The sequence below is a fragment of the Rhinatrema bivittatum genome, chromosome 2 (genome assembly GCF_901001135.1).
Source record: "Rhinatrema bivittatum chromosome 2, aRhiBiv1.1, whole genome shotgun sequence".
Taxonomy (NCBI): Eukaryota; Metazoa; Chordata; class Amphibia; order Gymnophiona; family Rhinatrematidae; genus Rhinatrema; species Rhinatrema bivittatum.
The window spans coordinates 406,922,668-407,066,846 of NC_042616.1; the positions used below are offsets into that span (position 1 = coordinate 406,922,668).

A 144,179-nucleotide genomic window follows, 5' to 3' on the forward strand; every position below is an offset into this window, starting at 1 on the left:
CTGGCTGTTCTCAGAAAACAGATGAATACCTTGGGATAACAGATGAAGTTATGCTCAGTCATGGACATATGATGCTGGGATTTCTTTTTTTATGTATTTGTTACAAATTTGTGGCTCAGGTTTATGTTTTAGCTATTATTTTAATTTTATAGCATTTTATTTTATATATGCTGTACACTGCCTAGAAGATCGATCCTGGTGGCCAAGAAGGTGGCATGGAAATGTGTTAAATAAATAAATGCACATCACATTACAGCACATGCAGATAACATGTGTATTACGTGGGCATTGGATTACACCTGCAATAATGTAGTAGTGTTTAAGCCAGGGCTGGTGCAAGCATATTTGGCACCCTAGGTGAATCTTTGTTCATTCCCGCCCCCCCCCCCCCAACTTAATTGCCCACGGAAATTATCTCCAGCGCAGCACTCCCTTCTAGACATCACACTGGCAGGATTTTGCTGATCCCCAAATCTTGCTGCTGCTCTTGGCGACTGCCTAGTTTGTGTAATGGAAGCACTGGACCTGAAACCTATGTACTGAGTATAGGCATGAACACTCATTAAATTGCATGTTAAATGTAGGCCTAACCACTAATGCCCTTTGAATAACAGAGTTGAAGATAATCACAGTTCTTCTGGGAGCCCGGGTACTATACTTAGGTCATTGTCTGGGAACACAGGTCTAGCTTTGTTTTGCCAACATATTGCAAAAATGTTTGAACTACTATATGTACTGCATATTTTCCAGGTCAATGAGTGAGAATCTTGGCAAAGTCCCGAAGAATGTTGAAAGATTCCTGTGGGCTCTAGAAGTGCCCAAGGCCTGAAAAGACTAAAATTAGAAAAAAAAAAAAAAAAACCCCACAACTTTATCCTGTAGAATTCTCACTGTAATTGAGTGGCTGTGTTTACATTTTATTATTATTATTATTATTATTATTATTATTAATTTCTGGCAATTGCTTCCCTCTCTTCCTCCACCTTCTCGACTATCACCTCTTCTGCGTTCACCTCCTGGTCCAGCCCCTCCTCTTCCGGCTCTTCATCTCTCCTCTGTGTCCCAGCATGCAGTACAAAGAAAAGAAGAATTGAGACAGACTGTAAGATCAAAGGTACCATTCCAGAGGTGGGCGAGTGGATAATTGAAGGCATTCGTATCTATGGCCTCCAGCATCCCCCACCCCCCCTTGCACACTGACAACACCACATGACCATAGCAGTCCCATCCTCTATTGAGAATATATTGAAGAGGATTACTGTATAAAACATTGCATACAATCATTACATGGCCAGAGGCAGAGGGAACAGAACCTACTGTTGGTTCTCATTATGATAATTATTGGTACTGGCATATAGATTGCAAATCCATATGTGATTCTTCCTGTTATACATAAAAACAGTTACCCTCTCTTGCCTCAGAAGACTTTATGAAAGGGTCGAAATCGATTTTCTGTATGCTTATACAGTATATGCAGGTTCTCAAACAAATTAGTAACAAAGCAATAGAGCAGAAGTATATACAGTACATAGCGACATTCTGGGAAATTGGAAGAAGAATAGATATAACCTAGATAATGACATCAGAGAAGGACCAACTGACTCACCCACTGCCCACTTTCCTATTTAAATGCCCTAGCCAAGGATATATTAGAAGGAGATGTTAATCCCACATCACAATGCATTGGCAGGGCAAGGGAAACTTCTGGAAGGAGAAAGTACAAAAATTGATGCTTTTATTGGTCAAATGACCAGGAGTTTAGCTTGTAATGAAGGAGAGTTAGCGGCCCTTCAGAAGGGAACTGTAGTTCATCATTGCCGCTCCCATTTATGGCATGCTGTTAGCTCTTCCAGACTGCGGATTGTGAACCACATTTGCTCTATGGAAAGATGATGTTTGTCTAGATGGTTTGGAAAACCACAATCAGAGCCTGGAGGGAAACAAATGCTGCCCATTAAGGAGATTTGGGGGAATATAAGGACCCTCCCAGCTGGCTCAGTGCTCACTAAGCTAAGTATAAAGTTATCCACTCTAATCTGCAAATCTCTTTTTTTACTTCCCCAGAAAACATCTGTTTTGCTTGGGTTCTATGCATACTTTGTGCTTGTTTGCAGCAGAAGTACAACTAATTCTAAGCCATTAAGGACACCTGGAAATAGTTTTGCTTCTTAAAGGCTTATTCCAGGGCATTCTGAGATTTGTCCTTCTGCTTTTTACATACAGTCTGTAAACCGACAAAATCCAGGATGCTTGCAGTTGGGGTTTAAAAGCTAGGACTTATTGAGGTTTTCCTCTTTCTCTCTGCCTAGGGTTGCCACCTGAGCTAGGTTAAAACTGACTAGCCAGTCCTGGTCTGGTTTTTGCCCCAGTGCATCCCTGGACTTATAATTTAAATTTCTCTAGAAAGGCAGGATCGCAAGTTCATGGAGATGAAGGGGCAAAACCAGACATGGATCGGCATGTCAGGGTTGACCTGGGTCAGATGGCAACCCTGCTTCTGACCATTCCTCAAAACTATTAAGTATAAACCAGAAAAATAACAGAGGACAGAGTCATAAAAAAAACCTGGATTATCTTGAAATCGAGATGTTATCAAATATTCCTACATCATAAACCCACCTCCTCCCTCATTGCCAGGATGTGGTGCATATCTGCAAACCCTCGGCATATTATGAAACACCACTGGCAAAATATAAAACTTCTTTGGATCGCTCCCATTTCTGTGCCATTTACTATAAACCCCTTCCAGGGCAGCTCCACCTGCTCACGGCCTGCCCACTCAGTTATTTGCACATTATCAGGCCATCAGAGAATTGTGACAGAGATCATTTCATCCAGGCAAGGAAAGATATTTCTGATGTGTCTGTCATGATGACCAGGCCTATGGAAGTATTGGGTTTTATCTTCGCCCTCTTGGGCAAGAGCCAGAGTAACACTCAATCCCAACAAAGAGCTACCAATACATCAATAAGCAGTGACACCTACTGGCTGGCCAAAGGGTGCACAAGTACCTCCCCAGGCTCCTCAGCTAGAGGATTGGCTGTAGAGGGAGGAGATGAGATTGGAAGGGACAGACAAGTACCAGCTTGAGAAGAAGGGTGACATTTTGGCTGCCCCTCACGGATCTGCATTCAGTCAATGCTGGGAGCAGGCAAGGCTGAGACAGGTGCGGATCAAGATGGACGCTATGGAATTGGAAAAGGCTCAGCAAAGACAGAAAAATGATGGCTGTGCACAGAGCTAACGACTGACCAACTGACTCAGCCCAGCCAGCAGTGCTGCAGACAGCCAAGCACAGACAGCTAAGCACAGTATTGTCTTAATGCTGTCAAAACAGGGCTCATTTTGTCTTGATTTGAAAAGACCCTGCCTAGGTTATAATCATGTCTGCTGTTCAGGGCCATAACAGCATCAACTGTGCAATCAAATAAGTGCTTCCCGATGTCCACATTCTTTTGAATTGCTCTATTATCCAGCTGACGCAGAGACAGACGGTTTCATAACGATGCCACTGACAACATCCAGAGCATCCCATTGCACCTCAGAGCGAGCCCACTCTGCAGCAGCAGCGTCAGCGGCGCCAGCACCCTACTCATCCGTCTGACATGTATCACAGCCCTTGGAACTGTGAACGCATGGCCCACCCACTGGCTCAGCGGCAGTGCACTGCAGGGGGTGACACCAGCTCAATTCCTAGCTCAGGCCCTTCTGCACCCTGGATGGGCTAGAGCTGTGAAGGCAATGCTTAAAGTCCCCAGGTCAGTGGCTAAGACGTGCTGGTGGGAGTTAGAGCTCACAAGGTTCCGATAGGAGCCCTGGTCCATGCCTCCCCTTAATTTCTTTCTTCCCCTCCCCCCCCCCCTAAAAAAAAGTCCCCAGATGATAGTGCGGAGTTTACACTCCCACCTCCTTTGCAAGCATGACAACGATAGAGTTTACATGAAGTTGTGTGGGGGGAGGGAGGAGATTAAAAGAAATCAGTGCTTACATATTTTAAAATGTAGTTTTAAATCTCAGTTCTATGCTACGTTCACAGAATTTGCAAACGGGGATTTCAGCGAATGCGAGCCAAACTCATTGAAAAAAACCACTTGGAGAAAGCACAGAAAAAAATAAATAGCGCAAAGAAATTAATGAAGTCCCTGATAAAATGTCCTCTGTTTTTTTCATTATTGTTTTGGACTTTGATTGCCAAATCTGCACCCACAAACCAACCTCCAGATTCTGGGCAGGGTTTGCAATTTGAAAATTAGAATCGCAATTTTCCCGGCCGTCTCTTGTAAGGTGAAAAAAAAAATATTTTTTTTATTTTCTGCATGCTCCTATTGCCTTCTAAAACATACCTTGATTACAGCCTGAGCAGAAAATTCAAACTTTGCACTTGTTAGAGCAGATAATCCATCAGAGACCTCCATTTTCAATTTTTGTTTTATTTTTCCTCAGAATTTATCAGTGTTGTTTATTATGACAAAGCTTTGGAGGAGGAGGAGGCAGGAGGTTCTGTAGGAGTAGCAAAGAAGCTGGGATGAAGAAGAAGATTCCTTTGGTTGTGAGCTAAAAAAGTCTTTACCAGCCCAGTGAAATAAAGAATTCTGCCTCCATTTCACAAGATGGGATCTCACACCTCTACACGCTATCCAAGAGTGACTGCCAGGAAAATCTGCAGCATCCTGGTCTATCAGATTGGGATCCTGCAGAGCCTGCCTGAGCCTGTGAGCTAGACTGCTGGGACACTGGGGATCTGAGCTGCGATTCACCCCCCAGCAGTTTTCCAGGGCAGTTGGGTGAGTGACGCGGGTACCTGCTTGGGACACCAGGTCCTGGGGAGAGGCATCAGCACTGTAGCAGTAGGAGTTCTCCGGAGCTTCTACATGGCCGCTGAATTCCAAATGCACCATCAAACTAGGACAGAGCTGCCAACTGGCTCCAGGTTTGCCTGACAGAGTTGATCCAGTCCTCACTTTTCTTAGGGACTGTAATAGAGAAATCAGAACTAAAAGTCCCTGCATGCAATGAGGTAAAACCAGGACTGGATCAACCCTACTGCGTGAATCTGGTGCCAGTTGGCCACCCTTAGAGGAGGATCCGGGCCAGAAGGCCATGTTATCTTATAGAGATGTGCATTGTTTAGTTCTTTTGGTTCGGGCTTCATTTTCAGGCCCCCGCAGGAAATTTTATTTTTCCTGTGGTTTTTTTTTTTTTTTGTGGGTCCCAATTTTCGTGTTAGTGTGTGCTAACCATTGTTAAAACTCATCAAATTTTTCAAAAATTTTGGAAAAATTCCATTCATTTTTCGGTTCCCCAGAACCATGACGAATTAGACAATTTTGTTGAAATTGTCTAATTCATGAAAAACGAATGCACATCTCTATTATCTTAGGTGGACCCTTCCCTGCACTTCCCAGAGAGCTGCTTGGTCTGGCGAAGGGTCTGCAATTATCCAGTGGATAAACTAAGTGTTACCACAGTGAGTGGTAGCTCTGCAATAGCTAAAAGACATGTTCTCAACCCAATCCTTGCGATACACCTAGCCAGTCACGTTTTCATGAGATCCACAATGAGAATACATCCCAGGCTATAAATTATGAAGGAAGGAGAGAAAGGATAGAAAAGGAGGAGGAGGAGTTGCTCTTTATGTCAAAAACAATATCTAGCTAACTGAAATGCAAGGGACATAGGGTAGGGAAGAAGCATTATAGGCTGTCCTTGAAAAAGATGGTGCTTTTTTTACATTGATGTGGTCTACAGGCCTCTGATTCAGATAGAAGAGTTGGACAGAATCTGGTCGAAATCATCCAAAATCTGAGAAAAAAGGGAGAAGTATTGCTCATTGGAGATTTTAATCTGCCAGATGTAGATTGGACTATCTCTTCTGCGGAATCTGCAAAAAGTAAAGAGAAATACTGGATTCCTTTCAAGGAGTTCTGCTCAAACAAATGGTAATGGAGCCATGAGGGAGGATGTGATACTCAACCTGGTACTCACAAATGGGGATAATGTTTCTAATGTCCAAATAGGTGCCCATCTGAGCACCAGTGATCATCAGATGGTATGGTTTGATATTGAAAATAAGATATGAGAAAGTCGCACGAAGACCCAAGTTTGAAATTTCGGAAACACAGACTTTGTCAAAATGGGAATGTTCCTGGAGGAATAACTAGAAGACAGGGAGACAATGGGTGAGGTGGAACAACAGTAGGCCAAATTAAAAGAAGATATTACAAAGGCAACAAATCTATATGTTAGAAAAATACACAAAGTTAAGAGGAGAAAGAAACTGATCTGGTTCTCAAAGGAGGTGGCTAAAAAAATAAAAGCAAAAAGAACAGCATTCAAGAAGTATAAAGGATCCCAAAAAGAGGAACACAGGGAAGAATACCTGACGAAACTGAGGGAGACAAAGAAAGAAATCAGGAAAGCAAAAGGTCAAGCAGAAGAAAATTGCCAAAGAGGTAAAGCAAGGTGACAAAACATTTTTCAGATATATCAGAAAAAGAAGGAAGGCCCAAAGTGATATAGTGAAATTGAAAGTTGATGGAGAATGATGACGAAAAGGCAGAAATATTACACAAATACTTCAGTTCAGTGTTCACTAAAGAAGACCCTAGAAAAGGCCTGTTGCTGTTTGATAAGACTGTGAATGGGAGTGGAGTAGTGGAAAGAACTAGGAAATCTGAAAGTGGACAAGGCCATGGGGGCTGATGAGGTACATCCCAGGATACTGAGGGAGCTCAGAGATGTGCTGGCGGGTCCACTGAAAGACCTGTTCAATAGATCCCTGGAAACAGGAGTGGTGCCACGAGACTGGAGAAGAGTGGTTGTGGTCCTGCTTCACAAGAGTGGTAGCAGAGAAGAGGCTGGAAACTACAGGCCAGTTAGCCTCACCTTGGTGGTGGGAAAATTAATGGAGACTCTGCTGAAAGAAAGGATATTGAACTATTTAAAATGTGGTGGGTTGTTGGACCCCAGGCAGCATGGATTCACCAGGAAAGTTCCTGTCATATAAATCTGATTGACTTTTTTGATTGGGTGGTGAGAGAAATGGATCAAGAAAGAGTGCTCGATGTGATTTACTTGGATTTCAGCAAAGCTTTCGATATGGTCCCGCATAGGAGGCTTGTGAATAAAATGAGAAGATTGGGTGTGGGCGCCAAGGTAGTGGAGTGGATTACTAACTGGTTGACTGACAGGAAACAATGGGGCAAGTTTTAAAAGGTGCGTGCATTTTATAAAATCTGGGGTCAGTGCGCGCAAGGGGGTGCACTCTAGTGCACCTTGTGCGTGCCGAGCCCTTGGAGAGACCAGCTGGCTTTCCTCATTCCCCCTCCACCTTCCCTTACTTTCTCCTACCTGTCCCACCCCCCAGCCTGAAAAAAAACCCCCTCGTACCTTTGTTTTGAAAGTTACGCCTGCCTAACATGCGCACACCGACTGAGTGCTGTGCCGGCGCGTGATCCCCCGGCCGCTGTGCCGGAGTCCTTGGCCATGCCTCCCGGACCGCTCCCGGACCACCCCGTCACGCCCCCAGACCATCTGCCCCTCCCTGTCCCGCCCCTGCCCGCCCATTCAGAAAAGCCCCGGGACATACATGCGTCCTAGGGCTTTATGCGCGCCACCGGGCCTTTTGGAAATAGGCCCGGCGCGCATAGGTCTTTGAAAATCTGCCCCAATGTGTAATGGTAAAAGGAACCCACTCTGATAAGAGAATAGTGTTAAGTGGAGTGCCTCAAGGATCGGTTTTTGGACCAGTTCTGTTCAATATCTTTGTGAGTGACATTGCGGAGGGATTAGAAGGAAGAGTTTGCCTTTTTGTAAATGATACTAAGGTCTGCAACAGAGTGGACACACCTGAAGGAATACGGGGAATGAAAAGTGATTTAAGAAAAATTGAAGAGTGGTCAAAAATTTGGAAGCTGTGATTCAATTGCAAGTCATGCACCTGGGGTACAGAAATCCAAAAAAGCTGTATATGATGGGGGTGGTGAAAGACTATCGTGCACAGACCAGGAGAAGGACCTTGGGGTCATTGTGTCTGATGATCTGAAGGTTGCAAAGCAATGTGACAAGGTGGTAGCTAAAGCCAGAAAGATGCTGGGCTGCATAGAGAGAGGTAAAACCAGCAGGAAAAGGGGAGTGATAATGCCCTTGTACAGATCCCTGGTGAGGCCTCATGTGGAGTACTTTGTTCAGTTCTGGAGACCGTATCTCAAAAAGGATAGAGACAGGATGGAAATGGTCCAGAGGAAGGCAACCAAAATGGTGTGGGGTCTGTTTCAGAAGACTTATGAGGAGAGGCTGAAGGATCTTAATATGTATACCCTGGAGGAGAGGAGATGCAGGAGAGATTTGATACAGACCTTCAGATACCTGACAGATATCAACGATGCACAAACTTCAAACCTTTTCTGCTGGAAAATAAAGAGTAGAACTAGGGGTCATGATATGAAATTCCAGGGGGGGGGGGGAACGGGACAAAGAAACAATATCAAGAAATATTTCTTCACAGAGACGGTAGTAGATGCCGGGAATGCCCTCTCTCAAGAGGTGGTGAAGACAAGAATAGTTAATAAATTCAAAAGAGCATGGGACAAACACTGCATATCCCTAAAAAAGGGTCGGTATAATGGGGGTAACCTGCATGGAGCGGCAGTTACTACCCTTAACAGAACGCATGGGGGTAATCTGGAAGTTACTATCATAAGCAAATTGCTGGATTGACTAGATGGGCCATTTGGTCTTTTTCTGCCACCATTAGTATGTTACTATGAAATAAATTTGCATGTATTGCCTCCATTGAATGCAAATCTGTCACCTGCATGTTTATTGTGAATATCCTTAAAACCTGACTGGCTAGGTGTGTCTCAAGGACTGGGTTGAGATCCACTGCATTAGAGCAATTAGTCAGCTAACATTTAGTTTCCCTGAACTGCATATCTGTGCTTTCTAAAATCCATGTGGTCACAGCAAAACATGTCATCTGAGAAGTGCACTGCTGCAGCCTACTGATCTCACTAAAGCTGAAGTAGGCAACTTCAGTCCTGAAGAGCCACAAACAGGTCTGGTTTTTAGGATATCCACCATGAATAGGCATAAGGCAGATTTGCATGCATTGCCTCCATTGTATGTAAATATATCTGATGAATATTCAGCAGTACAATAAAGCTTAATTGTGCAAGCACTTTCAGGTGCATTTCTAGCAAGGACACCATAGGAAAATAAAATTGGATTGCACTGCAATCCAACCTAAACTAAGACGTGACTTTGTCCTTCAGTTCTCGATAAATTATGCTGTTTCTCCCCTTGGTTTCTGGTGCCCCATTTTAATGAGTTTTCTTTATCCAAAAATCCATCTTTGAATGCTTGGAAGATGGATTTGTGGCTCACCTTGGCGTGGCAGCCAGCTTTATATCCAAAGCCATTGGGCGAGTTCTGTACCTCCTTAGAGACCACACAAAGGAACTCGGTCTGGTCTTCATTTCCATAATTGTAGGAGGAGCCGATGTTCACCAGCTGCGGAAAGAAAGACTTCCCAGTCCACTCAGTCTCTTAACACACTTTGCTATCTACCGCAGAGACATAAGGGGCAGGAGGCTCTCACCCAACATGGAAAGTGGTAGTGGACAAAGGAGACACGACAGGGTTTCCACAGGCATATCCCAACCAAGGGTGTGAGAATATGCCTGGATGTGGACTGAATCTGAAAGGGGGAAAGCTAGCAAAATATCTGTGACCCTCAGCTGACCTGTACATTTATTTATTTTTATTTATTTATTATTTTTATATACCGACATTCGATCTCAATCGAGATATATCTTTTATTGGCCTATTCTACTGTTATTTGGTGACCACAGACTGAAATGTGCCATCATATGTTAGCCACAAATCAGTCCCTTTACATCATGTGCAGAAAATAAAGCACATGAGCCTGACATGTTTTGTTGCTCAACACTATGTCACAACCATTGGCATCATCTTTTGTATTTCATATATCATTAAACTGGCATTTATTTGTAAAACAACTTCCTTAACCCAAACAAAAAATGAAATGTATGAGGTTAAGATGACTAAAATGGATGTCTGCCTTGCTCACTCTTGAAATAAATGTAAATTCTCATGCTCAAAATTCAATGCAGCTTTTTCTCTGGCGTAGTGAAAATAACACCTATCCCGCCACCTCGCTCCACCCCACCCCTGGCAGCTGGACAATGAGTTTTAAATCAGAGTGAGTTATGAGCTAACCAGACCAGAAGAGGGCTCTCTGCTACCGAAAGCTGGATTCCTTTTGCATCATCAGCCTCATCTCAGAAGTAAGGACGTTGGTGTGTATCTCTAGTTCCCTCAGCAGAGAAGGAGAGGCTAACATCCCCACTTTGCTTCTGCTCAGAGATAGTTATGCTCCCAGCAGCAAAGAGCTGCTTTTAAAAAGGCATACTTGGCCCTTATTTAAGTCCAGACCAGGGGGAGGGAGTGGTTGGGAGAAACAGTTTTAATTAAAGTTGGCTAGCAGCAGGGTACACATGCACTTTAGGACATGTGTGCCTTATAGTGAAGCTATCTGAGTAGTTTCTCTTAGAAAATTTGCTAAAGCTTGTACACAAAGCCTGTATGCCCTGCCCGCCCCTCCTGTTTTTGCATGGCTGGCAGATTGGGGTTAAAATGTACACATATTTGAAACACTCACCTGGGAACGCCTTTTTAAAATCCATCTAAAATTAGGTACATTGTGAAAGCCTGCAGACACTTTTAGCCACTCTGAGGGTTACAAGTTGCACCCCCAGAGATCTAGCTGAGTCTTCTTAGGCTCCTTCAGCCTCAAAAAGACCATCAATATGTACCCTTTATGGTCTTCTCAGTCTTTCCCTAGTTTTGTCTGTCCCTCTGATTCCTTGTCAGTCTCACCTCATATTTACAGAGGCCTTTGCGGAGCTCATGTCTCCAGTGACTACGATTTTGAGCAGCTGTTTCCCTGCTGTTAAGGTCAAGGTCAAGGTCTTTAAGGACTTACTTGCAGAGACCCTTGAATGACAGGTGTGGACGGCTGATTGGCCTTTTCCCAGAGCCTAGCTATCCATACAGAATATCTCTGGGAATTCTGCTGGTGTTCATACAAAGCACTCACTTGCGTCATTGGAGGCATCTCTGAGCAGAGTGAAAACAGTAGAAATTTGAGCCAACTCTATGAGTTTGGGATTCTATCCTACCAGAAGATATTACAAACACACTGACCATGTGAAAACTGTTCAGCCTCTTTTCTTGATATGAGTACATTGCCCATATCTTGTTGCCATAGAGGAGAGTACTGACAACACAGGTGTTGTAGACACTGGTTTTGGTGTAATCTGTAAGTTTGTCATTGTTCCAGTGTTTTTATGCAAGTCTATACAAAGTGGTGAGAGGTTTCTCATTTCAAAGATTTAACTATGCATCAGGTAAGAGCTTCTCTGTGATGGAGGATCCTAAGTAGATAGAAACAGATATATAAATAGATAAATAGATGCACTCCTTAGTTACCCATCTAGACCTCTTCAAAAATCGCCCTCCTCACCTTTGTGTCCACAGACTTATGTTGTAAATTCTTTGGGGGCATATCTTTAACACACCATGCACAAAGATGGCACCAATTGAATAACAAATATCATTATTACTGATCTAAGCTGAACAATAAGCCACCTTGAAATTTGATCATGAGCACTCCCTTTTCGGTGTATTCCTTGGCCTCAGCCTCACGTCTCCTTACCTGCTCAAACCTCCACCCATCTGACATGGTGGACACCATCTGAGTGAGCTCCTCTTCCTGGCACTGCAGCACTCGGTACACATGCTTCAGGGGAACCTGCAGAGGCAGGGGGTCAGACATTAAGGCCCAGATTTTAAAAAACTGGGTTAAATCCCAAAATACTAGTTGCATATCCTGAAAGGTATGAATTGCTCTGCAAAGGAGTACTTTTTTTTTTTTTTTAAATCAAATGTCAAATGTATATTTTTAAGCTATTTCAAAATTGTGCACATAAAATGATCAACCACAGTTTTGTAAACTTTTGTGCATTATTTTTAATACATACTTGTGGACACTATGGGATGTTTGCACACACACATACATACATACAGTAGTTATATATCATTATTATATAATATATTAGCTCATGGATTACATGAGCTTCCATATTTTCCTGTCATTGCATCAGAAATGATCTATTGACCCATCAATCTTTTCCAAAACTATTGACTGCTATAGAGAGCATCAGGTATTTATGTTCCTTGTCTTTTATTTTTTCCTTCCTTTCCACCATGCTCGTATAATTTATTTAAATTTTACAAACAGCAGGAGTATGCTTCCACAAATGGTTTCACAGAACATCCAACACAGTCCCATTTCAGCAGATTTCACCTGCATCAGGAAAACAAAACTATATAGCAAGTGTGTTGGATATGCAGAGTTCTTCTGCCTTTAATGCAGTCTTCATGTTTTTTTCAAAGACAAAAGAAATGTAGTAGAAGATGTTAAAGGCAGTAGTTCAAAACATGGTGGGTTGTGATCACCAGTCAATAGGGATGTGAATCGTTTTAGGACGATTAAAATTATCGTCCGATAATTTTAATATCGTCTTAAACCGTTATGGAACACAATACAATACAGATTCTAACGATTTATCGTTATAAATCGTTAGAATCGTGAGCCGGCACACTAAAACCCCCTAAAACCCACCCCCGACCCTTTAAATTAAATCCCCCACCCTCCCGAACCCCCCCCAAATAACTTAAATAACCTGCGGGTCCAGCGGCGGTCCGGAACGGCAGCGGTCCGGAACGGGCTCCTGCTCCTGCATCTTGTCGTCTTCGGCCGGCGCCATTTTCCAAAATGGCGCCGAAAAATGGCGGCGGCCATAGACGAAAAAGATTGGACGGCAGGAGGTCCTTCCGGACCCCCGCTGGACTTTTGGCAAGTCTCGTGGGGGTCAGGAGGCCCCCCACAAGCTGGCCAAAAGTTCCTGGAGGTCCAGCGGGGGTCAGGGAGCGATTTCCCGCCGCGAATCGTTTTCGTACGGAAAATGGCGCCGGCAGGAGATCGACTGCAGGAGGTCGTTCAGCGAGGCGCTGGAACCCTCGCTGAACGACCTCCTGCAGTCGATCTCCTGCCGGCGCCATTTTCCGTACGAAAACGATTTGCGGCGGGAAATCGCTCCCTGACCCCCGCTGGACCTCCAGGAACTTTTGGCCAGCTTGTGGGGGGCCTCCTGACCCCCACGAGACTTGCCAAAAGTCCAGCGGGGGTCCGGAAGGACCTCCTGCCGTCCAATCTTTTTCGTCTATGGCCGCCGCCATTTTTCGGCGCCATTTTGGAAAATGGCGCCGGCCGAAGACGACAAGATGCAGGAGCAGGAGCCCGTTCCGGACCGCTGCCGTTCCGGACCGCCGCTGGACCCGCAGGTTATTTAAGTTATTTGGGGGTGGGGGATTTAATTTAAAGGGTCGGGGGTGGGTTTTAGGGGGTTTTAATGTGCCGGTTTTTCGATTTTTTCGATTTTTTAACGATTTTAACGATTTTTCACGATATTTTACCCCCCCAAACGGCAACAATACGATTCCCTCCCCCTCCCAGCCGAAATCGATCGTTAAGACGATCGAGGACACGATTCACATCCCTACCAGTCAATAAGCAGCATGCTTGCAGAGACACACCCATACAATTCATTCACAAAAAAAAAAAAAAGACAGGCCAAAATAAAGATTGTATAAAAAATGTTCCTCAATTAAAAAAGTACTGTAGGGATTTTATCATTGGTGAGCTAATCACAAGAACATGATACATTTAGTTGGGGTTACCAAATTTCTCCAGGTCATCAAAGGAGTAAAACCAGGACTGGCTCAGCCTAAAACTGATGACCTGGAGCCATCTGGTAATCCTAAAGTAAACTAGTTTCAAAACTAAGGACACCAAAAATACAAATCAAATTAAGTGAACTTAAATAAGGAATAAAAGGGCAATTGGCAGCATTGATCCAAATGCACATAGAAGCTCTTTTCCTGGCAATGATGAAATTTAAAGAAGTACTGATATTCTATTCAATATTTTTGTGAAATGCAAACAAGTGTCATGGTATAAAACCTGAAAGTCCATTCCTGTTCCAATTTGGTCAGAAGAGTTGGTCTCCATATTAATTTGTATGTGTTTAAGATTTTCAAATTTATGGCCAAAACTTAAGCAGTACATGAACCATCAGTGTGCCTCAGATTTCTTTGTGCGATTACTACTGCAGTATTCTAACATTCAAACCTGGACAGGTCTTTTCATATTGCATACAACAACCTACAAGGACCATAGATGACAAAAGAGGAACTGCAATTTGTCAAATAATGTAAATGAAAGACTCTCCCAGATCTTGAGGGTAGAAATTGCATTCTCTACATGACTTGGTGCGTAAATTGAAAAATTTCCATAATGGAAATGTCCTCTTAAAGCAGTAGTGTCATTCAAACTGTTCATAGTATTTATTGGCTATAAAGCAGATGAAACAACTCTGTATTTAATATTATGGGGTAGCCATGTGGAAAAGCAATTATTGGTGGTAATGCAACGACATTGTGAAGTTGTAAAACATGTCAGTGCATTCTATGTACCTTACACTATTCTACTGTAGAGTAAAGGAGAGAAAAAGATGTAGTAACCTGCTGGAGGGTGTGATGATCAGTTGTTGGTGGGTGGTCCCAGGCATGAGCACCCAGATGTTTGGAGAGGCAAGTCTAGGCAGACATATGGTGAAGGGAGGGAAGCTGGGCATCTTTTGCCTGCACCAACCACCTTTTCCTTGGGTTGAGGCCTCAGGTGTTGGTGGCTGGCATGGCATGGATAATGGGGGAAGCCCTAAAACCAAGCAAGGAGAAAAAAGCCTGGAACAGAGCAGGAGGCTGGAGTACACGGGAACATGAAAGAAGTCAAGCAGGAATGCTGAAGGCAAGAACTGGAGGCAAAAAAGTCTTCTAGGTTCAGGTAACAGGAATGGGGCCAGAATGCAAGCACCAGGAAGTAAGACCAAGCCCTGGCAAATGGCTGACAAAAAGCCTGAATATAAATACATATCTAGGCAGGAAACTACTTGGCCACTAGGTGGAGATGAGGAGCAGAGACTGGAGAGTGCCACCTGCAGGGTGGAGGTGAATCCAGCAATGGATCCTCACAGAGTTTAACATCAACCGTAGTGGGGAAAAGCTTTAAGGAGCACAGAACAGAAGCAGCATGCAACCTGCATGCTATGAGTAACCACATTATTCTAATTTTTAAAAAAAAACCCTCTTCTAATAGTTAGAAGGGACTCTATTTCTTATTAAACAATATCCTGTGCACGAAACAGTACAGATTGACAAGATGGAGCAGGTGAAAGTCCCAGAAGAGGTGGCAGGGTAGAAGGCAGTTGGAGAAGGTGCTCTAAGGTGTGGGAGGGGGTAGGAATAGAGACCAAGAACAGCAGTGGCAAGGAATGTGGAGGAGGGGATCAGTCAAGGAGTAATAGAGGCTGGCAGCTGACAGGAAGGGTGGCAGAAGTCACCTTTCCAGGATGATTTGAAAAGATAGCCCAACTTTGTGAACAAGTCACCCCACTCTGCCCACATGTAATTGAATAAAAATGTTATTAAAACTGCTCTTTCTTCCATTCAGTAAACTTTAGCAGGATAGCTAGTAACAAAGCAATGCTAGAAGTGGACTCCTATGCTGTGGCATGGTTGGCACAGCCTAGTAGGCAAACCCACTAGGCCCATACTGAGAGTGGCAGACACGCCCTAGGTTGGGACAAAGCTGGGCCTTCACCTGTACCAGCCCCATTTCCCACAGGTTGAGCCCTTGGGTTCCAGGGGCCAACAGGACAAGTGATTTTTCCACAGGGCAATGATGAAGATAGAGTCCAGGACCAAGCTGAGGTCAAGGCCAGCAGCGAGAAGAGCGTAGTCCAAATTCGAAGCAATGGTCAATGGTAGACGGCAGGCAAAATAATGGTCCAGGTTCGAAACAATGGTCAGTCTAGGCAGACAAGCTGAAGCTAGGTAGGGAGGTCTGGCGCTGCCTTGACGGACAGGACAGGACGAGGCAAGGAAAGCTCAACAAGGTAAGGCAAGGCAGGCTGGACGAGACAAGGCAAGGCAGGCTGGACGAGACAAGGCAAGACAAGGTAGGATGCAGGAGACTCATTGCTGAGGCAAGGATCCACTGCATCGGGGAAACTTATCTAGGCCCAAGCATGTCATCAAAGGGCACCGTGAGGCTACTCCTACCTTGGGACCTTTAAATATAGTCATACACATGCCTGAAGGAAACTCAAGGAGGAGCAAGAACATAGCGGCATTTGGCGTAATGCTGGCATGGCAGCTTCCATGGCTTAATGCTGGCGTGGCAGCTTCCAGGGGTAAGTTGGCCAGTTGTAGGGCCATCCCACAACTGGCCCCATCATTATATACAGCCATTGACTGGCCCAATAGCTTAGCAGAAAATGCACTGGAAAGGGTGGACAGGCATGGATGGCTACACCAGCTACTACCCTCAACCTCTCTGGAAACAGGGCAGGCTTAGAGAAGCAGGGAGGAGGGGTTAACAGGTAGAGGTTGCAGCCCATTGCAAGCAAGAGCCTGTAGATTAAGAACTTTAAGCATATTCCCTGAAGATTTTTAATTAATAGTTTTTAACTCATGAAATAGAAAGTACCTTTTTGAATATTTTTGAAATAGTACATAAGTTGGATAGCTCTTTATTATTGTGAGTTAATTTGCAAACTTTTGGAGCTCTTTTTTTAAATATGGCTACTCCTTTGGGTAATATCTTTAATTTTCTCACAATCACATCTGTAGTAATGACTAACGAGGGCCAGTCATGGCTTAAGAAACAACCAGGAGGAATAAAGAGACATACTCTGGCAGTTTCATTAGATGAAAATGTATTTAGTGCGCAGTGCAAACAAAACAGAAAGAAAACGGCTCACCTTGCAGTGCTGGGTACAAACAAACTCAAAAATAGCTAGTCTTTGCATATGCTGGCTTCCTCCCTGCTTTCCAGGGCCTCCCTAACTCTACTGGGCCCTGGCTCTTTATAGGATGAAGAAGGATGAGGATTCCGAGAGTAGTCGTTCTCAGACATATCATCGTCCATACAAACAGGATCCCATATCTCAGGCCTATGCCCAATGGGAGGGGCCTCAAACAAGGTCGAAAACAAAATACAATCAGCCGTAATAAACATATCTCATTACTCCCTCACTAAAGAATAGGAAGAAGTCCTTAACCTAGGGTTATCTTTTGTCCCTCATACCACTCATGATCTATTTGAAAGTCATATATCAATAGCTCGTTTTGTTAGGAAACTTCAGATTAAGCTCTTTTGTGCAACCCATCAAATTCCATCGGACACACAATCTTTGGTCCGACCTAAATCTAAATGGGTTCCATATGGACAGATGGATCCTCAGATCATTACATTTCGGGACTTTGTAATCAAAGATATTGAAAATTTTGAGTCAGTAACATCAAAATGTTATGTTAATTTATCTACTCCCTTACAACAAGCATTGCAACAACTGGCTTGATGGACTGGGCTTGATGGACTCTTAATCTGAACCAGTATGGCAATTTCTTATGTTCTTCTCCCAGACATGTCTGGGAAAGGTACAGTCAAGTGTTGCAAGATACAGTTTGTACATTATGGTTAACCAGATCAAGAGATTTTGGATAATAGGCCTTAATTTGCACACATGCAATTTAAAGGGTTTTACTGATTGGGAGTTTGAGCATGTCACTGCAGCACCACGGTTCCCACACGCTAATGGCAAAGCTGAAATAGCTGTGAAGAAAGTGAAAAGCCTGTGCAAGAAGGCAAAAATAGATGGCAAAGACCTGTAGAAAGCTATTCTCCATTGGAGAAAGTAAGGATGCGAGTCCAGCACAGCTCCTGACCCATAGGACAGTGAAGACATCATTGCCAGTAGCCAGTAAACTCTTTGAACCCCGTGGATACAGGGTGTATAGAAAAGGCTGCAACACAAGAGGCAAGTCTTTGTCAAGCTATGATGTATCTGCTAGAGATTTGCCTGAGTTAAACACTGGGGAGCCAAGCCACACGAGATTGAAGGTGGAGTGCCTGTACACAAAAGCTCGCACTCCACTCATATCTGGTAGATGATGAAGAAACTCTATCACTGTAATCAAGTGTATCTAGGAGTGGCTAAGCAGTCAACTTCAGAAGGCTGCTGTGGACAGCACACAAATTTCACAACTGAAGGGCCAAGCAATTCTTTCTGCAGACGTACATACCCAAGCAGGGAGGGAATATGGAGGGAACAGTATTGATGGGAACCCTGAGAAAGCAGGCATACCTGTTGGAAGCTTTGGGCCAAGCTTGATGAGCAGGAGAGATAGCAGACCACTGACACCAGACAGAGATCAGCAGCTGCATGCACCGAAAAACTCATTGATACTCAAAGTCTCCCAAGAGACTAAATCTGTGGAACATTTTGCAGTATCGAGTTGTGCAAATATGTTACAGGTATTACAGATGTTAACTTACAGGTTGATGCCACCTTGTGGCTGATTAATATTTTTCACTATTTTTTTACTTCCTGTCTCTTTTGCTATTTTAACTTCGTGTGTTGCTTGCTGGATTATATGTAACACATCCGCTAGTATCTTTCACTTGTCTGAATTTCTACATATGAAACAAAGGGTAAAGGTGTGAGGGGGATGGGGAATTAGGGGGTATGGAAGGTGGTACTGCTGCCACAGTTAGAAGATTTTTCCAGGCCATAGGGTATGGGCAGATGCCCTAAACTTCCTTTCCCATTCCAGGAGGTAATATACCCCTTCTTCCCATCCATAGAACAAAATCGATCTGCATGAGAGGAAGGTAGAGGTGGGCAGAGGTGGGGGTCAAAAGTGGGTGAACCAGGTGTCTCCCCCTTTATTTTTTATTTTGCTATAATGAATCGGGGTAAGGTCCAGTCTGCTGCGAGCTCCCAGAGTCACCCGCTTGGCCCTAGAGCCTCTCCTGCCTCCTCTCCGGTTGCTCCACCACACCCTTGCTTTTCTCCAGCAGCGGGAGCCTCCCCTCTCCTTCCTGCCAGCAACTTTCAGTCATTTCCCAGTCCTTGCCTGCTGGCTCGGCCCTCCTTTCCCCTCCAGCTGTTTTTCAGGTAGCACTGGTGATTCCATTGCTGCACTGCGTCTGACACTTGACAGGAACGTGCTCCCTTTCTCCAGTTCCCCTTCAAACCTCCATGCAATCTGTGATTCCTTGCATATTCAGCCAGTGCCAAGGTTTGCTCTGCCCTTGTTCATTCTGTTTGGACCCGAGGAAGGAATAGTTAGTCCCTGAAAGCTAGTCAAGAAATATATTAACTTAATCCAGTGAAAAGGTGTACAGTATATATCTTTATTGACCATTGAGAAACTGTCAGATGTGCTGTGATAAATGCAGTTGTCTAATGCAGACAGCCGTGCTGGCAGCACAACGCTGCTGTTCTGGTAATTGCACAGCTTAGTCTCAGCGGCACTGTCTCTGGAGCTCCAGCCGCCTGGTGGGATCTCTCTGCAGAGCCGAGATAAATACCGGTGTCAGATTCCGGTCACCACCATTTAAACTGTTAGCAAGCTAATGCTATGTGTGCCCTTACAGTTAATAAAAAGTACTTGAAAAAACATCAGCCTCGGTCTGTGTTTGTCCATAGCAGTATTGCCAACTCATGAAAAAAAACATATATATATATATATATGTTTTTACTAGTTGTTTTTCCAGTTTTTACCAACAACCTAACTTTTTTACTGACTTATTTTATTGCTGGACTTACTATGCTGAAATTCCCCCTTTTTATACATCAAGACAGAATCCCAGATTCCCAAATACTGCAACCTCACAGAGCCTGATACCACAACATGGGAGGCTCAAACCTCTTGCTCCTGATGTTTTTACTGACATAATCATTTTTTGTTCTTTTTTTTTTTTTTTTTTACAGATAGTTGGCAGCCCTACAGCCCGAGAAGCTGCTGCTAACTAAATCCCTTGCACTGTCAGCCACTGTTCCATATGCTGCACTACACAGAGAGCACTACCCTTGTGCAGGGTGACATACACAGCCACCCTGTGCACTAAATTTATTTCAGTGGTTGTGTCTTGTAAATAGGCTGCAAGACCATGCATCTTGGAGCTGGTTAGGCACAGGGCCTTTGGGCTTTCAGTATGGATGAGCCACGAGCCACTTAGCCTGTGCATGTGCAGCCCTCCAGGTTGTCTCCACTGAAAAGAGATCACATTGTGTAGCCTAAGCTTTCCCTCACTGCCATCTACTGGCAAAAAATGTATAAGATTTATAACTAAAAAAAAAAATAGAATTAAGGCCCTATGAAATAGGTGCAACCCTTTTTTAGGAAGAGGCATTTATTTATCTTCAAGGGCACACAAAAATAATTTATTGTTTCTGGGGCTAGCTTCACTGGTAGTTCCTTTCCCCTCCTTCATCCCCAAGGTGTGGGTCCTTTCTATGGGGGTGGGGGGAGCTGATGCTTATGGCTCAGGCTGCGGTGTGAAATCTCTCAGCAGTGCGTGCCTGTGGTGCTGTAGACCTGGGACAGATGAACAAGACACAGGTTTGGGTGTTCAAATAATAATTTTACTGATTTCTTGTAAAAGTCAAACAAATGTCCAATCTTCAAAATTCTGGAATTCCAGCTATATGTTCCTTTTTTTTCTCTGTGTAGGTGTCTATGGCCCAGATTCCTCTGGTGATTCTGAATACTCCTGCAGTGAGTGTGTAAGAGGCCCAGACTATGGGGAGGAAACCCTACTCTGTGAGGGGTCCCCTTAATACAAAACAATCCTACCGTACAGCGTACACACACTGCACAAACGTCTGTAGCGCCTGCATACATACTCCCACATTATCAAATACCCATCCACACACAGATATCCCTACATCACCCATACCCTCCATTCCCTCAATCCTCCCCCCCCCAATCCACCACAACCCCAATTTCCCTGCCAACGACAGCCCCCACCCCCACACACCTTCTCCAAATCTTCGTTGGAAAGTATTGCTGAAGCCATGCCTCTGCGCACTTTCCCTCCTCCTTTTCTTAAATAAGTCCTAATGTGTACTAAAATAGCGCACACACGGTTTTTATTTATTTATTTGATTGATTGATTGATTGATGTTCCACTTTTCAGGCATTTCAAAGCGAATTACCTGCAGGTCCTGCAGTTCATTCCATTATGTTCTCCCTGATACCCCAAGATTAGAGCACCTTCCAGGTGTTAATTTTCTTATTTGAATCTTCCATTTTAATAAACCACTTTCCCACCTTAGGTGATCTACCTCAAGTTCCCTTCCTTGCAGTGAACTGGGGGTTGAAAGAACTCCCCTGCTCCTAGACTGTGCCAGGAGGGGGTCACCACAGTAGCCTCCCAGCTGCCTCCTGCCCTGAATCAGTGGGGGGTTTTAAAAGGGGCATTGTATTTCCTATGCTTTATTCTTTTCCTTTTAAATGGATATTGCAGCTATTAAAATACTAACTTTCTAGTCAGTCCAAAAAACACAAGAGGCTGCAGTACCAACAGTTCACACAAGGCATCTCTGCTCTTCTATTACAAAAATAGGCAGTTTTTGTATGTCTCGAACAGGCATGCACATATGGGGATAGGCAGGCAGCATTGGTGGCAGGGATATCAGCAGAAGCAGGAGGGCCAATATCGGGCGGCCGCAGCAGCGAGTCGAGGTACTGGAGTTGTGGCGCCGGCCACATTATGATGGGGGGGGCAGTGCGGGACTGTGGCTGGTGTGCCAGGGGGACCCCTGAAGTTTTAATTCATTAAGGTCTTCCATGAAAAAGTATTACATTAATGAAGCTAATATTTTGACTGCAAATGTGGCAATGAAAACCAAATGCTCTCTCGACCTTCAGGATTAAGCATTTCTTCTATGCCACTGCAACACTAACATGAAAAGGGTACTAAAACTGATGTATTGGAGATAAGAATAAAAAAAAGTGTGTTTGTGCATGGAACTGGCTTCAGATTTCCAAAAGCAGAGCTGCCCCTCACTGTCTTGCAAACTAAACTTTCACTTGCTTTGTGTCTGATATAATTCACACTCACCATTATTTGAAAAGGGGAAAAGTAAATTAACTTGTAGTCGGGGGCCTTTATTCCCGAAGCTTTTATTTATTACAAGGCCTGTACTTGAGTCCTACAGACTTTATTAAATCAGATGTTGAAAGGTGAGGCCTTCATTCAGCAGAAGGGAAAAGCCCGCAGTTTTAAGGAAGCATGGGAAGTGTTATGCAGTCTCTTGCAGGGTTAAGCTACCTTTGTATTGGCACAACAGAAATAACCTTTGGAACATTATAATTGTGTACATGGGGTGTGGGTGAGCAGGGGTGTAGCAGGAAGCCAGTGAAGTGAAGTGAACTAAAGGTGCATAGGGGGTGATTTCAGCTGTTTTCTGCAGATCCCTTGTTCCGCCTCTCTTCCTCCCTACTCTCTTGTACAGACCCTTCCCCCCCCCCCCCCCCCCCCCCCGACATTTTTTGTCAGCTTTGTTGCATCTCACTTTGTCATCCCCCCACGCTGAGTCTTGCATCTCCTTTCTTGCCCCTGTAACTCTCAGAGGCTCCTGGCTCTCTTGTTGTGTGAGCAGTAGGCTGACCTCAGACCTGGCTGGGAAGGGTTGCAGCCGCCAGCAGGCTGGGAGACAAGAATGCCTGGGCCAGTTTTTAGCATACCTGGAGGTTCCGGGTTTAGACAGCCAACTTCAGGTCTCTGGGAAGAGCACCCAGGATCTCGGGGGTCCTAGAAATTGCCTCTCCTTCTCAGCCTGTCTCTTTCCTCCGTGTAGGTTGAGCATGTGGTGGGCACTTAGGGCAGAGGCCCAAGGCATTTTCTTTCATTATTTGAACATTTCAAATTTGTGGTCATTTTTTCTTTATTTGGCGAGGTTCTGTCCATCCATGCTTTGCATATGTTACTGAGGTGAGGGATTCTGCTAGTGTGTAGCTTCTGTGTAAGGATTTGTAGCAGTTCAGCTTGTTTTATTTATCCAATAGGAGGTGTATTGTTGGTCTAGAACCAATGTAATATTTGCAGTGCTGCCTTTGCCTAGGTAGGGTTTTTCTTCTTTGAGTCCTGGGAGTTAATGCTGTTGTGATACGGCAGATTTGCTATGTATGGGATGAGTGTTTTGATTTTTTTGCAAACAGGATTTTATATTTCACAGTGTGCTTGGAATTGGAGGGAACTTGGGTTGCAGCTATTGAGGTGACACAAAAATTTGAATACTTTTGTTGTATTGTGAGTTGTAAGGGGAAATGTCCTAGATATGCTCTGCACCCATTGTTGGATGAGGGAGGAGGCAGGGGAGTTTCTGTGGCAACTGTTGTATCTGATAGCGATTATTACTAACTCATTAGGGTAAAATATTATGGGACCCAGTACAAAACCTGAGGATCAGGATCTTGTACACAGAAGTTACATATTAGAAACAGCAGGATTTTGTTGGCTGAATTGACTTTTTCTGGTGTATAATAAATTCTCTTGTATGCAGGACATACCTGCCATACCTGAAGTTTTTGTATTGGCTCTGAAATATTTTGTGGTAAAACTTTGCCTGTGAGGCCTAATTTCAAAGTGTTTAGACACCTACCTTTTGGAGTTAGGCTCCTAAATTGGCCCCTTTGAAAATTTCCTAGGGCTGCATTCCTAAATTTAGGGTCCTAGTTTCAATAAGATCCTATCTTTAGTGGGAGGCTACAGGGGCGGAGTTGGGGTGGAGAAACAAAGTTAGGCTCTTAGCACTCATTTTCAGAACTAGATACGAAACTTAGGGACCTAAGCCAAGGCAAAGCAATAGCAGCCCTAAATTTATGATGCTAAATTTAAGTGAATTTACATCTGAAAACTTAGGGGCCTATTTTCAGCCGAACTTAGGAGCCTAACTCAGGCACCTAACTTAGGGGCCTAAATTTAGGAGCTCACCTTTTTTTTTTTTAAATATCAGCCTTTGTGCTTATAGTTATATTGTGAGCGTAAATTATTACGGTTTTCCATGGGTACAATCTGCTGGATAAACCCTGCCCCCTTCCAGTGAACTGCTTGCTAACTACTAGTACAAGGAACAAATGTCCCAGGTTTGTCCAAGAGAAATCTGGTAGCCTTCCTCAAACCCTGCCACCACAGCCCCCTGTATGAGGGATTCAGGCATTCAGCATTGCTTTTGCAAAAAAGAGAAACTCGTGAAATCGATCCTTCACCAGCCGTGGGGGTGGTTAATGGGGTAGGAGTAGCCCAGCAATCATTTGCGCAGGGCAGCAAAACAGGTCGCACCAGCCCTGTTTGGAACTAAGAAAAAGAGAAGTCCAGTCTTTTATCTCTCTCTGCAGGAGTTTGAAGTTTTTTTTGTGAAAGATGGAAGGCCTGCCTTCTGTCCTCAGTGCCGCCAGTCCTTTAGTGCAGGGGTCCCCAACCCTGTCCTGGGGGCCCACCAGCCAGTCGGGTTTTCAGGATATCCACAATGAATATGCATGAGAGAACATTTGCATGCACCGCCTCAATAACATGCAAATGTTCTCTCATGCATATTCATTGCGGATATCCTGAAAACCCGACTGGCTGGTGGGCTCCCAGGACAGGGATGGGGTCCACTGCTTTAGGGGGTAGAGAGGGCCACACAGAATAGTTCCTGTGGTGGTGTTTCTGACACTGCACTGTTTCTGCGGGATCCAGCGGCGGGGTGGAAAGTATCCCCGCTCTGTCAGAGTAAATCTCTCACTCTGGGTCGACCTTTCTATGGGAGGGAAAAAAAAAGACCCTGATCTGAGTTCCGCTTATGAAGGTCTAAGCAGGAGGAGTGAGAAGGGAGCGCCGGGTGCCTGTCCAGGGGGTGCCGATCAGTGGGGAAAGAAGAAGAGGGGATTGCAGGTGATCTGATCCAGTGATGAAGGAATCCAAAGGAGAGGAGAAAGGCGTGCAGGAGAAAGATTCAAGCAATTGGAGAATCAAGAAACAAAAAAGGGTCGTTTGGGGGTTCAGAGTGCGCAGCATCCATCCAAGGAAGCCTTAATTCCCAGATAAAAGAGGGAGGGGATCCCAGGAGGATGTGACAGCAAGGACTGGATGCCACATGTGAAATCTCAGTACCTGCTGGAGGATTTTTCTACTTAAGGACTGCATAGATTGCAGCTTTCTAATTTGAATTGTTTAGTACAGACCTATTTTGGAATGACAACATTGTGTGTGCAGGGTCTCGTTGGTGCTATATCGTCTAAACACCTTGAGCCTTAGAGGTAATCCTTCCCCTCAGTTGGAGGATCCATGCCAAGGTTTTCAGGACCGAGTCAGCACTGAGTTCTGGTACTGAGTGTGGGAGGAGGGGGGGGGGGGGGGTCATACATGCTATTCTGCATGCTATTTTACAAGTAGATTCTGCAACAGCTCAGCCATGCAAGATTGACTCTGTGATGTCGTCCTACATGATCTGCATCCAGTGATTTCCATGGCTTGCACCCCCAGACCTTGCTATTGCTTGAAGACATTACTGTGGCATATGTTAATAGACTAAACAATTTACGTCAAGAGTAATTAAGTCTTTGTGCAAAAATGACAACCTTAGCAGCCAGGACTAGTTAGATACTGGGCAGGCAGCAGGCGAAGTCAATTAAACTGCCAAATGCCAAAGGTGCTATAGGAAGAAGACTAGCAGCAAGGGTACAGGAGATGGAAGCAGAGGGGGGGAGGGGGTCACGCTTCTGTGTGGATAAGCAGCCAGCATCCAGATCAGTGTCCTTCATAGGCCCCAAGTGAAGCGGGCTGCTTGTGTGAGCATATGGGTAGCCCCCTTCCAATGTGTGTGTTAGCTGCATCATAAAAACTTCCATACTGCATTTGGTTCAGTTGATAATGTCAGCTCAAGCAAGTCCCAGGGACTGAGTCAACACTGCCTATTTAACTTCCAGTAGAAGTGTTAGGGATTGTGGACCCTTGGCCCAAGGTGGTGTTGGCGCTACCTGTGAGGACTGACCCCCATAGGTCCCCACCATCGGGGGGCCGAGGCCGAACGGGAATTTTCCACTTCACCAGGGACTTACCTGTGGAATTTAGGTCAATTTCTTTGACAAATTATTTCCTCTCATTCGTCTTACTCATATGATTATTGTTGCTTTGTACCTGTGTCACCTCTGTGTCCTTCTCCTCCATCCTCTCCCGGATAATTCTGATTAAAGATGTTATGTTATAAAACTCAGCTTCTTCTAAAACCCCTGGAGAGATAAGAAACCAGGTATAGGGCAGAGAGAAAAGGAACAAGAGTGAGACAGAGGCAAACATGAGGCAAATTGAGAAGACGAAGAGATGTGTAGGAGACGGGAAGGAAAGAGAGATGATACTGAGACAGACACACACATACACACACACATCTACTGTATAGAAACAAAGACAGAAACAGATAATGAAAAAAAAAAACAGAAGAGAACGTTATTATTAGTTCAAAAGGCTCACAGCTGGGGCATGAGCTCCTGGCTGATGCCTAAGAGTCCCATCCATTGTGGGCTAAGCTGGGGCCCTGGGACTCCTAAAATAGGCTGAACAGACAGTAAACATGCCAAGAAAGAAATATAATTCAAATACTAAAGCTTGAGGGCTAGTGCTGCACAAATGCTGGGTGCAGCTCTTTATCCTCCGTCGAGGCTCTCTTTTGTCAAAAATAAAGAACTGAATTTGTGACATGGATTGCCGTAAAACGATTCTGTTGTTTATTTACTCATATGCCAAAGAGGGGATAAAATCAGGATGCAGCCTCTTGCTTCTAACTACAGCTCTGTTAAGCAGTGTTTTACATCACTAGTGAAAACTTGAGTAATCCCAGACTTTGCACTCCAAAGTTTCAAAAAAAAAAAAAAAATCCATAGAAGGCATCTATAGGATGACTGTGCTGGAATTTTCAACCAATTATACATGTTCTAAAAGTCTGCAAGAGTTTCTATAAGTGTAGATTCATAGAGCATCAGGAACAATATCCTTGATGAATGATTGTTTTTTTGATCTGTCAGTGTCTCCTTGCTCCTTTGTGCCTCTGGCTCAGTTAGAACCAGCCTCCGTCAAGTTACACAGTGAAACGTTCATTCGCAGCTATAGTACATGGGGATTTTGTTTCTCTGCTGTTTATTTATTTATTTATTTGATTTATATTACGCTTTTCAGGTACTTCAAAATGGATTGCATTGTTATATCCCCTCTCACCTCAACTAGCCCAGCCAGCACAGTGACAATCCTCAGCTGGGGGTCACACACTAGGGTTCCTTCGGGAACCCTGCAATCATGAAGCCTAAATTCACCACTAGGTGCCCTCATTGCACGATGACCAGGATTCTCTCCTCTGAGTGAGATTCTTGTAATCTTGCCCTCTGCCTTCCTCTGTTTCTTTCAGCTCATTGCCCCTCTCTTACCTCCAGGGCTGGCTTTTGGGATGTGCAACCTGGGCAGCTGCACAGGGCACCATGCTCAAGGGGGCGCCGCTGCTCCCTCCCCTCCCACAATCTTCCATATGATGTCTGCAAGAAGGAGACTCAAGAATGCTGGGCAAGAGGAAAGGAACTTCTGTCTGTGCTGGTAGGTGAAGAATCAGCTGTCAGAGAAGAGGAAGGGGGGAGGGGGGGGGAGGAGAAGAGGGGGATGCTGGGCAAAAAAGGAGAGAGAGAGTGACAGAGAAGAGGATGCTGGGATAGAGGAGGGGAATGCTGGAGGCTCCGAGCAGGAGGGAGCCTGGTGCTGGGCAGAGGGAAGGGAAGTGCGCGCGTGTGTGTGTGTGTGTGTTGGGGGAAGAGATTGATATACTATGCTTGAGCCACTTCCACTACTGAAAGAGTGGGAGGAGAGCAGCAATTTCAGTTTTTGTACGGGGCACCGGTTCGCCTTAAGCTGGTCCTGCTTACTTCCATTTCTTTGTATCCCTGCACTGCTCTCACACCCTTCCATCTTTACATTTAATACCCCTCAACTACCCCTCCATTCTCCTTCCGTGTCTCTCCATCTCATCCTCTTAACCCTCCAGCTTCCCTTCTGTTTTCTTCCCATTCAAAGATTTCCCTTTTCCTACCCCTCCATCACTTCATTTCCCTCTAACTTCTTTTCTACACCTCCCTCTCTCTATCTCTCTGTAACCGTTCACTTCTCTGTGCTTGTGTTTTCCTCACTGCTATGACCACTTTGCCATCCTTCCTACCTTCACGGGTATAAATAATGCAGTAGATGAAAGTATTTTCTATTTGAGAGGATTTCTAGAGCAAGGAGTCACAATGTAATAGGGCAGGAGAATGGTAGGCTCGGGAATAATGTAAGGAAGCATTTTTTTTTCACAGAAAGAGCAGTGGATGCATGATGGAATAGCTTCCCAATGAGGCGGTGAAGGCAAAATTCAAAAATGCCTGCTACAGGCACAGAAGATCCTGACTGATGGGGAAAGGGAGGGCCAAGCCAGAGATCAAGTAGAACCTGCAGTACTGCAGTAGATAGGGAGAATGTAAAAATGAGATGGGCAAGGAAGGCTTTATTTTCCTCCACTCTGTTAGGATTCGTGGGTTAGTGGGTCCTTGGCCTGAGGTGAGAGGTGGAACCGCCCACGGGAAGGAGCCCCCCTGAGCCTCACCGTCGGGAGGCAAGGTCAGAGCTAGGTGTAGTACAGGCCAGCGAGTAGGAAGAGAATGGAAGGCTGGGCTACGGAGGGAATGAGCCAGACAGGATTCCCCTGCTGGTGGAGTACTGAATAGGCCCCAAGGAGCGGGGGGAGCGGAGAGAGCGACCCTGGGGGTGGAGCCACGGAGAGTGTCTGGCAATGGAGGAATGATGTAGGTGATCAGAGGCACCGGGAACCCATGGATCTCTGGTAATGCGAGGAACACTACCCTGAGGAACGGGGAAGTGTTGCACAATCTCAGAGGGTTGGCGAAATGCTACCCCGAGGAGCAAGATGTAATAGCAAAACAAGGCGTTGACCCGAGGAGCGGGAGAGTGCCAAACAGTCACAGTTCACAAGCGCAGACCTGAGGTTCGGGAGATGCGGAAGGTCCCTAGCTATAGCAGTGGTCCACCGAAGTGGAGACTCACAAGCAGTGTAGTTCCTGAAGCAATCCCCGAGGTAGGGGGAAGGTATATAGCATCTGAGGCACAGGGCCCTCCGAGGAGCGGATAGCCAGAGACAGGAGCAGGGCCCCCGAGGAGCGGGTACCCAAGAGTGTCTCACACCAGAGGAAGCAGGAAGCAGGAACCAACATCCGTAGAGAGCTTAGCAGGATTCAGCAAGGAGGGAACTTGTTGCCAAGTCAATGAGAAGCAGGCCCCGATGGTGCTTAAGAGGCCAGGGCTAGTGATGTCATCAAGCAGAGACGCCCCTGAGGTACCTGCCCTGGTGTCCATAAAGAAGGGCCCTGGGGGGCATGCACACGTGCCTAAGGAGAAACATGGCAGTCAGCGGCGTCCCAGTTGCACAGAGGAGGCCTGAAGCGGAGCCATGAGGGTCAGAGGCAGCTAGCTGCCACCGCGAGTCTTCCCAGAGGAGGGCAGTGAGGCAAAAGTGAGTAATAGCGGTCGCAGCAGTCTGCGGCCGACGGTCATAACACACTCACTAGCTGATAGAAGCTCACCTTTTGTTCCATGGCTATTCATGCAATTCTGATAAACTAAAACAATATAAACCAGAGGTTCTCAATTCAGTCCTCGCATGCACCTGGCCAGTCTGGTTTTCAGGATATCCACAATGAATATACATGAGATAGATCTGCATACAATGGAAGTAGTGAATACAAATCTCTCCCATGCATATTCATTGTGGATATTCTGAAAACCAGACTGGCCAGCTGTGTCCCAAGGACTGGGTTGAGAACCATTGTTATAAACTACCAGCTTTATACAGGAAATCCAGGTGGACTGTCACCTTTTTCAATCAACCATCTTTTCAGGACAAACCCTGTAGCTCTGGTATAACTTTGACAAGAATTGTGAAAATTCCTCCCAAAGGATATTTATTTATTATTTTATTTAAAAAATTTTCTATACTGTCGTTCATTTGTATACCATCACAACGGTTTACAGTGAGGCACATAAATACATCTTTGGTAAATTGTATAGGTTAGTACTATCTCTAGGAAGTGCCATTAAAGTCCGGTAACAAAGTTTCATAATAAATACTATTTGTAAAGTGTTATAAATCTTGTCCTTTTTCTACGTTTATCAGTCTTAATTGCATGTATAATTCTATCGTAATGTATATTTTGTTTTAATAAGACACACATATTGAACAAAAAAGGTGCTGCTGTTCTGCTGCCAGATTTCATATTCCTCTATTCTCCGTTCTCTTTGTAGAAAGCTAGTTTGAAAAGGATATAAATGTGTGATATCATCACTTGTATTATTTTTAGGCAAAGTATTTAAACTTACAACAGTTTATTGAAAACTGAAACAAAACATATTCTTCAAACACAGACAATGTTAGTATGTCAATCTAAGATCAATTCCAAAATGAAATAAAGCATGAAGAAGAAATAAAGACTTCTGTGATGATTACTAGGTCTTTAGTTAGTCACTGCGCAAGAAATTACAGCTTTAAGGCTATCAGATAGGATCTGCTTAGAGCCATATAACGAAATTTAAGATGGCTGCCCCTTAAGAAACTAACAGGTTGATACAGTACAGTGCGCTCCGGCGGAGTGCACTGGAAACCCGCGTTTGGATGCGCGTCCAACCCACCCCCCCTCGAAACTAATAGCGCCCGCAACATGCAAATGCATGTCGATGGCCCTATTAGTTATTCCCGCGCGATACAGAAAGTAGAATGTGCAGCCAAGCCGCACATTTTAATTTCTCTCAGCATCGGGAAAGTGTACATAAAAGCAGTAAAAACTGCTTTTCTGTACACCCTCCAACTTAATATCATGGCGATATTAAGTCGGAGGTCCCAAAAGTTAAAAATAATCAAAAATTTTAAATCGGCCAGAGGTTTGAAAACCGGACGCTCAATTTTGTTGGTGTCCGGTTTCCGAACCCGTGGCTGTCAGCGGGTTTGAGAACCGATGCCGGAAAAATTGAGCGTTGGCTGTCAAACCCGCTGACAGCCGCAGCTCCTGTCCAAAAACAGGCGCTAAGGACGTGCTAGTGTTCCTAGCGCCTCTTTTTACCGTGGACCCTAATTTGAATGTTTTTTTTTTCTGAATCACGCGCACAGGAGAGTGGCCTGTGCACGTGCCGGGAGAGTGGGCGCTCGCCCGCTGTCCCGTGATTTTTACTGTATCGGCCTGTAAGTTACCCAGACTTCCCAGTTGATGCTGGCATTTAAAGAAGTTGTGAAATTGAAATGCTTTGATAAATTCTGCAGGAATTCAGACATTTAGAAACAGGCTGATGCAATACAATGCGCTCAGCTGAGTGCAATGTTTAACCCGTGGTTGGACGTGCGTATTGGACACGCATCCACAACCCCATCTGCAGAAAATACTGCTTTTCTGCTCCTTTTCTTGGATCCTCTGACTTAATATCATTACGATATTAAGTCGGAGAAACCAAAATAGAATTTAAATTTAAAAAGTGTGCCGGCGGTCAGGTTAGAATGGATGTTCAATTAACGAGTTTTTATTTTTCTAACCCCTGGCTGTGCACAAGTTAGGAAACGGACATTTATAAAATTTTGCATTCATTTTCCTAAGTGGCTGACAGCCACCTCTCCCGGGTGCCCGCTGCCAAGGAGGCACTAGGGGCATGCAATTTTTGTTTAATGCATGCCGATACTGCATCGCCCTGAAAGAGAGTGTAATGTTTGGAGAAACTCTTTTCTGATATCTAGTGAGAAATACATGAGGAGTTAGCTCAAAGGAAATGCTTTTTTGAATGCAAGTAACAATAGGGCCGATACAGTAAGGAGCGGTAGGAAGAGCTGCGTTAGTGCCGAGCGCACCCGCGGTTGCCGCACGCACAGTCCGGCTCACCTACCGCTCGATACTGTATGTAAATAGCTTGCAAATGCAAGCTGCGTCCAAGAAGCGTCCATGAAGCGTTAGGCCCGCGCAACCCATTTTACTGTATAGAGCGCTATACAGTAACCTGGGTGCGCTGGTATCTGTCATTTCAAATGTCATTTCAAATGACATTTGAAATGACAGGTACCAGGAAGTGGACGGTTCTCCTACGCTCGGGATTGCCAGTCCTCTCTCCTCTCCTCCCGAAGCAAGGCGCGTAAAGCAGCCTTGCTTCGGGAGGAGGGGAGAGAGGACTGGCAGTGTAAAGCAACGAAGCGACTTACTCTTCTTGCAGCCCCCCTCCGGAGACGGACATCGGCGGAGACGGACCCGGAGGCAGCTGCCGGCGAAGATGGACGCCTGCACGGGCGAAAGCGGCCCCTGTGCGTGCAATTGGGCCGCTCAAGACGTGACGTCACTGGCCTGACGCCAAACGTCGTGACGTCACGCCTTGAGCGGCCCAATTGCACGCACAGGGGCCGCTTTCGCCCGTGCAGGCATCCATCTTCGCCGGCAGCTGCCTCCGGGTCTGTCTCCGCCGATGTCCGTCTCCGGAGGGAGGCTGCAAGAAGAGTAAGTCGCTTCGTTGCTTTACACTGCCAGTCCTCTCTCCCCTCCTCCTGAAGCAAGGCAGCTTTATGCGCCTTGCTTCGGGAGGAGGGGAGAGAGGACTGGCAATCCCGAGCGTAGGAGAACCATCCACTTCGTTGCTACTTTTTTTTTTTCCCTTTTTCGCTTTTTTCCGCTTTCGTTGCTTCGGGAGGAGGGGAGAGGACTGGGGCTCCCCCGGAGACCGGCACCCATGGACGCGGCCAGGGCAGGTGAGCGGGGGCTGGGGGAAAGTTTGCCGCCTACCCTTACCCCTGCCTCTAACGCAGGGGTAGGGGTAGGCGGTAAGTTAGCAGGTTAAACGCGCGGCAAAATGGCAGGGTAAAAAAGCGATAATCGGGCCGCGCGTTACTGTATGGGAGGGAATAGCTAATCCGATCGTTTACATCTCATATACATGCCGCGGGCGGAAGGGGTTACCCGGTGATTTAAAGAGGCGGTAAGAATGGGTTAAGGGGGATAGTGTATCGCGGGTTGGACTAACGCGGCCGAAAAGTGAGTAGAAAGCGGGTTAGGAGCAGGGTAACCGCGGCCCCACTTTATTGTATTGACCTGTCAGTGAGAAACTTGTGGGAGAAAAGCCTAATATATAACAGGTTAAAGGAAAAGGGAAAAGAGAAGGGCCATTCCCCCTGAGAAACTGCAGCACCGCTGAGAGATTGCCTTAATTAATTCAGGAAGGTTTTTGTCTGGTTTAAATTGCCCTGCTATATGTAGGGTCCTCCATTTTCAGTTCACCCTAATTTTAGACTGATTAAAATAGCAACCACAGATGAAGTGTCTCAAGACCTCCTGCAACTGCTGGAAGCCAGCGTGGGTCAAAGCACCTGCAGCATTTCAAGTCCCTCCCCCTCCCACCAGCAAAAGCGCTCACAGAGTCACCCATATGGCACTAGAGAATGAGCACCTGCCTTCCCCTCCTCCCAAGCAGCCAATGTGCCTGCTGCTTGCTGCTGGCAGTGTAGCATTTGAAGCGGGCCATGCCCACTAGAAGCACTTTTCGGCAGGCTGCCTGACACCACGCCAAAACAGAAGTGCAGGGAAGCCTCAGTGAGCATGCTATTGAAGGAAAAAGGAAAGGCCTGGAGCCACCACTAGTAAGGAAGAATGCTGTTGCAATGGGGGAGGAGGGCAGAGGGAGATTCTCAGGGGTGTGAGGAAAGAAAGGCACATGCTAGGGCAGTGGTTCCCAACCCTGTACTGGGAACACCACCCCCCCCCCCTCCAGCCAGTCGGGTTTTCAGGATATCCACAATGAATATGCATGAGAGAAAATTTGCATGTTATGGAGGCAGTGCATGCAAATGTTCTCTCATGCATATTCATTGTGGATATCCTGAAACCCCGACTGGCTGGGGGTGTCCCCAGGACAGGGTTGGGGACCACTGCGCTAGGGGATAGAATTAGAGATAGGGATGCGGCTGAGCGGGAAAATCTGCTTAATGTTGATTTATTGTACTGGTTTCTATCCACTCCAATATTTACCCAGAAAAATGTCACAACATTTACCACTGATTTTCTCCTGTTTTTGTTGTTGTCACAATAAACCATGATAAATTCCCAGGAAAAATGAAAAAAAACCCATAAAAACCGAAAATGAAGGTCCCTGCTGTATATGCAGAGAGAAAAGAGTGTGCACTGCTGAGAAATCGCCTTAATTAATACAGGAAGATTTAGCCTGGTTTAAAATGCACTGCTAAAGTATATGCAGGGGAAAAAGAATGCAACACAGCTGAGGGTCTCTCTTGATTGATAGGGGAAGTTTGTTTGAATTTGTTTAAAGTACATTGCCACAAGGAAACTGCAGCATGGGGACTGTGATACTGGTGTCAGTACTTTGTATGCTGCTTCACTAAGTAAAGCAGAACTTTAGAAATTAAAGCAGAACTGTTGTAAAGGCCGGGAATTTAAACTGCCCATGCCTGGTAACAATGAAGCATAATGTGGACCGGAGGCCACAGAGTGGCAACACTGACATTGCTAGGTTTGTAGGTTTAAATCCAACACGTTAAGTCTTTGCTTTTTTTAATATCTTTTGTATCTGGAAAGCTAAAGTCCTGCATTCAGTGGAAGTAATGTGGGAGTAAGCCCTGTAATTAACACAGAGGGATTAAATTAAAGTTGTTCCTTGAAATTACAGAAATTCTGCACTTAAAGTTAGTGGGGCCTTTGTTAAAGAATTAAGCTTTTGTTTAGGAATTGTGATGTATTAGTGGGAGACTGGAAAGAAAATTCTGTAATAGAATGTCAGCAGAGTGAAGGGTAGGATCTATACTCTGGAAAGCTGGCAACAGTGGGAAGCTTGTAAGATAGCCTTGAGTTGTGTAATAAATAAAATAAGGTTCAAACCACTAAGTGATGAGTTGATGTTATTAAAGGTACTGAAGGGAATAAAGGAAGGTTGCTTTAGGGAGCTTGAGCAGGGTAAGGGAGGCACTGTACCCCTCCCACATCACTCCAGGCCAAGGCACATGACTAGAGAGAGGAAACAGGCAAACCACTGGCATAACTAATCCTATAGGCATTTCAACTTAAAGCCATAGGCATGCATCAGAGCACCAATCCCTGACCCAAACTACAGACAGTGGCCCTCAGAAACCCCATCCAAGCCAGCCAAGACTGGGGTCACGCTACACTTCTCTGCCTATACATTTTTTAAAATTGTTTTCCTTCCTTTTAAACAAGAGAGAAATAATAGTGCCATTCTGACTGCTATTACAGAGGTCCATATTCAGTCACTGATAAAACTATCCAGCTAACTTAGCCCATATATTCAGCAGCGTGACTGCGCCACTGAATATATGCAGCTATCTTAAAGTTATCCAGATAAGTATTTTTAGCTAACTTTAGGATAGGTTATCCAGCCAACTCTGAATATCAGTCAGCCATCCATCTAACTCATCTCCTCCCAGTTAAGCCCTCGGAACACCCCTAATTTATCTGGCTAGGTTCTAGCTGGCTAACTTATTATCTGGCTAGAATGTAGCCAGATAAGTGCCCAAAATCTTCATTTAACTGGATAACTTCTGAGTTATCCAGCTAAATATATTTGAATTTGGACCTCACTGCCGTTACCTAAATCCTTAAGTAAAGCCCACTCCCATGTCTCCTCCCCTTCCCTCTCCCCTCCAAACTCCCACACACACAGCTTGAGAAAGGAATCACATCTAACAGATAATACTTTAACAACCAAACCCCTAGATTTATCATAATGCTATAAATATAGCGGAAATAGCGCCTGTGGTTAAAAAAGGGACGTGGTTAGGATAATTTCCCAGATCCCGCATCGTGCAGGCAGTTTTCGCGTCACACGCTATATAATCAAGTGCCGTGATGCGTCAGCGCATTGTGCCTCATTAGCCGTGGTGCACGCTATTACCCGCATCTTGCATTGTTTTATGCACGTTATGCAATTTGTTTGGTTTTATATATATATATATATATATATATAAAACCCACTTCTTGCAGCTGCCTCTTTGAGAGTGTGTCGGGAGCAGGAGAGAGGAGGTGAAGAGTTGTTGGATAGTTGGAGCTTTTCATACGATTACTGAATGAGTTGTCCTGTTTTGTATTATAATCTGATTCCCTTTCCCTTGGTCTCATTTGTCATTTTGTGTGTGAAAGTTGTTTCTTTGTTTGTCACGTTTCTCTGATAGTTTTTTTTGCGTGGAAGAGGGAGAAGTATGGAGGAGTTGTGGTTGTGGAGAGGATGGAGCATGGGGAGAAAGAGGAGGAGGGAGGATGAGGGCAGGAGTGCTAGGGGAAGGAAGAATAGGAGTAGAGACAGGGCTAGGAGAAGAGATAGGCAGGAGGGAAGGGATAGGAGGAAGCGAGGACGGAGGGAGGAGGATGGCAAGTTAGGAATAGAGAGAGAGAGAGAGAGGCATAGGGGAAGGGAGTTTGCAGAGCAGGGACAGGAGGGGGAGGAAGAGAGGGGAGATGGGAGTGGGAGTGAGATCGTGGAAAGGGAGGACATCTCTCTGGAAGGGGAACTAGCACCAATTAGGGGAAGCTTTGGTTAGGAGACGTGGATGATATTGCAGTCTTTCAAAACCATACTGTGACTGACAATTGGGACATGACTTAATAATACAGATTAAAAAATGACATCTGATTCCCTGTGCTGCCTTCATCCAGTCCAAACAGCGCCCTTCTCTAGGCTCCCTGAGAAGTTAACATAACCAATATCTCATCCCAACAAACAAGGTCCTCACTGTCTGGACATGAAAGTTGACATTTAGCCTAGGTATCTGGAAGCCAGTGCTTGTGTGTATGGCTGCACCCAAACCATAACAACTATGTCTAAAACATGTGAGGTCTAGCATTGTGTCCAAAGACTAGGGCCAGCCAGCCAAATGCAGCAAGCTAGTGCAAGCTATATACACTGTGATGGCAGGCGCACTATGTAGCAACCTGGCTCTTTTACAATCACAATCATTCTGAAAACCTTTGGCCAGAAACATGCATTTGTTGTTCCATTTACTTGGTGTACACTTTTTCTAGTACAGTCAATTTCAGCATTATCAAGATGAACCCTAACTAGGCCAATGTGGTTTCTTCATACACAGTGCCAGACAGAGGAACCTTGAGTAAAGGAAAGATTGTCAAGAGAAGAGCTGATGCAAACACTCTGCTCGGCTCTCTTACATGGAAGGGGAAGGGGTAGTTGATTGCTAACAGGCAAAGTGGCGTTGTATCAGGCTTTGGCGAAGCTGGCTGCCACTCAGTGTGGTGTCCTGGCCTTCTGTGGGTAGACATGGTGGATTCTGGGGTAGGTCCTGAAGTATATCTATTGGTAGTCTAGAGATGTGCATTCTTTTATTACGAATTGGACAATTTCAATGAAATTGCCTAATTCGCTGTGGTTCAGGGGGGACCTGAACCACGAAACGGATTTTCCCCGAGCTTTGGGGAAAATTCGTTTTTTGGGTTAGTGCGGGGGGAGGGGCACATTTATTAAAAAAACAAACAAAAAAAACCTCCCCAACCCTTACATTTTACTTTCTTACCCCCCCCCCCCCCCCCCACCACCACCACCACCATCCTGATCCCTCCCCAAGACACTAAAAGTCCCTGGTGGTCCAGCGGGGTCCCACGAGTGATCTCTCCCTCCATGCTGTCGGGCCTGCTATGACTCAAAATGGCGCTGATAGCCTTGCCCTTATGATGTCACAGGGGCTACCAGTGCCATTGGTCAGCCCCTGTCACATGCTCCGTCCATTGCTCCCAATTCGTGTTTTTTTTTCCCATTCGTGGGGGTTTTTTTCCCGATTCGTGGTTTTTTTTTTTAATTCGTTTTTCTGGTTTCGGGTTCGGGTTCCAGTTTCTGTTTTGGCAAAAAACGATCCGTGGGAAAACGAGTTTTCCCACAAAGCGCCCAAACCGAAACCAGAAAAACGAAGCTCATCTCTATTGGTAGACCATGACATAGGGTGAGATTATGGAATACACATCATAGCAGCACTATATCCACTACTCTGGGTGGTGCATACATTAAAGCTCCACCCATTTTCTCCAAACAGTGAAATCTACTTTTGAGAACTCCATTGGTGCATTCTATGACACAGCAAGTTGAACATAAAGCCTCATTGTACCTCATCTCAGCTGGTGAGTTAGGAATAGCAAAGGGGGTGAGAAGCCAGGTATGGCAACCATATCCCAAAAGTCCTGCAGCAAACACAGAATGGCTGTATCATTCACCCCACCGTGAGTTGGACATATGAATGGCAAGCTACAGCATGTTAAAAGACAATGTAAGGTTACCTATATGTTAGCTGGGCTCTTCAAATTCTGTTTCCCTAGCCTAAGTCCATGCCACTTTATTTGTTGACAGTATATGAACAGTATAGGACTTGCGCATTCTGCGTCAGCTCTTCCTGAATGGTTAACTGCATGAAGGGTTCCTACCAACTGTGTGCCTGTCACTCATAAAGAAGCAAAGGTTACCAGTTTGTAGAGTCATCAAACCATGGATCTGTACATCTCAACTGCCACGCACGTCCTAGCAGAAAAGTTTCAGCCCCCTGAGATGACAGTTCAAGTCCCAGGCTTCTCCCCAGATACACATTGTTCTGACCTGACACAGTGAATATGCTAGTCCAAGTAATGCACGTGCCACAGCTTTTGTTTTACCAGTGTAATGGTCAAGACAAACTGCAGTTAAGATCCTGGCTGACCGATGACTAACCAGCCACACAGGATCTGGGAGTCCCAGCATTGTGGATACTAAAAGAATGTGAGCAAGGAAACGCTTTTCTACTGCTGGAAATGTGAGGCTTGGAAAGGACAAATGATTTAAGTGAAGCCTTTGAAAGTGTGTAGTGGCCGCCCACTCACAAAGCTTGGTGGCAAGTACATTGTGTGGCCACACCACATTAGCAGACCTCTCCAGCATGGGGAGAGAAAGGCACGCCCTGGTACTATGGCGTCATCTAACAGTACAAGCTATTTGGCAAGTAATCAAGGCTGTAACCTCCCCCACAGCCCCCCTCTTGTCCCAGCCAGTTGGTGTAAACACAAAGCCAGAAATTAATTAGCAAAAGAAGCGTGTGTCTCACCTATAAGCCAACCGTCACCGTAGAGGATGTCCTCAAATTCTTCAAAGAGGCCCGATTGCTAAATATAAAGGAATCGTGCACGGATCTCGGGTACCTGCCCAGGATGACGAGGATGCGCAGTCGTGCATCACAGCCCTCTTGCACATTGAAGGAGTGAAACAACTTTCTGTTGTGGAAGATCTCCTCCCTGTTATGTGGTGGGATGATGGCTATGTGAGTGCAGTCGATAGCTCCCACATTTGGAAAATGTGCAATGGCAAAAAAGGCTCTCTTGGTGCCCATCAAGTGCGCCTGTCCCGAGAAAATACTATGTAGCGAGCAAGCGGTCGGATACAGCTGTAATGACCTGGCCCAGACAGTGGGAAAAAGTGCTTTGGGACATTCCCCCAACTACCCCTACTGTCATTTGGAAGGAGCCAGAAGTCATGAAATATAGTGTGGCCAATAGATTGGTGAGGCCAGGTATAGCGGGTGACCGTTCCATGACCAGATCTCCTCTGATTTCATCATATAATTCTGTGATAGCTGGCACGCCCAGCAAAGAGGTTCATGGAGGGAAGATGCACTCCCTGTATCTCCTGTGCCATAGCTGCCTGCGTGCAAATGCTGTAGTGGGCCCTGACTCTCTCCCTGTGGGGCCAGTTGCTCACGCTCTGGTGCCGGGACTTCCCGGGGAGGGACTGGATATTCTCTTTCCTGTTCTGGTTCCATTTCCTGTTGGTGTTCTTCTTCCACTTCTTGTTGTTGTCTCTGGCGATCCCCCTCAAGCATCCAGTATCCCCTCAAGTACACTTGCCACAAACATAATGGATCTATGAAGGCAGGCAAGGTAGGAACAGCTGTTTTTATTGGCCCAGGAGAGCCTGGTAGGTGTTTGCAAGAAGGCCCCAAATTATCACATGTGGTAATAGCCGTGAACCATGGTAACGGCCAAACATGCGCGCTAAAAACTTTTTTCCCCGTACTGTGAAAATAAATAGGTGTAGTTATTTTTAATGTAAATCCTGTGCTACTGCGTATTAATCAGCCGCAGGAAGCGGTAGAAGACCCTCTTTTGCATTTACAGGCAGGATAGAGGTGCGTGCACATGGTTTCTCTTTGTGGCCCTGCCTGGGTCTTGGTCTTTTCGCTGAGAGGTGACCCATACAGGGTTAGACTTTTTTAACAATGCGACAAGGCGATAGCAAAAGCCAGAAGAATGCTGGGCTGCATAGAGAGAGGAATATCGAGTAAGAAAAGGGAAGTGATTATCCTCTTGTACAGGTCCTTGGTGAGGCCTCACCTGGAGTACTGTGTTCAGTTCTGGAGACCGTATCTACAAAGAGACAAAGACAAGATGGAAGCGGTACAGAGAAGGGCGACCAGGAAGGTGGAGGATCTTCATCGGATGATGTACGAGGAGAGATTGAAGAATCTAAATATGTACACCCTGGAGGAAAGGAGGAGCAGCGGTGATATGATTCAGACTTTCAGATACTTGAAAAACTTTAATGATCCAAAGACAACGACAAACCTTTTCCGTAGGAAAAAAATCAGCAGAACCAGAGGTCACGAGCTGAGGCTCCGGGGAGGAAGACTAAGAACCAATGTCAGGAAGTATTTCTTCACGGAAAGGGTGATGGATGCCTGGAATGCCCTTCCGAAGGGTGAAGTCTAAAACTGTGAAGGACTTCAAAGGGGCGTGGGATAAACACTGTGGATCCATCAAGTCTAGTGGGCATAAATAGAGAGGAGGCAGCAAACACTGCACGGAGCGGCAGTAGCCAAAGAGGCATTCACGGAGCGGGATGCCAGTGGCCAGTAGTTGGTGTTCCACCTTCAGGCAGCAAAACACTGCACGGAGCGGCAGTAGCCACTGAGGCATTCACGGAGCGGGATGCCAGTGGCCAGTGATTGGTGTTCCACCTTCACGGAGCGGAAGGATGGAGGGCTGCCATCTCAAAAAAATAAAAAAAAACAAACAAGCAAACAAAACAGGGGTGGGTAAGGGGCAGGGGTGTAGCCTGCTGGTTGCGGCGGTTGCTACCCCTGATTGAGCTGGATGTTCACTAGGATGGCGCTGCTCTCTGCATTGGTGGAGGGGTGGAAGGGAATTGGGGCCGGAGGGTGCTGGAAGCCAATAGAGATGGGTGGGAGGGAGAAAAAGGGGGAAAAAAAATGGATAAACTGTGTAGCTTGCTGGGCAGACTGGATGGGCGTTGGTCTTCTTCTGCCGTCACTTCTATGTTTCTATGTTTCTCACTTGCATACTCAATTGTATATTTGCATACCATTTGCGTTGTGGTATTTATCGCACACATTAGGGCGTTATCGCGCGCATTAGGGAGTTATCGCGTGCATTAAGGCACTATTGTGAAATGATAAATGAGCCGGCAAGAGGGCTAAAATGACACTAGGTGTCTGGCAGCAACTAATGAGTGATTACCCAAGGACCTTTTTTAGGTCACAAGTGAGGTTGCTCTCTCCAGAGATCCTAGTAGGGTAGTAAAATGCATGTTTAAAACTCTTTCCCCTATGAAAATGGTTAAATCAAATTTCACTAAATTTCTTGTGTGTGGTCCTGAAGACCTGTAAGACTTCCTATAAGCTGTCTCTGTACAATGTAAGACAGCTATTCTATTCTGTGACATACTATCTTTGCTTGCATTGACTAGAAGTCATTGTTCCCTTAGGAACAATAACTTCCGGCGTGCATTAGCCTGCAGTGATTCACAGCAAACCCATTAAGAAACACTGCGGCAGAGTTTAATAGTAGCAGTCATATTAGTACTATTAATAAGCTAGATTTGTCTAAATTCAGCGCTTAGAAAAAACTTCTAGCAGAAAGATATTGACCTGTTTTGGCGAATAAAAATGTCTGTCCCCTCTCCCAGCTATGCAATATATTAACAACCTTATTCAAGTATGGCCAAGCGTCAATATCCCTTTTCTAATATGTGGCCCTTATGAATGACTGTGCAGATCTACAGAAGGGGTAGAGGGACACCTCTGATCATAGTTGCAGATTGACTTTGGTATGCAGGAAGCCAAGAATAGAAGTCTTCATAGAAAATGTTTGTAACCCCCATCTCCCTCTTACACACAAAGAACCACTAAGGTTCCTGCTGATGGAATAAAATTAATCTCCAAGCCCCTCTGGTGAATTATAAACCTTTTTGAATCACTTCTATTCACTTGTGCAATCAAGACCTAGGACATAGAAAGTGTGGTTCCCAAAATAAAAGTCCCTTTATTTGAGAAAAGTAGCAAGGAAAAATATTTACTTTCTTTACCTTACTTCAGCTTCTCAGACATAACCATCGCATCTCAACAGGCAAAGTCTTTTGTTTTCTCTAACAAGACTTCCATTATTTTGCAACCCAATTTGTAGTTTCTGTTAGGGTCTCTTTCATCCACAGGGCCAAGGCAAGAATTTTTGGTGCCCTAGGTGAGCCTTCGGCCATGCACCCCCTCCCCAGCATAGCTATTGATGCAGCTCCAGCACTTCGCTCCCTCCTACCGTAGAAGTGGCTACAGCACCGCGCCCCTGACTTTGAGGGTTTTGGTTCTGAGACAGTCATCCCTTAGATCTTGTGCTGGTGAGATTCTGCCGCCCCTCAACGTGCAAGTGGGCACTGGCCCGGTACACCCACGACTGGAATGCTCAACCCCGGAGGAATCTTCTCAGGTCAAAGCAATACTGATTACACGGGCCGGCTGTGAATCAGGTGTAAGATATTTACTGATCCTGAGTTGGCTTAAGTGTAATACTTGATGCAGTTTACTCACAACAATCCTCACGTTGGGGAATTTGTTTTTCTCAGACACCATTGACACGAGAAAATCGCACAGCTCACCTCTGTTCCTCTCTTCAGGCTTTAGGAAATTTCACGGGCTGAACTCTCCTGTGCTAAGACCATTTTCTGCTTAATAGCTTCTTCACTCTTCTCTCTGGAAGAGCGAATACCTGTTCTTCAGATTTAAAGTTTAGTTTTTCTTCTTCTCACCAGGCAAACAATCAGGCTGTGATTCCCTTCGTCCTTGAGAACTCAAACTATGACCACCACTCTCTACTGCTTCCGTATTCTGCATTCTTCTGTATTGGTCTGTACTCTTGCATTCTCTCTCCTTCTGAGAGAAAGCGTAGAACCCAGCCATTCTCTTACAGGATAAGGCTACAACGCATCTAAACTCCTTCTGCTCATTCTGCCTTCATTCCTTCTGCTGGCAAAAACCAGATTACAGCACTCCCAAAGGGGAATTTGAAAAACTAGAATATTCTCTGCACCAAGAATCTATTTAAACCTTACAAGGTCAATTTACTTTGTAGAAGGGCCGAAACCTTTTGATGCTACATGATTCAATGGGGAATACAGACGTGCTTGTTACCAAAATATATGCCTGTTAAAATAGCTTACAGAAGCAGAAATCAGTTCATTATACAAGTACAGCTCAAAGGAAGAATAAATACTGAGATGTGACATATTTTCTTTTAACTGTGCCCAAACTAGTGATGACTGCACATGGCCTGTGCGTGTAGTCATGGCTGCACTAACAGATGTTAAATTGTACAACGTATACACATGCTTATCTTTCATAAAAGGATTAAATAGAAATCAGGTGTTTGCAGTAGATAAATTTGCTTCTTCATTGCATATTCACAAGGAAACTCATATAATATACTTGCTTTTTGATTGCTGGATTAAAATTTACTTGCTTGTGATTGCTGGTTTAACAATTTTCTCTACGTTTCTATTTAAAAGACAGTTTGTGTGTGTGTTGCTTATTTGAATTAGCATAGTACTTTAAGCTGGCTATGAAAAGTGTATTTGTCTTACTATATAAAATGCCTGTCAAAAATTAAAAGGTTTTATAGTATACGATAGTTGATGGTGAAGTGCATGAGGAGATTAAAGAGCAGGGATATACTAGAAGAATTATATATTTCTTTTACAAAGAGAAGCAGCCTCGAGTTGGGGAGAAACTGTCACTTACCTTGGCACACATAGCCACACTATCACTTTCACATATATAATTTTAAATGTGGGGCTCCTAATAAAAGTCACTCACTACCCTCCTCCCCCATATACATGTTTCACTCACACAAAATTTTAAAAATATTAAAATATAAACAATTAACAAAAAATGGAGAATGAATGATGCACTGGCTGCTGTATTTCATTTTCTATGTTTAGTAAAATAGTTGTTTATAGGTATTTTAATCATTTTTAAATTGTGTGTGAGCTAAAAAGAAAGTGGCTGTGTGCATGTGTATGTGAGTGCAGATGACAGACTTTTATTGGAAGCCATGTGCCATCTGAAAGTGTGTGGCTATGTGCCAGTGCAGGGCTTGTGCAAGGGGCTTGGGCACCCTAGGCACCTTCAGCCTTGTGCCACCCCCGGTCGCAGCCCCGACTACCCCAAAAGAAAACTTACAAAACACCTGGTGGACCAGGTAGGAGCCTGGGAACGATCTGCCACTCCCGGGGCCTCGGCTGCCACTAAGCAAAATGGCGCCGGTGGCCTTTAGCTACCAGTGCCATTGGTTGGCCCCTGTTACATGGTAGGGGCTAAAGGCCATCGGTGCCATTTTGCTTAGTGGCAGCCGAGGCCCCAGGAGTGGGAGATCGCTCCCGGGCCCTCCACTGGACCACGGGGGGGGGGGGGGGGGGGGGCGTCGGGAGGGTGGCCCGGTGAGGCGGGGGCTGGCAGAATTTAGAAAGGGCACTTTTTGCCCTTTCAAAATTCTTCCGCCTGCCGCAGTGCCCCCTAAATCGCGGCGCCCTAGGTATAGGCCTAGCTTGCTTAGTGGTTCCTCTGGCCCTGTGCCTGTGTAATTAACAGGGTGACTGCCCTTGGGTCTCTATTCCTAACATGAGTGCCTAGACAGTCAGCTAAACCTTTTCCCCAGTTACAGATATCAGATAAACTCAGTTTTTGGTTACTAAAACATTTAGGGGTAAATTTTAAGACATGCGCATGGACACAGAATTTTATAATATGCGGCGCAGGCTGTAATTTTTTCTGAAAGCTGACACTGTTCTGGACTAATAGGAAATAAGAGGTGAAAAGATGATGCTTCTCAAAGCATAAAAGAAGATGAGTATAAATTGTAGGCCTGCCAAGAGCCTTCTTCAACTATTTTATTTATTTTTATTTATATACCGCACAATAAGGCATATGTCTGCAAGAAGTAAACTGTCCTAGGCATTCCTACAGTCAAGGGACCAATAGGAAGAGGAGAAAAGCATAGAGAAAGTAATAGAGCAAATAGGAAGTTCAGAAACATTCAAACAGTAACTAGCAATAACCATTCAGGGTAGTGAACTTTAAAACCCTGCAAAGAATCTAAGTTGTGCAATATCACCAGATGACACCAGGTGGCAGCATAATAAAGAAATATATGCAATCACTGTGGAAACAGAACACTTTCCACTTGGTATTGTAGATTCCACTATTATGAAACATCATATAACATTAAAGAAATATCAAAACATGCAATGATCCATAATGTTAAAGTATTTTCATGAGACATAAGGAGCACTGTCTCTATGACAAGTCTGATGAATGTCTTTACTGACCTTTCCATCGCTACTGTGAAAGGTTTTCACAATAAGTCCCATCAGTCATTCATTCCATTGAGCTCATCCATCTTTGACTAGTAGAAGGTCACCTTTCTGGATGTCTGGTTTACTAGATTGTCATTTGAAATGGCTTTGCAGAGTTGTGAGGTATTCACATTTCCAGTGGCTCCAGAAGGTGTTGGTGAGACTTTGTACCTGTCTCCATTGTCTCTTGTAGAGATTCTTGGTGTCTAGAAAGTTCCCAAGTGGTACTTGATTCATATCAGTTTTTTGAGTTAGAAGCATGGCGGGGGTCAGGATGACTATTGCCTCAGAATCGGTGAAAACTAGGACTAAAGTTCTTGCATTGATGAAAGCAGAGACCTCGACCAGAAGCATTGTTAAGACTTCATAGGTCAGGCAAGTGAGTTCAGCCTTAGACAGTATAGAGTCCAGTAAACATTGAGTGACACCAATCATACATTCCTAGACCACCCATGTACAAAGACTGAGGGGAACTGAATATCCAGGTACACTTTTATTCTGACATATACCTGTTAACAGCAGAGCTGTTAAAATCTTCTTCTGAGTTGAGTCTCAATTCTCTGCCGGCTCCAATGAAGTTGATTCCACAATCGGAATGGAGCTGTTTGCCAGGTCCTCTGATGGAGAAGAACCTTTGGAGGGCATTCACAAAACTGGACGTATCCATGCTCATGATTGACTTCAAAGTGAACAGCACAAATGCTCATACATGTGAACATCATTTGTTGTTTGTGAGTCCTCCTCTTGTTTGTCAGGAGCTGACAGACTATGGTCCAAATATATCAAACCCTATATATGGTTCCATGCTTAGACGGTCTGCTGGCAGGTCTGCCATCTTCTGTTCTTGCTGTTGGCCTCATAATTTGTGGCAATTGATGCACTTATGAATGACTTCAGTGATACACTGTTTAGCACCAATAGTGTAGATGGCTGCGATTTTGACTGTTCCTTCTGTGAAATGTTGGCCTTGGTGTTTGACCTGCTTGTGGTAGTGATATACAAGGAAGACAGCAATGTGAAGTCAGCCAGGAACAATCAAGGGGTTTCTTTCACCAATGTCCAGTTTAACCTGATTCAGCTGACTACTAACTCTGACTAGGCCATCTTAATCAATGAAAGGATTCAGCTTTCAAAGAAGAATCTTTTCTCTCTTGGTGATGTAGTTAATTTCTTTAGCATAAGTCTCTTGCTAAACACAATGCAGGATGACATTGTCTGAATAAGAGAGTTCATCAACTGTATGTGGCTTCATGCAGAAATGCCAGTGATAAAAAATATTTGATGTACTCTCCAAGCCCTCGCTCTACATGACCTTGTATATAGTTTCAAATATATAATATATATATAATTTATCAACAATTTCATAATATAATGTTATGTACCTTCTCAGACCATGCCATGTAATCTGCTTTCAAATATGACCACTTTGTATATAGTATCTCATATATATACATATATATATATATTTCCTTCAACAGTTATGTACTCTCTGCATACAATGTTATGTACCCTTCCCTGACAATTCCATGTAAACAAATCGTTCGATGTATTTTCTCTTTCTTTGCTATACGTTATTTGTAAACCGATATGATATGCAAACGGTTATCGGTATATAAAAACCTTTAAATAAATAAACAAATAACACAATGTGTATAAGATGTGCCATAGTTCATCTCAATGCTGACCACTTTGAAAAACGGTTGACCAGGTGAGCTCCTAATTTGACTTCAGGTCCCAAGAGTAGCCACACAAATTGAAGAGACTGATATGACTGTATTAAGTTTTTCTGAAAGTGGACACTGTTGTAGATTAATAGGAAATAAGTGAAAAGATTATGCTTCTAAGAATTCAAAAAAGGATAAGATCAAGCTGTTAGCCCTCCAAGAGCTTTTTTGAACTGAAAGTCTCTGCAGACGTAAATTGTCCTAGGGTCAAGGAACCAATAGGAAGAGGAGAGAGGTATAGAGAGAACAAACAGGAACAGATCCACTAGAAAGAACAGAAACATTCAACAGCAACTAACAATAACTAATCAGGGTAGGGAACTTAAAAATTCTGCAGAGAATCTAAGCTGTGTAATATCACAAGATAACATACAAGAAACATACACATACACTATGTAGACAGATCACAGAGTAAGGCTGTTTCGATTGGCGGTCCATGGGCCAGCTCCACTGACTGCCGCTCTCACCTTTACTCCAGTCCAGTCAGGAGCACCATGTCCTGGCGTGGAGAGGCCTCCCCGACGCACTATGCTGCCGCCCATGGCAAGATGCTACCAACAACTCTCTCATGACAGGTCACCACTGCCAATCCCTGCAAGATGCGGCCTCCTTAGGTGCATGCACAAGCTTCCTTGCTAAATTTAAAAGGACCACAGTGGGAAGGCCCCGCAGCACCTTTTGATGACCTCACAGCCTAGGCCTTTAAAAGGCCCTCTTTCCCTACAGACCATGCCTCGGCACTAGGTCTACTACTACAAGTAAAGAAAGTTTCCTCATCGTGTTCCTGGCTTTGTTCCTGCATTCCTGGTCTTCGTTCCTGTGTTCCTGGACTTCATCTTCATTCAGTGGTCAGCCTTCAGAGGGGGTTACACGCGCCAGGCCTATTTTCAAAAGGTCCGGCGGCACACATAAATCCCCGGGACGAATGTAAGTCCCAGGGCATGAAAAAATGGGCGGCCTGGGGGTGGGGGTGTGGCCAGTGGCCTTTGCAAGGCTGCTGGGCTGGTGCGCACAAGTTACGCCTGTCTCTGGCAAGCGTAACTTGTGAGATAAAGGTACGTTGTTTTTTTTTTCAGGCTGGGGAGCGGGATAGGTAGGGGAAGGGAGGGGAAGGTGGGGGGGGGGGAAGGAAAGTTCCCTCGGAGGGAACGAGGAAAGACAGCTGGTCTCCCCGAGGACTTGACACGCGCAAGGTGCACTAGTGTGCACCCCCTTGCGCGCGCCGACCCTGATTTTATGACATGCTCGCAGCTGCGCATGCATGTTATAAAACTGGGCGTACATTTGTGCACGCCGGGTTGCGGGCAAAAATGTACGCTGCACGTTTACCTTTTAAAATCTGCCCTTTGTATCCATAAGATCATAAGAAAATGCCATACTGGGTCAGACCAAGGGTCCATCAAGCCCAGCATCCTGTTTCCAACAGTGGCCAATCCAGGCCATAAGAACCTGGCAAGTACCCAAAAACTAAGTCTATTCCATGTTACCATTGCTAATGGCAGTGGCTATTCTCTAAGTGAACTTAATAGCAGGTAATGGACGCCTCTTTGCCTGATTATCCTTCCCGCCTTCCATTGGATGGATTTCTGGTTCTGACTTCGGCCTGTTTGACACTTGACGCCACTTGAACTCCACCAGCCTCTGACCACTGCCTGCCTCATGACCACGCCTGAACTCTGCCTGCCACTGACTGTCTGACTCATGACCATGTCTGAAAGCTGCCCACCTCAATCACCACCTGCCTTCGACTACGCCTGAACCCAGCCTGATCCAGACCCAATCATCTCCACGACAGCAGAGGCCCCCACCTAAGACCTGCCAGCCCTGGCACCTGAGAGCTCAACCTAAGGGGAACGAGGGCTGGTATAGGTGAAGCTCCAGTGGACCTCTGCCACAGCCAGTTCTGCCAGCCGATGGTGGGGACCTACAGGGCTCCTCCCTGCAGTTTGTGCCAACTCCACCTTGGTCCAAGGGTCCACACCCACAACAGAGGCTGTCTATAAGTGAGGGAGGGGAACTATGTGCATTTGGCTTTGTGTGAATGAGAGATCTTCTACTTTCTAGAAACTGACAATACAATTACTGACAAGAGATTTGCTGGCAAGCCATGTTTCCACCTCAATTAAGTGGAAGTATGAAGGATAAATGCCAGTGTCCCTATACAAGGATGTCCATCATTGAACTGAGACCTGCTGCCATGCACACAGACTGAACCAAAAGTACAAACCTAAGCAACACAAATATGAAGTCTTCAGCCATGTGAGGATTTTGGCAACTTCATATGAGACTGCTATTCACACAAAAGAGAAGAATCTGCAATTTTTCTTCCACATCAGACATTTGTCAGCACCTCAAACTGTGAGAAGAAAATCTTAGATAAGAACTGTGCACATGCCCTTGGTAAAAACTTTGCGGCAGATTTTCAAAGGATTTACATGAGTAGAGGGGGTTACACGCGCCAGGCCTATTTTCAAAAGGCCCGGCGGCACATGTAAATCCCCGGGACGCATGTAAGTCCCAGGGCTTGAAACAATGGGTGGTCTGGGGGTGGCCAGTGGCCTCTGCAATGCTGCTGGGCTGGTGCGCACAAGTTACGCCTGTCTCTGGCAAGCGTAACTTGTGAGATAAAGGTACAGTTGTTTTTTTTTTCAGGCTGGGGGGCGGGATAGGTAGGGGAAGGGAGGAGAAAGTGGGGGGGGGGGAAGGAAAGTTCCCTCGGAGGGAACGAGGAAAGACAGCTGGTCTCCCCCGAGGACTCGACACGCACAAGGTGCACTAGTGTGCACCCCCTTGCGCACGCCGACCCTGATTTTATGACATGCGCGCAGCTGCGCATTCATGTTATAAAATTGGGCGTACATTTGTGCACGCCGGGTTGCGGGCATAAATGTACGCTGCACGCATACCTTTTAAAATCTGCCCTTTGTATCCATAAGAACATAAGAAAATGCCATACTGGGTCAGACCAAGGGTCCATCAAGCAAAGCCTCCTGTTTCCAACAGTGGCCAATCCAGGCCATAAGAACCTGGCAAGTACCCAAAAACTAAGTCTATTCCATGCTACTGTTGCTAGTAATAGCAGTGGCTATTTTCTAAGTCAACTTAATTAATAGCAGGTAATGGACTTCTCCTCCAAGAACTTATCCAATCCTTTTTTAAACACAGCTATACTAACTGCACTAACCACATCCTCTAGCAACAAATTCCAGAGTTTAATTGTGTGTTGAGTAAAAAAGAACTTTCTCCGATTAGTTTTAAATGTGCCCCATGCTAACTTCATGGAGTGCCCCCTAGTCTTTCTATTATCCGAAAGAGTAAATAACCGATTCACATCTACCCGTTCTAGACCTCTCATGATTTTAAACATCTCTATCATATCCCCCCTCAACCGTCTCTTCTCCAAGCTGAAAAGTCCTAACCTCTTTAGTCTTTCCTCATAGGGGAGCTGTTCCATTCCCCTTATCATTTTGGTAGCCCTTCTCTGTACCTTCTCCATCGCAATTATATCTCTTTTGAGATGCGGCGACCAGAATTGAATACAGTATTCAAGGCGTGGTCTCACCATGGAGCGATACAGAGGCATTATGACATTTTCTGTTTTATTCACCATTCCCTTTCTAATAATTCCCAACATTCTGTTTGCTTTTTTGACTGCCTCAGCACACTGAACCGACGATTTCAATGTGTTATCCACTATGACGCCTAGATCTCTTTCTTGGGTTGTAGCACCTAATATGGAACCCAACATTGTGTAATTATAGCATGGGTTATTTTTCCCTATATGCATCACCTTGCACTTAGCCACATTAAATTTCATCTGCCATTTGGATGCCCAATTTTCCAGTCTCACAAGGTCTTCCTGCAATTTATATCAGTCTGCTTGTGATTTAACTACTCTGAACAATTTTGTGTCATCTGCAAATCTGATTATCTCACTCGTCGCATTTCTTTCCAGATCATTTATAAATATATTGAAAAGTAAGGGTCCCAATACAGATCCCTGAGGCGCTCCACTGTCCACTCCCTTCCACTGAGAAAATTGTCCATTTAATCCTACTCTCTGTTTCCTGTCTTTTAGCCAGTTTGCAATCTACGAAAGGACATCGCCACCTATCCCATGACTTTTTACTTTTCCTAGAAGCCTCTCATGAGGAACTTTGTCAAACGCCTTCTGAAAATCCAAGTATACTACATCTACCGGTTCACCTTTATCCACATGTTTATTAACTCCTTCAAAAAAAGTGAAGATTTGTGAGGCAAGACTTGCCTTGGGTAAAGCCATGCTGACTTTGTTCCATTAAACCATGTCTTTCTATATGTTCTGTGATTCTGATGTTTAGAACATTCCACTATTTTTCCTGGCACTGAAGTTAGGCTAACCGGTCTGTAGTTTCCCGGATTGCCCCTGGAGCCCTTTTTAAATATTGGGGTTATATTTGCTATCCTCCAGTCTTCAGGTACAATGGATGATTTTAATGATAGGTTACAAATCTTTACTAATAGGTCTGAAATTTCATTTTTTAGTTCCTTCAGAACTGTGGGGTGTATACCATCCGGTCCAGGTGATTTACTATTCTTCAGTTTGTCAATCAGGCCTACCACATCTTCTAGGTTCACCGTGATTTGATTCAGTCCATCTGAATCATTACCCATGAAACCCTTCTCCATTACGGGTACCTCCCCAACATCCTCTTCAGTAAACACCGAAGCAAAGAAATCATTTAAACTTTCTGCAATGGCCTTATCTTCTCTAAGTGCCCCTTTAACCCCTTGATCATCTAACGGTCCAACTGACTCCCTCACAGGCTTTCTGCTTCGGATATATTTTAAAAAGTTTTTACTGTGAGTTTTTGCCTCTACAGCCAACTTCTTTTCAAATTCTCTCTTAGCCTGTCTTATCAATGTCTTACATTTAACTTGCCAACGTTTATGCTTTATCCTATTTTCTTCTGTTGGTTCCTTCTTCCAATTTTTGAATGAAGATCTTTTGGCTAAAATAGCTTCTTTCACCTCCCCTTTTAACCATGCCGGCAATCGTTTTGCCTTCTTTCCACCTTTCTTAATGTGTGGAATACATCTAGACTGTGCTTCTAGAACGGTATTTTTTAACAATGACCACGCCTCATGGACATTTGTTACTTTTGTAGCTGCTCCTTTCAGTTTTTTTCTAACAATTTTTCTCATTTTATCAAAGTTTCCCTTTTGAAAGTTTAGCACGAGAGCCTTGCATTTGCACACTGCTCCTCTTCCAGTCATTAAATCAAATTTGATCATATTATGATCACTATTGCCAAGCGGCCCCACCATCGATACCTCTCTCACCAAATCCTGTGCTCCACTGAGAATTAGATCTAAAATTGCTCCGTCTCTCATCGGTTCCTGAACCAATTGCTCCATAAAACTATCATTTATTCCATCCAGGAACGTTATCTCTCTAGCGTGTCCCGATAATACATTTACCCAGTCAATATTGGGGTAATTGAAGTCTCCCATTATTACTGCACTACCAATTTGGTTAGCTTCCCTAATTTCTCTTACCATTTCACTGTCCATCTCACCATCTTGACCAGGTGGACGGTAGAATACCCCTATCACTATAGTCTTCCCAAACACACAAGGGATTTCTACCCATAAAGATTCAATTTTGTATTTAGTCTCATGCAGGATGTTTATCCTGTTGGACTCTAAGCCATCCCGGACATAAAGCGCCACACCTCCTCCCGGGAGCTCCTCTCTGTCATTGCGATATAATTTGTACCCCGGTATTGCACTGTCCCATTGGTTATCCTCTTTCCACCATGTCTCTGAGATGCCAATTAAGTCTATGTCATCATTCACTGCTATACATTCTAATTCTCCCATCTTACTTCTTAGACTTCTGGCATTAGCATACAGACATTTCAAAGTTTGTTTTTTGTTTGTATTTTCATTCTGCTTTTTAATTGATAGGGATAAGTTAGAATTTTTTAGCTCAGGTGAGTGTTTAGTTACAGGCACTTGGAACCTCACTGTCGGGATGCCCTAATTCTAATGCATCATTAGTATCCTTTGAAGATACCTCTCTCCGAACCATGTGCTGCTGAGCGACTGTCGGCTTTCCCCTTTGTTCTAGTTTAAAAGCTGCTCTATCTCCTTTTTAAAGGTTAGCACCAGCAGTCTGGTTCCACCCTGGTTAAGGTGGAGCCCATCCTGTCGGAAGAGACTCCCCCTTCCCTAAAAGGTTCCCCAGTTCCTAACAAAACTGAATCCCTCTTCCTTGCACCATTGTCTCATCCACGCATTGAGACTCCGGAGCTCTGCCTGCCTCTGGTGACCTGCGCGTGGAACAGGGAGCATTTCAGAGAATGCTACCCTGGAGGTTCTGGTTTTAAGCTTTCTACCTAAGAGCCTAAATTTGGCTTCCAGAACCTCCCTCCCATATTTTCCTATGTCGTTGGTGCCCACATGTACCACGACAGCCGGCTCCTCCCCATCACTGTCTAAAATCCTATCTAGGTGACGCGTGAGGTCCGCCACCTTCGCACCAGGTAGGCATGTTACCAGGCGATCCTCACGCCCACCAGCCACCCAACTATCTACATTCCTAATAATCGAATCACCAACTATGACGGCCGACCTAACCCTTCCCTCCTGGGCAGTAGGCCTTGGGGAGATATCCTCAGTGCGAAAGGACAATGCATCACCTGGAGAGCAGGTCCTTGATACAGGATCCTTTCCTGCTGCACCTGGTTGGTGCTCTCCCATCATGAGACCCTCTTCCTCCAAGGCAGCACCAGGGCTGCCAGTCTGAAGTTGGGACTTGACTACTATGTCCCTGAAGGTCTCATCTATATACCTCTTTGTCTGCCTCAGCTCCTCCAGTCTGCCACTCTAGCCTCCAGAGATCGGACTCGTTCTCTGAGAGCCAGGAGCTCTTTGCATCGCATGCACATGTACAACTTCTCACCGGTGGGTAAAAAATCATACATGTGACACTCTATGCAAAAGACTGGGAAGCCCCCCTCTTGCTGCTGGACTGCTGCCTTCATCTCAATTTTGATCAGTTCCTAGTTAAGTTTTAGGTTGCTATGGGAGCAGGAATGTGTCTAACGTCCTTTAAATGTATTAATGAATTCACTATGTGTCTGGTAGTGGCCTACCGGGGTCTGATAAAATTCTCAATACAGTTTTTGTTGATGGGTTGGGTTTTTTTTGTAAAAGTAGCACCTACCTATAAATTAAGGGATGAGCTAGGGGTGGGTGGGCGAGGGGTGGGAGGGTTGGGAAATACAAAGTCTAACTTCAGTTAGTCAGCCAGAGTGACTCACTGCTCTCTTGATTAACAAATGTTGGTCCCTATTCAAACCCAATCACACTACCTCAACACATTTCCAAGGTGAGTAACTGAGCTGAACTATTCAACTTTTTTACTTAGGTATACACTGCTCCTAGCTTATTTCTAGCTTCTGGCTACTTTTTAGGTATTTTTGTGGGTTTCCAGTCTTGAGACCAGCTTAGGGGGAGGGTTCAGACACAGCGGATCATCGGCATCTCCCTCAAGGAGGCAGCATGGCAGCTGAGGCCAAGACGGGCCTAATTGGGATTCCTGCGGCCCGGACCAGCCTGAAAGTAGGTGGAGGTCCCGGGGTCCGGCCCGGGGCCATAACAGTCCCCCTCTCTCCTTCGCCCCCTTCCCAGGGACTTGGGCTTAGCTGGATGATCCAAATGGAACTGGCGGAGAAGACTTTTGTCCAGGATATTGGAGGCTGGCTCCCAGGAATTTTCCTCTGGACCATAACCCTCCCAAGAGAGGAGGTACACCAATGTCGAAGATGGAATTGCACATCCATTACCTCCTTGACTTGGTAGACAGTATCATCGTGTGCCTCCGGTGTGGCAGGTGCAGGGGTCTTCCTATGAAAGATGGAAAGAACCAGTGGCTTCAGCAAGAGATGTGGAAAAAGTTGTGTACCCTGAGTGTAGGCAGGAGGCGGAGGCAGTAGGACACTGCTCCCATCCGTTCCAGGATAGCAAATGGACCAATGTACTTTGGGGCTAGGTGCATCGAGGGAAGCCGCAGGCGGAGTTGTTTGGTAATCAACCATACCTTGTCCCCGGGGAGAAATGATGGAGCAGGCCGTCGTAGGTGATCTGCGTACTTCTTTGCGATAATCGCGGTGCATTGAAGATTCTCCCGGGTAGAGGTCCAGAGATGATACAACTGTCGAGCCGTGAGCTGTAAGCTGGTGATGGGATTACCAATGGCAATGGCAAGGGGGGGTTCGGAGCAGTTTCCCATAGACCATATAGAAGGGTGAACTGCCGGTGGCTGAGTGTTTGTAGTGGTTATATGAAAACTCCGCCCACGGGAGAAAAGCCACCCAATCATTCTGTAAATCTCCTACGAAGGCCCAGAGGAAGGTCTTCAATGTCCGGTTCCACTTGGCCGTTAGCTTGAGGGTGGAAGGCGGTCATGAAGTCTAACTGGACTCCAAATTTCCTGCAGAGCGCCCTCCAATATTTTGCCGTGAATTGTGAACCCCGGTCCAAGGCAATATGTCGTGGGAGTCCGTGAAGACAAATGATATGCTGAGTAAACAGGTTCACGAGTTCAGGTGCTGTGGGTAAGTTAGCGAGAGAAACGAAGTGGACCATCTTGGAGAACCTGTCAGTCGTGACCCAGATCACCGTCTTCCCTTCTGACGAGGGTAAATCCATGATAAAGTCAGTGGATACGTGGGTCCACGGTTCAGTGGGGATAGGCAGCAGTTGAAGAAGGCCCCAGGGGCGAGTATTAGGGGTCTTCTGTTGGGTACAGGTTGGGCAGGAGCTGACATAGAGCCAGACATCCTTCTTAAACTGGGGCCACCAATAGTACTCTGAGAGTAATTCCTGGGTTCAAGCAACCCCTGGGTGACCTGTGGTCAGGGAGTCATGAGCCCATGACAGTACCTTCTTCCGAAGGTGAAGCGGTACAACCGTCTTCCCCATAGGGACAACATCTGATGCTGCGAGCAGGACCTTGGCCGGGTCGAGTATGTATTGGGATGGATTAGGGGTATCCTCGGTCTCCACCATGCGGGAGAGGTCATCCGCCCAGATGTTCTTGGACGCCGGCCATAGTGGAGGACAAAATTGAAACGGTTAAAAAAGAGTGATCACTGAATGCAACACAAGCACTCCAGATTTTTGTGGTAAGTGCAAACGATCACTGGGTGTTGTGCTCCCTCTAACCACTGGCGCCATTCCTCGAAGGCCAATTTGATAGCCAGGAGTTCCTTGTCCCCGATGCCATAATTCTTTTCTGCGGGCGAGAATTTCCGGGAAAAATAAGAACACGACAAGGACTTGCAGTTATTGGATATTTGACTCAGGACGGCTCCGACCGCCATGTCGGAGGCGTCAACTTCTGCAATGAACTGACGCTGGGGGTTCGGATGGTGGAGATATGTGTCCAGTAGGAAGGCCGCCTTTAATTCTTTGAAGGTTTGGAGTGTGGCCGCAGGCCAGTTTCTTGCATCAGCCCCCTTCTTGGTGAGGGCCGTTAGCAGGACCACCATCCGGGAGAAGTGGGGTATAAATTGCCGGTAAAAATGTTCCATCCCCTTTATCATTTTGGTACCACAGGGTATGTGAAGTGAGGTAGTATTCCCACCTCTAGGCTGGCCTGACCAGCCAGGGTCGTCAAAACAACATGGCCTGTTGGATATCCTTTCTGGTTCCCATGTACACAGGTGAGGGTTGCTTGTTTTTGTTTTTTTAATCATTAATTGACATTTCCTCGGCTAGGTCTCTCTGGAGCAGAGTCCTTAGACACCCTGAGTCCAGCAGGGCTTGTGTGAAGAACACCTCCATTACACTGGGATCACAAATTCACACAGTCTAGGTTTGAGTTTTTATCTGGTTACAACTGGGAGCCTCTGTTATTCTACATAAGAAATTGCTATACTGGGTCAGACCAAGGGTCCATCAAGCACAGCATCCTGTTTCCAACAGTGGCCAAACCAGGCTACAAGAACTTGGCAAGTACCCAACACTAAGAAAATCCCATGCTACTGATACCAGTAGTAACATAGGCCATTTCCTAACTCAACTTGATTAATAGCAGTTAATTGACTTCTCCTCCAAGAATTTATCCATACTCTCACTCCTTGTCTTCCCGCCAGGGATAGACTTAGTGTGCTCTTTCTCCCTTAATGTGAGCATACCTATGGGTTTAACTTCAGGATTGGGCCTTCTTCGGGATGGGTTACTTCGTTCCTGTGAACTCGAGCCCCATGTGTGGGCCAGGCCACTAGATTGATGTCCAATGATTACTCTCTTTGAAAAAATAGTCCTTGGCGCTGTGGCCTCATTGTCCCATTGAAAATACTCCTGGGGGTCCAGACTTGTTGCTCATCCCCTCTCTGAACACTTAGCTTCCCGTGTATGGCTCTTTGAATCCAACACCAAATGTTTTTCTTGATTGCCCGAATGATCTGCTGCAATCTAGGCTTGATAAAAGGCATCAGCCATCTCCACAATGGACTCCAAGGTAACAGAGTGTTGTTGGTGTACCCAGTGTTGCATGGCTGGGTGTAGGCCTTCTATGAATTGTTTGAGGAGGAATATATTGGCTACTTCGAGGCCCAATTTCCCATCCAGCTATAGCTATTTCTGCTCAGCATCCTTGAGTCAGTGCAAAAGATTTTGGAGACTTTTCCTGAGGTACAGAGTCCCTCTCTGGATCAGGAGCTGATTCGCCTCTGGGTTACAACCTGCTTTCTCCAGTATGGTGGCCTTCACGTCTACATAGCTAGACCTTTCATATGGATTTTCTGTCAGCATGTTCCCAAATAAGTGGTCTAAGAGGCTTCTGGCCACATCACCAGTTGGGCAGTTCATTCAAAGTTTATTGGGAAAGGCCCTGGGTCTTCCCCTGGCATCTTTGGTAACACTGGAGACAAGGGAGTTGGTCTGGTAATGACGGCCTGCACTGCCTGTGCTACCTGAGATAGCACTGTATTTTGCTGCATAACTTGCTCTCGCTGTGCCTGCTGCTGGTCAATTAGAGTTTTTAGGGCATTCTGCATTTACTGCTGCCCTGTAGCAAGGATCTGTAACAGTTGTTTTTCCATGAACTCAGGTGTCAGCTTTGAATGTTGAGGGTTCATGATGTCCCCTGCCATTGAGCAGACATGCTCACTGGGCATGCCGGGAGGTGGATAGGAAAGATAATACTGAGCCACCTTGGCCAGGTTTGACCAGACCATGGACGTGTATGCCCAAAATGTTAGTGTATTTGTGTTTGTCTTCGATGTGCTCAGTTAGCATATCACAGAAATTTCTGCTGGGGTCTCCTTTGCTGGGATGAGGGTCTCTCTTGCTAGTTGTTTTAGCTATGGCCTGTGTTAGGAGAGATGTTTTTGTGGGGGAGCATGACTTTGGCATATTGAGGTGGGGGAGGAAGGGCTAGCTGACAGGTGCTGCTCATGCCTTCACTACATTCCCACTGTGCCACTGCATTTGGTGCTCCCATTCACATACCCTAGCTGCCAGTATCTCCTTCATGTATGTGAGACTGAAACTGTAGGTTGAGACTCCTTTTCACCCATAGATCATAAAGTGTGACAAGCATGTATGTCTTGTTTTCTGTTTCAGTCTCACTTGCAAGACGTCCACAAATTGCAACACCTCTGATTCCATTCCCTCTTTCTCATGGAAACCTGTTAACTTTTCCTCCAGAATATTTACAGTGGGATGGATCTCCACCCAGGGTGGTGCTTTTGGAACTCAGTTCCTGTGTGGAATCCATGAAGGGCTTCAGGATTTGTACCAGCGGCTTCATCACTACCCAATCATGATGCCACAAGGAGCTATCCTCACTTATCTGTTTCCTGATTCTAGGGATGTGCATCGGGTGCCCGATCGTTTGCGCTTTCAGGTTCGTGTGGCATTTTTTTTTCAGTAAAAAATTGTTTTTTGGCTTAGCGCGCACTAACCAAAAACGATTTTCACAAAACTTCAGGGGAAAAAGTGTTCATTTCTTGTTTTACCCGATATATAATGAATTAAGAAATATCGTATGATATTTCTATTCGTTATAAAAACGATTCACATCCCTACCAGAGACAGATCATGAAGGGGTGTCTGCTGTTCCACTAACCTCTGCAGCATCAGATAGGTGGAATTCCAGCAGAAGCCAACATCTTTGTTAGGGTTGTGGACCCTTGTGTTGGAATGAGGTTGACACCACCTACTGGGAAGGTCTGGTAGGTCATCAATGCCAACTGGCAGAAGATAACGCAGAGACTTAACTGGATCGTATACTGGAATGTCTCCTATCTTAACTGGATCATAACTGGAGCTTCTCCTATCCTTTCCCTGCAGGTTGAACCTTTGGGTTCTGAGGTTGGCAGGTCTTAGATGAGTGTCTCTGGTGAAGGCTAAGAAAGGATCCGTAATCAAGCTGAGGTCGAGGCAGGCAGCAGATTAGGATGGTCTGATTACAGGCTGAGGTCAGTATCGAGGACAGTTCAAGGAAGACAAGGCCAGGCTGGAGATGAAGGAGGCTGAAGATGAAGAGGCAAGGCAAGGCTGAAGAAGAAAATGCAAGGCAAGACTGGGCAAGGCTGAAGATGAAGATCTGAAGCAGCATCTTGCACTACCTGGAGGTAGTCGACCCATTGCAGAGGCAAAGGAGGCCCTTTATAGGGCAAAGGGTCTGACGTCATCAGTAGGTGCAGATGTAATTTTCCCACTATGGGCCCTTTAAGAAGGGCTGAGGCCTGGGCACGCGCACCTAGAGATGCACTGCAGAGGAGTTGAGGGGTTGGCAACTGGCCACAAAGAATCCCATCAGCAGTGTCTTGCTATGTGGCCCAGTGGCAGCAGCCTTCCCCATCCTGGCAGCGAGAGGTAAGTGAATCGGCTTGTGGAAGCAGCCCATGAGCTGGCAAATGTAACAATCTTGAATCAGATGCTTAACAGGCATCAGGAATTCTTCCCGTTTCTCACAGAGAAGCTGTGTACCCTTCATGCATTGATTAAAAAAAAAGCCCTGCTATTTTCCTGCACCACTCTTTCAGTCCCTCAGGACTGGAATCCTGTGGTCTTTGGGCCCTAGCCCCAGGCTATCCCTCACTGCCAGAAGCAGCAAGTGTACAAAGAAATGGATCCTCTGAAAGCCCCATCTTCCATTGCTCTTATCCTATTTACACCACTGCCTGTAATAAGACAGCCTGCCTGAAAGCTCCTGCCTCTCTAATGTAGATGCCAACCCTCCAGCATCTTTCTCATGGCTGATAGCCCCTCATATCTCATGCAATATCATATCTATTACCCTGATGCTCAGTCCCTGCTAGAGCTGCTGCCTGCCCCTGCCTCAGCAAGCTCCCACCAGTGTGCAATCAGGGAGAGGTAAGTGTGCGTAGCATTCACACTGTACCAGATCTCTCTAGTGAAATTAATGTTTCTCTCCTTTGCTTTAGCCAGCAGGACACTTTGTAATTGGGGGATGTAGAGGATGCTTAAAACCAAGGTTCTCTACTATCTGCAGGGGTTGGTCAACAAGGGCAATCATTTCTCTGATGCACCTCATTACTACTTTTGATGCTGCCTACCTCTGGCTCCAGGACAGAGATACAGCCTATTTCCTCTATGGCAGATTGCCACTGCAGATGCATGGCAGGGGGCTGCTGACCTGTCACCTGATTGTTGGAAGGGGCATTGGGATCAGTTTGAGGAAAAGTCTTCCCCCTTTCCTGTGTCTTTTGTTTTCAATAGTAGAGTCCCTAGGCTAGTATTGCCAGCCTCCCCTTATGCCAATACTAGTGGGTACTGTTTCTGCAGATGATTCTGTATGCCAGCATTTATCAGATGCCTCAGTACCATCCCTTGACTGGTGTCCTTACTGCAGTGAATACACTGAGCAAAATACAGGTTGTCTCTCACGTTAAAGTGATTCCAGATCAGGGGTGTCTTGCATGATCTCTTCTTCGCGTCCTTGGAAGTTGATGCTGGCACTAGATTAGAGAGGTTGACAAAAAAGAGCACCCCTCACACCCTTTTTCTGCACTGCCTGCTCTTTCTAGGGTTTGCTCTCAACACCATCAGTATCATGCTATTGACTAGACCTCCCAAATTTTCTTCAGCTTCTAGCTCTTCAATAGCTCTCATTCAGGGAGTTCCAGACAATATCCTTCCTCAGAATTAGTTGTGGAAAATAATGCCTCCATTACTTCAGAAGCAGTAACCATGGAGGAGCATGCTACTGGCTCTAAGTATTGCACTTCTGCTGCACCTGTCCTTGCCTCTAGCAAAATAAGAGGGTGTGGTGGCACATGCTCTCTCAATCTCAATTTCTTAAGGCTTGAGCTGGCTTTCACTTTTAGCTTTCTGCAGCTAAAAAAAAAAGAAGATCTCATTTAAGTTTTAGGCAGGATTGCTTTTTTTCTCAAAGCTATTAGCATTGTTTGTACTTCTCACAGGCTGGGCTGATTCTACAGTAACATCCAAACCTCTAGCTCTACCATTCCCTCTTCTGCCCTTTCCTCACAATGGCATGATGGAATTTGAAGTGCCTACTGGAGATTTTGATATTATAATATAATTTATTGATACTGTATCAGCACTCTGATACAGTAGTGAATGAGTGTGCCTGTCACACATATTCAGTCTAGTTCAGAGATTGAGTTCATGTCAGTGCTTAGCAAACACATAGCTACTTTGCTACGCAGAGTTAGCAGCAGTTTGCTCGTCGTAGCACAAACTCAGTCTCTGTCTTTCTATGGCTATCCCTCACAATGTGTGCAAAAATCTGTCTGTCTCTCTTTCTCACACACACACACACACACACACACACACACATATATATATATATATATATATATATATATATATATATATATATATATATATATATACACACACACACAGTATGGGGTAGATTTTATAACATCTGTGCTTGCTACCCGGCGCGCTCACATGTACACCCGAGTTTATAACTTGATGTGCACAATTGTGCATCTTGCGCACGCCGAGCCGCACTGCCTTCCCCGTTCCATACCCCTAACCTAACCTTCCCACCCCTTCCCCTAACCTTTCCCCCCGAGCCCTACTCTAACCCCCCTCAAAATTTGTTTTACCTTTTGCGCCTGCCGGCCGACTGCCAACACATGATCCCCGGCACAGTGGCAAATATGGCCGCTGTGCCGGGAGCCTGACCCTGCCCCCGCCCCTTTTTGCAAGCCCCGGGACTTACACACGTCCTGGAGCTTTACTCGCTTTGCCGGGCCTTTTTAAAATAACCCCGGCATGCTCAAGGCAGATTACGCGCCTAACCCGTTTATAAACCAGCCCTATATGTGTGTGTGCACTGTTGACACATACAAAAAACTGTTAGAAACAGAGCTAAGGCGGCTGGCAAAGCTGTGCTTCTCTTCAGTCTGTCTGCAGTTGCACCGGCACTGCTTCAGTCTCTGCTCCACTCCTACCTTGCCCCAACTGAACTCTGCCATTGCTTATACTGATTGTGACTGCAGCAGAGAAGATCAAAAAAGCCCTTTGCTAATGCCAGTGCCTACATTTTTTAAAGCTTTCCTTTAACTCTCAGAGAGCTTCTGAAAGGAGATCCTTCTCTGCCAATTATAACAGAACTAATGGAGCTTTTTTTTCACATGCTCAGACCTTTTGGTGGGAGGATGTCAGCATCATTTCATTCAGATGGCAGCTACAGGCTAGTTAAAAATAAGCTTCTCCATGACATATCCTCCATCCGGTCTCCTTGCCAATTTGTTCCACCTTGGCTCCCAGGTGGCTGCTATGTCATACAGGTAAGAGTCGGTTGCTATAGTTACCAGTTAGTCCCTGCTTGTACCTGTTCATTGCTCAGCACAGCTATAGATGTTAATAAGCCATAAACTTCAATGGGAAGGGGGCAGCAAATTTCTTCCTCCCTGTTCTTGTAACTAAAAAGTCATTTTCTCCAAAACAGATCAAACCCACCAGAAGACAAAAGTTTTAATTTAAATTTGTGGGCACCCTCCATTCATTTTGGGGGTCCTCAAATGAAATGAAAATTGACTCATTCATTGCATTTTACCCATTCATTTTAAACAAATGCACATCCCTAATTGCTCTAAGCATTGGGCAGATGAGCAAAGGCCTTCGTTTTGGGCAGGGGGAGTGGAGCCTTCAACAAATTTTAGCTTTACTTGAATTTTCACAAGTTTCTCCAAATGCAACATATAAATAAGGATTTTTTCAAATGTACCCAAAAGACCCATGCTTTCATAAACTGAACTCAAATAATGTTTAAATTCTAATTTGAGTTCCATTTTTAAAAATCTACCCATCTTTAATGGGTGAATGATAAGAGGTAGGATTGTAAACTGGGTCTCTCAGATTTGCAGCCCCATGCTGCACGTGCTAAGCTGCCCTGTCACTTGTTACACTGAACACACATTGCTGCTGTACATGAACAAGTGTACACAGCTCTAAGTTCAACCAGTGCACCATAGTCTTTTATTTCCCCATTCTATTCTAATGGTGTTTACTTTGTTTATAGGGTTTTTGTTTTTTTTTTTCAGTTATTTCCATTTTCCTCCTCAGGAGAACACACCTGATGCTTCATCTGTTTTCAGTCTCCAGGGATGGTGAAGAGAAACAAACAGCTATATGCAAACTCACTGCACGTTCATCTTTACTCTATAAGCACAGATGCATGCACGCCCTAGCATACACACGTGTTCTCGCTGATACCTACACCAACATGAATATAGAGGCACATACATATCAATACCTCACCAGCACGCAGACAGACATACACACAAACCATCCTGCGTGAATAGAAACGCAGTCACATAGTAAATGATGGCATATAAATTCTCTCTCACTTTGTTAATCTGTTCTGTATAAACCGATATGATATGAAAACGAATATCGGTATAGAAAAAACTCTAAATAAATAAATAAATAAATAAATACATACATACATAAAATAAATAAAGACCCAAAAAGGCCTATTGAGCCTGCCTAGTAGCGATTTAATGTGCATAAACACAGACAAAGATGTTTCAAATATAGATATTTATACACCCCAACATGCACAGTCAAACATAAACCCATACGTAGACACAAACATCAACATACACATAGAGACACATGCGCACCGATATGTGCACAGATATTCTCATCAGCAAATATCCAGAGACCCCCTATACAGATACCGATACACATATAGAGATAAATCGAGCTCAAAATCCCCCTCCAATTCCACACTTCCACCAGACCAGTAAGACAAGCCTATAAAAACAACCTGCATACAATACCGATGAAGTCAGCATTAAGCAAAAGAGCCTTCTCTACAGCGGGACCCAAAATCTGGAACACTCTCCCACCAGAACTCAGATCAGTGCAATGCTCATCTACATTTAAAAAAAGACTCAAGACTTGGTTATTCAACCAAGCTTTCCCATAACAGCATCCTACGGAACATCCTTGCCAATGATCCTTTCGGTGGTTACCCACCTGAAAGCTATTTAGATCATCTATAGAACTCACGTAAACTATGGCAGTCGAAGATCATAACCTAGTCTTATAATTAGTAACTGTTTATTTAACCTACATTAGGCACTGTATCCTTACTTATGCCTACATTAGGCGATGTATCTTTCTGGTTAACCCCATATATACTTATCCAAGTTATATTGACCTGTTCTTTGTAAGACATTTACTTGTCAATGTTATTGTTCTGTTAAAATGTAAACCGAATTGATCAGTAATTCTGTTATTGGAAAGTCGGTATATAAAAATGCTAAATAAATAAATAAATAAATAAATCTTCCCCAGATAAAAAGACAGAAGGGTTTCAGGAGTGGATTTAAATTTGAGCTGGGTAAGTCTGGTCGAACTCAAGAGGAGTCTTAACGTTAGCCAGGTAAACTTGCCCGGCTTCCTTTAACTAGGAATATTCAATGGTAGGTCCCATTGAATAACCTGATTAAAGTTCATTGGGTGAGCTTACCTAGCTAATTTGCTGCTGTCCACAACACTGAAATTTGACCTCTAGAAGTTCCACACAGAACCAATGGAGCCTAGTGTCTGGAATGTGTGCGCACTTGTATGTGCATGGAAAAAAAAAATACTCGTGTCTGATTCCTTTTGGGCTTCTTCCACCCCACCCCACCATGTCGTGAAAACTTGGTGTGGATGGATTGTAAAACCCAAATGTTACTAAATGGCATAACTGTGCACATAACCCTCTCATATCCTGAAAGTTTGGTGTGGACTGGACTCAAAACCAAAACATTATTAGGCGGCATAATTGTGCGCACATGTTCATGGAGCGCGTGCATGCCCCCCCAAATTCCATAGTTGTGATCCTTTACATCTCCTGAAAATGCAGTGCGAATCAGAAGTAAAACCAAAAAGTGATCAGGTGGCCTCACTGTGTCTGTGTATAGGGGGACTATGTGAATCCATGAAATATAGCCCTGTCATGATCCTCATGGATTCCCTGACATGTCCTGAAACTTTGGTGTGAATCAGCTGCAAAAGCAAAAAGATATTAGGAGATAAGTGCATGAGTGTATTCATAGAATAAGTAGATCCACCCCTCCTCCAAAACAAACCCCAGCCCTGTCAGAATCCTCATGTCCCCTCTGACGGCCTGAAAATTTGGTGTCAATCAGATGGAAAAATAAAAGTTATCAGGTGCTATAAATGGCAAGAATTTATAAGGTAGCATAATTTTGTGTGCATATTCATGTGGATCATCTAAAAAAAATCCCCATTCATAATTCGTGTAGACGGCCTGTCAAGTTGAAAAAATGTAAATGTGGCTCAAATGCAAAATGCATGCAAATATTAAAAAAAACGTACAAGGGAATGTTGATAATTATGCTCCTATATTCGTGGAACACTTGGATCAAAAAAATACCTCTGTAGAATCCTCATGTTCCCCCCTTTACATGCCCTAAAAATTTTAAGGTGAATTTTAAGAGTTGCAGATGTAAAAATAAGCACCTACACGCACAAATAGCACCTTTTTGGGCAAGGGCTATTTTATAAACCTCAAATATACAGGCAAAGAAATGGTGTGGGAATAAATTTGCTTGTATAAAAGGCGGGCGGGCCAGGGGTGTTCTGGGGCGGGGCCAATGTTTGTGCGTATAAGGTGCTATTTTAAAACCTGCGAATGCGACGTGTAGGGTTGTTACCTGTGCCTATTTTTACCTGCTAATTATCTGGTGCAAGTGAGAATAAAAATCTTTATAGCCAAATACTGACAGGGTGAAGGGTCTGGGTAAATTGAGGGGCGTTCAGGCTGAAGAACCCGGGGGGGGGGGGGGGGGGGGGGATCTTGATGACCTAGAGATAGACTGGGCAAACTGGTGGACTAAATGGTAAAACTGATCATTTCCTTCATGCACGTATGTTATAAAATTTTCTATTTTATATGCAGAAAAGCTGACAAGTGCTAAGGAAAATGCGTGAGTTAAATTTCTTCATGTAAATGATTAAAATTAGAAGCACAAATAAGCGCACATAGCAGAGGTCCCCCAAATCTCTGGATAATTGTTTTTGTTATCCAGCTAAGCGCCAGCAAAGCCGCCACTTAGCCGGACAAGTCTTAAAATGTGCTATATAGCTGGATAAGTAAGATAGGTGGATAAGTCTTCAAATGCTAGCTATCCATCTCACTTATCTGCCTATGTGGTACTTTTTTTTTTTTTACTTTTCCAGCTACCTTACTTACGGGCCGATACAGTAAAGCGCGGCCGAGGTTACCCGGTTTTTAACCCACTTTGGATGCACGTTTTGGACTCGTAAGGCATACCCGCGATTCAGTATCGGCTTTTACGTGTCCTTACCACTTGCTGAAAAGGACGCGTATCTGTTTCTGCCCGCCGCATGTATATATGTTAATGATCGGATTAGCTATTCCCTCCGATACAGTAACGTGCGCCCAAATTATTGCCCTTTTAACAAGCTTTTTTACCGCATCCTTAACCTGAATATTTACCGCCTACCCTGTCCCTGGCGTTAGTGTGGTGTTCGGTCAGCTTCGTACCGGATAGCGCCATGGACAACAAGTATATATATGCTCTGGCGATATTTTTCATTCGGTTGAGAAGCAGAATGAGAAATGTTCGATTGAGAAATGCTCGGTAGATTGGAGAGGCGAACAGGGTAGCCCAGCAGCAAGGAGAACCCAGCAGCAAGAACGGAGAACCCAGCAGCAAGACCGGAGGAGGTATATGTTCTGTTTCGGTTCAACTGTACCATCCATCTCTGGGCGTCTCTGAAGCTCCGGACATGGACGCCTCTACGGACGCCGGAGAGATGGGCGTCCGCTAGGCGTCCTGAGGCTCCGGGGTCCAGCGGAGACATGGATGCCTATAGGGACGCCTATACGGACGCCTATATGGATGTCCAAGGTCACTGCTTCCGTTCATGGACCTTTCCGGCCTATATCCGGGCGCTCAAGGCAGCGGGGCCTACAGGTGGGAAGGTCCATGAACGGAAACCGCGACCTCGGATGTCCAAGGTCACGGCGTCCGTTCATGGACCTTCCCACCTGTATCCAGGCAGCCATGATCGGAGGCACCGCTGCCTTGAGCGCCCGGCCGGACGTTCAAGGTCACGGCTTGGACGTCCGGCCGGGCGGTCAAGGCAGCAGGGTCTGTAGAAAAGAACCATCCACTTACCTGGTGGAATGACATTTCAAATGACATTTGAAATGACAGGTACCAGCGCACCCTGGATATTGTATAGGCGCTGCATACCGCTCTATACAGTAAAATGGATTGCGAACGTCTACCGTGTCTTTGATGCGCTTTGGACGTCGCTTGGATTTGCATCTAATTTGAATACTGAATCAAGCAGCTTGTGAACCAAGATGTGCGCGCGGCAAACAAGCGGGCACCCGGCACTGCCACACTTTTTCTTACGCGTCCTTACTGTATCGGCCCGTTAGCTGGATAAGTCTTAAACAGTACTACTTAGCCGGAGAAGTCACTACAGCGCGACTTAGCTGGATATTTGCCACCACTTAGCCGGATAAGTCAAAACTTATGCTGGTATGTTTAAAATACATGCTGCATATTTTTTGATATGCGAAAATGTTGGATAGATTTAAGCGTGTTTTATATATTGTGTGCGCATTTGTGTACACGATATAAAATATACGTGCATGCGTATGCATTCATATAGCTGCGTACATGGGTATGCTTGCACATGTTTTAAAGTTAGCCTTCCTGTGTGGATAGGGCACAGAATAGGAAACAGGCACACAGAAAGATTGGTCGTATAAGCCTCCCTCCCTTTGGAAACAGAAAGAGAGACATAGAACATATATGCAGAGGCGCATATACAAAAGCACACAGAGACATATTTCCATGTAATATATGTAGGGACACACACCAACATTCAATATATATATATATATATATATATATATAAACACACATAATAACACACAGTCCACATACAAGTGCTAACATAAATACACAGGTACACATAGCACAGCATACAGACATGCATATACATACACATAGGCATGCAGCAATGCACATCAGCACAGATATGGAGACACAGACAGACACAGATACCAACATATACACCAAGCTATGCACAGTCCTCAGAAAAATATGCAGCAGTGTCAGGTATCCAAGATATGAACACCTGGGAACCTTTAATGTCAAACTAGATCATTTGCCATGAAAAGAAACTGTTTTAAAATGCATGGAAAACAAGAAGCAATTCCTCCAAACAGCAAAACCACAATGTGGATTTCAAAGCCATTTGCATTTTCAATTTCCACCTTTCTGACCTTTCTTTGATTTAACAGCCATCACACAGCACACATGGGATACACCAATAACTCTCTGGCTATGTCTTGCAATGGATTACAATTTAGTGATGTGTGTGGCTTTGATAGAACTGGCAGGCGGGGGCAGGAGGTAAAGGGGAGGGAGGAGGCCAGAAGAGTTTAGCCGGAGGAGGGGGGGAGAAGAATTCTACTGGCATCATATTTCCACCACGGAATAAAGACTGCACAGCATTTCAAGCATCAGCACTGATAATAAAACAAGTAAGCCTGCAGTCTTTGTTTAAATAACTTTGGGCCCACCCAAATTTACTTCTGGGTATGCCCCTAGTTGAACATGTGTGGGCACTGTGGCTGGCCCCTCCACCCGCCCTGCCCCCATCCCTTCAGAATATTCACAGCAGTGGCTACAAAATCCTTTAAATTTCTGGCAACACTCTGTATCTCCCAACTCCTTGCCCTGTCTCTGCAGCTGCTATACAGCAATTAAGTAAATAAGCTTCTACCAAGCCCAGCAGGCATTCCTGAACTTTGAAGGGGGACAAATAATTACCTGCCAAAAGTAAACAAAGACTTTGGCTTCAGACCTTTACACACCTCTACTCCAAGGGCAGTGGTGATTTCCATTCAAGTTATCCTCCTAAATGGCACAGGGGTGACTCCTGCACCTGAAAGGGGCTGACAGATGGGACATGACCCTGTTGCTACGGGTGATGACCTAAGCCAAAGGTGAAGGGGCACAGGGCCCTGAGGCCCAGCCATGGCCTTGCCTCTGAAATAAACGCTAAACTTGGACAGTCACCATTTTCCAAAGCAGGATTACAACAGAATCCTGCTATGGTGTTATCAGCCTTGAGCTCCTCACTCAGAGAAATGATCTCTAGGGAAGAAGTGTGTCAAGGTTTGTAGCAGTATTCACAGTTATTAAAAAATGCAAACTCTGCAGAGGTGAGGGGGGTCAGAGACTGTGCCATATTAGAAATGCTGTAGAGGGTGAAGAATTATAGGTTATACTCAAGAGTTTTCTGTTTTTACTTTTTACATTTAGTTGCAAGATTCCAAAGGGCTTCATGCATTTTAAACCTTCAGGCTCTGGTGAAATGTAGTATGTGGTGTTTTTTTTCCAACAACATTTGCTGTGGGGTGGGGAGGAGGGTAATTCAGTGGCCAAGGTTAAAAACAATTTCCTATGTCTGAGCCATTAACAAGGCTACTAGCATAAAGGAAAGCTGGCAGGAGCTAAGGTGGATGTGAGCTAAAGGTGCCAATTACAGACCCCAGTTGCTGAGGGGCATGGCACACACTGCCAGCAACCACGAATGATTTGATGGTGTGACATCAACATTCTTATAAGGGCCAGATTCATTAAGGCTTTTCTCCCATTTTGTGTCTATGGGAAAAACTCTGGGTGAATCAGATGCATAATATGTTCAGTCACTATCAGGAACTTTGACCCTTGGAATTTACATTTCTAACTGAAAATTCTGAAAACCCTGTGAATTTTTCTGTGAAGAAAATCACCATAGAATTATAGCAGTTGTATTGAACCTGGAGGAAATCAGGAATCTTTGAAGATTGAGATAGCTTTCTTTGGACAAACAGCAAAGTCATAAAAGTATATGAGCCGGCTCTGAAAAAGGGAGCTGCGTGTCTCAAAAGCTCATGGACAGCAACATTTTGTTTTTGTTGGTCCATGAAAAAGGTACCAGAGTCTACAAAGACTGCAGTAAAAAAAAAAAAGGGGCCTTAGCTAAGCCGAAGCAGGCTCTTCCCAGGCCGGATCGCAATATATATTCTGGTATGGAGAGAAAAGGACTATGGAGTTCAGTACTCACCCTCCTCGGCCAGATCTTTGTCTAGAACAAGCTTCCCATGACGGAGGAAGTTCAGGATGGGTCCGAAATAAGTTGGATCTCTGTCTATGAGATAAGCTCCAGTCTCATCCTGTGGAAACAAAGAAATTCACAGGAGGGACTGACTCCCCGCCAGGACGCCGTGACTCCCAACATCTCAAAAGGGTTGGAAAGATAAGAGCAGAGAGGGGGGGAAACAGAGAGCGCCCTGGACAAGAGGAAATATCAAGGTCCTCACCATCTCTGACTGGAGGTCTGCCTCTTGGCACAGTCGGCAGAGGAAAGACTTCTGTTCCCGGCACAAGGTCTGTCGGGTGGTGATGAAAACTGTCCCCCCAACATTCAAGCGCACCCATTTGCTCCCCCGGCCATGGCAGGTTTGCTGTGGGGGGCACAGCTGCGTTTCTCTGGGGTAAGAGCCCTTTCCGGTAGCCTGCAGTTTCTCTATCATCTCCATTCTCATCTTTCGCTACTTTCCCACAAGGGAAAGTAATTGTTGCAGGTGTGCAAGGCAGCAGTGTTTTGGGAGTTGTAGTTCGGAATGCGTCTCTGCCAACCACAGGTGCACTGGTCCCATGTGGCAGACTCTGTCTGCGAATAAACAAGGCGTTCCTTGTACTTCTGTGCTGGGCTGGGCAGAGGCATACTGGCATTAATCAGGTTTGCAATTGTAAAGAAGAAAAGAAACAGTGCTCACCTGGAAACTATTCTTCAGAGAACCATTTTTATAGCACAGGTAACCCACCATCTTGTGTCCTCCCATGCAATCCATGTAAAAGGTCTGGGAGTTTGTGAAATCGAAAATATTGAAATCCTTTGCATATTGTCTGGGCACTGATACCTTACAATGCCCATCCACCCCACCCAACCTATCCACATTACTCTCTCTCTCCCTTTTCTCCCCTAGCCAACCCATACCATAAGTCTTTCCCCACCCCACTCAGCCCATCCATACCACATTCTCCCTCAACCTCAGGTGTGGTTCCCCAAACAACAACGTTCTCTCCCCCCCCCCCCCCACACCCATACAGCTGGTTCCCGTCAGACTCTCCCCCTCCCCTGTCACCATCACTCTCTCTTAACCCTCCCAGCTCACTCCTATCCTATCTTCCTATTTCTCTCTTTAGCTTTACCTCCTCTATTAAGGAGGCGCTGTTTGTTTCATTTTGTTTAGCGTGCATACATTTTTTTTTTTGTACGCTCTAAATCGAAGATTTATATTTATTTGGATTTAGCTAACACCTTTTTCAATGGTAGCTGAAGATGAATTACGGTCAGGTTACAGTTGGTGTTTCTCTGTCTCCAGACGGCTTACAACCTAACTTTGTAACTGAGGCTGAAGCTGTTGCTGCTGCTCTCTATCCCCATGGCCCACAGTTGCTGTTGCTACTGTAATCTGAACAGTGCAGGAGAAAGTGGCACCGACAGCAGCCCCGGAGAGGCGGATTAGAAGCATCGGGCTGCTGATGCCGATCTCCTGCTGTATGCTGGGTTATTTTAACTGGTATGGAAGAGGAGGGGTAAGCCATTGTTTTAGGGGGGTCGGGGCATTTGCCATCTCTTGCTCCGTCTCAGCAATGTGGTGTGATCACAGAATGTTGGAAGGCAGCATGAACGGTTGCAGCAAGTCACAGGCGGAACACATGACTGCAGGGGAAATAGGACTGACAACAAGTGGCATGCAGTGGCATTCACAGTAGGGGATTTACCTCCTCCTGACCACAAAATAAACATCGGGGGGCTTGGCAGCTCCGACACAACACTTCCAGTATGTTCCATCCATCTTTCCCCCTCCCATCCTCTGCTCAGCACCAGTATCCTCCCAATCCTCTCTTTCCTTCAGCACACTGTGCCCCAGCAGCTTATTACTTTCTCCATGCCCACCCCCAACTCCCCTTTTATCCACTATTCAGCACCTGTCTTTTCCTGATCCTATTTCCCCTGCACGTTCGTATCCAGCAGCTTCCCCTCTCCCCTGCCCACCACCTCTTATCCCCTCTGCCCCTCACTGCTCTTTCACCCCTCTCCCTCCCCTTCCCTCAAATCCCAGCAGCTTCTCTCTCAGCCCCCTCTCTTTCCTTAGACCCCCCCCCCCTGAGTCACTAATAATCTCACTCCAATCCCTTTACACTCTCACATACACTCCACCCCTGAATCCCCAGCAGTCTTCAACCCATTTTCCTCTTTCACACCTGCCCCCAAATCCTGAGTCCCAAGTAGTCTGGCTTCCTCAATCCCCTCATCTCTCCCGCACACACACACACCTCACTCCATCCCTGGGTCCCCGGCAATCTCACTCCTAAATCAAGAGGGAGAGGGGGTTAAGAGTCTCAATCCCTCTCAACCAGGAGAGGATCCCCCCCTTTCCACAAATCCCCACCTCAGCAGCCAGTGCCTGACCTTCTGCATTAATGGAGGGGGTGGAAGGGAAATAGAACCAAAAGGTTACTAAGAGCCAAGAGTAACAGATAAGTATGAGAAAAAAATGTGCAAAGCTTGCTGGGCAGACTGGATGGTCCATTTGGTCTTCTTCTGCCGTCATTTCTATGTTTCTATGTTTCTTCTGTTGTCCATTCACTGGAAAGAGAGACAGTGACGCCGCTGACTTGGATCCTTCTAACTGGCTGAGCCCAGCCGCCTGATGCTGATCCTCCTGCTGCCTGTGTGCCTCGCTCCCACTCAGATTATTTACGCCTCTGCCTCCGCTCAGCAGCGCACATGTTATTGCATCCAGTCAGAAACCTGGCGCCACGCTCCCGGCGCAGCTTTTCTCGTGGCCACCAGGCAACTTGCACCACAGCATGGGGCAGAAGGTTTGATCTCGTTTGGAAATGAAGCAAGGTCCCACCTTCTGCCCTGTGCTATGCTGCTGCTGTCCAGTCAAACATGAAACTTGGCCTAGGCCCAGGCCACCTGCCAACGTTGCTGTCCGTGATTGGCCCTGCCACAATGAGGCTGAGGCTGTCACCTGCTCCCCTGCCCGGTGCCTACAGTCATGGGTATGCACTGCTGCTTCTATTGGCACCACAAGGCATGATAGCAATATTAGGGAGAACTTGAGAAGCAACTATGCTGGAAAGAAAAAGTGAAAAAAAAAAAAAAAGGAATTTGATTAGAGTTGGGTATTTACTGAATCCCTTAAAGGCCCTGAGCACACGCCACTGAAGGCCGAGGAGCTGGGAGGGAATGGGGTCAGAAGAACAAGTAGTGAGTATGGAGGGGGCAAGAAGATGAGCAGTTTCTTCTTCTGAGGTTTTAGAAAAGGAGGATAGTAAGTGTCGCTAAGGGGAGAAGAGTTGGGCGGTGAGGTAGCGCTGACATGATGCAGAATTCAAGATTAATCTGGTGAACTTTGTTAAATAAATCAGCCATAGTCTAAGGAGACAGCAAAAGGGGGGAGGGGGCAGAAGCAGATTGCAAAGGGAGCTGAAATGTAGAAAAGAGATAGTGGGGATTGGAAGCAAAGGGTGTTTGTGGGATGGAGGTAGTCTTGCTCTGCGAATGCAATAACAGACTGGAAAGAGATGAGTATGAATTTGAAATAGATTATGTCAGCTTAGCAATGGGATTTTTGCAAGAGATGCTCTGTAGAATGAGTGCAGAAACTTACTAGTCGATTTTAAAAGCTCTACGTGCACCAAAGCCGAGAGGTACGCGCGGGACTCAGACTGTCACGCATAGCGTGGATTTTAAAAACCGCACGAGTATGTGTGTATCTCCTCGTTTGCGCACAAATTTCTTTTTAACAAAGGGCGTAGGCATGGTCTGGGTGGACATGGGCTGGCCGGATCTGTAACATGAAGTCTGCGCGTAAAGACTTGCGTGCGCCAGGGTCCCCTATCGCATAACTTTACTTCCTCTACGACGGCGTGTAAGTTGTGAAAAAATAAAATAGGGTAGTCAGCGGGGTTTTAAGGGTTGAGACTAATAGGGTAAAAGGGAGGCGAGATACCTAGGGGGGTTAGGAAGTCCTCTCCTTTATTGGGGTGAATTGGGAATGACCTGGGAAAAGAGGTAATTGTGTTGGCACACATGTTTAGTAAAATCCTCCCCAACTTATGCGAGCGAGACTGCATTTGTGCACACATGTGCGTGTCATTATGACATGTATGCGTGAAAAGCTGATTTTAAAACACAAGCATATACATGCGCATATATGCGCGAATTTATTAAAATTGTAACATCCATGAATGCAAGCTAGCAAATGTGCGCCTCGGTCCGGTCGCCGACCCAGCGTGGACTTAGCCCCCTGAAAAGGGAGCGGCTGAGAGGCAGCAGGTGCAAGCTGGAGCGTGGCGGTGAAGGTATTTCCCTCTCCCCCTGCAGCCGGAGACCGCCCGGCAACAGACTGGGAAGCGCTGAGACAAGGTAAGGTAGAAAACTTTTCTCTAAGTCTCTGGTCTCCGAGGCTCGGATAACCACACAGATCGTCCCTCCGGTGTCTGGCTAATCAGGTTGAGCAGCCCCGTCCAGGCTAGACCCCGATTCGGCTCGAGGGTCATCCCACATGGAGACCCTCCGGAGGGAGCCGCCATCTTGCCCGCGTGGTCGCCAGTGCCTGCCATTTCCCCCCCCCCCCCCCCCATGGTCGCTGCACTGTCCGCACAACTGAGCCGTGTGCACAGCAGCGAGCCGGGCTCATAAAATACTTGTGCGCACAGCAGCGCGCATATGTGCGCCATGCGCACAGCAACGCACACAAAGGGGGCCGAGCGCACAACTAGGCCATGCGCACAGCCACGCGCGCATCTTCCGTTCCTAGGTGCATAACATAGGCGCACCCGGAACGCATAACCAGGCCTCCCAGCACGCGCATCTGTACAGGATACACACGCAAATCATGGCACCGCCGTCCAAGACAGCTAAAGGCCCAGTCCTCTGCCCGGCATGCCAACTGAGAGTGGCCCAGCCCGAGGTGACCTCCGCCCTGTGCCTGTTGTGCGAAGAAGCTCGGGGGGAGCTGAGACAAGGTCCCCCTCAGCCTGTAGAGAACTCTGGATTGACCAGCGAGACTACTCCGGACCTCTATTCCTGACTTGGCCCTTCCCCAGTGGGGGCCCTCGGGGACCGCCGCCGGACCCAATGCGGTCCTAGACAACTTCACCTGGGCGGGATTCTTCACGGAGCTGCAATCCTACATCCACACACAGACAGGACCACCAGCGGCACAATCACAACCCCCGCCAGTGGCCCAGAACCTCCCAGGGCCCTCCGGCCTCCATCAGATGAGCCGCCCCTGGACAAATACCTCCCCTTAGGGGACACAGATGATTCGGAGGAACCAGAACCCCTGGAAGAGGGGGAACTCCCTCCAGGAACAGAACCGCATCTCACCATGGTGCGCTTCTTCCCAAAAGACGAATTATCAGATCTCATAGCCACGAGTCTGAAGGTATTGGCCATCCCTGACACATGCAACACAGCAGGGTCCACTGCTCCAAGCGCGCAAGTTCTCCACCTCCTTAACATATATACGAGTATGGAGAATATTCGAAGCCTGGTGCGAGGACAGCGACATCCTGCCACGGACAGTCAAAATCCCCTTGATCCTGGAATTTCTGCAGGACGGCGTGAGCAAAGGGTTGTCCCTCAACTCCATCAAGGTGCAACTGGCCGCCCTGACCAGCTTCAGACCCAGGGTGGACGGCAGCAGCCTAGTGGCCCACTCAGACATCTCCCGCTTCTTAAAAGAGGTCGAGCACATTCGACCACCTCTAAAGTGGCCGATACCCCTATGGAATCTCCATCTAGTGTTAGACTTCCTAGCAGGAGCCTCATTCAAATCAACTCGCGGCCTGTCCCTATGGCTCCTGACCTTGAAGACGGCGTTCCTCGTTGCAATCTGCTCAGCCCATTGAATCTCCAAACATCAAGCACTATCATGCCGGGAGCCGTTCCTCAGATTCACGCCGAGATCCATACAGCTGAGCACTGTACCCTCCTTCCTACCAAAGGTGGTTTCCCACTTCCATCTAAACTAAACCATCTCACTGCCATCTCCAGACGATCATAAGGACTCGGAAGACTTACGCCTTCTTTGCCATCTGAATGTTGGCAGACTCCTAGTCCGATACCTGGAAAGATCGGAACCTGTACGAAAGACCATCTGTTCGTTCTTCACAGCGGGAAGAAGCAAGGGGAAGCGGCCATGCGGGCAATCATTGCCCACTGGATCAAAGAAGTAATCAAGGCGGCCTACATAGAGGCAGGCAAGCCTCCACCTCTACAAGTCAAGGCCCATTCCACAAGGGCCCAGGCAGTGTCCTGGGCAGAAACCAAGATGCTGTCACCTGCAGAGATCTGATGGGCGGCAACATGGTTCTCCATCCACACCTTCTTGAGGTTCTATCGCCTGGATGTTCAGGCCAAAGAGGACACAGCATTCGCAAAGGCAAGTACTAAATGGGCCACGGGCAGCTTCCCGCCCAGTTCGGGAGTAGCTTTCGTACATCCCATTGGTCCTGAGTCCATCTGCTACACGCTAGGAAATGGAGAAATTACTTACCTGATAATTTCATTTTCCTTAGTGTAGACAAATGGACTCAGCATCCCGCCCATGGCTGCCCCACAATCAAGAAGCCTCGGGGGAACCTCCCCCCAAGTGCAACACAACACAGGTAAGCCAACCCTTATCTCCAGTTCAGACACCCATATTACCAGGTGTCGGCGCCCCTCGGTTGAACGCTTTGGCGGTCTCCAGCTAGAAACCAATCCAAGTAATCAAGTATCAAGTTAATCAAGTTAACCAAATCAATCAAAATTATCCAAACACACATATATCCATAATTGCTTTTCAAGGAGAAAACTGAAGAACAGAGTCTCATGCACGGGTATATGTAGTGCTGATGTCAGATTGAAATCTGACTCCGTCTCCAACTGCTATCAGGAGCACACTATACCCATTGGTCCTGAGTCCATCTGTCTACACTAAGAAAAATGAAATTATCAGGTAAGTAATTTCTCCAGTTTCTCCCATCTGCAGCCTGCCTCGACCCGGACTTCGCTTCAAGACCTCATCCCCTGGAGACCACACCTAAGTCCAAGCGGCCCGGGTCCCCAAGGGCTCCTCCCGGCGGGACCTCGGGCTTCCAGTGGCAAAGATCTTATCGGTCTCCTGGTTCCGTCCTTTTCTCAATGCTCTGCTTCCGAGACTCTCTTCATTTCTTCGACCCCAGGGTCCACGCCTAAGTCCAAGCGGCTCGGGTCCTCAAGGGCTCCTCCAGGGGGGACCTCGGGCTTCCAGTGGTTAAGATTCTCTTGGTCCTCAGGTTCAAGTCCGCCTCCCAGCTTCAATTCCGCTGTGGGACTCCCTTCAGCGTTGCATCACCATCTTCTAACCAGCCTAAGGATCTACAAATTGTAACAGTTTGCAAGGCCATTGATCTGGTGGATCTTTCCGGCCTCCAGGCTATTCCTGGTATTGCCCAGCATCTGCAGCAGCAACAACACTGCCTGGATGTCCTGACTGCAACAGTAGACAGGTTGGCAAACCGCTTGGACTCCACTCCTCCAGTAGCGCCTCCCGCTCTGGTCTCGGTTTCTACTCCCAGCCCAGCGGCCTCTACGCATCTTCCAGCTCCGCCCCAGTATTCTGCCGATGCTAAGCAATGCCGCGGTTTTCTTAATCAGTGTTACATTCACTTTACGCTACTGCCTACACAATTCCCTTCAGATCTGGTAAAGACCAGCTATATCGTGTCCTTGCTGGATGGGAGGGCCCTGACCTGGGCCTCCCCACTATGGGAACGTAATGATTCAATCCTGGGAAACCTTCAGCAGTTCGTAACCAAACAAGTTTTCGACGAGCCAGCATGTAAATCCACGGCGGTTGCGGATTTGCTGCACCTGTGCCAGGGGTCCCGTCTGCTGGCCGAATATGCGGCCGAGTTCCGCACCTTGGCTACTGAGTTGGACTGGAGAGAGGACAGTCTTCACAGAATCTTCTTAGAGGGGCTATCCTCTCGCCTCAAAGATGAGCTGGCGGCTAGGGATCTCCCCGACAACCTTAACAGCTTGATTGACCTAGCAGGAAGGGTCGACCGCAGGCTTCAACAATGGGCTCGAGAAGGAAGAACTGCCCGAAGATCGGTTACTCTGACATCTGCCTTTTCCCAACCCATGGCTGCCCCCTCTGCCTCCTCAGGCAATCAAGGCGTAGAAGCCATGCAACTGGGACGAAGAGAGGAGAGGAGACGTCAACGCACGCTAGGCCTTTGCCTGTACTGCGGGAACAAGGGGCATTTCTTAGCCAAGTGCCCTGAATGGCCAGAAAACTTCAGCGCCTAGGAATGATCGGGGAACTATCCCTGGGCTGCATTAATTCTGCTCCTCAATGTATGGTACCAGTGACTCTGGAGTTCCCCGGGGAACCTTCCCTACTCTCGCCTTTATCAATTCTGGAGCAGGAGGGAACTTCATTCTCCTTGATCTAGTACAACAATTACGACTCCCAGTAGTTCCTCATAACCCTCCGCTCTGGATTTCCTCCATTCATGGCACACCACTTCCTGGCTGTATTTCTGCATCCACCGCACCGCTCACTCTTCACACCGGAGTGCTCCATATGGAAGAAATCTCCTTTCTAGTGTTAGAGAATGCCGTCCATCCAATTGTGTTGGGACTACCGTGGCTCCAAAGTCACTCTCCCACCATCCATTGGGACACCCTACAGATAGCAGCCTGGAGTCCACGGTGCTTCTCATCCTGTTTTCCCGATGATACCACGGCCTGGGCTAGAGTTGTTGGCTACGTCACTTACTCTACCACCCCACTATGCTGCTTATCAGGATGTCTTTTCTAAGGAGATGGCGGAGCTTTTACCACAGCACCGGCCTTTTGATTGTGCTATAGAATTATTGCCTGGCACAACTCCTCCTAGAGGACGGGTGTACCCGCTGTCTCTCCCAGAGATGCAAGCCATGTCAAATTATATCAAGGAGAACCTGGAACGTGGATTCATCCGTCCATCCAAATCTCCAGCGGGGGCTGGCTTCTTTTTTGTTGCCAACAAAGATGGGTCTCTCCGACCCTGCATTGAATTTAGAGGCCTCAACACTATCACTCATCGAGACAGGTATCCTCTTCCACTCATCCCGGAACTGCTAGACTGGCTACAGTGAGCTAAAATCTTTACTAAATTTGATCTCCGTGGCACTTACAATCTGGTACAAATTCACCCTGGAGATGAATGGAAGACCGCCTTCAATACTCGCAATGGACATTATGAGTACCTCGTCATGCCCTTTGGTCTCTGTAATGCTCCAGCCATTTTTCAAAACCTAATGAACGAGGTCCTTAGAGACATGCTCCATTCATCCGTTATCGTTTACCTAGACCAGGGGTCGGGAACCCATGGCTCGCGAGCCAGATATGGCTCTTTTGAGGGCTGCATCTGGCTCGCAGACAAGTGTCGCCATACTTCGCGGTTCCCCGCTGACCCAGCTGCTCCCCGGTCCTCCGCCGCCCGGGCTTAAAATGCTGTCAGCCCGGGCGGAACGCGGCAGGACAGCTGGAGTCAGCGGCACCGGCGTGCTCTCTTCTCCTCCCCCCCCCCCGCGGCCGGAAGAGGAAGTGGAGAGCATCGGGTGCCTGCGCGGGAAGAAGAGACCACACTAGCGTGGTCTCTTCTTCCGCGCAGGCACCCGATGCTCACCACTTCCTCTTCCGGGCCGTGGGGGGGGGGGGTGAGGAGAAGAGAGCACGCCGACTGGAGTCATCCGGGTGCCTGCGCGGGAGTCATCGGGTGTCAGCCGGGTGCCTGCGCGGGAGTCATCGGGTGTCAGCCGGGTGCCAGCGCTGGAGTCATCGGGTGCCTGCGCGGGTCTTCCCGCGCAGGCACCCGATGCTCTCCACTTCCTCTTCCGGGCCGCGGGAAGAAGAGAGCACGCCGGTGCTCTCTTCTTCCCGCGGCCCGGAAGAGGAAGTGGAGAGCATCGGGTGCCTGCGCGGGAAGAAGAGGCCACGCTAGTGTCCGACGGGAAGAAGACTGCAGCGCGGCTCGGAGGAAAATGAAGATCTTCAACCGCGGCCGATGGGACTCCGCCTTCGCCTCCGCGAGGGCTGAAAATGAAGGAGGTTAGCGTTGGGAGGAGGCTGCTGCTGCCGCGAGTTCCCGAGGTGGGGGTGGGGGAGGGGGAGAGAGAGAGTGAATGAGCGAGCAAGCATGTGTGTTTGAGATCCTGTGTGTGTGAGTGAGAGATTGCATGTATGTGAATGATTGAGAGCCTGTATATGTGAAAGAGAGTATGTCTGTGATTGAGAGCCTGCCTGTGAGAGAGAGAGCATGAATGTAAGTTTACCATTGGGAACCTGTATGTGTAAGTTTGTAATTGAAAACCTGTTTGTTTGAAAGAGTATGTGTGTATGATTGAGATCCTTTGGGTGTGAGAGAGATCATGTGTATGTATGATTAAGAGCCTGTGTGTATAAGTAAGAGAGAGATCATGTGTGTCTGTGTCTGATTAACAGCTGGTTTAGGTGATGGAGCATGTGTGTATGTGATTGAGAGCCTGTGTTTAAATGAGAGAGAGAGACCATGTGTGTCTGTGTGATTGAGAGCTGATTTAGGTGAGGGAGCATGTGAGTATGTGATTGAGAGCCTGTGTTTAAATGAGAGAGAGAGACCATGTGTGTCTGTGTGTGATTGAGAGCTGATTTAGGTGAGGGAGCATGTGAGTATGTGATTGAGAGCCTGTGTGTAAATGAGAGAAAGAGAGGACATGTTTGTAAGCATGTGAATGAGAGTCTGTGTGTGAGAGAAAAAGACATCATGTATTTATGTGATTGAAAGCCTGTGTGTGTGTAAGCATGAAAAGATAGACAGCATGTGTGTAAATGTGTAATTAAGAGCCTATATAAGTGAGAGAGAAAAAACATTTGTATATGTGAGTGACTGAGAGCATGTGTGTATAGGTGTGTCATTGAGAGCCAGTGTGAGAGAGAGCGCTGGTATGTGACTGAGAGAGGAGAAAGTTCCAAGCAAACCACCCCACCTCCTGCTAATTCAGAACAATCTCAGGACACCTGGATATCAAACGTTCCCAGGTATGCAGAGCAAAAAAATTTTTGTATCCTTATTATTTTTCATTACTGGATCTTTGTGTCTGCTATTTTGAAATATTTTGTTGGTATCTGGAAATGTTTTATATGAGTTTTTAATTATTGGATATTCCACTCATCAGCTGTTTCGAAATATGTTCTTTTTGTTAGTACAGTTTTACTGCTGATGATTTTATATTTCTTGATTTGTTTTATAAGGATGTGTGATGTTTCTTTTTTCCTTTGTTACACTGCATACAGAGACTCTGGCTTGTTGCAGTTTCCAATTCAGTTTTTGTCTGCATGCTTCTTGTTATGCGTTTTGGTCTCTTTATTCTATGTTAGGTGAGGGACAGCACGTGATTCAGGTGAGGTTTTCTGCTGGCGTGTAGTTTCTGTGTAGGACTCTATAGCAGCCTGACTTGGTCCGTTTTCCTAATAGGAGATGTATTGGTGTCTTAAGGCCTGGTGTAATATTTTCAGAGACTTATTGTACTTTAAAAGTGTGATCTTACATAAAATGCACACATTTACTTGTATTTAGTTTTAAACATATTGTATGGCTCTCATGGAATTACATTTTAAAATATGTGGCGTTTATGGCTCTCTCAGCCAAAAAGGTTCCTGACCCCTGACCTAGACAATGTTTTAATTTATTCAAAGGATCTGACATCTCATCGCCATCATGTGAAACAGGCATTGCAACGCCTGAGAGATAATCGTCTCTTCGCCAAACTTGAAAAGTGTAAGTTTGAACAAGTGTCACTACCCTTCCTGGGCTATATTGTCTCCTCCACCAGTTTCCAGATGGACACAGACAAAGTGTCTGCTATCAAGGATTGGCTGCAACCTGTAGGAGTCAAGGCTCTACAATGTTTCCTTGGGTTTGAGAACTTTTATAGACAGTTTATTCCTCACTATTCCCAAAAGGTGGCACCGCTTACAGTCCTCACCAAAAAGGGTGCTAACGCTAAGGAATGGCCACCCTCGACTTGTCTAGCCTTTGAAGAATTGAAAGAGACCTTTCTGCAAGATATTTGCCTACACCACCCTGACCCTTTATGACCCTTTATAGTGGAGGTAGATGCCTCAAACATTGCAATCGGAGCAGTTCTCAGCCAAGTTTCTGAGAACGGGAAGTTGCTTCCTTGTTCATACTTCTCCAGGAAGTTCTCCCTTGCGGAAACAAATTATGGTATCGGCGATAAAGAGCTTCTTCCTATAAAACTCGCTTTCGAGGAATGGAGACAGTGGCTGGAAGGAGCGCAACATCCTATAGTGGTCTATACAGATCACAAGAATTTGGAGTTTCTCTGCCATGCCCAGTGGTTGAATCTGAGACAAGCTCGCTGTCTCTATTTTTCAGCCAATTCCACTTCTCTCTACGCTACAGACCGGCAGAGAAGTACATACGAGCTGATGCCTTATTCCGCATCATGGACTCCGAAGACTCGCTGGATTCCCTCCAGTACATCTTAGACCCTGCAAATGTTGTCATGGCAACGATGGATCTGCCTCTTCCCGGGAGGACTGTGGTTCCTATTCATCTAAGGAAGAAAGTTCTGTCATGGGCCCATGACTCCCTTACAGCTGGACATCCTGGTAGAGCAAGAACCTTAGAGCTCCTTGCTCGATACTACTGGTCGCCCACATGAGATGCTCATCTCTATGTTGATTCTTGTCCTACTTGTGCCAAACACAGGCCATTGTCCGGTCGCGCCTGGAGACTTCTTCAACTGCTTCCAATTTCTGTGGAACCATGGACTCATTTGTCCACAGATTTTGTAGTAGATCTACCACCGTCTGAAGGGAAGACCGTTATTTGGGTTACTGTGGATCACTTTTCAAAAATGGCCCATTTTGTTCCACTGCCTAAACTTCCCTCTGCACCAGAGTTGGCACAACTCTTCATTCAACATATTTTTCGCACTCATGGACTTCCTCTTTACATCACTTCAGATAGGGGTCCACAGTTCACAGCTAGATACTGGAGGGCTCTTTGAAAAAAATTTGGATTGTGCTTAGATTTCACTTTTGCATTTCATCCCCAAAGCAACGGACAAGTGGAGCGCACCAACCACTCATTAAAGACCTACCTTCGAACCTTCGTAGGAGATCAACAAGATAACTGGGTCTCCATTCTACCATGGGCTGAATTCTCTTACAATAATCATGTTCATTCAGCCATGGACGAGTCGCCCTTTCAACTAGTCTATGGTCGTCAACCCAAGCTACCATTACCTCTGCCCTTGCCTGCACCATCTCCTGTGGCCCAGTTGTCTGCACAACAGCTCTATTCTCTATGGGTATCCATCCAAACCAAGTTACAGCAAACAGCGGCCACTGCCAAGAAGAATGCAGATGAACACTGTCGCCCAGCTCCAGTATTTCAGCCTGGCGATAAAGTATGGTTGAGCACGAAACATGTCTGTCTTCGCCTCCCTTCCATGTGACTGGCACCCCAGTTTATTGGCCCATTCCGGGTATCTGAGAGGGTAGGCGCAGTCTCCTATCACCTATGCCTTCCCAGTTCGATGAAAATGTACAACCTTTTTCACGTATCTCTCCTTAAACGCTTGGTGCTTTCAAGATTTCACCGCAAACCTCCTGATCCTTCCTCCACCTCCGCTGATGATTTATTTATTTATTTAGTGCTTTTATATACCGACATTCTTGATACGGATCAAATCAGATCGGTTTACATGGAACATAGGGAAGTAACATTAACATATCCAAGAATAAACGAAAGGATGACTCCGTCTTTCAGGTCCACGATGTCCTTGACATTCGATTCCAACATCGCCGGTGGGAATATTTGTTATTTTGGGAGGGCTGTGGCCCTGAAAAGAATACGTGGGAGCCGGCGACCAATATCTTGGATAAATCACTTCTCCATCGCTTTCACCAAGAGCATCCGAATGTACCAAGTCCCCCGAGGAGGGGGCGTAAGAGGGGGGTACTGTTATGATTCCTGGCCGCAGGACACCGCGGTCGGGCTCCTACCTCACTCCCTGATGGTTCCAGAGCGATTGTTGGTGGTCCCCCGCTCCTCCTCACTCTCGGCACGGCCTCCCTGTGGTGGCGTCTCCACGAGGGAGACGCCGCCGAGCTTCTGCACTTCCTGGGTTAGCTTCGGCTCCTCCCCCTAGATGCACGCGCAGGGGAAGCCAATTTAAAGGGACCAGCACGGGAATACTTCACTCCTCCCTCGAAGTGACGTCAGACGCTGGCCACTATTTTAACCCTGCTCAGGCTCTCCTTCCTTGCCTTGTAATGAGGTTCGCTCCCTGGAGTTCTCTAGTTGCTGCTTCCGTTCCTGCTTGTTCCTGTACCGGTGTGCTCTTGATTCCTGTAGCAGCTTGTTCCTGACTCCTGCTCCATTCCAGCCTTGTTCCTGATTCCAGTTCCATCCTTGTCTGCCTCCACTCCTGTCTCCCTTTGGCTCGTCTTCCTGGCTCTTGATGTCGGTTCGTTCACTGGTTATCCTGCTTCGCTGCCGTTCTAGACTTCTGGCTTGTCTTCGGTCTCTGCTGTCTGCTGCCTGCCCCGATTCTTGGTTTGCTTCCACGTTTCACCCATCTGCAGCCTGCCTCGACTCGGACTTCGCTTCAGGACCCTCGTCCCCTGGAGACCGCACCTAAGTCCAAGCAGCCTGGGTCCCCAAGAGCTCCTCTCAGGGGGACCTCAGGCTTCCAGTGGCGAAGATCCTGTCAGTCTCCTGGTTCAGTGGTTCCATCCTTTTCTCAATGCTCTGCTTCTGAGACTCTCTTCATACCTTCGACCCCAGGGTCCACGCCTAAGTCCAAGCAGATTGGGTCCTCAAGGGCTCCTCCCGGGGGGACCTCAGGCTTCCAGTGGTGAACATTCTCTTGGTCCTCGGGATCAAGTCCGCCTTTCAGCTATGATTCCGCTGTGGGACTCCCTTCAGCGTTGCATCACCATCTTCTAGCCGGCCTAAGGATCCACAAATCGTAACACTCTGGATAGGTTATGGACACCAGAGATGAAATAATAGTGGAGAGGCAGAAAAGGTCAATAGCCTGAAGATTCCTAATGGTATTAATGCTGCCTGGATGAGACTGAGGGAGCAGGTGGAAAAGTAGGAAAGATATCAGATGATGGTCAGGAAAGGGGGGTGAACAGACGTGAAAAAGCATGAGAGCATTTTGAAAAAAAGACTAGGTCAAGGTCAAAAGAGGAGGTTAAAGTAAGGAGCTTAGCGTCATAGGAGTTAGAGGAGTTATCAGCATGAAAGTTAAATTTCCCAGTAGAAATTGCATTATAGAACTTTTTCCATTCTCCTCAACTGGCAGTTCCATTAGTCATTAAATTAGCTCCGACTAATAAAGATCTTATTAGTTAATACATGATTCATAGTCTCAGTTTGCATCACTGCTCCAGTGTTCAAGTTCCAACATGGGACATGAATATAAATGTAATTCCCTGATTGCCCAGAACAACATTTTTGCGTGAAGTTAACAGTATTCAGTGAAAAGCTGTGAAAATATTGTCAATAAAGGCTACTGAACCTCCCCTTGTCATTTTTGGTCCTGGAGGGTAAGCAGAGTTAGAAACACACATCACAACTGCCATAAAGGCAGATGTTTGCAAAATAAAAATATATTCAGAGCATACAGGGGGAGTAGTCCCCATAGAATCTATGAACACACTCCACTTTACCCAAAGGCATGCCCATAAACCCCCACTAACACACATACATACACAGTGGTTATTCACATCCAGGACTCTAAAAATCGGAAATACTTACTCCTCCTCAAAGCTGATGTGAGCTTGAGCACAACTGCAGCTGCAAAACTAGCCGCCCATTATATCTTGCAGGAGTAATTTTGAAACTTTGTGCTTGAGGAAAAATAGGAAAAGAATCAGGAATAAAAAAAATGAAAAAGTTCTTTTAACCTGTCACACCTAAACACACCTTGGAAAACATTCTAGCAGTGACATTGCCTAAGCTTTCCCATGTGAGCATCGCTTTCAAGGGAAAGATGCTGCTTTTGCTGCTGGGGAAAATGGTATGGTCACTTTTTAAAAGAAACTTTGGAATACCCTAAAGGCTAGAATCTAAGTTAGAGTGTGTGCACACCTTTTCTTTTATTATAATGTAAGCCTATGTTTCCTTTCAAAATTGTACTCCCTCTCTTTCATATACTCTTGCATAATATATGCTTTTTTCATGTATCAACGTTGTTTTGTAACATATCAAAGTGTCAGTAGCTAGTGCACATTGCATACATCCTTGGTAAAATGTAGCAACAGGACTGTAGAGATATCACAAGACACCTTCAGGCCGATACAATACGGGCGCGGTAAAAAAGTGCATCTGTTTTGGACGCCAGCTCTTTCAACGCAGGAAATGGGGCTGTGCGTGCGTTGAAAGAGCATGATACAGTATTCAAATAAGAAACAAATCACAACAGTGCCAAAAAAGCGCACAGTCAAAAATGAGAGCATCCATAACGCTACTCATTTTATTGTATCGGACATCCATACAGTGCAGGGTGTGCGCTTCTGGATGTGCCGAATTCTGTCAAAAGGGCATACATATCAGATGGAATAAGAATTTCAAGTTTATTCATTTTCAAATCTATCAAAGCTCCCCCAACGTGATGTCATGCTGCGCGTCATAATCCTGCCTGGGTGGTAAATAAATCACTGCTCGGAGTACAACTGCCTTTTGTATTTAGTTCAAATTGGGTCTTTATTATATACAGGCTGATGTGAACTGGTGCCTTGCATATTACAGGAATAGGAAGATCAAGATCAACATCGGCATCACTTCATTTTCAACAGGTAAGAGACACAGTCATGGACATACAAGAAAGAAGTGGGAACCTCCATGATTTCTGCTCGGTGGCCCTGCTCCTTTCCTGGATGCTTATGACTCAGGTGGCCTGGCACAGGCCCATAATGGACGCTCAGAGTCATGGATGTCCCAGAAAGAAGCGGGAACCTCCATGATTTCTGTTCGGTGGCCCTGCTCTTTTTCTGGGCGCTCATGACTCTGTTCTTATCATTAACTGCATGTATTGGTCTCTGTTAATACTAATAATGTGGCCAGCTTTTCTCTCCTTTCATTAACTGCATTTTTGGGAATATGTTCATGCTGTCCATGTGCTCTGTATCTTTATTCTTACTATTAACTGCATGTATCGGTCTCTGTTAATACTAACCATGTGGCCAGCTTTTCCCTTCTTCTATTACTTATTAGTAGAAAGTTATATTGACATCTATCAGTGCACAGTTGATATTCCGACATGTTATCTTGAATTTACATGTATTGTTTATTAATGACTGACGTATGCGCCTTTTTTTTTTTTTTTTTTAATCATTCAGAGCCCAATTCTCATGGCGGCAAAACAAACCTTTTCTCAGGTGGTGAGAGAGGCTGGAGATCTGAAACAGAAGGCAGGCATTAGCGGTAGCCAAGCGTCCAAGAAACGAACACATGATGTTCACTTTACGGACAGCGAGAAGGAGCTACTGTTTAGTGCTGTCTGCTAGAACTACAAAATTCTCTTCACATCAAAGGCTTCTTCGTCTACAAAGAAATGGATTTGGGAGAGGATTGAGCTGGAAGTCAGCTCCCTGTCAGTAATGCCCAAGGAGGTCAAATAGATCCAGCACTGGTGGCGTGACACTAGAAGAGAGGTAAAAAAAAAGGCTGCCAAAATTGAGGTGGCAGCAAATAGGACTGCTGGGGGGCCACCATGTGATATTGTTTTGACCCCCCTTGAAGAGCTAGTCCTGAGTACTGTGCGCCCAGAGGTCGCGTCCAGTGTGGCTGCATGGTATGGCACCAACACAGGAGCAAGTGAAGGTATGCATTTTTAAAGTGCCATCTTGTTAGCATTCTATAATTTTCTTTAGGGCTTCAGGCCCCTATCATATTAAACCTGATCAAGGTTATATCTCAAACTCAAGCAGCTGAGACATCTGCGGCATGAGCCCTGGATGAGGCATCAGCGGCACCAGCCCTGGACAAGGCAATAAAGGCACGTGACCTTGAAGAGGCTTTCTTGGGCATCAATGGGCTGAGTGAACACTTCATGTCCGAAATACTGTCATGACAGGAGCGATACAACGAGTTAATCCACCAGGAACTCAAGGAAATACGCACCATGATCACAGAGACAGGGCTAGTCATTCCAGCTTGATGAACGATCTGATCAGCTCCATCTGAGATGTAGCCAGTGCTTTGCAGTCTTTGAAACACCAATGAGCATTAGCCAATTAAAAGTATTTGTTCAGTGAAAGCAATGAATTATGTTTCTTATTTATGGGCTCTTGTTTTGACAAAGTTTAAGTCGTCGACTTAACCATTGTAATGGTTAATTGGGTCATGGTGGGGGTGGGGATCTTGGCCCTGAACTGTACATTAGGCTAGAGGGAATGGGAGAAGGGCATGAGAGCCCATCAGGGGCTCTGTATAATAAAAAAAACTATTCTGGGAAATTAGTAATCAACATTAAACATGATTTTTAAGCCATGCAAATTTAAAATATATCGTATCATATGGCATCATTGCTGTTTCCCTCCCCTCTTCCCCAGCCATCACTGTCATGCCTCTCCCCAGTATCATCATCCTGTTCCCCCACCCCATACCCACCACTACCACCACTAGCATCTGTAACATCACCTTCCCTCAACTAATTGAATCCCTCTCCCTCGAATGCTTTGTACATAGGACAACCACCAACATGTTTTATCCAAAATGTGATTTTGCTTAATAAAATAATTTAACATAGTAAAAATAAATTTTTCAAAACAACAAAATTATGTACAGGAGGAGCTGAGATGAAGAGGAGGGGACGGGTCCATGGGGGCCAAGGAGGAGCATCGTCACTGACGACGGGGAGACAGTGACTGGCTTGATGGAGACCGGGACATGGCCATCAGTGATTGAGCTGTTGCCATGGATGGCAGCAGTTCAATCATTTCCTGCTGGTCATGCCACAGGTCTTGCAAGATGGCCACTGTCTGCACAACCAGACCGTGGATCAACCGGACCTGGAGAGCCAGCACAGCATCCAGGCATACCTCGATGGGAAAGGGCCTGCCCTGCTCCCGTAGTCCTTCCCCGGATGCTACGCCAGCCTCCAGGACCCAGCAACCTGCTACTGATGCCTCTGGCGAGAGCCGGTAATTGTTGTTAATGACAATGACCTCTTCGGCCTCCATGGACAGTGAGGTTGGAGGAATGGATGCTGGGGGGGGGGGGGGGGGCAGGTGACAATGTCATTGCCTCCTCCTTTGGCAGTGGTGGTGTTGGAGATGGTGCCTCCTCACCGTCCAGCTGTTCCTCCGCAGTGCCGGTACTGTCTGAAATGAGAAATATGAAAGTATTACTAATATTCAACATATGGGAAAGGGTCCTGATGGTTGGGCTGGAGAGAGTTATTTGTAAAGATTTATCAGTTGCACATTGTAGATATAGGACGGCACTATTAAAGGCAAACCTTGTTGCGGAGGTGGCGGTGGTAGCTGCAGTGGTAATGGTGGAGATGGTGCCTTCTCATCTTCTTCCTCCTTCTCCTCCGAAATGCTGGTGGTGTCTGAAATGAGAAATATGAAAGCGTTACTAAGATTCAACGTAGGGGAAAGGTCCTGATGGGCGGGTTGGGGAGAGTTATTTGTAAAGATTTATCAATTGTACATTGTAGAAATAGGCGGGCAGTATATCATGCAAAGGGTTAACAGCCGTGAGTGATTACTATTTATAATTTACATTATTAAATATATAAACAAAGGGTTAACAGCCGTGAGTGATTACTTTTTATAATTTACATTATTAAACATATAAGATGTTTCTTGTTTCCTACTTTGATGTGAGTCCAACAACACATACCTTCCTGTGGCCCACGCTGGGCACGTAGGGCCTGGAGGTACCCCCAGTCCTTCCGTTGTAGCCTCTGGGCCCTTTTCTTCAATGCCTCAACCTGGTGGGCAAGAAAAAAAAAAAAAAACATTCAACAATGCAAGAAACTGATGTGTGGCCTGCTGCTTCCACCCAGTTATTTAACTCGCCGTGCTGGTTTTAATAAAAAAAGCATCAGCAATGAACAAATGTGATACAATTGGTCTATGCTTCCAAGCTTGATCTCCCACACAATTATTATTATTATTATTATTATTAATATTTTCCCACCTGAGCACCAGTCAGGCCTTATCAGCCCAATCCTGGTCCCACGGGCACCCAGGGCAGAAATACAGGCGCCACTATTAATTGGGCCAGCAGCCGGACATCCCCTTCTCTAAAATTAGGCAGCCTCTCCCATGGCATCTTGTTTGGTATAGGAAGGCACCGCACAAAATAGATGCCTGGGCGTGGCCGCGAATACGGACATCCACGATCATGCATACTACAGACCTCTTCCGCATGCATGTCCATTAGCTGCTTCACAACCCTAAACTGACATCCAATACTCTGATTCAGGTCTTTTGTACGCCTAACACTGTGGCCTTTCCAAGGCATCCATGCTTGTCTAGGACATGTGGTACCTTCAGGGACACCCAAAGCACAGATACTTAACCCATTCAGCCTAGATAATAGACACCCAAGGATTAGGCATATTATCCTCTTCTCTGCCTCCCAACTTACCTTCCTCAGGAAGGAAGCCTGGGCATTAAAAGTCACCCTGAGTGCCCGCCAGGCCTCATCGGCCCAATCCTGATCCTGCGAGCACCCAGGACGAAAATACAGTGCCTCTCGTCGTCGACGATGAGCTCTGCCGGAGGTCTGACATCCCGATTGGAGAAATTCGGGAGCCTTCTGCGCGGCATGGCTACCCAAAGCACCTCTCAAAATGGACATCTGGGTGTGGCCACGGGGGATGGATATCCATGATAATGCGCACATCCCTTCTGGGAGACCCAAAGCATGCACGCATTGGAAAGGCCTAGTCCTTGGGCATCCATTAACTAGGCCGACCAGGCAAGGCATCTATGCTTTGGGCATTCGCGAAGGCTCCGCATGTCCATGACAACTGAATGCCCAAGGCAACTGGAAGCATGGATGCCTTGAAAAGGCCTTGAGCACCAGTTGTTTAGGGCGCATGGTTCTTTCATGGACACCCGAAGCATGGATGCCTTGGAAAGGCCTAGTCCATTATCTAGGTCTGGCGGTTAAGGCATCCATGCTTCTCAAGTAATGTGTTAGGAGAGGAATGCCAATGGAGGAGCCTTGAGAAAGGGTAAGCTGACCCATGCCTGCAATGGATGGGAGTTGCTGAAAGTATAAGGTTGACACATGGCAGCAAGGGCAGTAGCTGGCACAACGGGAGAGGGATGTAAATGACAGAGAACAGAGTTCGTTAAAGAAATTCCAAAAATGTATTGACACGTTTAGAAAAAATATATATATAATGCTTTTGGGTGCTGGGTACATCTGTTATCCTTCAATTACAGCTCCTGAAATAAAACACAAAACAGGATTTAGCTTTTGCTCCCCAACAATAGGATTTATTGAGAGGCCAAGTAGGTGGGATATTGTGAGGCCGAGATGACAGGGACAGACTCCAATCGAGATATCAACTAATCTACTGTTATAATAAGGAAAATATAAAAAGATTTTGCTAGGCATGTTGTTGAATCAAGGATACATCAATATCCTGACAAGGGGTAATTGATAACAACTTACATGAGAAATAATTCACAATGATCTTTCTGCGAACATCGTAGCCGCTCACTGTGTTGTACACTTCTGCAGCCGGTTCCAGAGGTGTATCTGGAGGCAAGTTTTCTGCGACCTCAGCATGCATAGCAAACCACAAACAAATGTTGTGTAGCATGCAGCAGGCTATAATAATGCTCACCATCTTTTCCACACTGTATTGCATCCAAGCATCTGAATCTGCCTTTCAGTATGCCAAAGGTCCACTCTATCACGTTTCTTATACTGGCATGAGTCTCGTTATGGCGTATTTCAGCTGTGGAGTGTGGGGACTGGAGTGGAGTTAGCAACCAAGGCTTACAGTCATAGCCACCATCACCTATATAAAGTGTAACCAAGAAAAAACACTAGAGTGACAACAGCAAATGGATTAAAGCTAGGTTGAGAGAACATTGTACAAATCTCATCTTTGTGTGAGTTTCCTCACTCCAAAGGTCATCAAATCTTCACAAGAGTGTACTGTTCTGTTCGAACGTCTCATTCTAAATGTCAAAGTGGCCCCTAACCCCTACACTACTACCTAAACCTCACCTCGAGGTACTAGGTGGGCCTCCTATAGAGGTATAAATACCTACATACTATAAGAGCTTTATAGCTAGGTTCCCTTTTTCTCTCTCTCTCCCAATAGTTGTAGGTAGGAATTACAACAATTGTACTTACCACAAAGTACAAAGAACATAAGAACATAAGAAAATGCCATACTGGGTCAGACCAAGGGTCCATCAAGCCCAGCATCCTGTTTCCAACAGTGGCCAATCCAGGCCATAAGAACCTGGCAAGTACCCAAAACCTAAGTCTATTCCATGTTACCATTGCTATTGGCAGTGGCTATTCTCTAAGGGGCGGATTTTCAGAGCCCTGCTCGCCTAAATCCGCCTAAATCCGCCCTGCTTGCCTAAATCCTCCCTCCAGGAGGCGTAAATCCCCCGACAAAGGTAAGGGGGGGTTTAGACAGGGCCGGGCAGGTGGGTTAGGAAGGGGAAGGGAGGGGAAGGTGAGGGGAGGGCAAAAGAAAGTTCCCTCCGAGGCCGCTCCGAAATCGGAGCGGCCTCGGAGGGAATGGAGGTAGGCTGCGCGGCTCGGCGCGCGCCGGCTATACGGAATCGATAGCCTTGCGCGCGCCGATCCCGGATTTTAGCGGATACGCGCGTATCTACTAAAATCCAGCTTACTTTTGTTTGCGCCTGATGCGCCAACAAAAGTACGCCAAATCGCGCTATTTGAAAATCTACCCCTAAGTGAACTTAATAGCAGATAATGGACTTCTCCTCCAAGAACTTATCCAATCCTTTTTTAAACACAGCTATACTAACTGCACTAACCACATCCTCTGGCAACAAATTCCAGAGTTTAATTGTGCGTTGAGTAAAAAAGAACTTTCTCCGATTAGTTTTAAATGTGCCCCATGCTAACTTCATGGAGTGCCACCTAGTCTTTCTACTATCCGAAAGAGTAAATAACCGATTCACATCTACCCGTTCTAGACCTCTCATGATTTTAAACACCTCTATCATATCCCCCCTCAGTCGTCTCTTCTCCAAGCTGAAAAGTCCTAACCTCTTTAGTCTTTCCTCATAGGGGAGTTGTTCCATTCCCCTTATCATTTTGGTAGCCCTTCTCTGTACCTTCTCCATCGCAATTATATCTTTTTTGAGATGCGACGACCAGAATTGTACACAGTATTCAAGGTGCGGTCTCACCATGGAGCGATACAGAGGCATTATGACATTTTCCGTTTTATTCACCATTCCCTTTCTAATAATTCCCAACATTCTGTTTGCTTTTTTGACTGCCGCAGCACACTGTACCGACGATTTCAATGTGTTATCCACTATGACACCTAGATCTCTTTCTTGGGTTGTAGCACCTAATATGGAACGCAACATTGTGTAATTATAGCATGGGTTATTTTTCCCTATATGCATCACCTTGCACTTATCCACATTAAATTTCATCTGCCATTTGGATGCCCAATTTTCCAGTCTCACAAGGTCTTCCTGCAATTTATAACAGTCTGCTTGTGATTTAACTACTCTGAACAAATTTGTGTCATCTGCAAATTTGATTATCTCACTCGTCGTATTTCTTTCCAGAGCATTTATAAATATATTGAAAAGTAAGGGTCCCAATACAGATCCCTGAGGCACTCCACTGTCCACTCCCTTCCACTGAGAAAATTGCCTATTTAATCCTACTCTCTGTTTCCTGTCTTTTAGCCGGTTTGCAATCCACGAAAGGACATCGCCACCTATCCCATGACTTTTTACTTTTCCTAGAAGCCTCTCATGAGGAACTTTGTCAAACGCCTTCTGAAAATCCAAGTATACTATATCTACCGGTTCATGTTATTGCAGTAATACCTATGCAAAGCTCACTTTGTGATAAACAGGCTATTACCATAAAACACACCCCTTTTCCTATCACATGTGATATTTACTGCATTTTGATAAATCTAGGCCTAAATTAGCTATTCTCTAGCTCTGGCTGAGAGAAGGATCAAAATGCCCCCTTAGTAGTCTTTGATCTTCTGTCTTTTTTCTTGTCTTCTGGTACTGCAACAACTGTTCTTTCTTTAGCTGTCAAGTTATACCCTCTGAGTGTAGGAACAGGAAGGCCATATATGGATAGTTACTGTGCAGCACCACATTACTTAGGACTAGGATTCTTGTGTCTTTGCTTATCCAGACATAGAGCACGGACGCGACACACAGACACAAGTGATAACTCCCTTGTCTATCTGTTTCCTTTTTACTCATTTCCATTATCTCTTTTGCAGATGCAAAGATGGTTCTGGATGCAAAACTTTGCATGGGATGCATGCAAAGGCTGCACTAGGCGCAGATTAACAGTTCACTGTTATCATGACCTTGTACAATATCCAGTATAATAGTCTCTACCAGCAAACATCCTTTCTTCTGGAGGAGGGAAGCTTTAGCGCATAGGAAGAGAAAAGCTGTGTTCCTTCTACACTGGTTACACTAGATATGCTTCACTGCAATCCACCCAAGCTCTAGTTCTTAGCTGATATTAACACTGTGATGGATTATATCTGTATCAAAGTTGTGCGGTTTGTAATGTACTACTCCTGTTATATTTTCTAGTTCAGGTTATGGACTGTTGCAGGCTGAGAATGGCTCTATTGTGTGAGTCAAATACGCATCCCTTTCCCCATTCTTCTATCCTTTGCTGTGCTAGGTTGCTCTATATGATATTTTATTTTATTTATTTAGCTCACACCTTTTCATTGGTAGCTCAAGGAAAGTTCCATTCAAGTACTCTAAGTAACGCCTTGGCCCCAAAGGACTTAGTCTAAGGAGTCTAGTATTTACTAGGGATGTGCTATCATTTCAAAATGACCCTAGTTCTTTTGTTTCATGGGGATTACATCTACCATTAACCCATAAATCTTATTTATGTTCCCTCAAGTTCTTCTCTTTCTTTCAGTACCTACTTTGAATGGGCAAGGATTAAGCCCCAGTGTACATGGGTAAACATTAAACCCCAGTATATGAATGGGTGAAGATTAAGCCCCAGTGTGGATAGGCAAGGATTAAACCCCAGTGCAGACTACCTATTAATACCTTAATAGTCGGTGGACTATTAAGGCCCACTGACCATCCTGCTATCATACTGGCCTCGACAAGTTCCTGCCTTGCAAGCAGTTCGGCCATGACCTGTTCTGCCATTGCCAAAGAATGATGTTCCTATTGGTGGGAGAATGTCATGATGTGGAGCCCCACCGCCAACCATAGAGGTGTATGGAGAAATGCCCACACTGGTGCCAGGTGTCGCTGGTACATCCGGGATGTCTGTCATGGATATGTTTGGCCGTGTGAAGTGGAGTTTGTCCATCTGACTGTCATCCATTGAAGGAGGAGGTGGTGAAGCCAGAGATGCTGGCTGGTTCTCTGTGGAAGGCTCCTCTGCAGCAGGCTGCTCTTTGGCCATCGGTTGATAATCACCTAGAAAAATAAAAGAAAACAGAGGAAAGGGTGCAATGTATAAAAGGAAGGATCTCCTCAGGTTATAAATCCAAACATTTTTCATGGCTTAAAAAATGTACAAAATGTGCAAAAATCAACAGAAAAGGTGATTACGGCACATCTACGTTGTTACTTCAATCCCCTGACACGGGACTACTTCGGGAGGGATGAGCATAATAAGTAGAAATGGTGTTATAACGGAAAAAAATTATAATGAGAAGATGATCAAAACAAGGGCTGACAACAGTAAGATGATCAAGTTAACGGTCAAATTAACAGTAAAGTACAGCACATACCATTTGTTTTAATGTTGTTCTTCACTGTGAGATCTAGTGCTAATAAAGCAAAGATGGATGCCAGTCAGAAGCTACAAACTGAGAGGTTGGTTTTAAAAGTGTTGCTTGCACAAAAATGCCCGCATATGTGGGCGGCCCACAAGCTATACGGATTTTAAAAGCCCATGATTTACGCATATATATATACCCATGCACAAACCAAAAATAAGGGTGCAGAAAAGGAGTGGAACATGGGCATTCTGGGGAGGGACCAATTGTTACACGTGTAACTCCTAATTTTAAAACCGGAGGCTGCAGCGTGCAGCAGTTTGTTATCCGCATCACTTTACTGCTGCTACTAATGAGGAGCAGGTCTTTAGATCTCATATTTTAGGGTTTGCAGGACAGGGTGAGGGATCTGGGTCATCTGAGGGGGGGGGGGGGGGCTTGTAGGATGAAGAACCAGAGGGGTCTGGAAAACCTTGGTATTGACTGGGAAAACTGGTGCACTAATTGAAAAAACTGGGAAGGTGCCTCGTATGAGCATGTTTTAAAATCCACTTACATACGCACGTTAAAGCCAGCAAAGACCTATGGGAGATATGCGAAACAGGTTTGCTCGAGTAACCTCTTAAAATTAGGAGCATACTTACACACAGTAAGTGTATTTTACAACATATGCGCGCATGATTTAAAATTCCAGCGTATCTCTGCTCATGTGCTGATACTGCATCTATGGGCACACATGCGCCTGTTTTAAAATTAGCCTGTGGGGCAGATACGTGCGTAACCCCCGAAAATCTGCCCCCGCCAGCCCCTGCGTGCGCCGAGCCTATCTTGCATAGGCTCGGCGGTGCGCGCAAGCCCGGGACGCGCGTATGTCCCGGGGCTTGCAAAAGGAGGCGGGGCGTGGGCGGTCCAAGGGCGGTCCAGGGACAGGGCGGGGCGTGGCCTGAGCCTCCAGGCACGGCGGCCATTTGCCGCCGTGCCCGGGATCGCGGGCACGGCTGTTGGCCGGCGTGTATAAGTTACGCCTGCCAGGAGGCAGGCGTAACTTCTTCAACAAAGGTAAGGGGGGGTTCTAGGTAGGGCTGGGGGGCGGGTTAGGTAGGGGAAGGGAGGGGAAGGTGCGGGGAGGTGGAAGGAAAGTTTCCTCTGAGGCCGCTCCGATTTTGGAGCAGCCTCGGAGGGAATGGAGGCAGGCTGCACGGCTCGGCGCGCGCAAGTTGCACAATTGTGCACCCCCTTGCACACGCCAACCCTGGATTTTAGAACATGCGCGCAGCTGCGCACACATGTTATAAAATCAGGCATAGATTTGTTCGCACCGGGTTGCGCGAACAAATCTACATCCGCGCGCAGGTTTTAAAATCTGCCCCTGTGAGTGTTTAGCGATGCATTATTGCTTGCTGGTCATAGGATGCATAAAGACAATTAAGGTCGAGGATAAGGGGCAGACATTGCAGCCACCACTTGGAGAATGACCAGGATCCACTATAGTCATAGTCTTGGAATGGAAAGTGTAGAAGGGGATGACAAGACCCGTAGGCTTTTTCCCCATTGGAAAGCAAAATGAGGGAATGTAGAAAAAACTGAGTGTGGTGAGAGTGTTGACCAGTTTTTCCTAATGATGGAGCAAATATCACCTGGAGAAAGGCAGCCCACAAATCAACTTTTAGAATGACTAGGAGGGTTTGGTGTAAATAATAGGTCCTGATTAATGTAAAGGGCTCGTTTATAGAGAACTCTGCAATAAAAAATCGGGCTTGTATCATGTAATCTGCTTCACTCGAGCACAGGTGATGCAATGAAAAGAATAGTCCCAAGGGAATATTATCTCTGAGATGACACGGTGATCACTGGTGTAATAAAGTGTTCTGCTTGGTGGGATTGCAGAAAATGGAGGTAGATAAGGTACCTTCATGAAAGGACACCATGATATCGAGGAAGGAAATGTACATTGTGTATGAAATGGAGATTTGGATCACGGGTATTCAACCAGCCAAAAAATGTAAAAAAACTGAACAATGGTGCCTGTCCATAATAAAAATATCTATGAATCTAAGCCATAAGGATATGAAATAAAAGAAAAATGAGCCATATTTAAATTGGACCTCAAAATTAGGCCTGGATTCTCTAATACCGCCAGGCTCTTTGAATCGCGCGGTACAGGGGGGTGGGGGGGCGAAGCAGGGGGCGGGCCTGCGAAAGCTGGCAGCGACCGCACATCTGCGTTGCGATCGCTGCTGGCTTTTGCACCCAATAGCGCCATCATAAAAAGTGGTGTTATTGGGCGCGAAATTGGCAGCGAAAAGGGGAAAGCCGACAGTCACTCAGCAGTGCATGGTTCGGAGAAATGTATCCTTGAAGGATACTAATGAAACAGGAGAGTTAGGGCATCCCAACAGAGAGGTTCCATTAAAAGCAAATATAGTCCATATGCCTATATGTAAAAAATCACCAAAACTAATGATTTCCGAATTATCCCAAACAACTGAAAAGCAGGTTGTTAAAACAAACAAAAAACACACTTTGAAATGTCTATATGCCAATGCCAGAAGTCTAAGAAGTAAGATGGGAGAGTTAGAGTGTATAGCAGCAAATGATGAGATTGACATAATTGGCATCACAGAAACTTGGTGGAAGGAGGATAACCAATGGGACAGTGCTATATCAGGGTACAAATTATATCGCAATGATAGGGAGGATCAACTTGGTGGGGGTGTGGCACTTTATGTCCGGGAGGGTATAGAGTCCAACAGGCTAAAGATCATACAAGAGACTAAATGCTCAGTAGAATCTATATGGGTAGAAATCCCATGTGTGTTGGGTAAGAGTATAGTGATAGGAGTATACTACCGTCCACCTGGACAAAATGGTCAGACAGATGATGAAATGCTAAGAGAAATCAGGGAAGCAAACCAATTTGGCAGTGCAATAATAATGGGAGATTTCAATTACCCCAATATTGACTGGGTAAATGTAACATCAGGACTTGCTAGAGATATAAAGTTCCTGGATGTAATAAATGATTGTTTCATGGAGCAATTGGTTCAGGAACCAACAAGAGAGGGAGGCTATTTTAGATTTAATTCTTAGTGGAACACAGGATTTGGTGAGAGAGGTAACGGTGGTGGGGCCACTTGGCAACAGTGATCATAACATGATCAAATTTAAACTAATAACTGGTAGGGGGACAATAAGTAAATCTGCAGCTCTAACACTAAACTTTCAAAAGGGAAACTTTGATAAAATGAGGAAAATAGTCAGAAAAAAACTGAAAGGTGCAGCTGCAAAGGTTAAAAGTGTTCAACAGGCTTGGACATTGTTTAAAAATACAATCCTAGAGGCGCAGTCCATATGTATTCCACGCATTAAGAAAGGTGGAAGGAAGGCAAAACGATTACCGTCATGGTTAAAAGATGAGGTGAAAGAGGCTATTTTAGCCAAAAAATCATCCTTCAAAAATTGGAAGAAAGATCCATCTGAAGAAAATAGGATAAAACATAAGCATTGTCAAGTTAAGTGTAAAACATTGATAAAACAAGCGAAGAGAGAATTTGAAATGAAGTTGGCCATAGAGGCAAAAACTCATAATAAAAACTTTTTTAAATATATCCAAAGCAAGAAACCTGTGAGGGAGTCGGTTGGACCATTAGATGACCGAGGGGTTAAAGGGGCTCTTAGGGAAGATAAGGCCATTGCAGAAAGACTAAATGAATTCTTTGCTTCCGTGTTTACTAGTGAGGATGTTGGGGAGATACCAGTTCCGGAGTTTGTTTTCAGGGGTGATGAGTCAGACGAACTGAACGAAATCACTGTCAACCTGGAAGATGTAGTAGGCCAGATTGACAAACTAAAGAGTAGCAAGTCACCTGGACCGGATGGTATGCATCCCAGGGTACTAAAGGAACTCAAAAATGAAATTTCTGACCTATTAGTTAAAATTTGTAACCTATCATTAAAATCATCCATTGTACCTGAAGACTGGAGGGTGGCCAATGTAACCCCAATATTTAAAAAAGGCTCCAGGGGTGATCCGGGTAACTATAGACCAGTGAGCCTAACTTCAGTGCCGGGAAAAATAGTGGAAACTATCCTCAAGATCAAAATTGTAGAGCATATAGAAAGACATGATTTAATGGGACACAGTCAACATGGATTTACCCAAGGGAAGTCTTGCCTAACAAACCTGCTTCATTTTTTTGAAGGGGTTAATAAACATGTGGATAAAGGTGAACCGGTAGATGTAGTGTATTTGGATTTTCAGAAGGCGTTTGACAAAGTCCCTCATGAGAGGCTTCTACGAAAACTAAAAAGTCATGGGATAGGAGGCGATGTCCTTTCGTGGATTACAAACTGGTTAAAAGACAGGAAACAGAGAGTAGGACTAAATGGTCAATTTTCTCAGTGGAAAAGGGTAAACAGTGGAGTGCCTCAGGGATCTGTACTTGGACCGGTGCTTTTCAATATATATATCAATGATCTGGAAAGGAATACGATGAGTGACGTTATCAAATTTGCAGATGATACAAAATTATTCAGAGTAGTTAAATCACAAGCAGACTGTGATACATTACAGGAGGACCTTGCAAGACTGGAAGATTGGGCATCCAAATGGCAGATGAAATTTAATGTGGACAAGTGCAAGGTGTTGCATATAGGGAAAAATAACCCTAGCTGTAGTTACACGATGTTAGGTTCCATATTAGGAGCTACCACCCAAGAAAGAGATCTAGGCGTCATAGTAGATAATACATTGAAATCGTCAGCTCAGTGTGCTGCAGCAGTCAAAAAAGCAAATAAATGTTAGGAATTATTAGGAAGGGAATGGTTAATAAAACGGAAAATGTCATAATGCCTCTATATCGCTCCATGGTGAGACCACACCTTGAATACTGTGTACAATTCTGGTCGCCGTATCTCAAAAAAGATATAGTTGCAATGGAGAAGGTACAGAGAAGGGCAACCAAAATGATAAAGGGGATGGAACAGCTCCCCTATGAGGAAAGGCTGAAGAGGTTAGGGCTGTTCAGCTTGGAGAAGAGACGGCTGAGGGGGGATATCATAGAGGTCTTTAAGATCATGAGAGGTCTTGAACGAGTAGATGTGACTCGGTTATTTACACTTTCGAATAATAGAAGGACTAGGGGGCATTCCATGAAGTTAGCAAGTAGCACATTTAAGACTAATCGGAGAAAATTCTTTTTCACTCAACGCACAATAAATCTCTGGAATTTGTTGCCAGAGGATGTGGTTAGTGCAGTTAGTGTAGCTGGGTTCAAAAAAGGTTTGGATAAGTTCTTGGAAGAGAAGTCCATTAACTGCTATTAATCAAGTTTACTTAGGGAATAGTCACTGCTATTAATTGCATCAGTAGCATGGGATCTTCTAGGTGTTTGGGTAATTGCCAGGTTCTTGTGGCCTGGTTTGGCCTCTGTTGGAAACAGGATGCTGGGCTTGATGGACCCTTGGTCTGACCCAGCATGGCAATTTCTTATGTTCTTATGTTCTTATGTACCTTTTCGCTGACCGCGATGTCTTCACGGCGTCCGCCCCGGTGCCGCCCCATCTCCTCCTGTTCCGGTCTTGACGCCGCCTCGACTCCGCCACCATTTAGTGATCGCACGTGAAAAGGGACCCCCTTAGTGACAAATAGGCATGTCAGATCAGGTGCCATCGTTACGCCCATGGCGGGTCCCTTTGATTTTCTGGTAAAATACATTTTGAAATACAAAGACATTTTGGGTCAACGTTGTTTGAGCCAATTCAATTAAAAAAGTGGTAGGGGTGCAGACATCAGGAGGACGCTGGATAAGGATTATTTCAAGAATGGTTAAAGCTGCTTTCAAGGGAATGTTTGTATATAATGATTCGATATCCAGAGTGACTATATAGAAAGCATGGGAAGGTCGTTGTACTTGGAGGAGGGTAATAAAACAAGCATAGTCCCAAACATATGAGGAACATGAGGTAATGAAAGCTTATAAAAATGTATCTATGAATTTAGGTAAGAGTTCTAACAGTGATCCTATTCCAGAAACAATAGGGCAGCCTGAAGGATTAGTTAGGGATTTATGTATTTTAGGCAGAATGTAAAAAATAGGGGTTACGGGAAATTTTTTGATAAGAAAATTAGCTTCCTGAGTAGAGATGTAATGATGATCAATGCCTTTCTGAACCAGTGTGGCAATAGCATTAGAAAGGGCTGACAATGTGTGAGTGGCTTATAAAACCGGATGTCTACTAGTTGACAGGAGTCCTCAGAAAGAAAGGCAGTGCGGTCTGTCACAATCACACTCACTTTTGTCAGCCCCTGGATTGTTGTTGGTTTGAGTGTTTGCTAGCCTCCACCTCCTATCTGGTTAAAATAAAGAAAAAAATGTATCAGAGTCAAGTACTATTACATCCTTCTGACTCAACCCCACCCCCAGCCAGCCCTGTTCACCCCAGAGATTCATGCCCCACCACACTCACCTGCTCATTCTGCAGCCTCTGTGTCTATGCCATCAGTATACACTATCAAAATAGTCCTTCTGAAGAATCTCCCAGACCATTGCCTCCACCAGGATCAGCTGCATGTCACATGGTAGGCCTCCTCCTGAACAGCGCTTGGACATCTCTATCTGTGCCAGCTTAGCCCTGACAGCAACTCTGATGTCCTGCCATCGATACTTCAGCTGGTCCACCATCTGGGTAGTCGTTGACAGGCTATTGACATTGCTGTCAATGCTTTCCCAGATGTTCCTCTTCATTTTTGAGGATGGCTTCTGTCCAGAAAGCACACTGCTTCTTGCAGACCCAATGCACCAAAAGATCCTTCTCTTTCTCCATGAAATGCAGATCGTGTTGATGCCACTTCTCCAAATGCTGGCTTCTGGTTACCGCCTGCTCATAGCTCCCTGATGATGATTGGGGTGAATCCCTACCTCCCTGAGTGTGACTTTCACTATCTGCTTCCCTCCCCAGCCCCTTACCCCTCCCTCTGCTTTGACCACTCTACCCACTTTCTTTTCTCCCCCCATCTATCTGCCCCCACTAGCTCACACTTGCCCCTCTCTTATTTATTTATTTATTTAACAGTTTTTTATACCGACCTTCATAGTAAGTAACCATATCGAATCGGTTTACATTTAACAAGGGTAAAACTGGAGTAACAATTTAAGTAAAAAACGAAAGATAACAGTAGGTAGGAAAAAGGTCGAAAAAGTTACAATCAACAGGGAAAGAGAACTTGGAAGCTTGCGACAAGCTGGAAAGAAGATAAGGCAGGAAATAAATAATGAGTGTTACCCTGGCTACACTCAACCGATTCATGCACCACATTGCTCTTATCCTCTCTGTAATCACTTGCCTGCCTGTCATGCTCATCCGCTCCCCCACTCTCATGCTTCATTTTTTCCATGCCTACAAAACACCCACTCTGCTCTTTCAGGAACATAAACACAAAAATGGATAGTGAGATAAGTCACAGACTAACAATCAGATACACTCAAAAGATTTACTGAAGAACACAAACAAAAGACTAGAGGATGGGTAAACAGCAAGGGAAAAACAAGCAGCACAAAAGACACCACTCAGCAATCGCAAAGCACCAAGAACATCCACCAATCCTACACCAAGAAAACCTCCAACGCCTAGTCCAGAGCTCGCCTAACTCCACCCAGCATTGAGAAAAGAGCCCAGGAAGAGGCCATCTTTTATTTCCATGCAAAGAGCTGTATCCAAGAAAACAGATGGACATCTGTGTACCACCAAACCAATTACACCACAAGTCAGCCTAGGTCACTTCTCTCAACTAATAGGAAACTGCAGAGTTTTACCACGTTTTTCTGCATGTCGGTGTTGATTTCATTTTTTGGGCTTACCACGGATTTTTTTCACTGGTTCGATTTCCATACCATCAGTTTATAGCACTGAATGGTGCCATGGGTTTTTAACATGTGTGTTACTTAAAATCAGCGCTATAACTTGGCACCATTTTTAGCACGGATTTTATTACATCAGCCCCTATATGAGCAGGAACAGGGAAATGGTCAGTCACAACATCATTTGAAGGGATAGGACTGGAACAGATGCAGTATTCCCTTCAAAACTGATTGGGTATCCAATCATTGGTCCTTCTAGAGATGTTGCTCCCATTCCTGCTGGAGGTAGAGATAATTGTGTTGCTGGCAGTGCTGGTAGAAAGAGTAATCTTGTGACAGCTTCCAGTAAAATCTGAGGATACAGCACCATCAGCAGCAGGTAAGCAAGCTGAGGATGTATGCATCCTCAGGCTCCCCAAGTTGATATTCTGCTATTTTCATTCTAGAAGAAAGGATTTATTTTTTATTACTTTAGCAGAGACACAGAATATCCATGAAAATACATTTTCCCTCACTGCATATTTGTTTGTTCTCTTGATCCTGTGAAAGACTGTCCTTTTCACTGCAGAAAATACGGGGCAGGCTGGTGGTAGGAGGGAATTCAATTTTGAAATCCTCGTACATAATTTACTTCCACCTGCTGTAAAGCTGATGCAAAGTCTGCACCCTACTCTGACTTCAAATATTTAGAGGAAAACCCCTCAGGGCATCTTCCTTTGAAAATTATCTTGCAGATCTACCCACAGACATGCAGACTGTACACAAGATTTCAAAATTTCCCTGTTTGTATCAGTCTTGTCACTATTCATAATTAATACCAGGAGTGTTAGCACAGTGAAGGAAAGACAGACAGAACCCATCAGCCAAGCCACCCCATCATGATATCTGAAGCTCTTAAACCTGACTAAAGGAGGAACATGGTAAACAAGATAATGGGCACAGGGAGATCAATGTCTGAAAGTAACAATAGTGGTCCAGGGATTCTACAATGTCAGCTGTTTTGCATCCATTTAAAAACTCCCAGCTATCTCTGTAGCTCTGGCATCTCCCTCCATTCAGCATTCCTGATAATGGATTATCCCAATTCCACTTCCGTCTGCTCTTGGGATTATCACTGCCATATTATTTCAGAAGCTGTTACAAAGCCAGACAGTTCAGAAAATGGTACTTTTCTGTCCAGATCCTTTCAGTTGTAGGCTACAATACCATCTGTCTCCTGGGGTTACTGGGGAATGGCCTATTTACTGCTGCCATAGATTTCAGGATGAAAAAGTCACCATTCATCTTCTATACCTGGCTATCGCTGACTTTCTGCTTACATCTTTCCTCCCATTCTGTGCACTGAGATGAGTTTCTATTGAAGTTTTAGGAAAGCCACATGAAAGCTGACCTCTTTCATTCTTTTTCTGAATGTGTTTACCAGTGCACTATTTTATTTTTTTAAACTATCATTAGCTTTGTGTCGCTGGTTCCCAAATGTATCCAGTTGGGTTCTAAAGATATCCATAATGAATGTGCAAGAGATAAATTAGCATGCAGTGAAGGGCCCCCACAACAGGTTTGAGAACCAGTGGTCTAGATCACAGATTTTCAGTTTATTTTTGTGACACCTTAACCAAACATAATGGTATAACACCCTTCCCTTCATCTGCCACAGGTCCATTTTACCCTATCATAAGAATTGCAAATGGAAAAAGCATTCTGCCCACCAGATTCTTATTCAAAATGGTGCCAGGCAGTCCTAGGACCAGCGACACTTTGTTGTGCTGCTTAGTTTTTTGATATAACATGGACATATGTGTCTGTATAACACCATGAACACCTTGTAGCTCTACATAAATCCTTCACTCACATATCCCTTATCCCACTGCCCGTCTTCATCCCTACACCCTACCCCTCACCATCGTAACTGCAAGATACACATATACAGATCTTCTGTAACACTCACACAGATTAACACACTCACACCCACACACACTCACGACACACAAACCCGCACACAGAGCAACTGTTACGTGGATATTCTGTGCCGAAGAAGCTCTGAATATTGGGAAGTGTCTCCACAAGGCCACCAGTAGTGTCCCAATGGGTTTCAGCTTGGATTCTGGAGAGATCAGTCATGGACTTACATAGAAACATAGAAATGACGGCAGAAGAAGACCAAACGGCCCATCCAGTCTGCCCAGCAAGCTTTCGCACTTTTTTTTTCTCTCACATACTTATCTGTTTCTCTTGGCTCTTAGTAACCTTTTTTATTTTATTTCCCTACCATCCCCACCATTAATGTAGAGAGCAGTGTTGGAACTGCATCTAAGTGAAATAGATTAATTAGTTAGGGGTATTAACCACTGCAATAAGCAAGCTACACCCATGCTTATCTGTTTATCCAGACTATGTAATTCAGTCCTTGTTGGCTGTTGCCTGAATATAGATCCACCTTTCTTCATTCCCCCCTGCTGTTGAATCAGAGAGCCATGCTGGCTTTGCATTGAAAGTGAAGTATCAGTCTTGCTCCCCTGCCATTGAAGCAGAGAGCTATGCTGGATATGCGTGAAGTGTCAAACTTTCTCCCCTGCCATTGAAGCAGAGAGCTATGCTGGCTTTGCATTGAAAGTGAATTATCAGTCTTGCTCCCCTGCCATTGAAGCAGAGAGCTATGCTGGATATGCGTGAAGCGTCAAACTTTCTCCCCTGCCATTGAAGCAGAGAGCTATGCTGGATATGCATTGAAAGTGAAGTATCAGGCTTATTTGGTTTGGGGTAGTAACCGCCGTAACAAGCAAGCTACTCCCCGCTTTTTTGTGAATGCAAATCCTTTTTTCCACATTTCCTCATTGCCACTGAAGCTTAGAGCAATGTTGGAGTCACATTAACCGTGTGTATGATTATTGAATAAGGGTATTATCAGCAGATAGTAGCCGTCGTTCCCGTGAGCCACCCACTCTTCATTCACATCCTCTAGACTTTATGGATCCACAGTGTTTATCCCACGCCCCTTTGAAGTCCTTTACAGTATTGGTCTTCACCACTTCCTCCGGAAGGTCATTCCAGGCATCCATCACCCTCTCCGTGAAGAAATACTTCCTGACATTGCTTCTGAGTCTTCCTCCCTGGAGTTTTAAATCGTGACCCCTGGTTCTGCTGATTTTTTTTCCAACAGAAAAGGTTTGTCGTTATCTTTGGATCATTAAAACCTTTCAAGTATCTGAAAGTCTGTATCATATCACCTCTGCTCCTCCTTTCCTCCAGGGTGTACATATTTAGATTCTTCAATCTCTCCTCATAAGTCATTTGATGAAAACCATCCACCTTTTTGGTCGCCCTTCTCTGGACCGCCTCCATCCTGTCTGTCTCTTCGGAGATACGGTCTCCAGAACTGAGCATAGTACTCCAGGTGAGGCCTCACCAAGGATCTGTACAAGGGGATCATCACTTCCCTTTTCTTACTCGATATTCCTCTCTCTATGCAGCCCAGCATTCTTCTGGCTTTAGCTATCGCCTTGTCACATTGTTTCGCCGACTTCAGATCGTTAGACACTATCACCCCAAAGTCTCTCTCCTGCTCCATGCACATCAGCCCTTCACCCCCCATCAAATACAGTTCTTCCGGATTTCCACACCCCATATGCATGACTCTGAACTTCTTGGCATTGAATCTCAGCTGCCATATCTTCGACCACTCTTCCAGCTTCTTTAAATCCAGTCTCATTCTCTCCACTCCTTCAGACGTGTCCACTCTGTTGCAGATCTTAGTGTCATCTGCAAACAGACAAACCTTACCTTCTATCCCTTCTGCTATGTCGCTCACATAGATATTGAACAGGATGGGTCCCAACACCGATCCTTGCGGCATTCCATTTACCATCACACATTGTCTTCTGTCCGTCAACCAGTTTGCAATCCAGGCCACCACCTCGGCACTCACTCCTAAGCTTCTCATTTTATTCACCAGCCTCCTGTGCGGGACCGTATCAAAAGCCTTGCTGAAATCCAAGTAGATGACGTTGAGCGCTCTTCTTTGATCCAACTCCCTAGTCACCCAGTCAAAAAAGTCAATCAGATTTGTCTGACAGGATCTTCCCCTGGTGAATCCATGCTGCCTCTGGTCCAGCAATTCTCCCAGCTGTAGATAGTTGACTATTCTCTCTTTCAGCAGCGTCTCCATCACTTTTCCCACCACCGAGATGAGGCTAACCGGCCTATAGTTACCAGCCTCCTCTCTGCTCCCACTCTTGTGAAGCGGGACCACCACCGCTCTTCTCCAATCACTCGGCACCACTCCTGTTTCTAGAGATCTATTGAACATATCACACAGTGGTCCCGCCAGCACATCTCTGAGCTCCCTCAGTATCCTGGGATGAACCTCATCGGGCCCCATGGCTTTGTCCACTTTCAGTTTCCCCAGCTCTTCCCACACATTCTCCACTGTAAATGGAGTTACATATACTCCAATCCCCTCCAGTTTCTTGCTAACTAGCAATGGTCCTTCTCCTGGGTCCTCTTTAGTGAACACCGAATTGAAGTATTTGTTTAATATTTCTGCCATTTCTTTGTCTCTCTCCACACATTGTTCCTTTTCACCTTTCAATTTCACTATACCACTTTGAACTTTTCTCCTTTCTCTGATGTATCTGAAAAATGTTTTGTCACCTCTCTTTATCTCTTTGGCAATCCTTTCTTCCGCTTGACTTTTTGCCGTCTTGATTACTTTCTCCGTCTCTCTCAGTTGTACCATGTATTCTTCTTTGTGCTCCTCCCTTTGGGATCCTTTATATTTCTTGAATGCTGTTCTTTTAGCTTTTATTTTGTCAGCCACCTCCTTTGAGAACCAGATAGGTTTTATTTTCCTTTTGCTTTTCTTTACTTTACTTTTCTGACATATAGATTAGTTGTCTTGATGATTGCTCCTTTTAGATTGGTCCACTGTTGATCCACATCTTTCTCGTTCTCCCAACCTTTTAGTTCTTCCTCCAGGTACTTCCCCATTTCATCAAAGTCCATGTTTTTGAACTGCAAAACTCGGGTCTTCGTGCTTCTTCTACGTATCCTGTGTGTGATATGAAACCATACCATTTTATGATCACTGGTGCTGAGGTGGTCGCCCACCTGGACATCAGAGACATTATCTCCATTTGAAAGCACTAAATCAAGTATAGCTCCCTCTCTCGTGGGTTCCATTACCATTTGTTTGAACAAATCCCCTTGCAGGGCATCCACTATTTCTCTACTATTGTTAGATTCTGCAGAAGGGATTCTCCAGTCTACATCCGGCAGATTAAAGTCCCCAACGATCACGATTTATCCTCTCTTTCCCATCTTTTGGATGTCTTCAACCAGATCTCTGTCATGCTCTTCCTTTTGGTTTAGAGGCCTGTAAACCACTCCAATATAAAAGGATGCCCCATTATCTTTTTTTAGGTCGGCCCATAGTGCTTCTTCATTGCCCCATCTTCCTTGCAGCTCAGATGCTTGGATATTGTTTCTGACATAAAGAGCCAAACCTCCTCCTTTCCTATCCACTCTGTCCTTCCTTAACAAGTTAGAGCCTGGTATTGCCGTATCCCAATCATGTAATCTTGTAATCATACCAGGAATATACATTTTTTTCATGCCCAGAAAACAGCTCATGCTGCTCGTTGTGCATTTTCAGATCAGTCCCAGTGAGCTCTTGCAAGACCCGTACTACCTATAATATGTTGGAACCTCCTTTGCAGAGTGATATTGAAGAGTTGAGACTGCAATTCAGGGATACAAACACAGTTTTATAGCCATGTTCATGGAATTGTCGGTCGAATAATGGAATCTAGTCCATTTATAAACTCCAAGTTCTGAAAAGAATTAGACCTCTGTTCCACACACATGATTTTAGATCGATTCTACAATCAATCATCTTCGCAAAGCTGGACTATTGTAACACCATATTGCTTGGTCTCCCCTCTTCACATACCAAACCACTGCAAATGGTCCAAAATGCCTCCGCCCGTATACTCACTAACACCAGGAGAAGAGAACACATAACACCGATCCTGTTGGGCCTACATTGGCTGCCCATCCACTTCAGAATAATCTACAAGGCCATTCTCACCATCTTCAAAAACATCCATCAACTAGCCCCAATTGATCTTCAAATCCCCCTCCGATTACACAACTCAACAAGACCGACAAGAGATGCTTACAAAGGATCACTTCAAGTACCTCCAGCCAAAACTACAAGACACATTACACTAAGAGATCGGGCCTTCTCCACAGCTGGTCCCACCCTATGGAACTCCATCCCCCCAGATCTTAGAATGGAACCCAGCATCTCAACCTTCAAGAAAAGACTCAAGACCTGGCTGTTCACACAGGCCTTTCCTAACTCCAACATTATTTAATTCCCAACAATTAACACTCATCGCCAGCAATATCATCAATAGCCACCTCTTACAATGTTATTTTATGTAATTATCTTATATTCATTTTCCTTCTTATTCCAAGTTCTATATTTCCTTGTTACATGTAACTGCTTTTTCTGCACTAATGTTCAAGTTGTTAAGTTTATTTATTATATTCTGTACTCCTGTTTCTTGTGAACCAGCATGACGGGACTATCGTCTTGAATGTTGGTATATAAAAAACTTAAATAAATAAATAAAATAAATAGTCCGGCCTCATTCAAACTTCCAGCCAAATCTCCAGCCATCTTGTTACATGGTTTTCCAAAGAGATTTTTAAAAATGGTTCTGAATAAGGTCTAGAAGAGTTAAGTCTTGCTTTCCATCAAATCTAGTAGCCTTAGTCCCAACCAGTCTCACATGTGCTTACCTGAGTGGACTGGGAATGCTATTTTTTTCTGCCCAGGCAGAAGTGAGTATCAGCAGACACTTTTAGCCAGTTAACCCCTTGGCTGCTCTGGAAGTGGGGTGGACCTATTTGATAGGCCATAACAGGCAAGTAACATGGGGCTTGTGGCATTTGGTGTTGGTGAGGCTGATGGCCCTGGCTCAATAAAAAAAAAATACACCATGGGCCTCCTGGCCTGATTTCCACTCCACCTCCTTCACCATAATTCTTTTAAACCCCTGCTTAGTGAGACCCCACAAACCCCTCCACAGCGCAAGGACAGATAATATTGCTGTCAGTCCTTCCCATTCCCCTTCTCACCCCAGAAAATGGTAAAAAAAAAATGGTCTCCTCGACCCTCACCCTACTCACCTCCCCTCCTCCCATCAATCCAATACTTGAATCGCACCTCAGTTGTAGGCCTGGGATCGCAGTACAATGCAATCCCAAGCACTTCCAGTGTAGCTCTGGGTAGATGGAAGGGCTTGTGGGGAGGATGGGGTGTTTGTTTGTTTTTACTATTTTCGGGAGAGTTAGGGGGATGGGGAACAGAATTAACTGTCCTTTCCCTTTGGAAAGGTTGGGGGGGGGGGCATAGCCAAGCAAGGGTTTAAAAGATTTATTCTTGGGGTGGGAATCAGGCCAGGAAGCCCACAGTGAAGTTTTTTTTGTAACCATAGGAATGTCATTTAACCGGATATTTTTTGAAGATATCGTTAATTGGCAGGTAATCCAGCCACACAAGGCCCAATAATTTTAGATTTTCTCTGAGGCAGGTCTAAAGTTATCTGGCAAACAGGATTTATTTACTAAGCATTTTTCCTATAGACACGGAATGGGAGGAAAGCCTTAGTAAATCAGGTATTTAGCCAATTATAGTTTCCTCCCAGAAATGCCCCAGGAAATGTCCTACATCATCCAGATAAATTTTAGACAGTTAATGAGTTATCCATCTAAAATTTAGCTGGATAAGTAGGGGAGGAAATATTGAATAGCCAGCATATAGCTGGATAACCTGTGAGTTAACTAGAGAAATGCTTCTGAATATTGACCCCTAAAGGTTTTCTGCCTATGGGAAAAATGTTTAGCAAATCAGACCCTATGTTTGTTAGGGATGTGCATTCGTTTGCGACAAAATAAGAAATAGAGACGATATTTCCTATTTTGTCGCATTTCGGGAGGGGCGACGAAACGATAAGAAAACCCACAAAATTTTGTGTGGTTTTCTTATTGTTTTCGGAGGAGGGGGGGGAGAAAGGGCACATTAAAAAAAAACAAAAAACCAAACCTAAACCTACCCAACCCTTCAAACTTAATTAATTGCAACCTCCCAACCCCCCCCCCCCAAGACTTACTGAAAGTCTCTGGTGGTCCAGCAGGGTCCCGGGAGCAATCTCCCCCTCTCAGGCCGTCGGCTGCCACTAATCAAAATGGCACCAAGCGCCCTTTGCTCTTACCATGTGACAGGGGTTATCGGTGCCATTGGTCAGCCCCTGTCACATGGTAGGAGCAATGGAGGTCCCTCATTCCCGGCTCAGATGTAAAAGATATCCAGGGAAACTCGGGAGGGTCAGAGGGATGGTGGGTAGGAAGCCCTATGATTCCTTGTGGGTGGGTGGATGGTGAGGGGCAGAAAGGAGGCAAGCTGAGCCTCTTTAATCAAAAATCAGGACCAGCACAAGCATCCAATGCCGGCCCCATCCTAAAACTTAACAAAGGTTTAGAGCAGGGGTCGGGAACCTTTTTGGCTGAGAGAGCCATGAACACCACATATTTTAAAATGTAATTCCGTGAGAGCCATACTAACTACAACCCCCCACCCTCCTGACCCCCCCAAGACCTACCAAATTAATTTACTACAACCCCCTACTCTCCTGATGCCCCCCCAAGACCTCCAAAATTAATTTACTACAACCCCCCACCCTCCTGACCCCCCCCCCCCCCAAAGACCTGCCAAAAGTCCCTGGTGGTCCAGCGGGGGTCTGGGAGTGATCTCCTGGACTTGGGCTGTCGGCTGCCAGTAGTCAAAATGGCGCCTATGGCCCTTTGCCCTCACTATGTCACTGGGGTCGACTAATGGCGGCGGTAGCCCCTGTGACATAGTAAGGGCAAAGAGCCGTCGATGCCGTTTTGATTACTGGCAGCCGATGGCCCTTTGCCCTTACTATGTCACAGGGGCTATTGCCGCCATTGGTCGACCCCAGTGACATAGTGAGGGCAAAGGGCCGTTGGCGCCATTTTGACTACTGACAGCCCAAGTCCAGGAGATCGCTCCCGGACTGCTCCTGGACCCCCGCTGGACCACCAGGGACTTTTGGCAGGTCTTGGGGGGCCAGGAGAGTGGGGGGGTTTGTTAGATTTTTACTTTTTTATTAAAGATTTGTCTGCGAGTCAGATGCAGCCATCAAAAGAGCCACATCTGGCTCGCGAGCCATAGGTTCCTGACCCCTGGTTTAGAGGGAGGGTGATAGATAAGTACAGCTTGAGGGCCTTTGTATTAGGCTTTGGGAGGGGAGAGAGGGGATTAGACCTCTGAATCTTTCGTTGGCTTTGATAATGATAGCGCTACTTAGCTGGATATCTTTTCAAGATATCTGGTTAAATAGCACATTATCCAGCCACACAAGGCTGGATAACTAAAAATATATCCAGCTATATTCAAACATAGCCACTTAGGGTTTCTGTTATCTGGCTATATGTAGCCGGATAACTTTAGGCTGGTATAATTCAGCAGGATGTTTCTCCCACTGCATATATGGGACAAGTTATCCATCTAACTGTAACCAGATAACTTGTCCACTAACCAGCCTACTGAATATTGGCCCCTCTGTTTTTAGAGAGGTGGAGTGGAGATAAATGCTTTTTAAAAGTAGACATGCACTTTTTTTGAAGGGAATATTCCTCTTTGATATATATATATATATTGCTGATTATAAGGGAGAGAGGAACAGTACATGAGACCTTTCTTGTACTTTTTTTTTTTGGGTTTTTTGTTGTTTTTTTTTAAATAGCATACACTGCAACACATGTATATAAAATTCTTTATTTTCTTCAAAATATGAAAGTGTTTATACCCCCCATCATGATATCTTTTCAATATTTAGTTTCTTTATCCATTTTTACCCTTGCTTATTATGGTATAGGGCTGTGTAAAATGTTTTTAAGCATATGTAAATGAGGTGATTGAAGTGTGGAAACTATGTTCTTTTATTGCTTAACCTTAGTTTGTGATGACATTGCACAAGGAGCATGCTGAGCAAGTTTCTTGGCCCAACCCCAGATGTTGGTGATGTGAAGGGAATTACTCTATATATTGGAAAAAGGATAATGATGCTCATGCATACTATAAGCTGGTAATGTACAAGGGGCAATTAATACATAAGATGAATTTAAATTGTTTTGTTCAAGGTATCGCTGAGCTTCCACTGGGGAATCAAAGCTCTGAGGCTTGTTAGGAAAGAAAATCTTTAAATGCGCTTTGTAGAGTAGGGCGTTTGTGAGGCCACGCAGTGATGAAGCCTGCCCTCCTTTTTTGAACTGTCAGCGAAAAGTCCTGAAAAAACATTATTTTTTTTGTTTTTATATATGACTTCACACTTCAATCGCACAGCCTCCAGTATCTTAACTTTGTCGGGGAAGGCATGCAGCTGCATGATAACTGTAGTTCGCTATATCCCGTTACGTTCACTGAAAACAGATATGATGTACCGATGAATACCGGTATAAAAAAAAAATTAAATAAAATAAATATCCGGCTGACCGCCTGGGCCTGGCTTTGGTGCCAAAGCTCTATGTGTCCATTCCAATCTAGTGCGGCCCTCCTCTGCCAACAATTCAAGCACCTTCAGTAGCCATCTCTCAAAAACCACTAGCACCACTGATCCCTCCACTCCATCCTGGAGCCCGACTACTCTGTTTTGGCAGCAGCAATCCTGATTTTCAACATCATCCAACTTATCTGTGGTCTTGGTGAGTCTTCGCTCCAGCATATCCACCTTTCACCAAGTTTCCATTAGCGAAAGCTCGAGATATTCCACATTTGTTGCCAGAGTCCAAGCGAGATGAGTTATCCTGAACTGAGGCCACCAGCTCTGCAACTTTCTCCACCAAAACCGCAAGCTCCTTATTGTTAGTCGGTCAGTTTGGTGGAGAAGGACTCAAACAGGGTCTGCAGCTGCTTTGGCACATCTATGGGTGTTGCTAACGTAGGCCACTTGTCATCTGAGGCCTGTTCCTCTGTTTGCGTTCTGCTACCCGCCAAGCTTTTGAGGCTGACTTTCTGTGCCTTTCCGCCCTTTTCTGTCTTTTCTGCTCACATAGCCTGCAACAACTTGGAAAGCAATTCTTTTGCCATTTAATGAGTTCCAGTAGTCTACAGAGTGCAAGGATGATGACCGAATTCAGACCTGAGGATTGGGAGAGTTAGCTGCAAGTGTCCACCCTCTTCAGCACATCACGTGATCTCCCCATTCATTTATTTTGCCCCAGACTGCTGCATGTTTGAAGACAAACCATGATCCAGGAGTCCAAAGCTGATTGTCTGCTAGGTTTATACTATAGAGAGAAATATAACTATGGTTGATGGGACATAAGGAGAAGAACATGGCATAGTGAGACAAAATTGCTAGCAGAGGTGATATCACTAGTCAATAAAATGTCAACTGGCTTAGAAAAGCGAGCCTAGCAATGTACTGCTAAATACTTGAGGACTGATTTTAGTTATGTTGCTTCTGTCTTATACTACCATAAAATAGTCAATGATTAAATTCTACAAAAATGGTGGGATTTTTTTTTTTCACGTTCAGTGTCATCTTTTAGCACTTGTATGAAACAAAAAAAATCAGGCAATGAACAATATTTTTATGCTTTGATCTTAAAGCAGCAGTGTTGTATTTCTTGAATTTAAATTAATTTTGAGAGCGGCAAAGTGATCAGACTACGTAATTGAGCAGACACATTGGCTATCATGTTTCTGATTATTACTGGGAAAATAACTTAAAATATAATTCAAGGATCCAATTTAAATATGAGAACCAGGGCTAGTCTCATTTTATTTCCAATTTGTAGCTACATTTCTCCTTCTGCATTATGGAATATGAGCTTCTACTGGCTAAATGGCAAAAAGAGGCCTATTGCAGATGCACTGGATAGAAGCACAGTAGCCCCAAACAGCAGGGCACACACCTTAAAATTAAATGTGAAAGTCATAAAAATGAAATGCAGAAAAAATATTTTGTGGGGATGAGGAGACATTTCTGGTTGCCCCTGAAAGAGGTGCTGCTGGTTACTGGCATTCCCTAATCTAGTGAAGGGACTACAAACAAACACCGCTCTGAAGCTCTCTAAGTCTGCATTATAGCCATGGTATAATTTTCTGTCACTGGCACACAACACTGCTCAGTTTCAGCTCTTTTTATTACTGCCAAGAAGGAATTCTTCTGGATCTAACTGTCAATATGAGAAAGAGACAATTTTTACTGACTTGTCAGTGAATTCATAGAAACCAAGTTAGATGCATCTGGTGCTATAAATTCTCAAGCAATTTACTCAACTCTAGCAAATCCCACAATTGAACAAAACAATTTTTATAAATAGTCATTTCTAACAGTAGACACACAGGCTGTTTTTCAATATATATACATCTATCTTTCTTCCATCATCACTTTCTCATGCTCTCTGCCCAACTGCATCATAACTCAGACTAGCAAAAGTCCTGTGGGGAAAAACAAAATCCAAGTAGACTATATCTAGCACTCTCCCTTGATCCAACTCTCTGGTCACCCAATCAAAGAAATTGATCAGATTCGTCTGACAAGATTTACCTCTGGTAAAAACCATGCTGCCTCGGATCTTGCAATCCATTGAATTCCAAAAATTGCATTATCTTTATTTATTTATTTATTTATTTATTTATTTAAAGGATTTATATACCGGAGGTTCCTGTATAATATACATATCACCCCGGTTTACAATGAACAGTAAATATCGCTTCAAGTTAGAGGCTTACAATGAACATGGTTAATCCAAATAACAGGGAAATATATATAATAATGTTAACAATTAAGAAGTAATAATAAATAGATAATAACAATAAATACATAAATAAAATAAAATAGAAATAAATAAGTAACTAACAGTAAACATCCATGAAAAATAACAGTAAATAAGATAACAAGTTATGTGAAATATGCTGGGGTTTTGGCAGGGATTCCACTAGTTTGCTTAACACAGAGATCAGACTAACTGGCCTGTAGTTCCCAAACTCCTCCTTACTTCCACTTTTATGAATAGGAACCACATCTGCCCTTTCCCAGTCCTCCGGAACTACTCCCAGACTCTAAAAATGCAGTGAAAAGATCAACCAGTGGAGCTGCTAGGACATTTCTAAGTTCCCTTAGTACCCTCGGATGTATCCTATCTGGCCCCATCACCTCTACTTTTAAGTTTAGTTAGCTCCTTACAAACTGTTCTGAAAATCGATTGAGATTTATCTCACTTCCAATCTTATCTGTGTTTGTTTTTATGTGATCCTGCTCCAGGCCCTTCCACGGTGAACACCAAACAGAAATATTTGTTAAGCAGTTTTGCTTTTTCCTCATCTGCCTCTACATAATCCTCCCTTTCACTTTTTGAGTCTCACAATGCCACTTTTGCACTTCCTTATCACTAATATATCTAAAAAAATAGTCTTCTCCTCATTTTTCCATATTTGCTATTTTTTCTTCTATTTGAATTTTCGCATTCCTACTTTCCCAGCTTCTCTTAATTTTTCCAGATATCATCACCTTTCGTTTTCTTTCTGCGATCTCTTGTAGATTTTGAATGCTAACATGTTCAGCTACTTCTTTAGAAAATTATAACGGTCTCTTTTTCCTCTTCCCTTTATTTACATTCCTAACAGAAACATTAGTTGCCTTTATGATATCTCCTTTTAGTTTTGCCCACTGCCTTTCTACTTCGTCTAGATTTTCCCATCCAGCTAATGACTCCTTGAGGTGCTCCCCCATTTTGAGAAAGTTAATATTCCTGAAGTCTAGGAGCCTCACCTTCAAATGAACCTTCATCTCTTGCATCCTAATATTTAACCATACCAACCGGTGGTCACTGGTTCCCAGATGATCATCCACTACAGCATCAGAAATACTGTTCCAGTAAATACTGGATTAGAAATACTAATCTAGTATCTACCCCTCTCATGTGGGTTCCGTTACCACTTGATAGAAGGAGAAATTACTACTTACCTGATAATTTCCTTTCCTCTAAGGAAGGCAGACCAATCCACACAAGTGGGTTATGCACCTCAATCAGCAGATGGAAACTGCATAAAAGCTGACATCACAGACATATAGCCCTGCTCCGACATCAGCCCTCCAATATTCTCTGGAAAAAAGCAAGTTTGCTTACTGTAAACGGTGTTTCCGTAGATAGCAGGATGAATTAGTCATGCTGTCATGGGATCTGTTAATCAGGTCCGGGAGGCGGAGCTTGTTAAGCAGAGATCTAGTTTTTTGTCTCTGCGGCTGCACATGTGTTCCCGCGCAGGAAAGTAACAGATTCTCCTCAGTCTGTGATTAAGCTGTAGGTGACGCAAAGAAGCGGTGACTGCCAGGGAAGAGGGCGGGTCAGCATGGCTAATTCATCCTATCTACGGAAACACCATTTACGGTAAGCAAACTTGCTTTTTCCCATTGATAGCAGGGCTGAATTAGCCATGCTATCGTGGGAGTCCCAAGCTCTCGTTCACGTTAGTTGCAGTACTGTTAGTTGGACGTGATCTGACGAAGTGTGGTGGTCACCGTGGACAGGAGGATAGAGAGTGCAGGATTGCTTGCCCTATCTTCGCATCTGTGGTCACTTGCTGATCAAGGCAGTAGTGTGATGTGAAGGTATGGAGTGATGACCATGTAGCTGTCTTACAAATGTCTATGGGCTGTATGTTTTGAAGGTGTGCCCATGAAGTTGCTAGGGCTCTCACTTGATGAGCTTTGGGTATAGAAGACAGATGTATCTTCTGCTTGTCATAGCAAAATTGAATGCATTGTACTATCCAGCTAGAGATGGTATGTTTTGACACTGGTAGTCCCGGTGCTTTTGGATCAAATGATACAAATAGTTGAGAAGCTCGTGAGTCCAAGTTTGTTCTTTCTTTGTAATAAGCTAACGCTCTTTTACAATCCAGCGTATGAAGTAACTTCTCCCTCTCGTTGGTATGAGGTTTTGGAAAAAAGATTGGTAGTTCTATGCTTTGGTTAAGATGAAACTGCGAAACTACTTTTGGTAAGAAGGATGGGTGAGTTCTGAGAACCACCTTTTGGTGAAAAAACTAAGTATGGTGAATAATGGACCAACGCTTGCAGCTCACTGACTCGTCGTGCCGAAGTTACTGCTATTAAAAATACTACCTTCCAAGTAAGGTATTTTATATGTGCTGATTCCATAGGTTCAAAGGGGGGAAGCATGAGTTGTTCCAGGACTGTGTTGATATTCCATGGAACGGGAGGTTTTGTAATTGGAGAACGAAGATGAGATATTCCTCTAATGAAACGAGATAGTAATGGATGATTGGATATCGGGGTATCACTGAATGGTCTATGGTATGCGCCTATGGCACTAAGATGAACTGATGTGACTGGAACTGAGATAAATGGAAGATGTGGCTAACCCAGTGTCGTACAGTATATGAAGGTAATCCATGAGTTGTTCTGAGTTGTAATCCATGAGTTGTTCTGGTGGACAGTCTATTGGTGATATGTTCTTGGACATGCACCAAGTTGAGTAACATTTCCATTTGTAGCTGTAGTTCTTTCTTGTTGAAAGTTTCCTGGATTCTATCAAAATGAATTGTGTAGACCGAGAACTCCCTGTTCTGTTAACAGGAGCCATTCACCCTCCACATTGTCAAGTGGAGGGATGTGTGTAATGGGTGTAGAATCATCCCGTGATCCTGAAGTAGGAGATCTGGACGATTCGGTAGATATATTGGTTTTTCTAGAGATAGTCGGAGAAGGAAACTGTACCATGGTTGTTGCGGCCAGGCTGGGGCAATGAGAATCAATTGAGCTCTGTCCGCTATGCACTTTTGAATCGTTCTTGTTATCAGAGGTATGGGAGGAAAGGCGTATAGGAGGCCTGTCAACCAAGGAATGAGGAAAGCATCTTGAGCTATCCTGAGGTTGCTGGGTCTTATCGAGCAGAATTTGGAAACTTGCGGATTGATCTCAGTTGCGAAGAGATCTATCGACGGAGTTCCCCATTGCATGAATACGCTTTGAGCTATGTCTGTATTAAGCATCCATTCATGAAGATGAAAGATTCGACTTAACCTGTCCGCTCATGTGTTCGCCACTCCCGGAAGGTAAGTTGCTTGCAGATGCATGGAATGCTGATGAGCATGTTGGTAGATGATCAATGTCTCTTTCCAGAGGGACCATGAACCGGACCCTCCTTGTTTGTTGATGTAAAACATCGCTACTTGATTGTCCGTGTAGATCATGACTCTGTGGCCCTTTAGGTAATCTTGAAACACCTGTAGAGCTTTTCATATCGATCGGAGTTCCAAAACATGTATTTGTAAGTTTTGTTCTGCTAGTGTCCATACCCCTTGCATTTCGTAAATTTCGAGATGCGCTCCCCAACCCTTCCGTGATGCGTCTGTGGTTAGAACTGCGTTGTGAGTGGGAGGACGAAACAATGCTCCCTTGGAGAGGGTGGATTGAAAAAGCCACCATGTTATGTCCGTCTTCATCTCGGACGTTAGTATTATTTCCTGTGTTAATGGTTGTGTGTGTTGTCTCCACCGACGTTTCAGTCCCCACTGTAGACATCTCATATGTAGTCTGGTACTGGGAACTGTGAAATTTGACCCAAGACTACTAACACTTGTCTCGCTGAGGGTTTTTGAGTGTTGTTCAAGTGTTGCAGAAGCTAACGTAGCTGTATCCTTCTTTCCAATGGAAGGTATGCTCTGCTCCGAGTGGTGTCCAGATATGCTCCTATAAACTGCAGCTGCTGTGTTGGTTGCAGATGTGATTTCTGAAAATTGATTACTAGTCCTAATGCTTGTAAGCAGTGTATTACTCTGTGGAGATTATCGAGTAGTATCTCCCAAGTCGAGGCTATTATAAGCCAATTGTCCAGATACGGAAAGATTGTCATGCCCTGTTGTCTGAGATGAGCCACTACCACTACCATGCATTTGGTGAACACCCTGGGTGCAGCCGATAATCTAAAGGGGAGTACCTTGTACTGGTAGTGCTGATGTTTGTACCGAAAACATAGGTAATGCCAAGAGGATGGATGAATTGGAATGTGAGTGTATGCATCCTTCAGGTCGATGGAGCACATCCAGTCGGGTTGCAGTAGAGGGAGAATGGACTTTAAGGATACCATTTTGAATTTCTCTTTGGTCAGGAATTTGTTGAGTTCCCGAAGGTCCAGGATGGGCCGTAGGCCACCTGATTTCTTTGATATCAGGAAATATGGGGAGTAAAATCCTGTGTTTTGCTGTTTCCGGGATAGCAGTTTGATGGCCTGCTGATTGTGTAGGCTTGCAGTCTCTTCCGCTAGCTGTAACTGATATCTCTGAATTTTTTGTGTGGGAAAGTAGGGTAATTGTGGTCGTGTTGTGAATTTATTTATTTATTTTATTTAACACTTTTCTATACTGAACTTCATGGTTAAAAGACCATATCAGATCGGTTTACATCGAATAGGGGAACTGTACCAAATACAGTAGTTTAAACAGGAAGAACAAAGTTACATTCAACAAGGATAGTAAACTTGGAAGCATAGATTGCTAGAAGAAAAAAAAGGCCTAGGAATGCAGTAAACAACAAGTATAAACAATTGGAGAGTCAGGGGAGGATCTTATTAGAAACTTAAAGGTAGAACGGAGATCCCTAGAACCTCGTCTATTGTGTATCCGGGGAATCTGAGAAGGCTTGGCGGAAGAGCCAGGTCTTAAGTTTTTTCCTGAATGTTAAGAGGCAGGGTTCCAGTCTAAGGTCGGAAGGGATGTTGTTCCAGATAGCTGGGCCTGCTGTCGAGAAGGAACGATCTTTGGTCGAGGTGAGGCGAGTAGCTTTTGTAGGTGGGGCCTGTAGGGTTCCTTTATATGCTTCTCTAGTCGGTCTGTTGGAGATATGGAGATTGAGAGGGAATACCAGGTCCAGATGTTGGTGATTGTAGATGGATTTGTGAATTAGAGTAAGTGATTTGTGAAGGATTCTGTAGTTCACTGGGAGCCAGTGTAAGTTACGGAGGATGGGTGATATGTGTTCTCCACGGTTGGTGTTGGTCAAGATTCTTGCCGCGGCGTTCTGTATCAACTGTAGAGATTTGGTGGTAGAGCTGGGGAGACCCAGTAGGAGAGCGCTGCAGTAGTCTATTTTTGCAAATAGCAAGGCTTGCAGAACTGTCCTGAAGTCGTGGAAGAATAGTAGAGGTTTGAGTCTTTTAAGAACCTGAAGTCTATAGAAACAATCTTTGGTTGTGGTGTTGATCATTTTCTTTAAGTTTAGGCGACTGTCGAGTAGAAACCCAAGATCTCTTACATGGGTATGCGTGAGCTGGGTATTGGGGTTGGTCTGTGGTAGTGGGTTGTCTTGGTTAGGGGAGATTAGGAGGAGTTCGGTCTTAGATGAGTTAAGAACCAAATTAAGACGGAGGAGGCTGGTAATCGATTTTAGGCAGTTGTTCCAGTGCGTGAGTGATTTTGCGATGGATTCAGTTATCGGAATCAGAATCTGCACGTCATCTGCATATAGGTAATGTGTTAGGTTAAGGTCTGTTAGAAGCTGGCAGAGGGGGAGGAGGTAGATGTTGAAGAGGGTGGGTGATAAAGAGGATCCTTGAGGTACACCAAGTGAGGATCTTGTCGAAGGTGATTCTTTTTTATTAATTTTAACTTTGAAGCTTCTATTGCTGAGAAAAGACGTAAACCAACTGAGGGTTGATCCGGATATACCTATGTCTGCTAGTCGATTCAGGAGGATGGAATGGTTGACGGTATCGAATGCCGCCGAAATGTCTAGGAGTACTAGAAGAAAGGAGTGGCCCTTGTCTAATCCCATGATAATATGGTCTGTCAATGATATGAGAAGAGTTTCTGTACTGCGGGATTTACGAAATGGGTATAGGATATTATGATGTTCTAGATATTCTGACAACTGAGTATTAACCAATGTCTCTGTTAATTTGGCTAAGAAAGGGAGATTCGAGATGGGGCGAAAGTTAGCCAGATCTTTGGGGTCTAAGTTGTGCTTCTTCAGGAGGGGTTTAAGAGAAGCGGTTTTTAAGCTGTCTGGGTACCTCCCTTGGATTAACGAGCAGTTTATAATGTTAGCTAGAGGTCCAGAGATCCTGTTTGGAATCAGTAGCAGCAGTTTGGATGGAATGTTGTCAGCTGGATGGCTAGATGGTTTCTGTCTCTTGAGGAGGGATTCGATCTCACCAGGGGAAGTTAGTTCGAAGTTGTTGAGCTTGACTCCAGTGTAGGTGCAAGTGTTGGTAAATGTAGTGCAGGGGGTAGTATTGGTTGGTAAGAGTGCTAGAGTATTCGTAATCTTCTACTGAAAGAATGATGCCAGCTTGTTGGCCTTAGATTGTGCCTGTTCGTCGGGTATCGTCGGTGGGGATGGCTTTGTGATTTGTGACACATATGAGAAAAGCACTTTGGCGTCATATTGTTGACGATCTGCGTGAATCCCATTGCGTTGAGGGAGTTGAGGATGGTTTCGCAATTGGAGGAACAGGGAGAGGCGTCAGTATGTAAGTTAAAATCTCCCATGATCATAGTGGGTAGGTCTGAATCGATGTGCTTCACTATCGGGCGGATTTTCAAAGCCCTGCTCGCGTAAATCCGCCCGGATTTACGCGAGCAGGGCCTTGCGCGCCGGCGCGCCTATTTTCCATAGGCCGCCGGCACGGCAGAGCCCCGGGACGTGCTTAGGTCCCGGGGTTTTTGGAAGGGGACGTGTCGGGGGCGGGACCCGATGACGCGGCGTTTCGAAGGCGGGACCGGGGGCGTGGCGCCGGACCGGGGGCGTGGTCCAGGCCTTCGGACCAGCCCCTGGGTCGGAGCACGGCGTGCCAGCAGTCCGCTGGCGCGCGTGGATTTATGTCTCCCTCCGGGAGGCGTAAATCCGTGGATAAAGGTAAGGGGGGGGTGGGTTAGGTAGAGGAAGGGAGGGGAAGGTGAGGGGAGGGCGAAAGACAGTTCCCTCCGAGGCCGCTCCGATTTCGGAGCGGCCTCGGAGGGAACGGAGGCAGGCTGCGTGGCTCGGCGCGCGCCGGCTGCCCAAAATCGGCAGCCTTGCGCGCGCCGATCCAGGATTTTAGAGGATACGCGCGGCTATGTGCGTATCTTATAAAATCCAGCGTACTTTTGTTTGCGCCTGCTGCGCAAACAAAAGTACGCGATCGCGCAGTTTTTAAAAATCTACCCCTATGGTTTCAATGAGGGGAGAGGCGTCAGCTTCGAGTAATCCTGGAGGAGCATAGATTAGTAGTAGTTGAAGTTGTTGCGATTTGACTAAGCCTAGTCCCAATTTGGAGTCGGACCTGATTGCATGCGGTGTAAGTCTAAGTTCTTTTTTGGTAGCTAGTAGTAAACCGCCTCCTCGTTTTCTGTGTCTGTGGATTGATAATATGTCATACTTGTGTATAGGTAGTTGATTAATTAGCGCAATGTCTGAGTTTTTTAACCAGGTTTCTATGATGGCACAGATGTCTGGGTCGGAATTCCGTAGATAGTCATGGAGGATGTGCGTCTTTTTGGTCAGGGATTGTGCATTAAACAGGGTTACCGAAAGAAGGGAGAGCCCTAAGAACTGTGTAAGTGGGGTGATCATGATTGGAATGAGAGATCTATGATTTCTTGATGGTAATATTAGAACAGGGTAAATGCTAGTGTGGAGACGGCGGTGTCTGATAGGAATATGGTGAGTTAGCATTTTTTTTTCTCACAGTTCCGTTGGTGGGATAAGAGGCTGGGAGCAAGATTTGAGATTTGAGATTCAAGATTTGAGATGGTGGGGAATTTGAGATCCCGATGGGATGCCGGCGCCGATTGTGTAGGCGTTGCTTAGAACGCCACGGTGCTGCTTCCTGGTACGGTCATAGCTGCTTCACGGGGGGTCTGCAGAAGATGGAGGATTCGCGGGCTGGATGGATTTAAAGTATCACCAATCTTCTTCTGATTGGCAGGGACACGTGTGGGGGCGGGTTCAGCTGCATGTGTGGACGGGAGCAGGTCGTGATCGTAGCCTAGCTTAGTCGCCGTAGGGGGGCGGTCCTGTCCGGTTAAGTGAGAAGGAAAAGGGAACAGGAGATGAGAGAAGAAACGAAAAAGGAAAAAAGCCTTACCCCGGTGGGGCAACAGCGTCATTTGCGCAGGCTTTGCTTTGAATGTCGTGGTCGTAGCTGCTTCACGGCAGGTTGGATGGTTGGAGTAGACATGTTCCGCTGTGATTGTTTAGGTTTCTGTGGCTGTTGCCACTGTCTTGTAAGGAGCGGGGTTGATAAGAAGAGTAGTAGAGGAAAATTCAGCGAAGTCCTTCAGGGCTGTCCGAAGGGGCGCAAAAAGGGGCAGGCCCCTTTGTCGCGCTCCTTCGGTGCGCGGCGCTGGAGCTTGAGAAGAATTTAAAGAGCCTCTGGGCCCTTCCTGATTGGTTGCTGGGGAAGCAGCTGTGATAGGCTGTTCCCCAGTAGCTGGTTAGAGGGCGGGACTCTGACGGTAGGCCGGCGGCAGGACGGCGCTGTGGGCCGCGTGGTCGGGCGCGGACCCACCGAGGGTAAGAGAAGGTTTTAATGGCCTTACTCCGATGGGTCTGAGCGCCGATCGCGCAGGCCTTCCCTCGAGCCGGACGCCGATTGAAGAGGCGTCTGGCTCGAAGTTGATAACCCTGACGTATTATTTCTAGTACCCATTGGTCGGAAGTAATCTGTTCCCACACTGTTAGACATGACTGGATTCTTCCTGGCCACGTTAAGTTTTGTGGTGGTGGCTGTAACCTTAAAAAGACTGCGTTGGTTTAGTCGCAGTTGCCGGCTGTTGGGTCTGTTGCCTCTGATTACGAGGTTTACCCCTAAGATGGAGTGGGGCTTGTTGTTGCTGTTGTTGTTGAGGATGGAAAGATTGATAAGACCTATAAGGTCTGCGCCTGTAAGATCGCAGATTGTAAGGGTAGTACCGTCGTGAGGCTACGTAAGCCGGTTGTGCCTGTAAAGATTGTACGGCTATCGCTTCATCCTTTAGCTTTCCCACCGTCTCTTGGAACCTGGTGCCAAAAAGGTTATCTCCCGTACATGGCAGATTTGCCAGTTTTTCGTGCAAATCCTCTCTTATGGAACTGGAACATAACCATGCCATTCGCCGGGCTGCTATGGCTGTTGCGGATGCTCTGGATGATGTTTCCAGGCCTTCATACACTGACCTAAGGAGGTATCTGGAGCACTCTTCCATATCATGGAGCGTTTGCGGTGATTGATTTGCCGTAGAGGAGAGCATACCTTTTGTCGCCTGAATGCATTCATATAAATATTGTACCATGTAAAATTGGTGATGCATAATTCTAGTAGTTAGCATCGCGTTTTGGTACACCTTCTGTCCAAGTTCATCCAAATACCTATTGTCTCTAGTGGGTGGGTAAGCAGAGTGAGTTTTTGACTTCTTGAAACGCTGCATCACCGATTCTACCACTATGGGCACATGGGGTAGCTCATACGGTGAATCTTTCTTCATCCGAAACTTGATGTCGGATTTTCTTGAGACCACTGACAATGATTGAGGTGTTTCCCAAGATTTCTGGAGAACACTGTGTAGCAACTCTTGTGGTGGGAGTGAAGTGGGCTTTCCCGGAACATCAAAAACTTTTAGAAGACCTAAGCTCTCTGATCTGGGATCGGATTCCTTCTGTACCTCTAACTGCAAAATGGTACCCAGTTTCTCCAAAAAACGAGGGTACGAAAGGTCTTCCGGCGGGGAATATGGTTTCTGTGGTAGTTCTTGCGGATCAGACGGGAACCCTGTCGATGATGATGGAGATGGAGATGGGGACATAGAATCCCCTGTAATCTCTTGTTTTGTAATTGAGGATGGAGACTGGTCAGGAACTGGTGATACAGGGTAGGGATGTGAATCTTTTTTGACGATTTAAAATATCGTCTGATATTTTTTAAATTGTCAAAAATTGTTAAAGAGTGCGATACAATAGAAATTCCCCTGATTTATTGTGAAAAATCGTTAATTGGGTTTGTGTCCACTAACGGGAGTTATTTGGGGGGAGGTCGGGAAAACTGGCACACCAAAACAACCCCTAAACCCACCCCGACCCTTTAAAACTAATCCCTGACCTTCCCCCACCCTCCCAAACCCCCCCAAAACATTTTAAAATCACCTGGTGGTCCAGTGGAAGCCCCGGGACCGATCGCCCGCTCTCAGGCCGTCGGCTGCCACAAATAAAAATGGCGCCCATAGCCCGATAAAAAAAACCCCACCCTGACCCTTTAAAACTAATCCCTTACCTTCCCCCACCCTCCCGACCCCCCCCCCAAAACATTTTAAAATTACCTGGTGGTCCAGTGGGGGCGCTGGGAGCGATCTCCCACTCTCGTGCCGTCGGCTGCGCTAATAAAAATGGCGCTGATGGCCCTTTGCCCTTACCATGTGACAGGGTATCCGTGCCAATGGCTGGCCCCTGTCACATGGTAGGAGCACTAGATGGCCGGCGCCATCTTTAAAGATGGCGCCGGCCATGCCCTTGCCATTTTTAAAGGTGGCGCCGGACATCCAGTGCTCCTACCATGTGACAGGGGCCGGCCAATGGCACGGATACCCTGTCACATGGTAAGGGCAAAGGGCCATCGGCGCCATTTTTATTAGCGCAGCCGACGGCACGAGAGTGGGAGATCGCTCCCAGCGCCCCCACTGGACCACCAGGTAATTTTAAAACTTTTTTTTGGGGGGGGGGGGGGGTCGGGAGAGTGGGGGAGGCTAAGGGGTCAGTTTAAAGAGTCAGGGTGGGTTTTTTGTTTATCAGATCGGGCGCAGCCGATAAACAAAAAACCAATCGGGCCAGACGATAACAATTATAAGATTTGAATCGGAACCGGAACCGAACCGATGTGAGAAACTCTCCCAGCTGTATTGCCCTTATTACGGATTGTAGGGTTTCCATGCGGAAGCGGGGAATCCTCAGGTGGTGGTTGACCGACTTGAGGTCCAGGATGAGCCAGAATGTTCCCTCTTTCTTGGGGACGATAACATAAATGGAATAATGTCCAGTATTTATTTCTTGTGGAGGCACTGGTGTTATGGCCTCGAGAGCCAGTAGCCTGGACAGTGTAGCTTTCACTGCCGCCCTCTTCAAGAGGTCATGGCAGGGAGACTCCACAAACTTGTCCTGAGGGGTTCATAGAAAATCCAGGTAGTACCCCTCCCGAATGATGGCTAGGACCCACTTGTCCGATGTTATCTTGACCCATCTGCGGTAGAATAGGGCTAGTCTGCCCCCTATGGCTTCTTCCCTTGGACGGGTCGGCTGAATCTAATTGAGGGGTGCGGCTGGGGACTGTACCCAAGCTGGTTCCCCTCTTGTTATGCTTGTTCCAAAAGGACTGGTTCCTGCCCATAGGGCGGGGCGATTGATAGTTGCTCCTGTAAGGATTGAAGCGCTGTGAACATTTGCCCCTGGAGGACCTGGGGAAGGGTCGCTGGCTTCTCTTTGTCTTATCCTCTAGCAGGCGCGGCAATGGGGACTCGCCCCATTTGTCGGCCAGTTTCTCTAGTTCGCTGCCGAACAGGAGGGATCCTTTGAAGGGCATTCTTGTGAGGCGCATTTTGGAAGATGCGTCGGCCGACCAGCTTCGGAGCCAGAGTTGCCTCCTGGCCGCCACTGCAGATGACTCCTCTGGCCGCTGTGTGCACTAGGTCAGAGGCAGCGTCAACGAGGAATGATACTGCTGGTTCCATGACATCCCAAACCAGGGTGTTGTTCCTGGTTTGGGATAACCAGGGACGTGTCACCACGGTGCAGCAGGCCGCAATTTGTAGAGCCATAGCGGCTACGTCGAATGACTGTTTGAGGATGGATTCCAGACACCGGTCATGTGCATTCTTGAGCACTGCTCCTCCCTCCACTGGGATAGTGGTGCGTTTAGAGACCGTGCAGACCATGGCATCAACTCTTGGGCATGCAAGAAGATCTTTGGTTGCCGGGTCCAGGGGGTACATGGCTGCCGAAGCCCGTCCCCTTTGAATGTGGACTCCGGAGCACTCCATTCCAGGTCAATCAGCTGTTGTGCCGCTTGTAACAGGGGAAATGGCGAGAAGTCTGGTGAAGACCCTCCAGCAGGGGGTTCGGTTTAAGTTCCCCCGAAGTATTTGGGCCCGGGATAGCGAGCTCCGTCAGGCATTGGGTGACCAGGTCCGGGAGCTCGTCCTTTGTGAAGAAGCATCTCATGGCTCGATGAGGTTCTGTCCCCGGGGGGAGCTCCCCCTCTTCTAGGGGCCCGGCTTCCTCCTCAGAGATGTCCATGGCCCCATAGGTGGGGCTTCTGGGTGGTGGAAGCCTGTGCCTAGGTCTTGAAGGGTCTGGGGCATAAGGGTCCTCTGGTGGAGCATGTGGCTGATCAGCCAGAGGTTCAGTTTGCATTTGAACAAAGGCGTGAATCCCCTTGAAGAACTCCACCCATGAGATCGACGCTGGGTCCAAGCTGAGGGGTGCTGGTTCCCTGGGGGTCCCCGTCTGTGGGGAGGTCCCACTGGGATCTGCTAGGTCCGGGGTACCCCCTGAGGAGCTAGTACTCGGCCCTGGAAGGGACTGGCCCTGAACTGGATCTCCCAGGGCCTCCTCACACTGCGTGCACAGGGCGTCGGCCTCCTCACCTTGTGCGGCTCTGATGTGGCATGCTGGGCAGAGGCCTTGAGCCTTTATCCCTGTTTCTGGTGGTGCCATGGCTATCGGCGCGTAAACTCTTATGCGCTCCGGTGCGCTTAAGACGAGCGTGTGAGTTGTGCGCGCAGCTGTGCGTCCAGCCATAGATATGCGCACAGCTCTGTGCGTGCAACTTATATGCACAAGGTTTTATGTGCGTGTAAGTCTATGCGCACAAGTGTTTTGTGTGCCTAGCTCGGTTTTGTGCGCTCGGGCTGAATGGCGAACAGCGCGGCGAATAGGGCCAAGATGGTGACGGAGAGCAAGCGGGCAATATGGCGACCCCCTCGGAGGGTCTCCACGTGGGTAGACCCTTGGAAATAGTCGGGGCCTGGCCCTGCTAGGGCGGATCAACCCGGTGGCACTGGTCCCGGCCGGTGACCTGTGCTCCTCCTCGATCCTCGGAGACCGGATTCAGTAGAAGATTTCTACCTTACCTTGTCTTCGGCGCTTCCCGGTTTTGTCCAGGGCGGTCTCCAGCTGCAGGGGGAGAGAGCAAATACCTTTACAGCCGCGCTCGAGGGTGCACCTGTGGCATCTCAGCTGCGCCCGAGGATCGGGGGCTAGGTCCTCGCCGCGATTCAGCCGCCAGACCGAGGCTTACCTCCGAGGGACCACGGAAATCACCTCGGGAATCTCAACTGGGGGAGGGACCCGAGGGTATCACCCCAGGAGAGCGGGGATCGCCTTCAGGTAGGTTTCTCCTTTAAAATTTGGTTTTCTTCTTTGAATTTGGTTCGAATGCCATGAGAGCGTGCAGATAGTCCCTAACTGCTATGGAGACAGAAAATACTAAAGAGCTGCACTTCCTGTAGGGGTATATGTACTAAGGGCTGACGTCAGATTGAAATCTGATGAATCTCCAACTGCTAGCAGGAGTACACTATACCCATTGGTCCTGAGTCCATCTGCTACACGCTAGGAAATAGTTGGAGGGAGTTCATCTTGCATTTCTCCCATAAGAGATGCTTTTTTAGACTAACTCCAGGATGGGTTTCAAGCCCCTGCATTACTTTTTGATAAGAAAACAAGAAGTAGAATCCCTGGCCATGTTGAGTAGATGGGACTGATTCAGATGTCATCCACATGTCACAGCTAATTCAGTCCTGCTTGTAAACAGCAGAAAAAGGTTTATAAATAGTCTTTGTTCTCTCTCCCTCCTCTTCTAGCCCACAATAGAGTTATGCCCCAGAAAAGCCCTGACGTACTAAGTTTTTCATATTTCATGACTATGATGGCTTAATACATAGGTTGTCAAGACATCAACACCTTTCTAGTGCATTCTATAGAAGCTGAAATGCAGACAGTTTCCTAGATACAAAGCATGATTTATTCTCTGGAGGGAGGGACAGAATAAGGGGTAACTGAGATCATTTGGATACAGGTACTTTTTGAAGCGGCTGTTTTCAATTGTTTAGTTGTTTCTTATATTTTATATGCCTGCTAAAAGAAAAGGGAGGGTAAGGGTGTTTCCCTCAGAACCCCTTCCCCCCCTTTTACAATTAGAGATAGACCGCTTCATGACACAGTTTAAAAATGAGGATTCCAAGGACTCCCTTGGAGGCCCCTTGGAAGGAGAACAAGCGGCCTCCCAGGAGGAGGCTTCCCTTAGTCCTGTGTACCGACCGTCTCCTTTCCAGCGAGAAACAGGAGGAGGAACTGTATCCTTGCCCTCCGAAGAGGGGGCGCAAAAGAATGCATCTGGGGGAGAATCCTCGTCCCTAATATCAGGAAGGGAAGGAATTGAGGAAGTTCCCCTTGAAACAGGGGAACCTCCTATATTTCCTACAGGTCTACAACAACGATCTCCCCAACCTGAGACTGCTGTGGATGTAAGGCCTTTAACAACAAGGCCAGAGACAGTTACGTTGGGAGCCATTTGGGACTTAGTAAGCAGTTTGAATGCTACTGTAAACAGGTTAGAAGGGAAACTTGATAATGTAGCTTCTAATTTACAACAACAAGTTTCTTCTGTACAGAATCAAGTAATTACTCTTACTACAAGAGTTGATGTAATAGAGCGTAAAGTAGAGGTGGTAAACTCTGTGAATAACAAGCTTATTAGTGATTATCTAATCTGTTCTAAACGTTTAGAATATCTTGAAAATAATGTTAGACACTTAAACGTTAGGATTGTTAATTTCCCAAAAATAGTAGGTGAAACTGTATTAACATCTTTCAAGAAATTTCTGACTGAGATACTTGGCTTTTCTGGAAATGACATTCCTTTGGTTAACTCATGTTTCTTTGTTAAAAAGAGAAGTTTGGATCCAGTATTAACTATTCCAGAAAACCTTACAGGTTTTCTGGAAGACTCGACATTGCAGGTTCTTGACAGGAACACCTTGATTGTATCATTAGTGTCCACTGGGGATATTACTAAATTAATGAAACAATATTTCCAAAAATACCCGGTTTCTTATATGGGACAAGACGTAAAAATTTTTCCTGATCTCGCCCCATCAACTCGTAGTAAGCGAAGAGAGTTCTTGGTATTAAAACCCAGAGTTTTGACTCTGGGTTTTTCATTTCTATTGAAATACCCATGTAGGTGTTTAATTAGAAGGGGTAATGAATCCTTTAGTTTTAATTTAGTGGAACAACTGACCCAGTTCATAGTGGCTAGAGAACCAATTACTTCTCCCCCAGTGGTAACCTAGGTGTCAGGCAGAATAGTAATATAACTGTGAAAATGTACCTAATCCTGTGAGATTGTAAGATTTTCTTTTTCTTTCTCCATAATATCTTTTCCAATTGATTCTCAGATTTGTATTAATACTCCTGAAGAAAAATTAATTATAAATTTTTTGGTGGTTCAACATAAGTATAAATGAAATATGTTACTTTATTGGTAATGTTTGAAATTTTTTTCTTTTTAAATATGTTGAAATTGAAGGAATTGAAACTAAATCAAATATTATAATGTAATGAATGATATTTGAAGTAAATACTTGTAAATTATATGATAAATAAAAGCCCTGCTTGCGTAAATCCAGGCGGATTTACGCGAGCAGGGCCTTGCGCGCCGGTGCGCCTATGTTCCATAGGCCTGCCGGCGCGCGCAGAGCCCCGGGACTCGCTTAAGTCCCGGGGTTTTCGAGGGGGCGTGTCGGGGGCGGGGCCGATCGGCGTGGCTTTTTGGGGGCGGGACGCGGCGTTTCGGGGGCGGGCCCGGGGGCATGGCCGCGCCCTCCGGAACCGTCCCCGGGTCGCGTCTCGGCGCGCTAGTGGCCCGCTGGCGCGCGGGGATTTACTTCTCCCTCCGGGAGGCAGCCTCGGAGGGAACGGAGGTAGGCTGCGCGGCTCGGCGCGCGCCGGCTACACGAAATCGGCAGCCTTGCGCGCGCTGATCCAGGATTTTAGCGGCTACGCACGTATCTACTAAAATCCAGCGTACTTTTCTTGGCGCCTGATGCGCCAACAAAAGTACGCGAAGGCGCACTTTTTTAAAATCTACCCCTAAAAGCACAGCTCTTAGACAAGATTAAAGATGTCACCCACATTGGTGATATTTATCACACATTTTTCAAGCAATACAAATATATTAAACAGAATATGGTGTCAGGGACAAAATTAACCTCTTTGCAGCCCAAACTGCCCAGTCAAGATGACTCATAAATAGAAGGGGGGGGGGGAAATAGAAATTAGATAATAAGATACATTAAAAGATAAAGGATCTTTCTTCTTTTACCTTTATTTTAAGCCATATTTGATTCTGTGCAAAAATTAAAAAAAAAAAAAATTCAGCATTACAAATACTTTCAGATAATTTTTCCATTCTCCTTTTCAGCTGAACACAAAGCCATTGGAAAATAATTCCATAAGGGGAGAGACCACACAATACTCAGGTCTCCCCGTTTCATACAGTCTTTCCCCGTCCCTCAGAGACCACATCCTCAGGTCTGGCACGATTGTACCACTCTACCCAAGACCCATCATAGATAGCAATGTTCTCCTTCCCACACAGGAAGGCTGCCAGTGCCACATGGCAGGCAGTGACCCCTGAGCCACATGATGCCACTATTGGCTTGGAGAAGTCAATGCCTTTTTGCTGGAACATCTCACGAATTTCATCGGGTGTCTTCTCATAGCCAAATTCAGTCAGGAAGCTGGAAAATGGCATGTTCACTGCACCGGGGATGTGACCGGGCTCAATCCCTGCGAAACAGAATATGGCACATTTCAGTCTCTCATCACATTACCAAAAATTAAGCATTTGTATAGTTACAAGCAGTGAAGCATATTGATTAGAGTACAGATCTACAACCTTGAAAACCCTCAATCAATTCACTTCACCACTTTTCACTAATCCTCAGCAAGTCACTTAACTCCACCCACTTTTTGACTTACTCTCTACAAGTACAGGGAGGAGAAGGAATAGCCTAGTGGTTAGAGCAGTGGGCTACAAACCAGGAGATCAGGGTTCGAGTCCATTGCCTCAGGTACAAACTTAGGGGGTCATTTTTCAAAATGTGATAAGGCGTTTTTGCATGCGTTAAGGGCTTATCGCATGCGAAAAGCCCTGTTAACGCATGCGAAAACATGTTTACCGCATGAGATCGCACCATATCGTATGGTGCGATGCAAAGTCCGAAAATAGGAGGAGTTAGGGGCGGAGAGTGGGCTGGGTTATCCTGTCTGCGAAGAGCTATCGCACAGCCATAATGCCGATTTTAACTACACCTCTTTCAAATGCGTTAGGCTGTGACCGTGCGGTAAGGTTTCATCGCCATTTGTGTTAAATCCATGAAGGCTGTGTTTCATCTCCCTCTGCTGCTCCAGGTGTTCTCTTCCTCTCCTGACACTATTACCTCTTAAAGCAGCTAATAACAGGGGCCATGCAAAATGGTTTTGAGCATATGTAAATGAGGTATGCAGATGAATTATTTACAAAAGTGCCTCACAAGAAAGAGTAAATAAACTTGAATTCTTGGTGCTCCCATTCTGCTACAATACTTAGTATTCAGGAACTGCAAAAAATACTCACCACTTGCCTACTGGCCTGCATTTTACCTCTCCTCTGTCCCATAGTTCCATCACTAATATCATTGGTGAAGCTGTGTTTCAGATACCATTGCCATCTTGGTATCATTTTGACTTTGTTTTGCTTTTCTTTTTATTTTACATTATGTTTACTCTGGTTTTATTATTGTGAGAAAGTAACCTACCCCAAACTATTCAAAGGTTGCGGGATCTAAATAGATTTGAATAAAAATACAAAATTCTCATACAGGGTATACACTGAAAGAGACATCAGGATTGCAACAACTATGTCACCATACACCGGAGAGGAGATCGTGAAGAGAAAAAAAAGACAGAATGAAGCAGAGGTAAAAAGAGAAAAGTGCTAGCGTCCAGATAAAGCTTTACATCTCTTTGGAGCTCTGTGCTCTCACCACTCCTCTGGGACAACAAGGCAATGTATTTTTAATGCCTCCACTCTATTTACCTTCCCTTGGTTCCGGTTCAATCCCTCTGAATCTCCCTTCCAACCGGGCGTCTATAAGTTGGAACGCACGTGTCTCCATATTCTCCATAATATCATCATGCACCTTCACCTGTGAGTGGTCCAACTTAGCCTCAAACTCCACGGGTGCTGGCCGTGTAACCTCGGAGTTGACTGGATACCCCTCCCGAAGCCAGTTCTTTAGCCCCCCATCCAGCAGGGACACTTCCTTGTGCCCAAAGATCCGGAACATCCACCAGACACGGGGGGCACAGTAAGAGCCCTGATCACTGGCATCATACACCACAACGTGTGTCCTATTGCCAATGCCGAGGTTCCCCACGTACTCGCTGAAGTCGTCCTCGCTGGGTAGCATATGATCATACGGCGAGGTACGATCGCTACAAACATCAATGTCAAAGAACGCTGCACCAGGGATATGGCGCTCTCTGAACTCCCTGCGGGCATCGCGCTTCAACTTAGGGAGGTACCACGACACATCAAGGACCCGCAGCCCTGCTCCTATGGGGGTGGAGCGGATGGCTTCTGACAGCCACTTAGCTGACACCAGGGTCCTGAAAAGAACCTGCTGGGACATGACTGGTGTGTGCGCGTATATACGAATTACATCTGAGGAGCAGGGGGTCCCAGCTGTTGTTCAAGAGCCTGGAGATTGAAAACAAAAAAAACAGAAACAGTGAAAGATAAGAACAAATTGTGATGTACCTCAAAAATCATGCCAGGAAGTATCTGTTTCATTAAGCTTTTTCTCCATAAGCACAGAATAAGAAAAGCCTTAATGAATCAGACCCTAAAACATATAATGTAATGTAAAATAGGGCAGACCTCGCCCTTTTCCTCTCAGTTACCTGTAAACCGATGTGATATCTCGATCGAATGTCGGTATATAAAAGAAAATAAATAAATTAAATAAATAAATATGACCAAACAAGGTCCCCAGTTGTCAGGCTTAATCTCAGCTACAGTATATATGCAGCTGGACACAATACATACAAGCTTGATAATAGTTCTGGTTAAATTCCATACTCTGCAAGGGCATGTTTCCCTATCATTCTCTTGTGAGTCAGGATGGTTTAACTAAAGTTATAAAGGAGGTGTGGTTAACAAGAAAAGGACTGACAAAAGTGATTCAAGCGCAAAGAAAACTTACTGTAAGACAGTCCTTTTTTCTTGTTACCATGACTCATTTTTTGGATTTATTTTTGGTGTGTGTCTCTTCACCCATAACTACTTTACTAAAATTATGAATCAAACATAAAGAAGTTGAATTAGTACAAGTTTGAAACTTGTGCACAGTAGCGCTAATCAAACCCTTGCTGCAGTCTATTCACACATCTTTGATATACTTTCTTAATTCAAATCATAAAAACAGACAAATCCATCTATTAAGAGTACCTCAAATTATGAATCTATATGAAAGATACACAAATGGGTTGAAACCTTGATGACTGTTCACAAGTTTCAACCTTGAGTTGATTCAAACCCTTTTGAGTGTCTGTTCTGATGCATCAGATATATACTCACATCTTTCATTAAAATTATGAAAAAGTGGGGAGGTGGAGGAGAAAGACTGCTGTCTGAGACGCAAGGACCGGGGGTGAAGTTTAGCCTGGCCCCGACGGTGGAGGAGAGAAAAAATTAACTGACTGAGAAAACCGGGGGTGAAGGTTCGGACCTGGACCCGACGGCGTTTACTGATTCGCTGACGTCCTTGATGTGACCACTACGAGGCCCATAAAATCGGCCTGTGTGAGTAAAGTGCCGGAGGTGGAGGAGAAAGATTGTTGCATGAGATGCTAGGACCCCCGGGGGGGGGGGGGGGGGGAGAAGAGGTCTGCCTGGCACCGACGGTGGAGGAGAGAGAGAGCGAGAGACTGAATTACCTGAGAAAACCGGACGTGAAGGTTCGGACCTGGCCCCGACGGCGTTTCCTGATTCGCTGACGTCATTGATGCGACTACTACGAGGCCCATAAAATCGGCCTAAGTGAGGGAGGTGGAGGAGAAAGATTGCTGCCTGAGGGGGGGGGAAGGAGGTTATGAATGTTTGCCTGTCCCCGACGGTGTGGGAGAGAGAGCGCGAGAGACTGAATTACCTGACTGTGAGGAAACCGGGAGTGAAGGCTCGGACCTGCCCCGACGGCGTTTCCTGATTCGCTGACGTCATTGATGCGACCACTACGAGGCCCATAAAATCGCCCTGTGTGCGGCGCGCAGCTGCTGTCGGAGCGCAGCTTTTTTTGTTTTAACTTTTGCTCTTTTTTTTTTTTTTTTTTAATTTCAGCTCCACCTCCTTTTTTTCTATCGGATTGAGTCAAAATCTCCTCTCTCCTCAGGTAGGATAAAGTCTCTCTGAGTAAATAGTGTTTGAGATTAATATAAATTCTTGTGGGACAATTCAACACTGCACCTCTAGAAAGGGGTAAATCCCGATTTAATACAATCCTACCCAGCTAAGCTCCTTCCATTATTATAGTAATTCCTTCTTATTTAATTTATATCAATTATGCCACACTCTGCCCGGAAACGCCGGGCTCGAGAGAGGCAAGAAATGGAGGGAACTTCAGTAGGACCTGTAATGGGCCCAATGGATGTCCATATCAGATGGGGTGTTATAGTGCCGGGTGAGCCGTCGCTAGAAGGGACCCAAGAAGGTATGGACTCCCTTCATAACTCTAATCATCTCTCTCTCCCTGTTTTTGAGAGTGCCACCTGAGAATCTAGTGACTATAAGATCGATATCGCTTAATGCATGCGATAAGCACTTAACGCATGTGAAAATGCCTTTAACGCATGTGATTGCATTATATCGTATGGTGTGATGCAAATCTGAAAAAGAGGAGGCGTTAGAGGCAGGAATGGGCTGGGTTTGCCTTTTTGCGAAGCCATATCGCACAGCTTTAACGCCGATTTTAGCTACAGCTTTTTCCGGAGCGTTATGCCATGCTATACCTTGCGTTACAGCATATCACCCGTTGCGATATATTTTTGCAATGCTGATTGTGGTACTTTGAAGCTCCCAGAGCATCCACCTAGCTATCAGGGACCTTGGGGGAGAGAGAGAGAGAGTGCCTAGCCATAATACCCATGCCCTAGATAGGTATTTATATTTCTATGGGAGCCCCACCTAGTAACTCGAGGTGAGGTTTAGATATTTGTGTAGGGGGTTAGGGGCCACTTTGACATTCAATGTGAGACGTACAAACAGAACAGTGCTCTCATTTGAACATTTGATGACCCTCGGAGTGAGGAAACTCACTCAAAGATGAGATTTGTGCCATGTTCTCTCAACCTTGCTTGTTATTACCCAGGTAGAGAGAACATTGCAGAAATCTCATCTTTGAGTGAGTTTCCTGACTCCAAGGGTCATCAAATGTTTGCATGAGAGCACTGTTCTGTTTGTACGTCTCACATTGAATGTCAAAGTGGCCCCTAACTCCCTACACTAATACCTAATCCTCACCTTGAGTTACTAGGACCATTTTGCATAAAAAATAGGAGGCTATAAAATCTCTGTAATTTAAAACAAAACACAGAAAACATGTCATCAATTATATCAACTTTCGCATGTGCCAGGTGTCGCACTCCAAAGGAGCGCAACTAAGGGGCCTGCCCCTTGTCATGCCCCTTAGCTGTCTCTGCATATAGTTCACCCCTTTCTTTCTTCCTCCTTTCACTTTACCCCCCCTTTTTTATACCATCCCTACCCCTTTCCCCCTTCCCACTATTCCTCTTAAATATTTTGACCCTTTAGTTTCGCCTTGCAGCACCTTCAACATGCACGGCAGCCCTATTCCCATACTCAAACACAATTATCGACCATATACATACACACCCATTAAACCTCAACAACTGAACAGGCAACTCATCCCAATCAGGCTCACGCCTTTCACACAATTTTTAGGACTCGTGACTCTAGCCATTATGTTTAATGCGCAATCTATCACAAAAAAAAAAAAATACTTCTTGATGATAAAACCAGATATTTGCACTGTAACAGAAACCTGGCTGAAAGAAACTGACGCAGTCCTACGTAATCAATTGCCCAATGACATATATAACATCTACTTGATTTCAAGACCCCAAAAAAAAGGAGGTGGGCTACTACTCGCCGCAAAAAAAGAATTGCAACTAATCTCATATCCAGTGCAAATCGCCCCAAAATTTGAAATCTGACTTTTTAAATCCCCTCACCTGCAAATCTGTCTAGCGTATATACCCCCAGGCATCCTTGCAAAAAATCCATCTCCCATCATTGAATTTATCACACAAAATATTGAGATTGACACACCAGCTATCATTTTAGGTGATTTCAACATACATGTTGATGCTCTACCAGCCTCACCTGCCTGTGAAACCTTCCCATCAGCCCTGAAAGCTATGGGTTACATGCAGATCATTTCCAACCCTACTCATCAAGCCGGTCATACCCTAGACTTGGTTTTCGTTAACGACACCATCTCCGCAAGTGAACCCACCTGCACCGCTGTCAGATCACCACCTTCTCCATACCACCCTCACCTTGCAACAGACCACCTCACCCAAACGCCCGGACTCTAATACCATACGAGTTCGCAAATCATGTTCCATGGATGACCTTACTGACACACTCAATAAAGAACTGCACAACCTTGACCTATCAGACATTAACACCGCAGTTACATCATGGAATTCACTCACCAGGAATATCGCCAATGAAATATGCCCTTTACGTTCGAAGATAATCAGCCACTGCAGTACATCACATAAACCATGGTACACGCCTGAATTAAAAATACGCACCCTCAGAAAATTAGAGAGACTGGCGTAATGACCCCTCGCTCACATGAGATATTTACAGAGCAACCTTACATATATACCGTGAGCAAACCCTCAATTAAAAAAGCTACCATGCAAAAAGAATACATGATCTACAATTTAATGCAAATGCCCTCTTTGCGTATGTAGCACCAATGACTAAGTAGTCAAATTAGTCAAATTCTTTCATGAGAAAATAGCTAAAATCATGGCACGTTTTCCTAGCAACAATCTCCCAACCAAAACTATCCCACAAGTCCCACTTGCCATCTTCAATTCCTTTGAACCCACCACCTCCTTAGAAATTCAAAATACCATAAAAAAAGAATGAAACCTGCCACACACCCCAGTGACACCATACCTACAAAACATCTTCTGTCTATCCCAGAAACTATAGCACCCCCATTGCTGAAATTATCAATTGCTCGTAGCTTCTGGGGAAATCCTACTGTGTTTAAACAAGCCATCATCAAACCTATACTGAAAAAGCCCAAAGCTGATGCCTCCGACCTAACTACTTACCGACCCATCTCCAACCTACCTTTCTTAGCAAAAATTCTAGAAAAAATTGTAAACATGCAGCTCACTGATCACATAGAAAAACCATACATTTCTATCACCCTCACAACTTGGATTTCGTAGGTATCTGAGCACTGAAACCCTACTCATCTCTCTCACTAACCCCATCCTAACTGGGTTTGACAAGGGGCAACCTTATCTACTGTTGCGTTCGTGCCTATTCTCGCCATCGCTCCACCCTCTCTACCTTTGTGGCGAATCCCTTCGGCTCTGACGGACAGATGCTGCCGCGGCTTCTCTCTGCCTCTGTGTCCCGGAGTCCCCGGGCTGGCTTGATGCTACGGATCCGCCATGTTCCTGATGACGTAAGGGCGCGCGCTCCAGACTTGTACCGGCAAGGGCATGAACCTCGGGGGCGTCCCCCCGTAGTGACATCATCTGCTTTCAACATAAAAGATCTTTTCTTGCAACTACGAATTGAATTAGCGAGGAGGAATCTTTCTCCACTGCTCTGCATCTAAAAAATTACCTAGGCGTACCCGCTCCTTGGGGACCCCACTCTCTGTCTTCTTGATTTCAGATACAGGATGGAATCCGGTACTCGCTCCACAAGGGCCTATGTTCCTGAAGACACCTATTGCCTGGAAGCTATCGCAGACGTGAACACAGAGTTCTATTAAGATAGGAACCAGTACTCGCTCCACGAGGGCCTACGCTCCTAATCCTAATCCTTTCTGTCTAAGACGTTATCGCAGGTACGGAGATCGTGAGTTATTGCAGATAGGAACTGGTACTCGCTCCATGAGGGCCCATGTTCCTAAAACCCTTCACAAACTCTCTTCTTTCTCAGAAGATATCACATACCTATATCTATGGATTGCTATTGCAGATAGGAACCGGTACTCGCTCCACGAGGGCCTATGTTCTTCAACTCTCTTCTATTCTAGAAGCCATCTCACTCAGTTATTGTGAGTTACTATTTCAGACTGCTTACAGGAACCAGTACTCGCCTGTGGCTCCTGTTCCTGAATATTGAAGACTCTCTGTTGCATAAGAGGACCTTACAGACATCTACCATTGTGAGTGTATCATCCACTACTGACTACTGGTTATGTATCCAGCATACCCTGTCTACTCACTACCTATAGTCTCTCTCTACAGCTCAGCAACTCAGAGATCGCTCTTCCAGTATCTGAAGGACTTCAGCCCTACTGAGCACATCAGCTCACTACTGCCACCTCTGATGGTTCTACTTCCAGTCTAATAAAGAACTATCTGTGTTTGTCTCAATACTCCAGCCTAGCCGGTGGTTCCTCTCAGGATCTCCTCTTGAGGGTGCTGTCATCTGCATCGGCCCAGGGATTCACCATTTCTAGTAAGTGTTCATTCCTTACACTAATAGAGTGGTATTATATCATCTACCACTTTGTGGGAGCCAACCCACATTAGTTCACTAATTCTGCCTACAGAGTGTCATCACTGTTATTCTTTCTTCAAGGGAACAGATCCATAACAGATTGCTACTTCAGTTCAGAGATTATATTAAGTGCTAAATCCCTAGCGGATCTGTCTCAAATTACTCAACTCCAAAGCAGAATTATAACAGAGTGCTAGCTCTTTCATTCTACAGGAACCAGCGCATACCAGGTTGCCAACTCTGCCTTCCTGGTGGGGTTAGCCATATTAGACTGCTAACTCCTCCCCTCGGAGGAGCTGGTCGATGCAGACTGGTAACTCCACCCTCCTGGCAGGTTGCGCCACAACAGTTTGCTAACTCCTCCTCCCAGAGGAGCTGGAACCTAATAGATTGCTAACTCCGCCCTCCTGTCAGGGTGAGCAATAACACCTACTAGTTATGCTTGACATATCTTCAGCTTTCAACACCATTAACCTTAATATTCTCATTACCCGGCTTAGGGAAATAGACATAACTGATACCCCTCTACACTGGTTCGAAACCTACCTGCAAGGACATCAATATAAAGTCAACTTTGAAAACTATGAATCCCAACTATATAATATAAACCATGGAGTACCGCAAGTATCTGCCCTCTCCTCTACCCTCTTTAATATATGCATCCTCCCCCTCTTGTCACCTACTATCTGAACTTGGCCTCCTGCACTTCATCTATGCTGATGTACAAATAGTCATCCCTATCACAGACTCCCTTAACAATGCCCTCAAAATATGGGACACAGCCCTCGCTACTATTAGCATACTCCTCACAAGCATTAACCTGGCCATCAACCCTGATAAAACTGAACTTATGATCACCCCCCAAAAAGGCAATACCATGGATTCACCTACCCACACACTATTCACCTCTTTCGCCATTACACAAAATGTAAAAAATCTTGGAGTCACATTAGACAACCACCTTAACTTCAAAAAACCCATTAACAATACTATAAAAGATGGTTATTTTAAATTGCATACCCTAAAAAAACTAAGACCGTTGCTATATCAACATGACTTCTGCACCGTACTGCAATCCCTCATTGTAATGCCCTTCTAGGCCTCCCCAAAACCACTGTACTGCCTTTACAAATGCTACAAAATGCAGCAGCTTGCATACTCACCAATACTCGAAGGTCAGAACATATTACTCCCATTCTCAAAGATTTGCACTGGCTCCCCATCGCACAAAGGATCA

General features: G+C 45.5%; 2 protein-coding genes across 4 annotated transcripts; both read right to left on the minus strand.

The window, feature by feature from the left end:
- Positions 1 to 859: 859 nt before the first annotated feature.
- On the minus strand, positions 860 to 71,599 carry KCTD17 (potassium channel tetramerization domain containing 17). The gene is made up of 6 exons (XM_029587109.1): positions 71,375 to 71,599; positions 71,119 to 71,227; positions 26,183 to 26,274; positions 11,738 to 11,833; positions 9,385 to 9,510; positions 860 to 1,055 (listed from the first exon to the last, which is right to left on the minus strand). Exons 1-6 carry the CDS (start codon positions 71,597 to 71,599, stop codon positions 948 to 950), a joined length of 756 nt encoding a protein of 251 aa, XP_029442969.1. The 3' UTR covers positions 860 to 947.
- Positions 71,600 to 134,414: 62,815 nt separating this feature from the next.
- On the minus strand, positions 134,415 to 138,455 carry LOC115084781 (3-mercaptopyruvate sulfurtransferase-like). 3 transcript variants are annotated; one of them, XM_029590068.1, is made up of 3 exons: positions 138,306 to 138,455; positions 136,193 to 136,855; positions 134,415 to 134,901 (listed from the first exon to the last, which is right to left on the minus strand). In XM_029590068.1, exons 2-3 carry the CDS (start codon positions 136,785 to 136,787, stop codon positions 134,603 to 134,605), a joined length of 894 nt encoding a protein of 297 aa, XP_029445928.1. In that variant the 5' UTR covers positions 136,788 to 136,855; positions 138,306 to 138,455; the 3' UTR covers positions 134,415 to 134,602. The 3 variants fall into 3 exon arrangements, with proteins under 3 accessions (XP_029445928.1, XP_029445927.1, XP_029445930.1); XM_029590067.1 differs by lacking the exon at positions 138,306 to 138,455 and adding an exon at positions 138,094 to 138,293; XM_029590070.1 differs by lacking the exon at positions 138,306 to 138,455 and adding an exon at positions 137,735 to 138,007.
- Positions 138,456 to 144,179: the final 5,724 nt, after the last annotated feature.

Excerpts from the sequence above, each read along its gene's own strand:
- KCTD17 (XM_029587109.1), bottom strand. The coding sequence starts at position 71,599 with ATGAGAATGGAGATGATAGAGAAACTGCAGGCTACCGGAAAGGGCTCT. Across the intron at positions 26,275-71,118 it reads CAAAGATCTGGCCGAGGAGG|GGGTTTTAGAAGAAGCTGAG; the intron begins GTGAGTACTGAA and ends TTATCTCTCCAG. Across the intron at positions 9,511-11,737 it reads ATGGGTGGAGGTTTGAGCAG|CTGGTGAACATCGGCTCCTC; the intron begins GTAAGGAGACGT and ends TTCTTTCCGCAG.
- LOC115084781 (XM_029590068.1), bottom strand. The coding sequence starts at position 136,787 with ATGTCCCAGCAGGTTCTTTTCAGGACCCTGGTGTCAGCTAAGTGGCTG. Across the intron at positions 134,902-136,192 it reads TGAACCGGAACCAAGGGAAG|GGATTGAGCCCGGTCACATC; the intron begins GTAAATAGAGTG and ends TCTGTTTCGCAG.